General features: G+C 39.9%; 7 protein-coding genes and 2 pseudogenes across 13 annotated transcripts; 2 read left to right on the top strand and 7 right to left on the bottom strand.

The window, feature by feature from the left end:
* Positions 1-10,004: 10,004 nt before the first annotated feature.
* Positions 10,005-26,192, top strand: LRRC38 (leucine rich repeat containing 38). The gene is made up of 2 exons (XM_026095503.2): positions 10,005-10,803; positions 23,946-26,192. Exons 1-2 carry the CDS (start codon positions 10,176-10,178, stop codon positions 24,197-24,199), a joined length of 882 nt encoding a protein of 293 aa, XP_025951288.1. The 5' UTR covers positions 10,005-10,175; the 3' UTR covers positions 24,200-26,192.
* A 22,650-nt stretch (positions 26,193-48,842) lies between these two features.
* Positions 48,843-52,706, bottom strand: CFAP107 (cilia and flagella associated protein 107). The gene is made up of 4 exons (XM_064525651.1): positions 52,187-52,706; positions 50,897-51,010; positions 49,845-50,022; positions 48,843-49,177 (listed from the first exon to the last, which is right to left on the bottom strand). Exons 1-4 carry the CDS (start codon positions 52,283-52,285, stop codon positions 48,906-48,908), a joined length of 663 nt encoding a protein of 220 aa, XP_064381721.1. The 5' UTR covers positions 52,286-52,706; the 3' UTR covers positions 48,843-48,905.
* Positions 52,707-52,760: 54 nt separating this feature from the next.
* Positions 52,761-57,294, bottom strand: LOC112980558 (arylacetamide deacetylase-like 4). The gene is made up of 4 exons (XM_064525646.1): positions 56,786-57,294; positions 54,710-54,926; positions 54,445-54,508; positions 52,761-53,787 (listed from the first exon to the last, which is right to left on the bottom strand). Exons 1-4 carry the CDS (start codon positions 57,044-57,046, stop codon positions 53,010-53,012), a joined length of 1,320 nt encoding a protein of 439 aa, XP_064381716.1. The 5' UTR covers positions 57,047-57,294; the 3' UTR covers positions 52,761-53,009.
* Positions 57,295-58,493: 1,199 nt separating this feature from the next.
* On the bottom strand, positions 58,494-59,106 carry LOC112980536 (arylacetamide deacetylase-like 3; annotated as a pseudogene).
* Positions 59,107-60,701: 1,595 nt separating this feature from the next.
* Positions 60,702-65,394, bottom strand: LOC112980555 (arylacetamide deacetylase-like 4). The gene is made up of 4 exons (XM_026095494.2): positions 65,036-65,394; positions 62,987-63,203; positions 62,539-62,602; positions 60,702-61,752 (listed from the first exon to the last, which is right to left on the bottom strand). The coding sequence occupies exons 1-4, from the start codon at positions 65,210-65,212 to the stop codon at positions 60,978-60,980; spliced, it is 1,233 nt and encodes a 410-aa protein (XP_025951279.2). The 5' UTR covers positions 65,213-65,394; the 3' UTR covers positions 60,702-60,977.
* A 3,029-nt stretch (positions 65,395-68,423) lies between these two features.
* LOC135323579 (arylacetamide deacetylase-like 3) lies at positions 68,424-69,975 on the bottom strand (annotated as a pseudogene).
* Positions 69,976-73,947: 3,972 nt separating this feature from the next.
* Positions 73,948-81,750, bottom strand: LOC112980556 (arylacetamide deacetylase-like 4). 3 transcript variants are annotated; one of them, XM_064525648.1, is made up of 5 exons: positions 81,669-81,731; positions 81,460-81,563; positions 76,972-77,188; positions 76,178-76,241; positions 73,948-75,101 (listed from the first exon to the last, which is right to left on the bottom strand). In XM_064525648.1, the coding sequence occupies exons 3-5, from the start codon at positions 77,129-77,131 to the stop codon at positions 74,324-74,326; spliced, it is 1,002 nt and encodes a 333-aa protein (XP_064381718.1). In that variant the 5' UTR covers positions 77,132-77,188; positions 81,460-81,563; positions 81,669-81,731; the 3' UTR covers positions 73,948-74,323. The 3 variants fall into 3 exon arrangements, with proteins under 3 accessions (XP_064381718.1, XP_025951281.1, XP_025951282.1); XM_026095496.2 differs by having other exon boundaries at positions 81,460-81,750; XM_026095497.2 differs by lacking the exons at positions 81,460-81,563; positions 81,669-81,731 and adding an exon at positions 77,368-81,453.
* Positions 81,751-88,629: 6,879 nt separating this feature from the next.
* LOC112980557 (arylacetamide deacetylase-like 4) lies at positions 88,630-100,123 on the bottom strand. 2 transcript variants are annotated; one of them, XM_026095498.2, is made up of 4 exons: positions 99,994-100,123; positions 91,580-91,796; positions 90,206-90,269; positions 88,630-89,574 (listed from the first exon to the last, which is right to left on the bottom strand). In XM_026095498.2, the coding sequence occupies exons 1-4, from the start codon at positions 100,009-100,011 to the stop codon at positions 88,803-88,805; spliced, it is 1,071 nt and encodes a 356-aa protein (XP_025951283.1). In that variant the 5' UTR covers positions 100,012-100,123; the 3' UTR covers positions 88,630-88,802. The 2 variants fall into 2 exon arrangements, with proteins under 2 accessions (XP_025951283.1, XP_064381717.1); XM_064525647.1 differs by lacking the exon at positions 99,994-100,123 and adding an exon at positions 95,790-96,062.
* On the top strand, positions 91,572-131,143 carry DHRS3 (dehydrogenase/reductase 3). Of its 4 annotated transcripts, none has more exons than XM_026095501.2 (10): positions 91,572-91,658; positions 92,658-92,726; positions 93,341-93,411; positions 100,928-100,996; positions 103,039-103,494; positions 125,477-125,620; positions 126,168-126,287; positions 127,080-127,318; positions 128,277-128,402; positions 129,006-131,143. In XM_026095501.2, exons 5-10 carry the CDS (start codon positions 103,300-103,302, stop codon positions 129,088-129,090), a joined length of 909 nt encoding a protein of 302 aa, XP_025951286.2. In that variant the 5' UTR covers positions 91,572-91,658; positions 92,658-92,726; positions 93,341-93,411; positions 100,928-100,996; positions 103,039-103,299; the 3' UTR covers positions 129,091-131,143. The 4 variants fall into 4 exon arrangements, with proteins under 4 accessions (XP_025951286.2, XP_025951285.2, XP_025951287.2 ...); XM_026095500.2 differs by having other exon boundaries at positions 92,658-92,779; XM_026095502.2 differs by lacking the exon at positions 92,658-92,726 and having other exon boundaries at positions 91,573-91,658.
* The last annotated feature ends 785 nt before the right edge of the window (positions 131,144-131,928 follow it).

Raw genomic sequence — 131,928 nt, 5'->3', positions numbered from 1 at the left:
ACTCAGAAGGTACTATCATCCCGAGAAAAATTATGTGGAAAATGTAAAAAAAAAAAATTAACAATTGAAATTTCTTGTTAAAAATGTTTTCAGTTTTTAACGAGAAAACAAATCAGTTGAAATTTTTCTTTAATTTTTCCATTTAATTGTTAGAAAATGTTTTAGTGGACATGTTTGGCTTGTCTATTTTAATGTACAGCTGTTTCATGGTCCCTAAAAAAATACATTTTTGCTTATAGCACAGCCTGAGAAAATGGAGAATATGATACATTTCCCATGTTACCACATGAATATTTTTACTACGTTCATCTTCTCTGATACTTGCTTCCTGAAAAATTTGTAAGAGCTGTAAACAAATCTCCTTTTTCTGCTGGATTCCCTTCAAATCTAAGAGATTTAAGAAACTTAATTTATTCCATTTTTGTGTGAGATCTGGTTTACTCTTGACATTGCCTGTGAAAAATTTGACACAGAACAGTCTGAGATGCAACTGTGATAGCTGTGACCTGCAGTCTGGCTGCTACTGGCACTAATGTCCGTTAGCTTCACTAATTTTCCTCAGGGGGGAAACTTTGAGCTTCTCTTTTTTGCTGATGTTTCTCAGCTTTAAAATCTCTGAAGAGTGACAGCCACTCTTCCTCACAAATTGCAAATGAATGAATGGTTAAGATTGTGTGTGCAAGTATACACACATGTATATATGTACATATATATGCACATGTATATGTGTATATATGCTGCCTGAGAGGAAATACTGAGCTACCCTGGCGCAGTAGCACCGTGTAGCAGTGTGGTACAACTAGTAAATGCTAGAACTGTGCAACCAAAAACCAATACACTTCCACCTCCCAGAATGAAGAGTGCTACCAAAGTTGTAGCATTTAAAGCTACTGCATACCACTGCACTATCAACATGTAGGCTGAAAGAAGTTGTGTTAAACGTTAGAGCAGCAGTGCTAGCGGTTACTGATGTACCTGTGCAAAGTGTAAGTGTAATAAAATTCCAGAGGTTGTGTCTAATGTCACTGAGTACCAGAGGAGTATCCCCAAATCCTTGTTACTGAGACAAGTAATTTCTGAAGCAATTATGAAAGCTAGTCATTGTAATAATTAGCATTGGTTATCAACATTTTTAAAAAGCAAATCTAGAGGCAGTATTACAAGGCCCCAAATATTTCCTTTTTGGGGATAGCTGCACTCATTGATTTAATTTCACCTGACATTTCACCCATCTTATTAACAAGGCGAGTGAGATGTCAGAAGATGTTAAGTCAAAATATGCTGCCTTCCCTAAGGGGCACTATACTTTTGTATAGCCAGAGAAACTTGTAAGAGGATAGAAACATCATTTTAGAGTGAAGACGTGTGAATGACCAGCATCACTCATCACGAACAGGACTGTAGATACTTCAGTTATATCAAGATGTTGATCACTGAACTGAATTTGCAGGTCATTCTGTAAATATATTTTTTTTGCATACTGTAAAATGTATAGGCCTTTTCAGCATTTATTTCATACTTAAAAGGTGAAAAAAGCCCTTTGCCGTAGGATTCCATCCCTTTGGCTCTGGGATCTTTGTCACCATTGTGCTTGGTTTTGTTCATTGTGTGGACGTAAAAGAAGAATTAGGTATTCCTCGCATTTACAAAGGAGGTGTAGGTTTTCTTAATGCAGTAGTAAAAAGGTTAGCAGATCTGTTGATTAAAAAGAGCTCTACAAAGCATACAAGCCTATTTTTCAGTTGTTTCCACTAGATTGCCCATTCTGGACACCTGTATTTGATTTTTTTTTTTTTTTGAAGAAAAGGGGGTGAAGGGGAACTGCACATATACTCATTCGCAAATCAACACACGTGTATTTGCACACCCTTTTTCTGTCAGTGTATTTTCGTTTGAATATAATATAAGTTTCTGGTGTTCCTTTTTCACTTTCAGCCTGAAACTAGTGTTTCATTGTTCTTTGGCAGTGATAGATGTGTTTTCATGGAGAAATTACTTTGTAGAAAGCTGGTTGTTCAGAAATAACCTGTAAGACATGGAATTGCATGCTTGTGGGGATGGTGCACATAATTTAATGTGTGCAATGCACTTGAAAAGGTAGTTTTCAAGCCATATTTTGAAAGTACAGTCTGAGGTTTTAAGCACTTAGTTATGATTTTGTAAAGCATCTGCATGGTGAAGGGCAACATAGGTTTATAATCTTTTTCATTGTCACTCATCTGATGCTTGGAATTCCCACTAACACAAATGTTTTCTGTGTATTTACACCAGTGAGGAATATGCAGTAGTGGTCAGCATGGGAGAAGGGCAGTAAGTACATCTGACTGTCTTGTACAGGAAAAAAAAATCAAGCCTTTTTTTCCCCTATTGTGATTAGGTTGTTTCACATTAAATAATCTAATTTAATATAGCCAATCAAGGCAGCTTGCAATGTCTTTGTTAATGAAGTTCCTTTATGAAAGCAGTCTGAGGAGTCATCAGAAGGACCTTGGCCTCCAATTGAGTTAGCTGTACCTTTGTTTATAAATGGAACTGTTTTCTTGCTGGGTGTATAATTTAGCATGAATTTGTTTAAAAGGAAAAACACAAATGCACCTTCAGTCTCAAAAGGACATTCAGCCCATTAAAATTATAATTTTAATAGCACCATATGTTTTTTTACTCCCTGTTGTACTATGCAGATTTAAAGAGCTGATGGGTTTTTAATAGTTAAAAAAAAAAAAAGCATATTTGTATAAACATTAACCATCAGCCGTTTCAGTTGTTGCAAAGTTATTTGTTAGAACAAAGAGAGCTCTCCAAATGGTTTCCTAGGTGGCACAGAATGCAAATAAACACTATCTCCTGCTAGAGCAATAGAGATTTGTTTCCCAGATATTCCCGAATTGTTTCTTGTTTACCTTCCTCTAAGACCTTGTTTTCTGCCTCTGCTTGCCAGAACGTATACCGTTTGTCATGCTTTATTACCCTCTGCTCAGCCAGCTTGCAGAGTGGCACGTTCAGCCTCAGAATGCTTTGATAAAGTATTTAGCAGTAGTTCTCTGTAGAAGAGTTGGAATGAATCTGGAGCACACGATTTACATTTGGAGGAAATTCCCCAGAGTTATTTGTTTCCTGTATTTTGAGCAAATGCTATAATTATAATGGCATCTATGGGTTAAAAATCACATTCTACTTAACTTTTCATAAGAGTGGGATTAAGCTTGGTAAGATGGGGCTTTGAGGATTTGCTCAGACTTCTTCTGTTTAGTTTCACTGCTTGAAACTTAAGAGCAGGTTGAAACAAGTTTCAGCTATGAAAGTTATGTTCAACTCAAATTGCTGCTTTAAAGTCAGTGACTTTCATGAATTTTCCTCAAAAAATTTCATGCTGGAATTCTATTTAGAAACTTGAGTTTCCAGAGAGTCTCAGCTCTCTGGTCTCCCCTGGGTTTTTCAGATCTTTCAGTCCCATTGGTAAATCTGACTAGATATGTGGGGTTTGTGAAGAAACCTGAGACCAACTTTACATGTAATTTTGTAATGTATAAAAGTAGTTATTCTGGCTCATGCCAAAGATCCATCTAGCCCTAAATCTGTCTCAATCTTAGCTGGCAGAGGAGACACCATGATTAGGAGGATGGTTTTCCTGTAATGAGGATCCCGCCTTTTGCTCCGGGTGAGTTGACCCATCCGTTTTCCCAAGTGTGGGAAATCTCCGAGCAGCAGATACACGCAGTCACGTCTCTGCTCAGTGACTTAGGAGCAATGGAAAAGTTTTCATTCTTAGCTGCCTTTAATTTGCTCTGAAGCTGTGATAATACTGGCTCAGTATGTAAACTATGTAGAGGGCAAGCAGTCGACTCCATTGCAGCAGTTGGTTTACAAGCTCCTTCCTGGGGGGAGAAAGGAAACACATGATTTACGGTCTTCCTTCTCTTATGAATGACTGTACCGATTGTAAGTGGTCTGCTAATAAGATAGTGACCGTGTGTCTGCGTAACCCACATTTTCTCTAGAGCAGATGATGGAAGTGTTTTGATGGGGTTTGGCTGGACTTATTTGGCTGCTGAACTGCAGTGTCTAAAGTTCTCAAATTCAATCATTGTTGCTGTCACATTGATTAATTTTGATGTAATTTCCCTGCCAGTGGCATAGCAGCAGCAGTGAAGGATTGGGCAGGTGTAATACAAGCTTCAGTTCACTTCACAGTTTCTACCATTTCTTCATAAATCATAAGAGACAAAGAAAGATTGCCTCTTTCTCTCTTTTGCTTTTTCAGTCTTTCTTAGATGCGAGATCAAAGGGAAAAGTGCCCAAAGGTGCCCCTTGGCTGTATTTGTAAAACCATGTCTGGTCATAGCAAGGGAAGATATTTCTCAGAAGAATAGTGTGCAAAAGCCAAAATGCTAAATATCTAAAGAAAAATGGGATTTCTGTTCAGAGATGCTGTTAAGCACTTGACTTCAGTATTTAATTAATTTGATTAGCTTGATGTTAGCCATTCATATTTGAGCATTGGTTCCCATGACACATTGCTAATGTATGATAATAAAGAAGAAAACCCTTTGCAATCATTAAGTGTACCTGGTACAGCAGCCTGGGACATAACATGTACCTTAATTCAGTGAAGCATAAGCCTGAAATAATAACTTCCTTCATAGAAAAATGTGCTCAATTAACTGTTCACACATATGAGTGAGGATGGACAGTTTTCAGTTTCAGTCTCTTGTAAGTAATGATTTCTTGGATGAGATACTGTCATTCATGTATGTCTGCACTAATTGTTTGTTCTTTTTTCTTCTATTACTTAAATTGTTTTGGGAAGTTTCTGAGCACTTTTAAGTGGGGGGCTAACTAAAAGTTTCTAAAGAAAAGAAGAAACCTCTGCCATTCTTATCCAAAACTATATATTCCTATACTAGGCAATGAAATGAATGTGTTATTTGTTACTTTGCTACAGATTACTGTGGAAGGTGCTCCAATTAGTAGGTACTGGCAGCAATCTGAAGTTCTGGGATCAGTGTGGCACATCACTCCCTATTTTATTTTAGAGATTACTTTTAGTGGTATCTCAAATGGAAAGCTAACTTGTAGCCAGATGCTTATGTTGTCTTAATCCAAAGCCTGTTACTGCACTGACAAGTGAGAGGGGAATGGAGGGAATGAGGAATTCTTTTTGCTTCCCCATCCTCTGCAAAAGGATTTGGCATATAAAAACTCCTTGCTTATTTTGTAGGGTTAAATGAGCTAGCCTGTTTTTTTCATGTGCATTTTATGATATAATTGTACTGTAACTTTGCCTGGTAGCTTCTGTCAGGTTTGGGACACTGCAGTGTCCTAGATGTTGTAAAAAAGGATAAATTAAGGCTGCTCCCTAATTCTGAGAGTTCATTACACAGTACTTTGACTAGGAAATTGTTACCCTGTTTGTTTTACAAGCACATTTTTAAGTCCATCTTGCCCCTCTTGCCTTGGGGAATCCTGGAAGCAAAGATGATAACTAAATGGGCTGATAGTTGAGATTTCATCTCTTTGGGATCCCATCTATGTGAAGAGAAGTATCCGTGTATTTTGTTTGGCATCAATTTCTAATTGAGAAGCTTATGCTTTTTCAAAATTATAAGAACTAAAATTTAGTACTGCAAATATTTTTGGATGATAAGAGATAAAGCTATGAGGGCTTTGCTGGGGAGTACTGAAGGGGCATGTGATAGAAACAGATCTTTATTTCTGAGAATACTTACTGATGGAGCAATTCTGTATTTTAGCTTATTGTCACTGGAGGCCAAAGACAAAATTCTGAAGTTGTGCATTATCTACTTTGTGCTTTAATGTTCCCTCTCCCCAAATTCCTTTTTTTTTTTTCAAAAATGGTTGACTGTCTATGGTCTAGTGTCCCCATTACTGCAGCAAATAGTAGCCAAAAGGTTTTACAGAACTATGCACATGGAGTGAAATTCAAACTTCAGAGGAGTTGCAACGCGTAGTAGGTTTGCAGCTTGGCTCCTCAGGCTTAGAGACAGTGTTGCAATTGGGGACGTTTCCTTATTCATTGCCTTAGCTTCCCTTCCAGCGCTGATTTGTGCATTGGTTAGGCTTGCTCTGTGACAGAGCTGCTATCTTGGTAGTCACCCCTCTAAAAACAGCACTTCAGAAGAGAAAACCACCTAGATCATATCTTTTATTTTTCTGCATGGAGTAATCAGGGTTTCTTTAGGACACTATTGGAAGAGGAAGAAATGAGGCTCAGAGTATGGATAAACTGTAGGAGTACAGTAAAACTTGCTAACAGCTTATCATAAGCTGTGGAAAGGCCAGTGTCCTATAGGGCACAAGAGGGTGCTATGCACTCAGCAGATAGGAGACTAAATCCTTTATATAGTATCACAGGTTACTCTATCTTAGTGATGCAAATAAAAGATTAAACAAGTAAAGCTTTAATATCTTACTAGATAGAAAGCTTTGCAGAATCTCCTTTCTGCTATACAAAATTGCCTGAAATGTCTGGAAAGGGAATGATGCTTCAAAAAGATTAAAGAGAATTTCTGTTCTATGAGGAAAACAGATGAGGTAAAAAAAAAAGCAATAACCAAGGAATGAATAGAGCAAAACAGAGAAAACTGAAGCAGGAAACGTTATACAGAGAAAAGAGGTCACGAAGAAGCTCTCAGAAATGAAAGACAGCACAAGAAAGGTGTCAGACAATGGCAGGCAGCCTGTGATGGCAAGTGCTCCAGCTGGTCCTGTGTAGCTGGAGATCAGCGCTGTTACACATTGTCGGTGAAACCGTGGTGTTTGGCTGGATGCTCTGGGAGTGGGGCCAGCGTTTGACAAACCTGCAGGATACCTAGTCCAAAAGATGCAGAGCTTGATAGTAATCACTAGTTGCCTGCCAGCCCTCCACGCTCATCCATGTCTTAGGAAATGTCCACAGATTCTGAGGAGAAATTGCAAGCTGCATTTATGAGAATGCAAAATAAGCTGAGATGTTGTGGTGTTAACCAGCACCTCCCCTACAGGGTAATGAATATACCTTAGCAATTGAGCAATAGAAAGGTTGGTTCTGTCCTTCAAAGAGGGAGCAGTAGTTAGAGCAAGGGCTGAAATTTAGGAAAGCCAGATCCCATTCCAGCCTCTGCCACTGCCATGAACTTGGATCTTTCACAAATTGTGGTTTATTGTCTGTAGTCTCCTATCTGTGAAATAGGCATCATAACGCTAAGGCATCTTTGAACAGAAAATTTCAGACTCTGATTCTTTGTTTGATAGAAAAAGATGGGCCTGCATGTGAGGAGTCACATGGACCCTTAAATCCTGTGTTCTTATAACTTCACTGAATAGAGAACCATCTCGCTGTTTAAGTGAAGTATATCAGTACTGCAGGATAACAAGTCAATTCTGCTTTCCTTACTTAAAGATGATAGGAATAGTTTTATCTCTGACCTAAAATCTTAATCCAGTTAGAGAAACAGTAAATGACAACAGGAGCAAGAATTTGCATAAGCTTAAAAGCCATCAATTTTGCACAAGAAATATCAGTTGGAGTTACTCGATGATGCTCATATATTTAATGAATCCCAACCAGATGAGATATTGCAGTTTGTTTGTTCAGAGATAACCTAACAAGTTACCACTTCCTCTGTAATTTAAAGGTGAATATTTAAAATCATCATCCCAATAGTTTAACCGGACTTCTCTTTACCCTAGTGACGTAGGCAGCTGTACCCATTTATTCCTGGGTGATGTTTTAAGAGTAATTCAAGGTAATTCAAGACATGGCAGATGCTCGAAGCTGGGATATTTATGGGAGGGGGCTGTAGGCTGGTTCAAGGTGGTTTGCCCAAAAGACCTATGAATTAGTAAGAAGGTGTGTAGCAAGGTGTGACAGAGAGGTGTTCAAAGGCATAACCTTTCCTGGCATGTTCTTTCCCTCCTAGCAGTTCTCTGCCTCTTTCCTTGTGGCCCTCAGTTGCGTTATCTTCTTGAACATGCTCCTGCTGTTACTGAGTCCCATGCACAGGGAGCTGCCTTGCCCCTGTTTACTGGAATTGGAGGAGGTCACTATGACCCTGAGAACGGGTTGCAGCAGCCTTGAGGAATACCCATAATTACACTCCAGCTGCAACGTCCATTAGAAGGGATTACAGAAGTGGTGCCATGATGTTGGAAGGTTTTGATCATTTTTTCCTGCCACACTTGGGAGTTGCATGGAGCCTGGCACTGAGCTAAGCTGGTCTTGTGCCTGCAGGAAGATGTTCCCTAGGCAGGGCTTTTTCAGGCAGTCCTGTGTGTGTGAACCCACGCGTATCTTGTACAGCCCGGTTGCACGTGTTATCTTGGCTTCGACAGCACCAGTGATGACTGTTCCCTCTTTGTGCCTGCCCTGGCCGCCTTCTCTGAGATCCCTTTTGCCAGCTGGATTTCGTCCCTTGCCCTACGCTGGGCTGGTACTCGCAGCTCCTGTTGTGCACCTTTGGCACCACAGTTATCAAAGTACTGGGATTAACGAGAAAGTCTGCAGACAGGAAAAAAAAACTTCTGCAGACCTGTGAAGGGGTGTGTTTGCTGTGTTCATAGCACTGTAAAACGTAACCCAAAGCAAAATTCTTCTGCAGTGTGATGTAGGTGGAATGAGAAAATGAATGCTATGGTGGCATTTCACTCAGCACTATTACAGAGGTAAGAGACAAAATAACATAGTGACACAGAATGCATGGTGCAGTCCCACTTCCAGATCGTTACATACGGAAAAGGGTCCTTATTGAATAAAAAGAAGGTGTGTGGGGGGGTCCTGTTTCTACAAAACAGGATCACATACTGAAGGAGAGGCTGATACTGCTGTCAGTATTCAAATTTAACTCCAGATATCTTGGGAGGATAGGCTATCTCAGAAGGAAAATTCCATACCCTGTCCTAGATGAAAGATACTCTCAATTCAGTTATAAAATATGTCCCTAAATCAAGATTACTGGCCTGCCTTTGACCTAAGAATGAGCTTCCAAAGGTATTTGAGTTTCTTGGCTCTAATCCTCAGGAATTAGGTACCCAAATACTATTTGTATCTTTAGAAAATCCTCTGTCATAGTCCATGTGTGGCCCAAGCACTAGTCCCAAAGGGACTAGAGTCCCATTCCTGTCTGTTTACAGGATGTGCACAAAGAGGAGGGATGGAGTTGGAAGTTAAGCTTGCAGCTGGCAGAGAGCACTTCTTTCTGGGTGTGGATTTGGGGATGTGTCACAAACAGATGCCATGTTGCAAAATCATCTCTGCTGTGCCAGGGGAGGCAGGCAGATTGGTTTTCAAGTATTTCAAAGCCCTGAAGATGAGGTAAATCTGTTCAGTTTAATCTAGCTGAAGATCTGACCCACAATTCATGCTTTCAGCTGGGGCTGCAGACATTACCAGTGCCCTATTAGAAAGTAGCTGTTTGGGTCATTAAACCAGAAATCTGCTCACCTTTGAGACCATATCCCTTGTTGCTACAGTAGGTTATACTACTTAAGAAATAATAAGTGTCATATTTAAACAGTGCGAATGTGCTTGTCGCTAAAAGCTGAGAAGGCATCCCGAAACAGCACAGATCAGTGCTCCTTGTCTTTGGTTCCCCCCTTGCTGCTCTTCTGCTCCCTGTTTTTAAAATGAGGGAGAAAACAGTTCTTAGCACTCTAACCGGGTCCCTGCCCCTCACCTGCTTTCCTGTAGGGCAGTGGTCGCTTTGATGTAGGTACATGCCAGGGCATGAGAAGATACAAAATAACTGATTTCATCAGGGTTCGTTACCTGAAGGGCTTTTGAAGCACAAGCTGTTGCTGTCAGAGTCACAGGATTAGGTGTGATTTCCCATTTGCTGGAATATACAGCAAATATGCAAACAGGCTCTCAGCTTTTTTTAGCTCACAAAAACAAGGGAGTCCTTTGAAAGGCCCTCCGCTTGCCCAATCATCGCTCTTTCCCTTACGCTTTACAGTATTATACTTCTCTGACAGTGTAAATCCTCGCATTTGCCTCCCTCCCTTTTTCCTTCAGTCATCCTCTCCCTCCCCCCTCTCCAGGCTGCTGCTATCGGATCTGTGATGATATGTGATCTCCTGGATACAGCCACACACACACAAGTACTAGGCACTGCTACTCAGCTGAGCAAAATGTCCTTCTCTTAGAAGTGGTGCTCATCACAGCTTTCAAATCCTTGACGATGTTGCCATGCTTTCCTTTCTGCCTCCTGCCTTTTGCTGTCTTTGTCTGCCTGCTTTTCTTACCCGTGGGCCATTTTTGCCCTGCTGTCTGTAGCTGTATGGACTACCACACTATAGATTGCCGGGATCAAGGACTCCCCAGTGTTCCTAATCCATTTCCATTGGATGTACGGAAACTTCTTATAGCTGATAACAACATTCAGGCAATACCAGCTGATTTCTTTATATTTTATGGAGATCTAGTCTATTTGGACTTCAGGAATAACTCCCTCACCTCTTTAGAAGAGGGCACTTTTAGCAGTTCTACCAAACTGGTGTATTTAGACTTAAGCTACAATAATTTAACACAGCTTGATGCTGGGATATTCAAATCAGCAGAGAAACTGATAAAATTGAGCCTTGGGAACAATAACCTGGCGGATGTGGATGAGGCTGCTTTTGAGAACCTGGAACAGCTCCAAGTGTTAGAATTGAATGACAATAACTTGCAAAGCCTAAACGTGGCTGCCCTAGAAGCACTTCCCTCCCTGCGGACTATACGCTTGGAGGGCAACCCCTGGGTCTGTGACTGTGACTTTGCCAATCTTTTCAGCTGGATACAGGAGAATGCATCCAAGCTCCAGAAAGGTAAAACTCCGTGGCTTACAGTGCAGTATGTGTGTTTCTTTGTACGTGTGTCTCGGAGGGAAAGAGTCAATTGGTCAAATTGTCCGGGTGTGCTGCCTGCAGTGACCCAAACGGCGTTCTGGTCAAATTGTAATTACAGGCTTTAAACCCGTGAGTCTGTTAAAATGATCTTGGTTGCTTTATAGCAGCGCTGTCCTCCTCCCAGTTAAGAAATAAAATTTAAAAATTAAAAAATTAAGCCCTGGTAATTTTGAATTATAGACTAAACTTACATAGACAGTGAAGGGAGCTTTTTCAAATTTGAGCTCAGAACTGATTCTCTTCCAGGTTTTGGTTTCTCTCTGGTAAATATATTTCCTATAGTAAGCCCTTTGAACAGCTGGATATTCTGTGCCAGCTCCTTAAGAGGACTGATTTTTCTCATTTCATTCATCTTCTGTAAAGCTGCAGGGAAGAGTTAACTCCCCATTCCCTATTTTATACAAATGTGGCTGTCAGTCCTTCCCTAGAACTGTTTTGTTGTGATAGTTTGTGCTTGAAACTTTTTTCCAATGCTTGTTTATGGCTTTTTTTAAATTGAAATAACACTGCTTCCAATTTTGGGAATCAATTAAAATGGCTCTGGAAAAGCCCCAGATGCAGGATGTCTTATCCTGATATTTGGGCCAGTAATTTTCAGATGAGCTTTGAAAAAAAATATTAAACCCGCCATGTGTAAGGAATCCAGACTCTCGCTCCACGCTTCCCACCCGACCCAAAGCCGCTCTTAATCCAGCTTTAGCTGGAGATCACCTCACAGTTCATGCACCCCATAGCACTAGGGCATAAACTCATGCTATTGAGCCACCCAGCTGCTAGCAGAAGGCAAACTGCTTGGAGGTTTGTAAGGGCTCCAGAGGGTATACAAAGCATCACCCGATGTGAAATCACTGTCTGGGCTGTGTCTGAGAAGATTGTCTCTGCAAAGGTGAGAAGCAAAAGGCTGAGCAAGAAGAGCTCAGGAGAACAGGATGAGGTCAAGGCACTGTGTGTTTACTTGAATTCAGATACAAAGGGAGAAAAACACAGCGAGTCCAGAAAGAGATTTTAGGGATTTTTTTTCCTCCTTTCTTGATTACCACAGAGTCTATAATCACTTATTTAAGCTCTTCCTATGCTCATGACCTTGGGTGGCATTTTTTTAATACACTAATCTAGGCTGCCCTAAATATTCTTAGCTGCAAAAAAACATGCTGGTTTAAGGAAGGAAGAAATCATTAGAGGATTTTTTTTGTCTGCCTCAGCTGTAACTTTCGTCTTTACTATTCCTAAACCAAACCCAGACCTGTTCTCCTGCTTTCCCCAGTGCTCTAGCTAAAGTTTGTTTTGTCTGAACTAAGTATTTGCCCATCTCTCATGCTAGCTCTGACACAAACATCAATTCAGTTTCCCCATGCTTTCACACCAAATTCCTTTTTACCTCTTTGACCTCTTGTTCCATTTGTTTTTTAACTCCTTGCTCCCCAAGCTTTCTGCAAGCAAAAACTCTGATCATATTCTCTTCCTTCTCTGACCCTTGACTCTACCTTGCTTTCCATCCCTTTTAATGAACTAGCTCTTCCCCTTTATCCAGACTGAATCAGTTCAGTCTGAAAGTCTGTCCCAGCCCATCTCTCTTTGTCTTGTGCCATGACAGTGTGTTTAAGCTTATCTGAACTCAGCATGTCTGGAAATCTCAAGTGATTTAAGCTTTCCCATAGTACTGCCAGTGTTCCTCAGTGTCATCCAAGGCTACAGATTCTTTCTCACAGCATTTTATCTCATCCAAAGTAATGAGATGTTTTTTCTTTTCAGCCAGATAGCTTAAAAAAAATCACCAGTCCATCTAGATCTTCCAAAGTTTCAGCTTGATTTGATTTGGGAAGACAGGGAGGTAAGGTGGAAATATTCAAGCTGGTTTCTTTTATCGGAGGCTTTTTCCTCCCATGGCCTAATGCTTTGCATTTATTCCTGGGAGCAGGTTCACCGATTTCTTTGCAATCAGTGATATCAGTGAAATCTAGTGCGTGTATGTAGAAGAGTGTGTAAACTCAGCATTTTCATTGCCTGTTGTGAGCTACTGCCACAAAAATACTGGCTGTTGCCTGTAATAAACTAGAAAAGCATTATTCAAGGAGGTGAGGGCAAAACTGAACCCCAAAAGGAAAGTCTGTCTCAATGACATTTTAAAACCAATGGCTGCAATCGAGGGCCTTTCAAAGCAACTTTTGGAAAATCAGTGTAAAACTAAATCTTACCATTGCTATTTGATTGCATTTTATACCTCTTTTTTGCAGTTTTAAGTGATGTCAAAATGTTTAACCCATTAAGAACTAACCACCTTCATACTTGTCTGGTTCTACTTGTCCAAAGCAGCATTCACTTGGCCTTTCTGATATCGCAGCTTCCCTGGGGGAGGGAAAGAGCAACTCACTTAAAGATTCAGCATTCAGACTCCTCAAGGTACTGCTGCAGGACTGGAGACAGAAGGGTATTCTTGCAGCAAGCACATCAAGATAAGTAGGGCAGCAAGCATTATGCCTGGAAACACTGAAAAAGAGAAAGATAGGGACACGTTTTCAGGGCCCAAGATAAAAGCTCACTTATCTTGGCTGCATACTTTTCTTTTATAATTCTGTAGCAGCTCAAACTTCTGCATTGTATGGCCTGTACTAATGGAAAACGGCAGAATGGAAAAAGGAATTGGCTGGGGATTTTCTTCTCTTTATGTTCTTTGAGAATATGCTGTGATTAACAATGCAGAGCTGTTCCATAACAGGCTGTGAAGTTCCCCAGCCTTTAAATGGCAAATTTAGTAACCTGGGTTTACTGAGAAGGGAAAGAATGTGGAGCGGTGACTGACAGTAACTTTCATCAGTGATCCCCAGCGCTTATATGAAAAGTACAAAGGCACCGCAAAGAACCTAAAGGCTCTGCATGCTGTCGCGTGTGTCTTCTGCTCAGAATGGATTAGAAAGGAAAGGATGTGCCCAAGCAAGGAAGAAACACCGTCTAAAGAGTTTGTGGCTGCCGCTAAAGGCTGAACTAAGATCCACGGCTCCAGTTTTCAAGTGTTACTGTACTACAGTAGTCCTTCAAGATTCGGAAATGGTAGCAAGAAACAAAAAAAATTGCCTAGAGGAAAACATTTGCAGATTTAGGTTCTAGGAATTAATTTTCTTTCTTCACTTTGAATAGCCTTTAGATAGTTTAATGTGCCCTGCTTGCATGCCTGAGATAAATCACTCCAGATGAGACTATTTACTAAACCCAGCCACTCTTCCCCGTTTTGATTTTAGCACTGCAGTAAAATGGTGTATTTATCAAAACTGCCTTACTTCTTGAAAAATAAATATCATGCTGACTAAAAAAAGTTTTGTCAATCTGAACGGAAATCTCAATATTTGATCCTAAAACACTCTATCTTTGCAGTCTGGGCCTTTGGAGAACTCAGTGATCTGAACAAAAGCCATACTTCAACTCATTAGTTTTGCAAAAGCCAGGTCCATTTTCTTTCTGGCATGCTACCAGAGAAAGCTTGTAAAATTATAACTTATGCTGACCTGTCTGACTAGCTGACTGTAAAGCCTCTTCTCAGCTATGCTGCCTTTGCAAATCCAACTTTGTCACTTTGCACAAACAGCTGGGATTTGAATCACTTTACAGATCCCAGCATTTGTTCATCCAACCTAAATTTCAAAATAAAGCATTAATTGGCAATAAGTGAATATTCTCTCAAGCTGGATATGCAGGCAGACTTACTGAGGATCAGCACTAAAAGTTTTGCAGTTAAACTCAGCACTTTACCTGCTTTAAAGAAATAAATGTATTTTTACATGTGTAAAAAGGTATTAAAAACAATTTTCATCATACTCCAGCACAACACTGCATTTTTACCCTCAGATTAATAATTGATTAAAAGCTTAATTTGTATAATGAAAAATGTAGTCAAAGGAACAGTCAGTGAAATGGAATGGTGGTGAGTGGAGAGTACATGACAGAGACCGTTTTCCAGGGAAGAGACTATGGGTGAAACCAGCCATACACATATAACTTCTAAAGACTTTCTGTGCAAGGACGAATTTGATTTTATAGGCATTTGGTAAGCCCAAATGGCAGCATGGTGGCTGATGACATGTATCAAAGGCTTCCCATTAGGAAGAGCATGGTGATCAAGAATACTGGATAAGTTTTTGGAAACAGGAAAGTTGATGCAAGACTTCTGGGTCTTCAGAGAAGTTAGGTATCTTTCATGGAAGGTTTTACTCTGTGAGAGAATATGCAAACTCACAGAATGAAAAGTGAGAGCACAAAAGTCTAGGTTGGTCTTGAACATACTATTTGAGGAATTCAAGGAAACTTTGTATCTGAGATGTGTGCGATTATGTTCTCTCCTCTACTTGCATGTATTTGCTCCGTAATATCCTTTTTCTTCATCTTCTTTAGTTTTTACCAAAAGTGATTGGCAAAGCTGAAGTTCTTTAAAATGGGGATTGAGGAAAGCAGAGGAGGAGGAAGAGAGTTTGCTTGGGCTTCTCTGACAGAAGTAATTAAGAAAAATGCAACTAAAAGTAAGATGTACTGAATAAAGAGAAGGACGGTTACAGGTTGAGTTAATTAACTTTTGGATATGATGTGTTGAAATTTTGATTTCAGTGAAGTTAAAGGACACTTGCCTTTCAGTTTTTCAAGACCTAGAGTCACTTTAAGATTTCTTGCATTTTCTGCTTCAGTGGGGTTATAAATCCTGTAAAAATGCATTCAGCAATTTCTACTATATGGAACAGCTTTCTTCTGTTTCCAGGGCTTGTATTCTGTTTCACATTTTCTCAGCTAAAAATGCACTTTTCCTTCCTTGCACCACCTCTTAACATAATTTTTGCAGTAATGCTATCTAAAACTCGGGGCTCATCTGGCAAAAAGTTGCTGCTGGTGCAACAGGTGCTTCTAGCTCTGCCATTTCAGCATTTAAATACACAAAGATTTAAGGGAATAAGTCTTGTGTGAAAGATGCTATTTAAAAATCATAGTGTGTAACACCACAGAAGACATTTACTTGAAGGGAATGAACTGAGATAAAATTCAGGTAATCAAGGGAATACCAGCAGTCTGCCACGGCCATAGTAATTTAAGTACTTTTGTATAGGTCTCTGCTGATTTTTACATTCCGTGAACTTTGGGTAGCTGTGAGTGTGACCTTGTTTGCTAATGGCTAATGCATTTTTAACATTACTTTTAGTCAGAGTTTAAACTATTCCTTGGAGTGTGACTGTAATGTCTCCTTACCATCATCTTACCCTCATTTTCCCTTTTTCATTTCTTTTTTTCCTTCTCTTCAGTGAAAAACCTTTTCAGGAGGTTATTGAGCTTTTGGGATTGCAAGAAATAGTCATCGTCTGTGCTTTTCCCACTAGATGCAACACTGCTCTCTCAACCTTTTGTGTTTAGTACATATTCTACTTCACTTCCCATGCACTGCACAAATAATAGATTTTCATACCCTCTTCATTAAAACAATATTACAAAAACTTGTAGCAATTTAATGGGAAGGGTTAGACTGAGCATCATGGGCAGATCAGTGCACCTTGATATTGCCAGAAAGACTTGAAAAATTAGTCAGAATTGGCCAGCCACAGAATTTCAAATAAACTATGCTGCCATTGTTACAGATAAAGTGTTTTGAACATTTGGAATTAAAGTAGCACAAGTTTAGGCAAGGACTGTGCTCAGTGTTGGATTTACTGTTACAGACAGGATTAGTTGGCACAGTATCAATGCACTGTCTTCCCACATACTTCCATTTACATCCATGCCACTAGAAGCAGAAGTAGTAACAGAAGCCTAAAGAAGACAACTTGGGTCCCCTTGCAGAATCATAGTCCAAGTAAGGTAATCACTGAACTGCACTGGAAGAAAATTCATTGGTGGCAGCAAATTCTGTGTGACCACACAAAGGCCATAGCTAAGACTGTGTTTTGCTCCTCTTTGCTTAACTTTGGAAAGCTGTGTGCACAAGACTTCATAAACCCTCAAGAGACCCAAAGCATATTTTTTTTACATGCTAGTACTGATACAAATTCTATTTAGCTAACTTTCAAGAATTACTGTAGCTAGTATCTCTGTGACAGACAGACAGGTAAGTTTGGATAAAGTGGCATGCTTCCAGGAAAAGATGGTCTACACAAAAGAATAGGAGGGAAAGAAGGCAAAGGTAGGAAAAAATCAAGAGCAGGTGAAAATGAGACTGTAAGCAGCCTTCTGGAGCAGGAAACTTGAACTGAATTCAGTACTAGATAGAAAGCACTTAGGAGATCTAGAAGTGAATCAGTGTAGTGAAACAAATGGAATGATTTTTGCAAGCCAGTTGAGAAGAACTCTGCAATAAGGTGATCATCTCTTGCTTCTAGAGATTTTTCTGTACTCTTGTTCCAATCTAAGATATTCTGAATAAATTTATTCTGTAAATAAAACATAATAACATCTTGCTTCAGTAGTCCAGTCCCTTACCATAGCCTCTATAGGCTCACTGAGAATGGTAAACATTGGCTTCAAAAAACATCATAATTACATGAGAGTGTAAGTTTCATTTGCCCTTCTAACCTAACTGAAAGTCGGTGGAACAGCAGACTTTTTGTAGGGCCTCCTGTCTTAACATTCTTTATCTGTACCTGTTTACTCATCTGCTGTGTAGAGAAGGCTGCCTTAATTTCATGTACTAATATAGAAGTCGAGCAAGCTTCAGCTAAAAAGGACAGACTGTTCTGTCCATTACAGCCGTTCAGTTCTTCCTTGAGTATCATGCACATGCTAACACATCGCTAGTACAGAACATAATATCCAGTTTTCGGAAAGGAATTAAAAGCTCTGAGACATCTCGCACATTCAGCAGCTTTTGTTCTGTTCAGGCAGAAAGTCCTAACAGAAATAAGATTCCCCAACAAGCTCATCAAATCTGTTTCTATATATATGCATATGTAAATATATAATGTGGTATCCTGGTTATTTTCAGTAAAATGATCTGACTGCCACTGGCTTTTTGCTCTGTTCCTTCCATCTTAAGGTTTTTTTGGAGTACTTTCCTCTTTCACACATTTGCAGATGTGAAGGCAGAATTTGCAGATGTGGGCATCTAATGTTAAGCCTTAACTTATATTTAGACATTGAGACAAACTGTCAAATACCTCTTAATGTTAATCTATGAGATTCTGGGCCATTTGGCTGTTAAAGAGTTTATTTAGGGGTCTAAATACAGGCTCCAGTTTTGTTTTTTTGTGGTTTTTTTTTAGCTGTGTTTTTCTGATACCTTGAGGCAGATTCTAATGAAATTTTATCTCTCTTCAGAGCCAGTGCCTCTCTCACTGCTTATTAATACATCTAAAACATTAGTGACAGCATTTAAGTAGACTGAAGAGAACTATACCTGGAGGCAAAATACCATACAAGAAATAAAATGCCACATTTAAACATTTCAAGTCTCTGTAAACTACATCGTGACACGAAAGAGCAGATAAAGGGGCAAATATCAGTTTTCTTTTTCTCAGAAAAGTTGAAATAGCATATTAGAGTCCTTTTACAATTATTGTATAGACTGTAATGAACACATACATATTTAGCCCACTTATTTTGTGCTCTCAGACACTTTATTTTTCAGGATGTATTTCTGATACATATCAGTGTATATATTAGGGGGCATTTGTGTTATCTCATACCATTGTATGTCATTGGATGTTAGGAAATATTATTTGTGTAATATATAGTTAATATCTGTATTTTTTTAAACTCAGTCTCCAAAAATAGAGATTTCCCGGTTCTAGAGGGCTAACAGGCAAAGACCAGGGTATTGAAGTAAGAATGGATTTCAGAAGTTTTCCAGTGAAAGATGCAGTTGATATAGATATCAAAAAATCCCGAGTAGTAGGAGGAAGTGGAGACAGAAATACGCATGGAGTCCTTCAAATCAGAGTCAAGCAAAGACAGGGGTAAATGGTGCCTCCTGCTGCTTTTTTCTAGCTAGAGGAACATAAAACCAAAGCACAGCGCAATACGGCACCGCACAAGGTATCGAGGGAGAAGCCATGTCAGGTCCAAGAGCAGGCAATTGCAGTGCAATCAATGATCTGGCTGCTGTGGTGTTTGAAACTTGCTGGCCAAACAGTGCCTATGCCGAACGTGGCTGAATCATGGCTACAAAATGCTAGCAGAACACTAAAGAAACTTGGGACCTGGGATTTATGTTCTGTTGAGCTGGGAAGTCATAACTTTGAGTTATCATAGGTCTGTTGTGTTCACTAATTTGCAATGAAATTAATTGTTAATTGTATGTGTTTATATATAGACTGGTTTCAGGCTGCATCTGTTTTCTGAGAGTTTCATTTTTACAGGGAAAGTATTTCAGCCTCTGACTCTGCGAGACAAGTAGGCCTGTGCATAGTCCTTCTACACAATCAAATGTAAAATCACTTAATTAGGATCTACCTGCAGCTTAAGTACAACTTATTGTCAAGGTTCAAGTCCTAGATTCTGTGGAGGTATAACAGCCTCTAATGGTAACATATCTCAGTCATACTCTTCCAAAATGTATTAGGGGATTTCATTGAAATAAACTTCCCCTGAAACCCTTCTGCATCACTTCTTTATAAAGAAGACATGTATCTTGACTCTCTTCAAAGCATGCCTCTTCTTTTTAAAGATCTGGTTGTAGAGCTCCAGCAATTTCACATTCCCCCTGTTATTTAGCTTATCTATTCCTTTAGGGTATAGACCTATATTTTCATCTTTATTTTCAGTGTCAAGAGACATGCCTATATAGAATCTAGCACAGGGCCCTTGACTGGGACTTCAAAGCATTCCCAGTTTAAAAGCAAACAATAGCTCACAGCTTGCCAACATAGTACATCTGCTTCTTCAGAGGACACGACAGAAAGATGCGGAACCTATGGCGTTGTCCTGGGGACAGCTGAAGTTTTTACAGATAATGTGATGGCCCTGACCAAAGTAATATAAACCACGTATTTATAAAATTCACTTATTTCACTTACAGATTCGTTTGGTATGAAGAAGCAACTCTTTCAATGTATTGTGGGAGCAATAAGAAATGTATAACTATCATTGAAGGTTTTCTTGCTGCAGCCAAGATTTAAATATCAAACTTCCCTTTTTCAGGAAGCCTGGTTGATTTTTTTAAAGAACTAAATCGAATGGGGTTTTACAGAAAATTTTCTAAAATATTATAGAAGTCAATGCTATTCAAGTGGTCAAAACATGTGAAAGTAGAGCACTAAAGTTAAATGGCATTATCTTATCCTCCAGGCGTCTTGTGTGTGGGAACAGGTAATTTGATTAAGCCACTCTATATGCGGTGGAATCACCCAGAGGAAAAAGCTTATAATTAATACTCATCACTTTATGTAGGCTACTCTGTTCACTGTTCATGCAGAGGGTGCATGATGACCTGGGATTGCTTTCTGCCTAAGTAAAGGACCAAATTGGTTCTATTCTCCAGGCATCTCTAGGTGGGTATGTAATGGGACAGCTGGAGTACACAATATGGGCTCTCTACACATGCTGGAGTCTAGTTTCACCACAATAAGGGTAACCTACCTTAAAATAATGTGAAGTAATATGCTGCTATGGAGGGAAGCAGATGAAATGATATTGTTCATATATCATCTTGAACAGATATACATGTGACCTGCATATTGGACTGTTTTCAAGTAAGCAATTAGTAGCTATGGTGCAATACGTACTGCATTAGCTTTGGGAGGAGAAATTCCTTGTGGAACCAGAAGTATAGCTGTTAGTCTTGCTACTGTTACAAGTAAACAGTCTGCTCCAAATTCTCTTTGGAGTCAAAAGGAAAACCCTTTTTGACTGTATTGGCTTTTTCAACAGCATCGCGATGCAGTGAAATGCCCAATTTGCTGAACCAGATCGAATAATAAATGTTCTCTCTTCCTCAGTTGCTGACATGCACTTCCACCGAGCTCGGCGGTCATTCTAGGTTACTTCCAGCACAATTTTAGCTGTCTTGTGTGTGGATAGAAGAGGTCATTTCATCCTGTCTTGCTGAGAAGATGGTGCATACACAGGGTGGGTGAGGCTGTGGCTGGGAGCTAGCGAGGCTTCTGTACTGGTTTATGACACTGTATTTTGCCCGTTGGCATTGTTATTTTCAGTGACTAAGAACTCCGCAGAAACTTGAGGCTAAACTAGCACATTGGAGTGTCGGAGAATAAAGCAAGTAGAAAATTCCCATCTAATCCATTTGGTTTGAGAACATGACCTAGATTCCAGTACCCACGGCTACATGGAGAAGAGCTTTTTGTTTCTCTTTATTTTATAATCAGACTCACGATCATTACAGTACACTGATTCTCACTGCAAAAGATATCCTCTATGTGACTTGGTATGTTGTAGAGTCTTTTCTCTTTGTATCCTGTGCACTGTGGTGGTGGGTGAAAGCATCTGGGAACAGGAGCAGAGCCTGAAGGGTGAGTTTTGACCCATGGCAAAAGTGTGATTGCTGATGGGGGCTCTTACATATCCCTCTCCAGAATCCTTGGCAGATGCTACCATACTCAGTTATTTCTAGAGGGAGATTATGCAGGAAGTAAAACTGCTTAGAACAGTCATTTTCTTTTGGAGTCTTAATTTTCTCCCTGTCTCTGTTTCTCTCTCTTATACATTCTTTTTTTCTGTTGCCTTCCTTATAATCTAAAAATACAATATATTAGCTTAGATTTGATACTCCTGCTCACTGAGGCTGCTTAGTGCCACTCCAGCACAGAGATCATTTTAAAAGCTCACAGGTCAGACAGTAGAGAATTTCTTTTGCAACTGGCCAGAAATAGAAAATGTGGAGTGGCTTGCGGTCACCTGTATGCTCTTTCGGTGTGTGGTGAAGATGGCACAGCAGCTGTGCCGACAGCAGTTCTTGTAAGTTCTCAACAGTTACTAGTGGTTTGTCTTGTAGAAACAAAGTTGCATAGAAATTTGTTTTTTCATTTGTTAGCTACAACCGCAATGGAATTTTTTTAGATGCTGTATTGCCTTGGACCAGACGAGTCTGGGTATGCCACAGTCTTTGTGAAAACAAAATATGGACTCAGTGCACAGCTCTAGCTCGCCTTGCAATAGAAAACTGTACAAAGACACGGGTGCTCCAGTGTATCAGCCTGTATAGAAGACACGATGTATATGCGTACTGCAAGTCCCAGATTTCTGAAAATCTCAAAGGACATTTGAAACCATGCATCTCCTTTATCTTCCTGACTAAGCCCATAGACAGAAGGTTTCAAAGGTCTGCAAAGCAAGTTGCCTCACCATCTGGCACATATCTCCAGTAGGCTCCAGGCTTAGAGAAAAAAAAATATAGCATGTATTCAGATGGCAGTTTGCCTAGAGGAAACCATTCAGCCTTGGGCACGCTGACTGTTGTGCTGTTCTGCTGGCAGCCTGTATTATGTTGTGGGTGAGAGGAACATGAAAAACAGGGAATCAGCAGAACTTTGGACCAATAACGCAGATATTGGATGGCTTTTAGGGATCAAAATGTAGTGTGATCATCATTTCAAAGTCAAGTAAGTCAGAGTGATAAATGGGTCCCTAGCAGACTTAGCTGAGTTCCCTCTCAAATTGGCTAAAACTCCCTCTCAAGTCAACACCTGGGCTGGATCCAGGTAACAATTCAGGCTTACACTACTAACCCTCTGAGCCTGGGCCTAATAATAAAACATCAAACACTGTAGCTATTCAGCCAAGAGAAGTGGGGTTCACAAAAGCAGAAAGAAACCTTATCATGTGTCCCTTATACAAAGTGCCTACATGGGAGAGCCGTGACAGAAATGCCCTGTTCGCTGTGTGCACGCAACAAGGCAGAGCCAAAAACGGGGGGCCCAGTCTGTGTTTGGTAGCAGACAAAGGAAAGCATGTATCAAATAAACCAGCAGCAGTTCTCAGGTCATTAATACTCAATTCTCGTATTTCCATTTTACATTCGTATCCTCAATAGCAAGATAAAAGCTGTCTTGCTAACAGCTATACAGAGTTAATTCACTTCATTATTTGCTCCATCCAAGCCCTATTAATATAATCTCCTTTTTTTCTCCCCTGTAGTGCATGGAAGAGTGGGGGTATGCAGTGAATTGTGTGCTTTTACTGACCAGTACCAAGCTATAATATCACCAGTTTTTAAGTTTGGGGTTTTTTGCTTTCACTATAAAGAACTCGGCTCCAGGCATTCTTCAATAATGCATGGAGGAATAATGCCTGCCAGTCAGCTTATCTCATAACAGAGTCAGAGAGAAAAGGTGAAAGCAGATCACAGAGTTAAGCAAGTATCCATCAAATCTAGCCTGTAGTTTTGATCAGAATAAGAAGAGAGGTGTGGTTTTGTGCCTGCAGAAAGACAGTATAGAAGGTACTAAGGTGTAGAACAGGGGTACCAAGGGGAGTAACACCAGGCAATACCTTGCAGGTCCTCATTCTTAAAGGAAAATCATTGTTTCCCACAAACATTGTAAAAGGTGATACATGCGGAGGACCAGCTCAAGGCTGTTGTGATTCTGTGAAAATTGATCTCCAAATGCGTGCTGCAGCATGTTCAAAAGGCCCTGATTTCCTTCCTGTCAAGATCAGAAGTCTGGTCAGAATTCATCAGCTCTCTCATGTGGAACATATTCCTGGATTTCCCCCTGTGAAAGTCAGTGCAAGGGAGGAAGAAAGGATTGGCACATGCCTGAGTGTAACCCTGTTTTGAAGTCAGAATGCATGCTTAGATACGGGAGTTGGGAAGTGCTTCTGGGTGGGTATCCAGGTTTAGATGAGTCATGTGTTCAACATTCATATTTAAATCCTCAGAATCATGGTCTCAGGTCATCCATGATCTCCTCAAAGGCTGAAGGTGAAATAACTTAGTCTCCAGAGGCCATCTGGGGGGCATATTTAGCAGCCCTTAAAGCATGTCAGATTTTGTTTGATTATTTCCTGAATTGCATATAAATTCATGAATCTAGAAATAATTCTGTTTTCTTCAGACTGTTTTCTTCAGCTAACTGGTCTCTGTCTTGAGCAACAGAGGGATTCATTAGTATTCCTCTGATTTTTCCCTCTCCTCTTTTTTGCAGGTCTACATGAAATCCAGTGTTCCCTGCCTGTGGAAAATAGAAGAATCTTTCTGAATGAATTATCTGAGGTCAGCTTTAGTGAATGCAAATTTAGTTTGTCATTGACGGACCTTTTTATCATCATCTTCTCTGGAGTCGCAGTCTCCATTGCTGCTATTCTGTCAAGCTTCTTCTTAGCAACTCTAGTACACTGCTTCCAGAGATGTGCTCCCAGTAAAGATGACGATGATGATGAAGACGACAGCGAGGACTGAACTTAGTCTATATATTTAAATCTTCTTGGTTTATAAGTTACTAGATCAGTAGCCAAAGTTTAGGAAGAAAACAAATAGAGTAAAAGCTTTAAACATGAATGAAATGAAATCAATGTATGAGGTTCCAATCTAATCTTATGAAGGTCATGGGTAGGAGTTACAGTTTGCATCTGAGACTGTTGCAGTTTTGCTTACCTGTGTAACCTGGTGCAATGAGACTGGATTGATTTCTATAATGCTTAATCAAATACTACATTTAAATTTGAGGCTTGGAGGAAAAAGGGGGAATGGCAAACAAAAAAAAGTTCCAGTGTTTTGAAAGACTGACAGTTTCCAGATTGTTTTCTGATCAGTTGCAGATTCCCATAAGTGCTTAATAGATCGTTGTAAATGTACTTTTCAAAGTGCTGGCTATATGGGGTTATTTCAGCTGGAAATATGGAAACAATTTTAAATAGTGTCCTTCCCAGAGATAACTAGCGGTTAGTAAACTCAGTCAACTTTCAGAATAACAAAGTGACGTTAAAATGATTCCCAGAATTGTAGAAAGCGTTATAGGAAGGGTGACATTTTCTCTTTACAAATGTTCTCTATATACATTCATCCTCAATTTAAAGATAGTTACAGGCATCATTCAGACAAAAAAAAATGGTTTCTATAAGTGAACACTGAGTCATCAACTGCAGTACTGCAGCTGCCTGACACCTCTTTCATGGTCATGGCACAAATACTAACTATAACGTTTTTTGCATTTTAAATGCAGTGTAGTAAAGGAAATCCCTTCCTTGTTATTCTTAGGCACAACTAACTATTGCAGAATCAAGTCCTTTTAATCATTTTAAAACATGAAAGGCTATATTCTGTTCCTGGTTATACCAGAGTAATACAACTGAAATGAACACCATGCTCCAGACTGGCAACTGTATAAACAAGAGTGGAATCTGGCCCTAAGATATTCTGACTGTATTGTAGATTTGTCAACACTTGAGCTCTTCTATATAACGGTAGATATTTTTGTTAAAATGAAAAAAGACATTTACTACAAGAGATTTTTGGAATAGTGCTGGACAGCTTTTTAGGACAAGTATATTTTTAAAATATTTGTAATGGAAATATTTTTTTAAAACTCTGAGTATTTAAAGTATTATCTAGAATAGCCATGAGGGCTTAAAATATTATATCATGTAGTAATAAACAATCTAAGGACTATATTCTATTATAGTAAAATTAGATCTGATAAAAAGTAGCATTTATTATCTACTGTCAATGCTATTATTTCTTAAAAAACACTCTTTAGTTATAATATTGCCTTGCTCAGTTAATACAAATGGGCTTTTGTGGACAGTTAGTTCCAAATCTCTTGTATCTATACAGTGTGCTAATTCTTCAGGCAGACAGGAGTGGAATTCACTTTGTGCGTTAAGGGGCAGTATGGTCCGGTAGATAGGGTACAAGGTTAGGATCAGAACACGTGGGTATTGCCCCGTCTAACAGGGATCAGCTAGATGACCTTTAGCAAATCATTTTGTCTGTGCCTCAGTTTCCCTACCTATAAAATGAAGATCATAATGACTCTCTTTTAAGTGCTTTGAGATGTGCAGCAGGGGGGAGCACTATACTGGGCTATATACAATGATTATATATGTTAAGCTGCAGCAGAAGATATACAATAGGTCTAATTCTAGTCTTACATCAGTAAGACTTCACTGATGTCAGTGGAATCACTTATCTGCACCATGCTGAAGTCAAAAACAGGACCAGAGTATGTACTTCTGTGATAGCTCTACAGTTTATTCAACTTGACTCAATGTTACTATGGTAGGATTATTATTTCTGAAAACACATTGAAACAAAATTAAGTGGGACAGCAAAAGGATATGCTGTATCAATACTGTCTTATACTATTCTTACTCTTTCAAGAAAAATGAAATGACATGATTTTCACTGTGTAGTGCCATGATTATAAATAACACAAATATATTTATAATTACAACATGGTCATTCATGTTTGTTTATATGTGGGTATGAAAAAAAGAAAAGTTGTGCCTGGTTCTCTCATCATTTAAAAGAAGTTTTTGCGGTATGGATGGAAATATACAGCTTTGTTGCTGCCCTGTGCAGTTCATGCAGCACACTCCCTTTGCAACAAATATGGATATGTTATCAACAGTTTTATATTTAGAGCTGTGCAAATTGTTCGGTCATGGAAAAGAAACTGGGTCACACTTTTTTTGCCTGCAAGGTTTATTATGGATTCAAAACTTGTGTCCGATTAGCCAAGTGATTTGTCCTACCAGACTTTCCAGTGAATCTTCAGTGAATGTTTCAGCAAATTTCTACCTTTTTGTCAATAGTAAATATATTGTTTTGTTTCATTATCCTATGAGGCTTATTAATTTTGCAGAGGTCACATCTCAAACTCAACTATTTTGACTGGGTTCTGCTCTTACTTGCAGGTTCATCCTACCGTGGTGCCTCAAAACGAAGATCTAAATTTGTTTAGAGTTTGTAGCTTTTGTTCAACCCAACATAAAGCCCTGAAAGCACTGATTTTATCTGAGACTTAAGTGCCGCTCAGAACAGCAAGGAACAGACCAAGCTGACACCCACATAATCCAGTGCAAGCTGAAGAGCAAGGCTTAGTAAAGCTTTATTTATGAAGCTGTCATTCTGGATACTCCATCACATCAAAGTGATTTTTCAAAGTATGTTATTTTCCAGATAAGAAAGTTTCATGATATCTTCCCCTACTAAGTAATGCATAATTAGTAAGTATTGATCTCAGCCAGTTAGCAATATTTATTCATTGTAGGTATCAGCAGTTATCTACTATTAATATTGATTTTGCATAATTCTAATTACCCATAAATGAGACAGAACTTGGATTTAGTTCTTAGTGGGATTTTTCTTATCTCATATAATCTTTGGAATATATTATTCCCCTCTTGGGATGTTGCCCAACTAGTGATCACCATGATGATCCCCTCCAAAACTTTAAAAGCAAATTCTGCCGTGAATAGAACTGACGAAAAAGTAAGTGGCCTGAGGGCTGCATTATCTTCGCAGCTTTACCTCCGCAAAGGCGGTAGCATGGAGCTAACCCCATCTCCTAGCTTTGTGGAAGTGGGAAGTCTTCCCATGAAAGGATGCTTCTGTGGATGTATCTAGTGAGTGTGCACTCTCTTCTCAGACTGCATTAACCCCATTAAAAATAGAGAAGTTACAGTAGTGCCAAGTATAAGAGCTGAATTTAGCTCCCTGTACAATACATAGGTGGCTTGAGAAGCACTGCCTGTAGGTTCTTATAAACGTGCAGTAGCAAGTTTGGCCTAATTTACAATTTCCCTTCTAAAATGGTGTTACTTTTGCAGTCATATCTCCCACTGTCACCATGAAATGAGCAGATATTTTACCTGCTTCAAGGGGAAGAAAAGATACTATGCCTGACCCAGATAAAATGTTGCAGGCTCAAAGAGCCAGGAAGCAGCTGTTAAATTGCCTGCAGATATGTCTCCTTGATGAAATGCTGGATCTTGGTATATGTGAGGATCCAAAAAATGTGCAAGAAAGCAAATCTGCATAATGTAATTGAGATACAGGCTCTGACTTTTCAGAAGCATGCACACTGGTTTACAAAAATGTCTAATCTACAGAATATTAAAATAAAGATCACCTGAAGCAGTTGTCCAAACCTAGCATTTCATCCTCAGTCAGCCAACATCTTTTTGAGACAGCTTCATTCCGGCTGTGATTCTTTTTCACGTGTGAATATGAATGGGTCAGTTTTTGGAGCAGTGTAAAAAGATATTGGGAAAGAACCTTGAAGGGATGATTTTGGGAACTCGTAAGTAGGAATATACTGCTTGCCTTCCTCAGACGTATGATACAAGGCAAGCCACTGTACACTGACAGCTGAAATGTTGCCAGGCGTATTTAGTGACAACCAAAGATCGTCTCCTCTTTTGGCTGTGGGAAGAACTGTATGCAATAACCTGTATATGTGGATAGGGTTTTGTATGCTTGTGCAGTAGGGAGAGGGTGTGTGTATAACAATATTAGAGCTTGCTGTAACTATTACCCTTGTAGACAGCATCAGTGGAACAGCTGAAGCCTGATGGGGATGCTGAGCCTGAGACAGTCCTTCATCCCTAGCGGAGGTCCCTCTGTGCTGGCTTTCAAACCCCTGGGAGCAACTCTGTGCAGGACCTTTTACTGATTCAGCATGTGCTGCCTACCTGCTACGTGAGTAAATGACTTTAGTTTCCAGGGCTGATAGCTGGCACATTTTTAGCTTAAACCCATGTCCCCCAAAATAAAGGAGCAGGTTTGGGGAGAGTTTCTGAATCTGATTATTCCTCTCAAAAGTATCATTGAACCATGTTTTAGTTTGTGGTGTAACCTATTTTTACTGACCTCTAGTGGCAACTGAGGCACTTTACTGTGGAGGTAAGTCACTGTTATTCGTTGCAGTGAATGTGATGTTAAAATGTTGAATGTTCACGTACAGTTTCCAAAAAGAAATGAAAAATATACTTTAGGAAAATAAATTTCTTGGAGAGTAAGAGCTGCCATGGACTGTGAGTGCCAAGCAGCCTGGAATATTCATAAGCCACCAGAAACATTTATTTTGTGTCCCATCTGTTAAAATGAGCGCAATGCAACCTTGTCATAGAATCGTAGAAAATAGCTATGGACAAACCTCAAATACAGCATTTAATCCACTGCCTTCCTTAGAACAGGATCAGCATTACCTATGTTATTTCCAGTGTTTAAAGAAAAATCTAATTTTGCACTTGGAGAAGAATAGAGGGTATTATGTGATGTGGGCTCTGTTTAAAATTCAAGTGTAGACTGGATAAGTGCAAAGCATCATTTACTTGTTTGTTTAGTCATTCCCTAGTGTTTGAACATTTAATACCCCTTCCTACAGTGCAAAAGCCTCTGTGGAAAAAGCATGCACATCAGTAATTCCTTTCTTAGACTGAGTTTGGTACTCCGTAGCCATTTCGACTGGGGCGATGAGAGACTCTCTGTGAATGTGGAAAAGAGCTGAGTATTCTGGGTGGCATAGTGTGATTGCTGTAAGCACTGCAACTGGTTGGCTGCAGGATTTGCACAAAGCTGCTTTCCAGTAAAATTATTTGGGTTTGTAATTGGATTCCTACTCTGATCTTGCCTGCTTCTTCCCCCACTGTGTCTTGGTTTCTGTACCTTGGTATCTTGACGGCATCTAGAACAACAGAATCCCAGCCTGGTACTATCTCTGCATGGTACAGTAATATAAATCACTAACAGCAGTAACTCATTAGCAGACTAGGAAAAACACAGTTTTGCTTATAGTGACCAGTCATCCATCTGTGGTCGCAAAGTGTTAACAGGAAAAACCCACTGGATTTTAAGACGACAGGCAGGGCAACAGGAGAGACCTTCTGTTCAAAGCAGAATGCCTGAATTACGATGAGTCTCTCTAGTTCCCATGCACCAGATCTCACACCCCAGCAGCAGCTCCATGAAGTCATGTGGAATTGTGTAACGTTGGGTTAGCAGCACATAGTGTCCTTTTTTTTTTTTTGAGTTGTTGAAAAACATACAAGTAAACACTTCGGAACAGCCTTTTACTTCTAGTTTTATGGAAAGTGAAAAGTTTGGAGGAAGGTGAGCCACAAATATGGAGTGAAGCAGGCAGCTTGGGCTAGTCATTCAGTAGAGTTAGCTTCAAAACACAATTATTTTGATCACAGAGCCACTTTTTGTCCTGTTTCTGTTAGCAGTTGTGAATTCTAAAGGTTAGCCTGTACACACCTGGGTATGATTTAAAAAGCCTATCTCAAGCAGAAATGGATGACAAATTTCTAAAGGTTTACTGCTCCCAGCCAAATCACCACTCACCTTTTTGAGAGCTTGAATTTTTTAATCTGAAGTGTGATATATCACTCATGTAATAAACTGTACAAAAATATCTCATCTGAGCAACCCAGAACTAAGAAAGTAAAAAACCCGCATCCAGACTATGGCGCTAGCAAGCTGTACTTAAATTGTTTCACAGATTTGTAGGTCGTTTCAAGTTGGTGTCACCAGAATATAAGCAGCTGGACTTTGATTTTGCCTTTTTTTCTCCTCGCCGTACTACTCACAAATAGCTAAGAGAAGCACAAGATAGAGGAGTTGTACGCAGCCTTAGAAACTCCCCTCATCTGGGAAAATTTTCCATGGGGCAGCGAAGTCGGCTTTGAGAGCTTTGCTTCAAATCTAAACATGATGCAGTCCAGCTAACTGACAGTCCAAGCACAGCTTGGTGTTGTCATGTAGCACTTTTGCTCTTTAAATTGGGGAACTATTGAAAGGCTTTGCAGTAGACATGATTTTTAGTCTTCATGGTATTTAACAGATAATAAAATGCCTGAGAACATGTTTAACAACCAAATTAAAAATAAACCCTGCAATGTAGGATTTTAAATGAAAGCAAAAAGTGTCTTAACTATAAACTCAGGAATGTTACACTATATGACTAGGAAATGACTACAAACTTAACAGAGTCTAATTTATATTATTCCTTGAGGGAACAGAAGTCATTAGGCTGAGGAGTTTTTATTATTTTCAGAAGAAAATACTTCATGCAAGCTAATTTCTTCAGTATTGCCATACAGGATGCAGATTATTCACCACTGAGTGCTGGTATTCACCACTGAGTACTGGTACGTTTGTGAGACTGTGTATGAGTGCATCAGAGGAAGTAATTGCTTTCTATTGAACCTGGAGTATGCTTTGACAAAAATAATTTTAGATGTATGTTGATCTCAGTTCTAATTTCACTACTGAATTATGTGGGATCCAGCCCTTATCTGGTAAAAATTGGCAGGGCTCCATTAACTTTAATACTACTGCACTATACAGCTTTCTGTGGGTGTTAAATATTCTCTACATTTTCACAGAAGAAGGAAGAAAATAACCAATGTTGTGTGGGCCTTTTTCAGTGGTGGTCTGTATGTACATCAGTAACTGGAGTTTGTGGTTGTGTGTTGGAGGGTGATTGCTGATTTTATTTAGGATTACAGGTGGTATTATTTGGAGACTGCATATTTTTTGTGCTAACAGAGACCTTGTAGTTTTTGCAGATTCTTTCTGAATTTAGTGGTATTTCTCTCAGGTCTGTGGAAGGAGGATCTGGCCTGGCTTATCAAAACTCAGCTGCAGTCTTGTCTGTGTTGCTAAGACAGCAATGTAGTTGTTGCCATTCTAAGCACATTCTCTCGATCTGATAATCACTGTATATCTATGTCCTAGTTTGATGATGGGCTTATAATGAATGTCTTTAACCTCGGCCTAGCCCAGCCATCTGCTCTGTGAAGCAAACTGACACTTCAAAGCCATTTTTTGCTTCAAGGTGTCTCCTTGTGGTCTTGCAGAACAAATAGTGAGTCATCTCCTCCCACCAGAGCAAAGCAAAATGGTAACCTCCCTCCGTGCGAATGCCCAGCAGGGAAGACAGGTTGCACAGAGTACCACAGCTAAATGCAGTAATAACCTTTGCACTGGGGAAAATGAAGGCTTGCCAGAGCTGGTGGTACAGACACAGGTATGTTCTCAGTAGGGACGGCAGAGGGGGCTGGAGTCATGGTTACATTAGCCAGGCTTGTGAGGGGTCACTTGCAGAAGAATCTCTGCAGTGGTAAAATTATGTAGAGACAGACAGACGTTTTTCTGTGAGCCTCCTTAAAAAGAAGAGGGCAGAGAATCAGATGTTTGTTTCCTATTTTGTTGCATCTCTCTTACTGCGGACTTCAGAGCTATGTATTACTGGACACGTGCACCAACTTTTAGCATTATTGCTTCTCAGCTGAATTGCAGAAAGATGACACACTAATCTCAAGGGATGTGTTAGGTTATGGGAATGTTTAACTGCTATGGTGTATGAAGGAAGGGATTTTCCTGCACATGGCATTGGCGGTCTGATTAAAACAAGAATCAGGGATAATTGTTTTGTCTGGACTAATATAGTTGAGTAGCTTTGCCGTCCTAATTTAATTTGCTACTTCTCCAAATGTTATATCAAATGACAGGGATTTTTGACAGATTGCTTGGTTTTGTTTTGTTTTCAGAGGATCTTTGATTTAATAGATACCTGTCGAAATTATTTTAAGATACGGGGTCGTTCCTGTTACCTTGTTTTCATCTCTGCACCATCCCTGGATTCACAGTTCGTATGGCAGTACATGTGTAAGGTAGCACACTTTTGCATGCAGCGATGCGTATAGTACTTAACGTACCACCTTCTCTGCATTACCTATACAGCAACTGAGGCTTAGCATAGTTTCTCTGTGCAACCCATGGTCACACAGGGAATCAGTACCAAAACTGGATCTGAATAGAAAAGAATAGTTTTCCAATTTACATAATCCTTGGACAACTTTCAATCTTTGGGAACCTGATCTGAATCAAACTGCTATTGAACAGAAGGCTCCCCACTGGATTCAGTAGTTACTGGATAGGATTTTATCAAGTGTAATGCCTTTGGATTCTCCTAAGGCCATACAGTTTATACGTACGTGTGAGGAAAGCTTGCCATTCAGTTAGTTGCCCATTTGCCCATGCCAAAATCCATCTATTTTTTCTTAGATGGGGGAATTCAGACTCTGCTGTTGGCAAGCAGTAGTGTTCCTGCAAGCCTACACCACATACCCATTTTACAGCAAGATGAGGACTCTGACCCACACCTATAGACAGTAGGGGACACCCAGCACATATTTCATCTTCTAAAGTCTTTATTTGAAGTTCCTGATGAACTTCTCACCTATATCCTGTCTACATCACCACAGATTCCTGAGACTTTCTTCTTAAACTCATCTGGCCACTGTCCATTTTTCCATTTAACAGACTAGATCAGAAAGGAAGTGTCAGCAAGGGCACTGTAGTCACATCACTTCATTAATGGGAATAATTTGGGAGTTCTAAAGCTGCTCTCCACTGGCCTACTGCTATCAATAATGAACCTTTGTCAGCTCTCCAGGATTTTGATTTGTCTTCTTTTGCAGTGTTAGAAAATTCGGGAAGTCCGATGTTAAATAGAAAAATGTAAGAAGCTTTGTCTCAGAAACTGCCATGTAAGACTTATCTTTCTTTTTTCTGCTGGTCTTTACTAGGTGATCCCCCTTGCTGGCACTTTCAGATGAAGTGATTTAAAATGAATGTGATATTAAAGCTTTAATGTAGGGTTTTAAAATAAATGAAATGCTATCAGGACTTTAATAGTAACAGCTGTTGTGTCCACCAGCTGGACGATAGACTTAATCACTTAGTCGAATCCCACTTTCCACAGCACTGCACTTGCCTTCTCTACCTCCTGCCCTTTCATCAGAACCACAGCACAAACTTAGCAGAGGGATGCTTTTCTGTGGTCCACAGCTGGCTCTACCAGCGAGCCAAGAGAAGAAAAATCTCTTTCTCTGAATTGTCAGTACAAGGATGCACTACACAGCTGAGTTTGCCTTACCTGGAGCATGCTCCCTAAAGTCCCAAATCAAGATAGAACAAGAGCTCAGGCTTAAAACTGTGCCCGTCTTATGCAAGATACAGGTAGTAATGCGTTAAGTGTATTGCTATATACTCTACAGCTACAAAGCAGGGCATTTTGGAATTTAGTTTTGTAGTAGTCAGAAAAGTAGCTCTGAAGGCAGAAGTCCTATCTTCTGAGACAGCCCCTTGTGCTATTTTTCAGTAAGAAGGAACTTCCCTACTCGGTATGGAATTGAATATTAACTATGTTAAATATATTTTATCACCACTGTAGGTTTAAAAGAAAAAGGACTTGTCATGACTGACTTTTAGGCTAGCACTAAGCCAGTCCTAGGAACTAGCCAGTTCACCTGCCAGGACTCTCACTGGTGAAACAAATTATTTCCAACCCTTTGGAGCCTCTTAGAAAAAAATTTTGGCACTTTTCTATTTGACTTTGACCAGAATTTAAGGAAAAGAGCTAAGCAAAAGAGTTCAATAAGATTTCATTTGGAGCGAAACTGAATTTTGTGGTTGACAAAAATTAAATTTTTTGTTTTACTTCACTTGATTAAAAAAGCCATAAAAATAAAATTATTTTTAGTGAACCCAAAAGCAGTATTCCTCTGATTTTGTGCCTCAACTACCAAATCAAGAAATCTATTATTTATTCAGGTCTGCTCCTGGGTTCCATTCCCAATAGCGTCCGAATGACTCAGCTGACTTAGTGAGCAGCTATGGACAAGGCAGTTAACCTTGCTATGCTGCGTTTAACCATCTGTAAAATGGATATGATACTACTTACCTGCCTGACAAAGCTGTTCCAAGGCTTAATTTTTAATCAAGCTCTGTAAAACACTTTGAGCTCACTGTACAAAAGGTATGCTGAGAAGCAAAATAGTTTTATTACCTTATTATTGCTTTTATAAGAATTACCTTTCCAAGGGTAATATAACATAAACTATATCAATATTCTAGATACAATATCAAAGAGAAAAGAAAGTTTAAAGAAGCGTAAGAAGGGATGTGCAGACTTTCTGACAGTCTAGGGTTCCTTTGTCCCTGTTAATTATACATGTGGTGCAACTTGTTAATGCATTTCTAAAGACATGTTGACACAAGCTCAGACCTCTGTCCTGGCACACGGTCTTTTGAGTTAATTTAACCCCAGGACCAGAAGGAACTGGACAACCTAGTTGAAGGCATTTCTATAACAACCGCGGTAGACTGCCGTCAAGAAAAGAGACTTCCTGTGCCAGTGAGAGGGAGCAGGAAGTAACGGTACACCTGCATGGGCAGCTCATTATGAATAATTCCTGCGGAAGGCCCTGGCATTACATTTCAGGCTGATTGTCCATGTAATATGACCATGTACCCTCCTGGATGTTGTTCCTCTACCTTTGTGCCCTCCAACAGTTTCAGAAAATGGTTACAAAAATACCTAATTTTACTAATAAAGTAATCGAGTCATTCAGAAGTTGTGTTTATGGTCAAATATTGGTTATGACCAGCATATGTAGAAACTAAGGATGAATTGTATTTGAACAGATTGCCTGTTATATGTTACAGTATTTAAGGCTTACTTAATCTTTTTATATTAAAAGCAAATTTGACAGTATATGTGCTTTGCAGGCACAAAACCCACACTAAATTACTATAATTACTATTCATTTCCCCATTAGTGGTGCAGCGTTTGAAGTACAATTCTGCTATGAGAAGTGACTGCATATATGGTTTTATGAGGTTTCCTTCTTTGTGGCATGCCAGAACCTCAAACCAAATGTGCATTCTTTACAAGGGAAAAGCTATTTTTGTGTGACTGGACAAAAGTGCAGCCTGAAACTTCCATGGGTCAAATTGTGGAAATTTGAGACTGTAGATAATAAGGTCATAGAGAACACCTTAATGTGATATGACGCTATTATAGTAGATGTAATCATTAATTAGGAAAATTTTTATTACATTTTTTCAGAATCACTTAGAAAATTAGACTTTCCAAATACAAAACTGCAACCTAGCTGGACTGGCCTAAATTAGAAAGTGTCACTGAAAGAGACATCCACACTGAGTGGCAGTTCTGCCAGTGTGAAATGCATTAGTTTGATTGTGTTACTTTGCTGATTCATTAAAAGGAAGTCCCCACAAAAGCATCTAAATATCACTGTGGCTGTCTCAGACAACTTATAAAATGAATTCTTTAAAAAAAAAAAAAAAAAAAAACCATCAAATGAACACTTTCTAAAGTAACTACTGATTCTGAGTGTGCAACTTGAGACACCTTGAGGGACTTGACCTTCAGATAGTACTGAGCACCTACCATCTGGAAATCACTAAAAATTGGAGGTATCTGAATAATTTCTGCGTGTTTGAAAATCCTAACTCTTGTATTTAGTTTTAGCTCTCTACCTGGAGACCAGATCTTTTGTATAAAATGAGTTCCTGTGGAAAAAAAGTTAAAAAATGTAACCCGAAACACTATAGTCATTACCACTATTATTTTTCCAGATTCTGTTGTTTTAGTGAGTTCTTTCTCTTCTTTCTTTTCCTTCCCCTGCTGTTCAGAACATACAGCTGGACAGTTATGAAAGTTAGAGATTTCACCACCAAGATATATCCACTTCAGACACATGCATTTAATCCATAGCCCAAATAATCCTCTAGTATTAAGCCTGTAGATAATGTTTGTTGCTAGACTTTATGGAATTGACCAGACTAATATTTTTTCTCTATCTACTAAATAAAAATAGGCTTCTTGTAATCTTTAAGCGTACCCACATCTGTCAGTGGCACAGACTGGTAGTTTGTCACTGTAAGAATTCATGCAAGTTTCTATCAGTCAAGTTGGTTTGATCAGTCTAAGCTACATGATAGTTCTCTATTCCCTGTTTGGCTGACACAACCTGTACAAAAGGAGATATGACTGGAGAGTTTATTAGGTGCATGACTTCTATAGGAGAAGGCATTTAGAGAAAAGCGCTGCTGTTGCAACAGTGTGAATGCAGGTGAGAACACCTTGCAGATGTTACCTATCTCTTGCTACTTCAAATAAAGCTCTGTTTGTGAATCCTAGGTCTCTAAGACTTTCATGGTTTTAGTTAGGGAAATGCTCAGGAAAATATTTGCAAAAAATCAAAACCAGAAAGGGATGAGAATATATTTTAAAAACTTGAACAACTAGTCAGACTCAGCCAGCAGTTTGTGGAGAATTCTTGTGATTGCTAGCCCAGTTTTCTTCCTGGCAGCGTTACGTATCATGCTAGAAAACTGGCTGCTGAAATGAATCGGTGTTTACTTAGCTTCTGCATTATTTTGATGCCTAAAAAGAATCTTTATTCAGATAGGGGCATCAAGAGTCCCACTTCTTTTTTGAACACAGACTTTCCTTTTCCATATCTCTGCCACAGAAGGGCACAGAGTCGTAAGTGGTTCCTAGATCTGAGGTCAGACATCTCACATCATGGAGTCAGTATACAGATTTGTCAGACTGTGTAACAGAACCCCTTGTATTAGTGAAACCACATGATAATCGGTTCAGGTAGGGGCGTTGGGAATGATGTCTTCTGCTGGAGCTGGAAGTTAGCAGGTGCTGCATTCCACAGAATGAGAGACAACAGGCACAGATTGGTCAGTTGGACTGCAAAAAAAAATTTAACATACTTCCCCAGTCAATACTACCGGCTCTTAAGCAGGTGCCTACAGCATATGCAGTAGCTGTGCAGTTTCCTCCTTCAGACTAAGGCTGTACTTGGCTTTGAAGGGTTAATGTTCTCTTACTCTCCTTTCTCTCTCTCTCTCTCCCTCTCTCTCTCTCTCCCTCTCTCCTTTCCTCTGTCACTGGCTCAGAGCACTGGCTTTCATCTGAAGGGCACAGCATATTGAGTGATGTTCACATGATACCAATGACAGCAGCATGATAAGCCTATTTCTGACAGTGTGGCAAATTACTATTATGAAAGCCCAGTACATTTGATTGCAGTGTGACTTTCAGAAGGGATCACCCAGCAAGGTTATGAAAGGCCCACTGTTTACTGCAGTAACGCTGACGTGCTGGAAAAGAATATCAAGAACTCTTTAAATAAAAAAAGGTTTGGGAGATTCCCAATTCATAAAACATTTGGCCGACTATATCCAGCGAAGTATTATGTTTCTCTAAATTGCAAAGGAAAAACTATCAGCAAAATTTCCTAGGCTTTTTTCTTTTTTGGTGAAATGTGTTTGCTAGAGATTCACTCTGAGGGGATCATCGAACGGAGGTTCTCCTTCGCCTCTGACACTCGTTTGCTTTAGGAGGTTATAGTTGTTCTGTCTGCCTCCTTATTCCAGTCAAAGATCAGGATCTCATTTGTCTGTACAGTGCCCAAGTTAAAAAGAGAATAAGAGTGAAAGAAAAAATTAAAAGCAGAAGTGGGGGGAGAAACAGACAATTTGTGGGCTAGGAAAGCAAGGACATTACCAGTAAAAGAAGCATATTTTGCAAAATAAAGACCTTGCAGTTACCTATTTGTTGCGTTATTTTCAGGATCCAAGGGCACGTTACAACGTGGAGGTAAATCCCTGCCCCAAAGACCTTCCTGTCAAACTTATTTGTGGTGTAATTCAATTGGCAAAATTAGAAACATCGAGGATTAAATGGCTTAGCTTTATGGTGCAATTTTTATCATGCCAGTGGGTGTGAAGGTGGCTTCATTGTGAAATAGGTTTTTATTCAATTATCTAACAAATAGGTATGATTATTACCTTGTTTTTTCTAGACTTTTCTGTTAAAGCTTTAACTTAGAGTAAATCTCTAACTGGGTTTCCTTCTATTAATTGTGATAGAAGCAAGTGGTGATTACGGCATTCATAAGCAGTGTTCTGGATGCTTACCTTAATTAGAGCATGTGTGCCATCTTTTACGTAGAAGAAGCCTGGGAAGCCTTAGCATTCCTGTTAAATTTCAGCTCAAGCACATTTGGCCCCCCCGCAAAGGCAAAAATATTGGACTCTGCTACCTTTTAAGCAGTGTTTCGGAGCATTGTTCTTTTGATACTATATTCCAGCTGAAGCGATACAGTAAAGTGCTTATCGTGCGTATGAATCTCATTAGGATGCTGAATTATGAAAAGCCCTGTGAAAAGCATTTTTTTAAGCATCCCCGATTTATTACAGCTCTGAGATACTGAGAAAAATAAGTTTTGTTTTAAGCAAGTTTATTTGTAATAAACAAGAAATATGTGCTGTAGAGTTAGGAATTTTAATTTCTCTACACTTCATTCAGTGAAGCAGCTACTTCATTAGCCTTGTCTACCTTTGCTGAGGCAAACATGTTTGTCCTGGCAGGTAAAACTTGAAGTATGGCAAATTTAGATGTCTGTCTCCTTCCCTCTTCACCTCGCAGTTGCAGAACTGCTTAAATACATCTGATCTCTGTAAATATGAATAAAAAATATAAAAGCCCCTAAAGTTTAGGTAGAAACTCCTATAATTTGTTCGACTTCTCTGAAAATCAGTGGAAGACAACTTGCCTCAAAAAGTCCCCAAACATCTGCAACCTTAGCACCTTTAAAAGCTAGAATGAAGCACATCGATCAATATATCATATATAAGTATACCAACTTTTAGTAAAAGAAATGATTCACTCTCCTAGTTACCTCCATTTTCGTGGCCAAGTAGAGCATTCACGTGGCGTTTTCTTTAGGATGTGTAGCCAGTACAATACTGTGTGTCTGCTGGCTGGAATGTGTCCATCCCAGTCTCCTTTTCCCAGCTGAATTAGGGAAATCAATCCCTTCGTTCTGCAAGTGGAGACTTACAGGATTTTTGTGTTCTGCCGCTATAGCAATGTGAATATATTTAGCTGATGATTGGATATGGCTTCCATATGTAGGTGACCAAGGCCTGGCTTAGGTTTAGGCTGACAGACCAAATGTCTGAGGTCAGATGTGTAGCATCAACAGCTGTCTCTTTTAAGGGTTGCTTTTTAAAGGCATGTGTTCCTGGAATTTGTTTCCTGGGTGGCATGTTCTGCCATGGAGAGGCCAAGTGATTAAATAACCTTTTCAAATATGTTTTGTACTTTGCTGTAAGGCTCTAAGGTAATTGTCTCTGAAATCAAATTTGTGATGGCAGAAGCTTTGGTGCAAGCGAATGGCTGTGGTTATCACCTTCCCCAGAGAGATCTGAGAGGTGAAGTAATGACAAATTGTCTCTTCAGCATTCTCTATCAGATTGAACTTGTTTCAGCAGGACTCAAACCCAGATAGGATCATCTGTGCCTGTACTTATATCAGTGTAACTCCCCCGGGTTAATACAGTGAACATTTTGTCCCTGTAACTAAGGGCATGTCAGAGCTCCATTTGCATGTTATTTAAGATATTTGGATAAACAAGAATTTTACCTCTGACTCCAGTGGGGCCAGAATTTCACTTAAAATCTTTGGAGAAATAAATGCTGATACTGAAAATGGCAATGCCATGTTGGTGTATACAAGCTGGGAAAGTGAGTGCTCTTACTATTTGTGGTGAACAAAGACTGTGGTGTTGGCCAGCTTAGGTACAGAGAAGTTGTCTAGTCACAACTGCGCAGGACGTGGCCTAAGCTGCAAAACCCACCACAAAGTTGAGCCCCATGCACTGTAGCTAAATTGCCACAAGTACCCAAGGCAGCTGCTTAAAGGTTGCTGTGTTCCTAATACTGAACTCGCATCAGTGACTTGTTTGTAGACCCACCCATGTCCACACTGATGCCAGTACATCATTACTTGGGTAATTAGACACAGATGGATTGCAGTCAGTATCTGTTGCTAAAATATCTTATGATCATTTATGGAAAGTCCCAGCATTAGGAGAAGAAGAGGACACAGAGAGTTTCCAGCTTTCACAAAGTGACCCTTCCTCTGAAACCAAAAAAAAAAAATGTTTGGTGGCACAACTCAGCTATCTGCCACCATAATCTGGTAAAGAGAATTCTTGGTTTCAGGGTTGAGACTGGCTAATCAGACATCAAGTGTGTGATTTATTCTAAAAAGAAAAAGGAAAAAAACAACAAAAAAGAATTCCCCCAAAACTTTGAAGTGTAAGTGAATACAGGAAAGGGGGATTCTTATGAATCATCACAGTCTAGAAATAGACTTATTTCTGATCCCAAATATGGAATTGCAGTACTAAGTATTAACAGCCTGACCATGTCTTTTACAGACAGTTGGAGTCTTTCCACTGTTTTCAATTGACTTTGGGACCACATTGTATGTAACACATATCGTGCTGTACAGTTCCTAATTTCCAACTGATAATACGGTGTAGGTTCCTGCTGTGATATATAATGATATCATTTCCAGCAGAGTTTATGGACCGACAATGATAGATGCTAGTTTAGTTTCAGAGCAAATTTATGCTTAGGTGTTTCAACTTACTCATTCAATGGGTGATACTGCAGTAAATCTGTGTGTCAGTATTTATTTCACATAGACAATATGTGGTATTCCTGACATAGGAATTCCACTGCATATGTGAAAACAAGGAAATAATTACTGTTGCAGAATATTAAAGAGTAAAAAAAAAAATTGGCAGTAGTGGGTTCCTTAAAATAAGCCTTAAAAAATGACCCAATATACTTTGAGGAAAGAAAAATGCTATTTTGACTATGAAACTGGCAAATTCTACCATTTTGATTCCACAGTGGTAGTCTCTATAAAATAAATGATTTAAAAGCTGCTATTTCTCCCTGTCTGGAGGTAAATACACTTTTTTGTTCACTTTTTTGTTCTAACAAAGCTGAATAAAATTAGAGCACTGATTAAACTCGCCCTGCCTCTGCGCCTGCTGTCTTAGCTTGAGGCAGAAGCAGATGACTGTGGTCTCTAAGATTGTCAAACTAGTGCCATAAGCCAAAGCTACATTCACTTTAAAAAAATGAAATTTATTCCAGCTTGGTAACATGCTGGCCCATTATTTCAGGTTTTTGGTGCCAATGTTCAGATTTTTAAAAAGGCCATCTCAAACCTCACAGGCATTTTTGACATTTTTCCATTTACAAGGTTGGTATTTGGGGGCTTGAAAGTGCTTTGTTTGTTTTAGTATCTTAACTTCTAACACTTTATCTGTGTCACCAGTTCACTGGAAGATGCTATTTTGATTTTCCTCATTAGCAGCTCTGAAAAAAGGGGGAAAAAAATCCTAGCACATTTCTGATTTAGTATTAATTGGAACGTATTTTTGCCTGTAGCAGTTTGCCGATTATGGGATTTCTGTGCTACTGGCTGAGGTGGCTTTGCAAATATTCCCTATAAATAGAAAATAAGAAGGCTGTTTCTGTGAAATGACCAGCTAGAGAAAAAACTCATTAATCGGGGGGAAAAGTACAGACCAACCACACTGCCTAACGCTGATCTTTTAAGCACAGGCTGACAATGCTCTCTGAACAGTTGAGCAGAATAGGTTGGTACACACTAACATTTGGGGGGGAGAAAGTTTAGTCAAGTGGTTAAAGTATAGCAGTAAGGCCCAAAAGGCCTGTGTGGTTTCTCCAGCTCTTGTAGGGACTGGCTGTCAGCAAATTCCCTTCTGCTTTGGAACTCGGTTCAGTTGCTGTCGAAGGGCCAGTTCACCCCGAAAGCTGCGGGAGCAACGCTTGCGCGATATCAGGGTATTGCATCATGCAGTAGGAAAGGTAAAAGCAGCCAGTGTGTAAAACACATAGCTTCGCCTGACGATGCAAATTGTTCGTGTTAAAACACTGCAGGTTGTTTTAGGCTGGCTGGCATCGACTCTTTCCGCCTTCCACGTACTCTGTACTGCATTGATTTCAGCAAGACCGTTTCTGGAAAAAAATACTACTCGTGAAACAGAGGCTTCCTGTTACCTTGTCTGTCAGTCACGTACCATTTAGCAACTACCTGTGTCGTCATCTACTTTGTGTTGACTGTAGAGAATCAGGTTTGCTTTGCCCTCCATCCTACATTTGTACTGTAGGAGGGAGAAAGAATAGTTTCAAAAGCACCTTTCCTCCCCAAGGGTTTCAAAACATTTGGAAAAGCTGCATCCTCTGAACAGAAATATGGCACCTTTTTAAGGAAAATGTGGAAGTTATTTGCACGGAAGGAAGAGAGGGTGCTCATTTTTCTCGGGTTGAAGAGGGGATCTAGGCCGTTAAGTAGCACACCAGCTCTCAAGCGCCAGCAGTCCTTTGGTTAACGCTGAGACTTTTGCACGCCATGCACTGAGCCTCAGCGTCCCCCGACGGTCAGGACCGCACAGGGCAGCCACCGGGAGATCGCTGTCCTTGTCAGCTGCCGGATGCCGGGGAATCCTGGACACCGCAGTGCAGGCTTGAGGAAGGCTAACGCAGCGGCAGGTGTGCCACCTGCTGCCTCCTCGTGTGTCCCCACTGTCCTTACTCTCAGCGTTCAGCCTAGGCCTCGCTCCGCTCTAGCCTGCTTGTGGTTTTACTGACGTTACGTTCGGCAGTGGGATTGCGGTATTTAGGCCTAAAGCGCTCCAAAGGCTAGATTAAGGGATTTGCTTTCAGTATTTGTAAGTAGCAGCGGCAATGGAAAGTGTCCCAGCAGTATATAGTACCATACATGGTGAAAGAGGTCCACAACTGTTTTAGTGTTTGCTGTTTTACCAGGTTGTGCTAAGCACATTTTTAAAAGTAAAATTGCTGGTACATGAAATGTCAGGAATTCTGAGGGAAAGTGGGGTGTCCAGTGAGAGTATTAACATAATTAAAGGCCCTTTTAGAGCTGAAGCATTTGAGGGAACAGAAGAAAAATGTAGGATTGCCTCTATGGCTCAGTGGATTTTTATAGCATTCTTATAGATTCTCAAAATGAAGGGTTTAATTTAGAATGCTGACTCTGTGGGCAGCATCAGCAACTTCTGATGTGCAAAGCCATAGCTTCTGTATTGCTTTAAGGATTCAAAATTGTTTTATTTTCATTTTTAAAAATCCAGGGTTTTCTGTGCATAGGCTGAGGTGCACGGGAAGCTCAGACAACGCGCAGCCTCTAAGGCCGTTCTCCGTAAGCACTTCTCTGTCTGGCATGAGCGTTCCCCATCTTGAGGTGAACTGAGGAGGACGGGGCTCCGTGCCAGCTGGTGGGACCGGAGCCCTCCAGTAAAGGATGTCACGGTTCCGTGGCAGAATGTAGCTGCTCATAACTTCAGGGAGACGCCGGTAGCATTCCTCTAGGGACCCTTAACTATCTCCAAGTCCAAACACTGTCAAGGACAAAGGCTACCATCTGGTCAATGTTCTCTTTAAATATAGTGCTAACTAAATTTAGTGCAAATCTGCTGTGAAAATTTACAGCTTGTAATATTTACCTGACAGTCATCCAGACCCTCTAGTCCAAATATACAGTTCCTTAAATTAGACACAAAATATGTCATGAGGCAGCAGCCTAAATTATATATTTACAGCACTGAAGCAGATAAGTACATATTTATGCAGCCAATCCTGACTTCTTATTTAAAGAACTGGAATGGCTTGTTCAATGTATTTTTAAAATCCTGCTGGTGTGTTTAACCAGTCCAACCCCTGGGAGCTCTCTGGGCCGGGGGCTGTCTTTGTATTGTCTGCTTTTAGCGGCGTTCTGCACGGTGAGGCTGGAGGCCTTGGGCAGTGTTGCAACTGAAGGAATAAAAGTATGTGATGATAAAGAGCAACTCCCTATGAAATGACTGTGCCTACAGATTTTTTCCTTCTTAACAAACATTATTGTCCCAAACCAGCTAGTACATTATTTATGTAACAATCCCATTATGGGTCATTGTTGAATAGAACTCGGGACCTTCAGCACTCAAAGCGAATGCCTCCATCACAGCAACTACAGAATTATTTCCATTATATGCTGTCAGGAGAGGGTTCTCTCCTGCACCAACTGGGTGAGGAGTTACCTCACTGCTACATATAGAAAAATATAATTCTATTTTGCAGCAGCTCTCCAATATCCCAGAGTTATTCCTTTATGAAGTAATTTCCATACAAATAGCCTTTTCAGCCTGAATAGGTCTTAAATCATAAGAAAACGGGACAAAAAAAGACCCAAAGGAATGTGTTCATTGGAGAAGTGTGTAGCATGGATCAGATTCATGACATGCTACAGCATTTCTATTGCATATAGCTACCCTTAAGATGGGTGGCTCCTTCAATTATGAGTGTGGAACATAGGTTAAGTAAGAGGTTTTGGTGAAGAATGTATCACGTTTTGGGAAGATTGCAATGTTTATTCAGGTGAGTAAGCAGTGCTTAACCACATAGTCTTACTGAAATCAGAGGAACTACACACATACATGATCTTACATGCCAGCTGTAACCTTCTTGGGAACTGTAGTTCCTGTTGATGTGTAATAGTATTCCTATGAGGAAAGTAGCACTGAGCAGAAAAGAAAGACCGAATGCAAACTCTTTTTGAAAGCTAGCAAATGAATTTTTTTCCTGAAGTGGTAGAACCCCATATAATAGGAAAATTATCATCATAAATATATTGCAACTTAAATCTGCTTACGTGGTCCAAACCTGCAGAAAAGAGGAAAATATCAGTGGTATGGTTTGAAGATGGTGCCCTTTAAGAGCTGATCATTCCAGCTCAGTTCAACAAATAGTACAAAAAGAAATAAAAAAGGAAGAGGCTAGTTATTAATGTCTATTTGGTGTTTTCATCACCAGTATAAAAAATGCCTGTTTAAATGTACAGGCAACCTTTGTCAGATATGTGTGCATAGAGTATTGGCTATCAAAGAAAGCTTTGCTATATTATGGGAGCAGAATCAGTCTGGGTTCCAATCTTTATACATGCTTAAAGGTACTGCTCAGAGAACTGAGTGCAATGGCATGTGCAGATTTGGAGGACAGAACTTAGCAGGCATTGTGTCCCCATGAGGCAGTGCTTAAATTCAGACCAGTGAAGCTGTTTTTAACAGCAAATTGACTATTAGATAGCTTTTCTTAAGCACCTTCTAAGGCATATTTGTAACTTTCCAAAAGAGGCTTCCTGACCATGAGAACAACCTCTTGTCAATACCCTGTTTCTCTTCTCCCTGAAACCCTGCCATTTTGTCTCTGTGACCACCCTCACCTCGCAGTTGGCATGCACAGTCCCAAATTATTGCAGGACTTGCCAGCCAGCATCACTGTTCCTTGTCTGAATCCCAACCCTGACTGAGCATCTCAGTCCAAAGAATCCAGCTTCTTTTTAATGCAGCTCATCTAGGCTGACATCAGTCTCCTTCAAGGCAAGAAATATGCTTGCTTTGAGAGATGTGCATCAATTCTAACTTCCACCTTGTCTCTCTAATGTCACAGAAGTTCAAATCTGAGGCTGATTTCTCACAGTCAAGACTATCTGGAATGTTTTCATAAAAGACAGTTGTATCAAAACATCTATTTACTGCATGAAAAGTTGAAGAAATTAGTGAGCTCTTGCTTTCCAGTCACAAGTGACTACAAGGCCCTGAGATTAAAAGAACTGTCTGAAGTAAAGCTTGGATGTTTCTATCAAATCTGAAAAATAATTTGCATTTAAAGAAAAAGCCTGTTTTGGCATGGTGATATTTAATGGTAATATCTGATCAAATAAGTTTCTATTATCTTTATCATTAGGTAATGATAAAGCATGAAGAAGATAACCTCTGTTTTAGTGTTTCACCTTGAGTGAGTAAAAATCCTTGTAATTGCCAGAGATGTGGTAGGGTGAAACGTATTTGTGTTAGATACAGACCCAGTATTTATTACTGAAGGAGTCTTTATCCCACCAATATTTTAACCAAGGGCATTGGGTAAAACATCGTTTGACCCACAGCAAGTAGTAGGATCTGTGAACTACAGCTGTAGGCATCCTTCATTTTTATGTGCCTTTTCTACTGCAGCGCACTTATGCCAAATGCAGTATAATACTGGAAAAATTCTGTGTATATGCTTACCTCTCCCTATTAGCAAAAGCTAGATATGCAGGATTCACGTTTTGCTGCTGGTTGTTCAGCCAGTGTTTGATTCCATTTTCACCAAACACAGATCAAGAGATGGAAAAGTCCTAACTCTTTCTGTCATAGCATGAGTTAACAGGCTTGGAAACTTCAGTCACTAAGAAGCTAGTTATATCTCTGTGATGCATATTTAGTATTGCTCAAGTGAAAACAGCTAATCAGTTAAACAGCTCAAAGCAGATACTTTGCTGCTGGGTATTATTAATCACAACTGACATGTCTTGTAGAGTTGTGCATTTTTTATATTTAAGAAGCTCTCTATGAAAATGCGTTTCATTCAGTTTGCTGGCATGATTTGGTTCCTTTGGGCATCATAGTTGTATATTTTACTTGTAAATGGCTCAGTAATTGAACAGATTAGACCTGTGCTTGGGGAGCCCTGCCCAATCTGCTTATAGATTTGGAATGACTGTCTTCATACAAATTTCATAGGTGGTACTTGTGCATGCCAGTAATTCCCTTTGCATCAAGCTTGTCATTTCATTCCATATGTGAGCTTTGCTTTTAGAAGCACTGCAGATAATAGTCATAAATGTTTCATTTACTATGAATATTTAATATTTATAAATGATTGATGACCAGATTTTTAAGCAAACTGATAGAGCTGTGTGAAATGAAGAACACCTTTGTATGTTTGTCTGAAGTCTATTCTAGATATTATATGGGCTTTCTTTTACTATTAAAAGCCTGATTCATATTTGCTTTAATAATATTAGCACATGGGTAACAAACAAAAATACACTACTTATAGTCGTATTAGCAATAAAATGAATCTGGATGGAATCCCTTGTGGGTGCAAGAATTTATGTATCTGCCAGATTTCACCCCATTGTAAGGAATACCTTCTTTTTGTGTTCCTTTAAAGATAATTTTTCAAAGAGAATATGTTTTTGTAACACAGTGCTAATACTGACTGTGATTCAGTGCTCACTTTCACCTGTTTTTGCTTTTAGTTTGTTTTTAATGAGTCTCTGATCTCTCTGGGACTTAGAAGCAAAATAAAGCTGTATCTAATTATCAGGGCTCTTCGAGCTCAAAATGATTTCATTAACAATGCTGCTGTCTGATTTATGCAACCAACTGGGGGTCTGCTTACATCTCTGGCAGATGTTCGGGGGTGCCTCACAAAGATCAGTAAATATTCACTTTGCCAGTAGATGCCACTGTTGCTCTACACAGACATGCCTATGTTACTAACTTGAAAATCAGTTCAACTTTGAGAAAGCAAAATTAAATCACGGTTACTAAAATGTAGCTTTGTGCAGAGATAGAGCTCTATATTGACCATGGCCAGAGGCTTGACCATGCCAAGACTAAGAAATATGCTTTAAAGCTTTGCCTAAAAATAATTATATTATTGCTAGTCTTGATCCGAATTGATGAAGAGATGAATATGCATTGAAGTAATTGCAGATATATTTCATTTAAGCCTTTAACTTGCTGGTGAGCCTTAGACCCATAGTAGCTGAACCTTACAAATATCTCCTCTGGACAAAATACGATTTAAATGCAAAACTTGCACATCGGTGCAATAAGAATTTGGACTTCTGTCAGCACTTTGTGTGTAGGTCATTCACAAGCTTTCTGATAATTAAATAAAGTATAGGGTGGCCTATCCAGCAACATAAAGGCTACCTACTGCTATTTTCTCTTGGTTTACTGTTTGGTAATGCAGGGCCAACTAATGTAGTTCACTTTGCAGCTTATCTACCATTAAGTGCCTTTGGTAAGTAAAACCAAGGGCAAATGAAGGTCTGCTTGCTTACTGTACTGGGAGAAACCTTGGTTCACCTTGTGCTTAGATAGCCAGCCCTTTCACATGCTTACTTACACATGCTCTTAGATGATTCAGACATAGAATAACACAAGTTTCTTTTCTCCTCATTCTTTAAAGAAATACTGGCAAGCTGTATAAAAATGAAATAACAGCGAAGGACAAAGTAATCAAGAGATTCATATCCTTTTAGGATCACTCCAGCTTTTTTTTTTTTAACTGCAACTATTCACTGACTAGAGACCGACAGATGAAAATTTAGTTTTCAGTGATTTAACATTTTCTGTTGAAGAAACATTCCCAGCCAGCTGCAGTTCAGAATGTAACTCAGCAGCTTTTTCTAACTAGTCAGACATTCACCTATATAACCTAATTCCCATTCCTTCCACATGGATCAGATCACTCTTAATATAAGAGCAACAAGCTGTATTTAAGTAGCACTTGAGATCACCATAAGCAGTTTACACAGATGCATCAGTTTGTTGTGTCTCTGGCCAGCTGGCCTAGGACTTGCAGATATTTCTGAGCCCCTTCATAGTCCAGGGTTGTACTAACATTATGAGGAGGATGTCCCTGGCTGGAAGAAAAGTCATGGGTTATAGCTGGTTGTCTAAGTCGACAAGTAGCAAAAGCAGAAATTGGTGGGTTTTCATAGGAGACAGTGTAGATGCTGTTCATCACTCCAGCTTCTTTCTTGTGCCATTTTTTCTTTAGCTGCTCAAGAAGGCCATAGTTGGTGGGTGGTTCTGAAACAAGAAATGATTAGATATTATAAATGATAGAATTAAATTGATGGGTATTCTTACTCCACATGTTCATAGGGAGCATTTGTACTAGTTTGACAGTGGGTTAAGGACAAAACTGAGATTTTTTTGCTCTCGGAGCGTGTGTGCCTACCCTTTGGCTGAAAGGGAAAATCACTGTTAGATATCAATAGGACATCAGTAATGATAGAAATGTAAGCAGTTCTGATTCCTCATAGTCTCTCTGGCAGGTATGAAAAAAAAATCAGCAAACCTGTACATATCAGTTAAATTCAGAGACATAACAATAATAATCAGTGACTGTTCCAGTTTACTATGGGAAAAAAAAAGTCAATTTTAAGAAATTTGAAAAATCATGAGCTAAATTCTCCTCCCAGTTACACCTCAAATACTGCTTATTTTCGGCTGGTTTTGCGTTATTGCATAGAGGAGGATGTTGTTCAGCCAGTGGATATGTTATATGGATAACATTTCTATTTTTTCAAGCAGAAAAATAAGCTACTGACTAGGTAAGAAAGTAGTGAAAAGACACTGCAAAGATCTGGTTTCAGAACGAATTTTAAAACTGGAGGGGGTTCCTGGCTCTTAGCCTTTACACTGACCACTACACAATGTTCCATTTCTTTGAATTAAAAATACCAGAAACTACCAAGAATGGGGAAATCTGATTTCTCAGGAATCCAGGCCAACTTGCGTCCATTCCATCTGCGGAGGGCAGGCAGCAGAGTGTTATGACCATGTCTATTGTAGTTATCGTCATACTCTGATACTAAATTTCGGCTGCTTGGCTCCTCATGATGTGTGAAGAAATGCTGCTTTGGGAGGCCCTGAAATGAGATGTATATGAAACCATGCTGTTTGTCTCTGTGCATAGCATTCAGGTAGTTTAGCATGCTTTTAAGTCAGATTGCGCCATCAGTGATACCACAACAATTTATGAATACTTACATTACTTACAATATAATCTCTAAGGCATTTACCTTTAAAATAAGGTGAATTCCAATCAAATTAAGCAATTACGTCTGTATGTTTTGAGACGTATTTATCTGATTTGAATGTATACATCATGCATTTGCAGGTATATTTAAGCCTGCAACTGAAAAACTGATTGTGTTGTGCTTCTGAAATGTTTTTGTTCGCTACCATTGCATATACTTTCTAATTATCTGTCGGGAGGGAATGATCAGAATATTTGGGGATGGAGATGCACCTCAGAGGAAGGGATATTCAAGCAGGTGATGCTTGTGGGAAAAGTATTATTCTGAAAGATCTGGGACTCATTTATGTGCAGTTCGTTCCTGTGAGTCAGGAGTGCATTGATGAAAAAAATCTGCTTTTGCTAGCAAGTTCCTGGTAAGCCCACAAAATGCCCTGAGAACACTGTACCCCCCCCCCCCCCCCCGCCAGCTAGTAACAAGCTGATTTTCTTCATGTGCACTGGTTCCCCTAAGAAGATGATGCTGGGAAGCAACCAGAGTACCACAGGGTGTGTGCTGTTTCTCTAACTCTGAAAGGGATCCTACCTTGATCCCCCATGTGAGGTAGCTCTGGATCCTCTAACCCAGCCACTGAGGTGCAGTGCCGCCTTCTACACACATACTCATTTAAGAATACAAGGTAGGATTTAAGTGTTAGTCATAATTCGTTGCTGTTTGGAGTGCTGACATACACAACCTTATATATGAAATTTCTTTTACATACCTCAAGTCTCTTCATAAAGGTTCTCCTTGATGTTTGGTCTGGTTTGTGATCCAGGAAGTAAATGAAGTCTGTTCTGTATGTGCTGTTGCTGGGTTTCTCACTGACTTTTATAAACTAGAAAGATATACAATACTCAGTACAGCTAAGGCAATCCGATAAATTTAGAAGTCTGTTCCAGTGCTACTTTCTTCATCTATGTATTTAAAAAGCACTTACTTGAAGTCTGTGCTGCATACTTTTTCTCAAATGGTAAAGTCAGCTAGTATAATCAGCCATTGTAAAATTCTGGATTGAGTCCTTGGTGTAAATGTAAGATTCTATACAGCCCTTGAGAAATCATTCATGGTTTGGTGTCACATCCTTTCACTGGCAGTGTGAACTAGTGCCTGAAAAGGATGAATGGGCCCATTTTCCTCTCTTTGTCCCTAGATCTACTGTCTGCCACAGCAGGCTAATCCCTGCAGTACAGTCTCTAGCATTTTGCCCCAGCACAGTTGAAAGAAAACCAAGAAATGGGATGTCTTCCATGGAGGACCATTCCCCTGCTTATTTCTTCAGTCACAAAGGTTTTTTTCTTAATATTCTAACTGCTTTTCTGTTTCTTATTGAATCCTCATTTATAATTTAATGAAATACTTTAAGGATTTCTTTTTTCTGTGTGATGTTTATACCCTTAAGCTATCTTTATTTCCTTTGATCATATCAGATCTCATAAATGTCAGGCAAAAAAAAGATCTGAAGGAAGTAGTTTTAGTGGAGTCAGGAGGAATTGTCCTAACAGGTCCGATATGGAAGCCAGCTGGCATGTTTTAATAAAAATAAAATACATAATGACAAAATTTTGCTCAGTTTTAAGTAGGTTATACAAAGGTACTGTGGTTTACACAGGCAAATGGAATCAATATCCAAATTATTAAAGATACAGTTAGTGTAAGCATTTATGGAAGGGCTAATGAAGCCTCGGTTGTATACTATTGGTATATATTGTTACGCTACTGTTGTATAGCACTGTGCGGTGAATGCTATAAAAAAGCCCCAGCATTTTAATCGGCCAGTGTTATATCCAGTGTGAACCACACATTATACCCCATGCTTAGGCATTGCTTGTGTCTTGACTTAGGGGGAAGAACGTCAGATCATAAGAACAAAGTGAATGAATGCAAGCCAGTCAGGATGCTCATCCTTCTCCCTTTTAGGCGACTCTCACTTAGAGTGCAGTAGTAAACTATCTCCAGAGCATTGGTTCTGACCCACTCTATTCCTGTTCTCATCTTTCTTTCCTGATCTTACCCTTTTCCTCTCTTCCAACCAGTTTCCAATCAGAACTTTAGTAGAGTATTTGGGTTCAATCTTCCACCAATCCTGTCCATCTATTTGCGATGCAGTCATACTTCTTTGTCTCACCAGCAGTACCCTCCCTGTGAGTATAATCACGGTCCTTCCACTTCTGGAGGTGAAAGATAACTCAGTAGTCCAGCACTAAAAGTAGGGCAGAAAGGGGCTGCACCTCTGCCAGCTGTGTGGTCAGAAACATAGGTGGTTTGTGGGATCGCTCTGGCTTAGAACCATTTGCGTTTGGTATCTCCACGGTGACTGTCAATCCACTAACCACATTCTAGGCATATCTATATGATGGTATTTGCTGTTGAGCAAAACAGTGGCTCCTAATTCACTACAGTCAGCTGGAGTTTTTTCTCTAATAGAGTTCAGAATAAGAGCATAAAGTATGTCTCAAAACATTGTGATAAAAGTGACATGCACATTTACACCAACACACTGCACCTACCTGCACAATACACACAATCTCTCTTCACAGACAGATAAAGACATGTTTTATTTGAAACAAGTGGGACAAACCAGGATGTCAGTTCAAAATAATATTCTTATTTATTGACATAGCTAAAGATACGGGCTTTCAGCCTTGCACAAAGCATATGTAAGAAAGGCTTACATACTCAGTGTTCCAACTAACAACTGGAATAAGATTCACATGAGTCCTGTTTATCATTGTTAATGGCTGTCCTTGATTGACTACCCATCACTTGATACTAAATATCCTAAAAAGATATTTTCCTAGGTTGAGGCATTAATAGACTCCTAGAATGTAAGATGCCTAGTATAAGCCTTTTATGAAGTTAACGATGCTGTCCAGTCCCCTTTTCCCAGCTGGAAATGAAAAACCACCATAATCATGGAGGCTTATGATTCCATGGAACCCATCCTCAAGGTGGTACCAGGTCACTGGAACACCGTTGTCCTCTAATCTCTTCTTGTACAGCAAACCGTCGTCTCTCAGCACATCATACTCGCACGTCAAGATGAAAGACTCGGGCTGCTGGTGGACAACAGCATCTTCAGCTAACAGCGGACACAGGTTGGGCTCACAGAATCTTTTCACTGCCTCATAAACTTCAGCTATGCAATCTGTGGGCACAAGCGGCTTGACACCTCTGACCTTAAACTGTTCCGGGATGTTATCTGGACTCACCCACTTCCTATACTTCAACCTAATATCTGCAGGAATATGAGAGCCTTCCAAGACCTCTTCCACATGGGAGGCATCGCCGTTTAGGTACTGCAAAGCAAAGAAAGCAGCACGTTCTCGGAATAGGAGAGGGACTCCCCGATTTTGCTGATAGGACGGTAAATTAAAATCCAGTGCCTGAAGGCCTGGGTAGATCAAGATCTGAGCCCGTAGTTTTGGGAGGTCTGGTCTGCTTGCAAGGGTCTGGCTAACAGCAGCTGCTAGATTGCCCCCAGCACTGTCCCCGCTGACAATTATACGGGCAGGATCCACCCCATAGTGCTCTAAATTCTTCATAAAGTGTACGGTAGCATGAAGACAGTCTTCATATGCGGCAGGGTATTTGTGCTCAGGAGCTAAACGGTACCTAATACACAGAAAGAGACAACAACAGCAAGAAAAGGAATATCAGTAGTATTAATTAGAAAATAGTATTTTACAATGACTTGCAGCCCTATTGTTTTGGGTTTTTTTCCTCCAGCTGAGAATATTTATTACCTTGTAAGTAGGCATTTCCCAGTTAGTGCTTACAGATAACCTATAATTTGCGTGTTCAATCACAAGGACTCAGTACAGTAGAATTGTCATCTCATTAAGGATCTGAATGAACCTTTGTAATCCATTTCTTTTTTGTGCTAAAAACTGCCTGTGTCTTCTTGACTAAGTAATTTAATCATTTTGTGCCTCTGCTTCTTATGCAAAATGGGGGTAATACTGCCTGGTTTTTCTCTCTTTTCTCCCATAAATCACAAGGTTTTGGAGCATCTTACTATGTTTTCATATAATCAGCACAAGGAACGATGTTCTACTTTAGTTTTGTTTCACTTTTGTATATTTTCTTATTGCACCACATACTGTCATTCAGGTCTTTTCTGATTATATCAGTGAATGAACAGTTAAGCTGTATTTGTTTCTTTATGGACTTTCTCTGTAAGAAAGAACATCTCCAAAACCAGTGCAAGTCTACTGTGGCACCACACCAACAATAATCGCCAAACAGTACAACTGGATAGTGTTCACTTACTCAACAGATACAACTACCGATTCACTTTCTCTGGATATGTAGCGGCATACTTTTTCATAGGTATCTGGAAAAGAAATGTTTTCATTATTTCTTTGCTAGTGCCCTAATCTTTGAGACAGCTAAGAAATGTTAATTTCCAGAAGACTATGTATGTCCTCAGACCTCCTCCCAAATCACAGCCTGAAAATATCCGCTTACTTAAATTGTATGAAAAGACGAGCATGTTCTTTCTTAATTACTGTAATGCCTCCAGCAAATATCTTACCAAGACTTCCAAATACCCAGCCTCCTCCGTGAAAGAAGATGATACCTCTCCTTCGCCCATCAGATGGAGCTTTAGGCTGATAAACCCTAACAGGTACTTTCTTAAACTGCAGATCCTGGATAAAGAGCTTCGGATCCTCTGCTAGTCTCCTTCCCCTTCGCATATATCGGCCAAAAGTGATTTGACTGCAGATTCCAGTCTTCTCCAAGATCTTACCCTGTTTAAAGCAAAAGAATTGAAGGCTTCTTTAAAAGACTTGTTTTAGCCAAGGTATAAAAACTCTGCACTGTACTTGCATTGAACTGTACTTGAGCTTATGAAGAGAAAAAAAGTGATATGAAGCAGTAGTACAATGTAATAAAATACAATAATAACAGCACAAGAGAAGTCAGACTAACCACCGTGAAGACTGTTCATGGAAGAGCACAATGGCTATGCAAGCATCTCCTAAACGGTCTGAATGGCTTCTTGTATACTAAATACTGATAGGAGAGGTCATTCTAGCAGGTTGCTTAGTCCTTGCTTTTTTCTTGCTTTCCGTTCATAAACCCATGAAAAACAGTAAGGAAAAGTAACTCTGCAGGTGGTTTTCTTGATATGAATGTCCAGTCCTAAGAAAGTGAGAGATCCCAGGACAGATCCAGAAAACAGTATTTGTCCTCGGCTGCCTGCGTTAGTTGTGTCAAAGAGGAGAGGCTTCTACCATATATCATATCAGCAATCACTTGAGTCCTCCAGAGCATCTTCTGAAGAAAGACTGAAAAATCTAGGTTGGACATACAGCAATTTGACCCCTGGTGTCTGATAAAAATAAATAGTTCATCTCTAGCCCACTAGTGAGGGAAATTTTCCCAAGCTTTCACTTCCTACAGACATTAAAAAATCTATTTCATTATTCAAATCCAGTGTCATTCTAATATCACATTAGAAATTTTATATAGACCATCTAAATTGGCTGTATTGGATTATAAATTTTAATTGTCAGTGTTGTCTGGCACACCGTTTTGCTCATGCTTTTCATTTATAGCTGATAACAACAGTGACATGGTGTATACCAAAACATCCTCAGAAACTTTTACAGTTCTCCATTGCATAAAGCAGTACTCCAGAATTAGCAGACCATAAAGCTCAGTGGATTTGCAAATCTTTATTGCTTAGTCCTGTTGTGCAAGTTAGTTACTGCTTTTTATTTGCACAATGCCTGTAGATTTATTGAGCAAAATCAAGAAGGCTCCTTTCCCAATGCTCTTGTAATGATCTTGCAAACTGGAATATAAATCTCACGTAATAAGTGAACAAAGAAGAAGAAGGTGAGAACCTGTTGAAATAATGGGCTCACGCGAATAAACTACTGCAGTTCCTCTGTGTTCAGTTACTGAACAAGAGCCTAATCTTAAATGCCTAATGACAGCCTGTTTTTATCCATTCCCTCGTGGGCCTCAAGTGCGATTAAGACGACCTGGTAGCTTCGTGAGTAAATTTAGAGAGGATGTAAATGGTATAAGAACCGGCATGCAGGAACGCGAGGTCTGTGCGGGCATCAAAGGGGATGTTGTGGCTAGAGCGGAGGAGAGGAAAATAAAACTTTGGAAAATTAAAATTTAACAGCAAGCGACAGTAAGAGAGGAGGAGCTGGGAGCGCTCTTACGCGGTTCGTGCAAAGCTGTAAAAGTGAGGCAGGGATTAAGGAAAGCTTCCCTAACCGGATTTTCGTTCCGTAAATGTCAGGGTGGCGGGGGCTGCAGTTCTTCTTGTGCAAGGTGACTCGGCCTCGCGCTGAGGGCAGCTATCAAGCAAAGCATCGGCTTAACTCCGGGCTGGAGATGCCGCTCGGCGCCGCCGCTCGCTCGTCTCCGCCAACTAGCCCCAACTCGCCACTTCGCGAGGTGCAACGGGCCGTGCCCCAGGCAGCGGCCGCGGCCGCGCCCCTCCCCGCGGCGTCCGGCCGCCGCGCCCCGTCGGGGCTGCGAGCGCGGGCGGCGCCGCGGCCGCGTTTCCCTGCCGGGGGGCGCCGAGCTGGGCGCAGCCGCCGCCCGCAGCCCCGCGCCCCCCCCCGCGCCGGCGGGGCTCACTCACCACGGCGGCGGTGCCGAGCAGCACGGCCAGGACGAGCCGCAGCTTGGCCGGCTGGTTCACGCCGCGCGGGATCTCGTAGCTGGGGAGGTCGAGCAGCGCCGCGCCCAGCGCCGCCAGCAGCAGCAGCAGCAGCAGCAGCAGCGCGGGCAGCAGCAGCGCCATGGCCCGGCCCCGGCGGGGCTCCCGGCCCCGGCCCCGGCCCCGGGCCGGCGTCGTCAAGGGCCGTTTGTGACCGCTGCGCAAAGCCGCGGCCGGGGTCATGGCGCGGGCCGCCGGGGGAGGCTCGCCGCCGCGCCGGTAATCCCCGCTCCGGGGCAGCGCGGCCCTGCGCCGCTCCCGCCGCCCCGGGGGACGCGCGGTCTCACGGCAGCCTGCGGGCGTCCGGGGAAGGGGCCGCCTCTGCGGCGGGGAAGGAAGGGGGAGCGGGACGGCCCGGAGTTCACACAGAGCGGCTCTGCTGCGCTGGGCCGCGCCAGCGCTTCGGTTACCTCCTGTGTGAATTACTCGGTGTCGCAAGCCTGTACTTTTACCGTGATACCGCTGAGGGATGCTCTGCGACGCAGGCAGACCTAGCAATCGCCTAACTGCTATGAAAAACCCTGTTCTGGTGAATTTCAGGCAGAAGCTGCAAACATCACCTCAGCGTACCCCCAGGGAAATCTAAAGCAAACAGCATTTGTGGGGTTGTTTGTTTTTTTAATTGCTCATTTCCTCAGTGTTACGATTTTTTAGGATGTCAGTGTTCACTCTTGTTTCCCCTTCTTTCACCAGCAGGGTACGATAAAATATGAAGTCAAAGGATATACTGTCTGGTCCTCTAAGGAAAATGCAAAACATGGAGAAAAGACAGCACAGATTCTAAAAAAATTGTTGGGGAACCGTTCTCTGAAAGAACATGAGAATGTTTTCATTCATATTTTCTGCCTCTAAACTAAATCTTCGAATATACATAGATTAAAAGGTCAGTTCACTGATCCTTATTGCCTTTCAAAGCCTGACATAAAGTGTTCCCTCTCAAGTACCTGTGGCCCTAAGGCTCAGTGGGTATGGTGGGGACATCCTGGAATAAAACAGGAGCTTATAGAGCCAAAGCAATTCCAAATCATGGCAGACCCTGCTTGTCTCCAGCAAGCTGTCCCATATTGACTCAGTCCCTGTACTGGTACTCTTCTTGCACACGTGGTTCTTCTATGCTCGCAGTCTATATTGAATTTCCTCACTGAGGTCTTGATCTTCTCTTATTTTTCGGTAGCTTTCTTTAACTCTGCCCTCCATCTCACTACATACATAACTTTGCACTTTTCATCTAAATAAAAATCACAGCGTGCTTTGGAGCTGATCAGATGGACATGAGCAAGGATCCTGACTGTAATTCCACATGAGTTAGTTAATTCAAATTAGTCCACACACAATAGCTATACAGAAGTAAATTAGCCTTTAATTAAATATAAGGAGTAGATCAGATGCTGATGTGAAGGAAGGAGACTTGAAGCACAGCATGTGGAAAATATTAAAAATGTAAAGGCTGAACTGTCAGTAGTCTCACAAGCACAAAGACCAGTGTTCATAGGGGTCTTCGGAGTTCCCAAAGAGTCGTAGCTGATACATCATTTTACATATCAAAGGACATGAAAATTTTATGGACAATTTCCACCTGAATTTTGAGAGCCTACGCAGAGAAATTAGGCATGACAAAAGAAAGTTGTTTCTACAGCCCTCTTACAAAGTTAACGATGCTGTCCAGTCCCCTTTTCCCAGCTGGAAATGAAAAACCACCATAATCATGGAGGCTTATGATTCCATGGAACCCATCCTCAAGGTGGTACCAGGTCACTGGAACACCGTTGTCCTCTAATCTCTTCTTGTACAGCAGACCGTCGTCTCTCAGCACGTTGTACTCTCACATCAAGATGAAAGACTCGGGCTGCTGGTGAACAACAGCATCTTCAGCTAACAGCAGACACAGGTTGGACTCAAAGATTCTTTAGCTTTCTCAAAAACTTCAGCCTTAAATTCATGGGGCACGTGTGGTTTGTAGCCTCTGACCTTAAACTGTTCCGGGATGTTATCTGGACTCACCCACTTCCTATACTTCAACCTAATATCTGCAGGAATATGAGAGCCTTCCAAGACCTCTTCCACATGGGATGCATCGCCGTTTAGGTACTGCAAAGCAAAGAAAGTTCTCAGAATAGGAGAGGGACTCCCCGATTTTGCTGATAGGACAGTAAATTAAAATCCAGTGCCTGAAGGCCTGGGTAGGTCAAGATCTGAGCCTGTCGTTTTGGGAGGTCAGGTGCTGTCAAGCCTCGCACTGCCATTACCAGTCTCTCACCATTTCCTCTTATCACCTCACCACCCAGCTATCATTCTTCCAAGTTTTCCAAAGATTTGCAATTTTAGTCACCTGTAAAACTACCTGGCCTTCCTCAACAGTTACCGGAAAGCCCCCAAAATGGCCTAAAAACACCCGTGCTTAACTGAAGCAGAAATCAAAACAGTGTCATAAAAATAAATAATTAATTTAAATAATATAAATAATTAACTTAAACTGAATTATGGAAGTGCAGCTTATATTTTTTGAGCTGTTACATTTGGCTTCATCCCTATGAGATTAGGTAGGGAAAACCTGAAGCTATCTCGAGGTCTAATAGGATTCACTTTACAAAAACAAAACAACAAAAAAAGCATATAAGTGGCCTTATACCTTCATCTGTGTGTTAATACAGCCGTCAGGATCCCAGTATTTGCATGTATAACCTTAGGAAAAAAAATCACCTAAACCACATTTCTGGCAGAAATCATGGCAGATTAACTCATCGTAGCAGATGTACTAATCACAGAAGTGTGATTAGGGCGAAGCTTTCCCGTATGATTCACTCCAGGCGGGATACTAGGACCGGAGTAGTGAAATTGGATTTTTCTGATAATTGCGAGTATAAATGAAACAATAAAAGTCACCAGCAGTATCACTAGCAATATATAAAAAATGCCATTTTACTTAGCCAAAGGTGAGGTGACTCCTCACCTATCTGTCTTTGTTTTAGCTTTCTCGGATACCAATAAATCTTGGAGCAATCCAAGTTTGTACAGCTCTCCCAGGCAGGTGTCACACACTTTAAAATCCTAGGAAATGTTGTGTAAGGTGACAGCGTGCCTGACCTTGGAGAAGAGGCAGAGGAGGATGCATTTAAATTTCCTGCTTAGCTTCACATTAATTGTGAGAATGATGCAGGGCCTGGCATTCAGTGTGGTATTCTTGGATTGCGGATGGTATGAATGGCTGTTCAGAGATGGCGGCTGCGTATCAAATGAAGTTCCAGTTTGTGATGTATTTTGCTATTTACCAGAAGAGAGAGCAAACTAGTCTATGGAGGCTAAATTGTCTGTTGCATATGATTTGCAGCCACAGTGTATTGCTTCCTGTGTTACGGACATTCTTTAAGTAGTTTGGAATATATATTTTAACAAGGACATTTAGAAAAGAAAAAGCTAAATATCATGTGTGCTTTAGAAGAATAAATGTATTGACTTTATTTTATTGGTAGAGTATTTAAATGTAGGAACAAGTTCTTCAACATGTTCGCATGTTTGATAAACATAGGAACGCAGAGCATTTCAGAGAGTCTCTGTTGTAACTTACACAAAGCTGTTAACAGAGTAGCTCTGTCAGGGACAGCTGCAGTTTTGACTTCAAATTTTCAAGTCTAAAATATCAGTTACCTAGCCCGTAATAACTTTATGCAAGTTAGTGACTGGGAATCTTAGACATGGATGCTACACATAATATGTAGCACAGGCACTGCATTATAGTGTTGTAATATAGGTACCTTTCTCCTTTACCTAAACACACTTAGCTTTCTCGGAAGAATAAAACTGTAATTCAGAATTGAATAAAGTGGGTCAGACCAGATGCTGATTTAAAGTAACGTTCTTTAATATTTATTGAGAGAGTAGGAAGTGCCTGGTGCAAGCAGGTCATTAAAATGGACAGACTGCGCACAGAATATTTGAGATATCGCTAAAAGAACTTTCCCAGCATTCTTTAAACATTTTCAGTAGTCGTACCAGCATGGTTGCTCATTAACATAAATTGTCCTATCTAAATCCCTTCTCTGAAATTTAGGAGCATGAAACAAAACCACAGAAAATTGGCAATACTTATATACTTATGGCTGAAAGAAAATTGTTTCTATAAGCTTTTTAGAAAGTTAACAATATTATCAAGACCCCTTTTTCCAGCTGAAAATGACGACCAGTCACTATTAAATGGGTTTATGATTCCATGGAACCCATCCTCAAGGTGGTACCAGGTCACCGGAACACCGTTGTCCTCTAATCTCTTCTTGTACAGCAAACCGTCGTCTCGCAGCACGTCGTACTCACACGTCAAGATGAAAGTCTCAGGCAGCTGCTGAACAATACCATCTTCAGCTAACAGTGGACACAGGTTGGGCTCACAGAATCTTTTCACTGCCTCATAAACTTCAGTTGCACATTCAAGTAGCACGTGTGGTTTGTAGCCTCTGGCCTTAAATTTTTCAGGAATATGATCTGGACTTACCCATTTCCTATAATTTAATATAATATCTGAAGGAATGTGAGAACCCTCCAGTACCTCTTCCAGGTTTGATGCATCCCCATTTAGGTACTGTAACACATAGAAAGCAGCACGTTCTCGGAATAGGAGAGGGACTCCCCGATTTTGCTGATAGGACGGTAAATTAAAATCCAGTGCCTGAAGGCCTGGGTAGATCAAGATCTGAGCCCGTAGTTTTGGGAGGTCTGGTCTGCTTGCAAGGGTCTGGCTAACAGCAGCTGCTAGATTGCCCCCAGCACTGTCCCCACTGACAATTATACGGGCAGGATCCACCCCATAGTGCTCTAAATTCTTCATAAAGTGTACGGTAGCATGAAGACAGTCTTCATATGCGGCAGGGTATTTGTGCTCAGGAGCTAAACGGTACCTAATACACAGAGACAACAACAGTAAGAGAAGGAAATGTTATTAATTGTAATTGTATTGCTGTAAATACAGAAGGTTTAGCCCAAGTTCTTCCTCTAACCAGTGATACACTCATTACCTCAGAATCCTCCCTTTCTCCTCAAGTTACCATAAATAAACTGTGTCTAAGAGGAACAGTTGTGAAGATTCACTTGTCGGGATCATCATCTATTTAGGAAATTGTTCAGAGCTTGAAAGAGACAGGAGTACTCGGCCTGTAACTATGTCCAGGTTTTATGGACAGTTATTTTATCAGTTCGTGCTTTAGCTTTCCATGTGTTGGGCAGGAATGATAATACTTCCTCTTTATGTCTTTGTTATAGTACAACTATATCCTTATTCTGCAAACAGCTGTGTCAGTATGTTGGTGATGATATTAGTTTGTCATCCTTGTAGTGCTCTTGTAAGCATCAAGTAGAGTTTGCTTGAAGGAGGATTAAGTAATAGAATATTTGACTTACTGCCTGTTTACTATCAATTTTGAGTTTGTAATTGAAAGCGTGTACTTTATTTTTCAGTTCAATGTCTGTAAGCATTATGTGCGGTGTAGTCAGATAGTTAAAACTGAGTCTGAGGTAGTCTTCAGTGGCTCCAAACAAGAGCAGAGTGAATTTGTCAAATTGCATGCTTGATGAGTCCCACAGAAACACTTTTCTGAGAATACTTATTGCTATGGTCAAGGATGTTATAAGTTGATATCCACAGTGTAGGAAATAATCTCTAAAAAACAGCATGAGGAAGGACTTACCCAACAGATACAACCACTGATTCGCTTTCTCTGGCAATAGAGCGGCATAGCTTTTCATGGGTCTCTGAAAGAAACATTTTCACTGTTTTTTTGCCCGAGTACTGATGTTACCCATTGCATAAGAAAGGGAATTGTAAGAAAAGAATATTCTCTCCTCTTTCCTACCCCTTTTTACATTGCTCTGCAGATCTTAGTACCCCTTCCTTTTTCATTATTCGCTTAATGTGTATTTTCCCCCTGATATCTGACTGTCATTGTCTTTAAATGAAATTAGATAATGCACAGCAAATGCTTTTTTTCTGATGTTAGAAGATGATTTAGAAGAGTGCCTCTATCAGTATACTCAAACTTCCTAACTGCTGGAGATCAAACCACTATCAACTCACCATTTATGAAATAGATGTTTCTTTTACTAAATTATAATATTTTTTTCTGTTAAATATCTTACCAAGACTTCCAAATACCCATCCTCCTCCATGGAAGAACATAACTCCTCTCCTTTGGCTGGCAGATGGAGCCTTAGGCTGATAAATCCTCACAGGCACCTTTTCAAACCACAGGTCCTTGATGAAGAGGTTTTGGTCTGCTCCCAGAGTCTTTCTACCTTGCATATACCGGACAAAGCTAATCTGACTGCAGATGCCAATGTTTTCCAAAATCCTCCCCTGTTCAAATGCAAAGAGAATAGGAAATTCACTCAGGAGATTCTGTATTTTCCAAAGTAAAGGAGCTGCATGGGCAGTACATTTGGGAGGTCTAAGTTGTGTCATTTAGGAGAATCATAAAATATTTGGATAGTTCTATGGGTGCAATACCAATGAGTAAATAGCATCATGAGAGGTCATAGGAACCACAGTGCTGGCTGAAGATCCAGAAGAATCCCAGAAGAATGCAGCATTAACCAACGTTGGTTAAGTATATTCTTTTGCAATGCAATGCATTGCAGATGTTTGCAATGCACTGATGGGAAGATCCTAAGATATTTAATAGGCCTAAGCTTCTCTTCCTTCTGTATGCCATTGTGATATTCACGCTCTGCATCAGAGGGTGGAAAGAATACAAAGATCTACAGCTCCAATTTAACTTTGTGGAAAAAGCTTAACCTGTTTTGAAATACATGATTTACTCATTCCAGACCAGTACTACTGTCCTCACAGAGATTTGGATCAAGCTCTTAATATTCAATATTTTGTTATGAGTATTTCTCACAATAAATAGACTGCTGCATTTGTATGGATTGTCAGTACAGTGTTATCACTCTCAATATATTTACCAATGAAGGGCCTTTTATTAATCAGTCACTCCAAGAAGCCACAGCTATTCTCTGATTTTGAGCCTGATTTTGAAGCTGGGGAAACTAACCAAGAAACATACACTTAGTGTTTCTGATTATATAGAAACATGATGAATTTATTTATTCTAGTGTATTTTCTAGTTTCCAAACAGTAATCACTTTCTAATTACAACTTGTGTGCAGCCAGAGCATGAGAATATATATGCTAGAGTTCTTTAGTATGATCCATTATAATCTAGAATATTCCTGACTGAGAAATATATATACATATATATATATATTTCATTTTAAATAGTTTGTCTCTGTTGGAGGAGTTGAAGTAATGCATTAAATATATGCACAATCACTACTGTCTCATATATTTCTAATAACTGCCATCATCATAGCATCTATGCATCTGTCATTAACATGGAAATTCCTCATTCAGTAAGATCCTTTGTTGGCAAAGATCCCCAGAAGTTGGATGCTGGTAAAACCATTAGTGGAAGAGCTGGAAGTCTTGTGAGCGGATTAGCTGCCCACTCTTTTACAGGCCAGTTCACCTGAAGAAGCTGGACTGCCCAGAGCTCTTTGTTCCCCTCAAGCGAGCCGGCTATTCTGCTTGGCTGTGGCAGGAGTTACAAATGGGGTCAAAGGAAATGGAATTCCTTCAGCTCTTCTTGGGCAATGTTACCTAATTTTATCACGTGTCATAACAAAAAGATCCTCCCCTTCCCAAAAGAATTTTAAAATTTCCTATTTCCATTCTTATCTCTAAAATAAATACATAACTTCTCACCCCCCACAGACCGAAGCAAATCTTGAAATCATGGCCCAAAGACATCTGATATATTCTGAACTCATAATGGAAACATAAACAATCCAGTATGTATATATATTGTTAATCAAATTGTTGCTAGGTTAGCACAATTCATTTTAGAGGCTGAGTTCAGACTTTCAAGCCCTTGTGTTAGGCAGTGCTTACATGCTACCTGATGTAAGAGAGCTAGGCGGCATCTGACTGTAATAATACAGTGCAGTGTCAGGAATATGGTAAGGGTTTCTTTAGCAAATCTGAGCTTCTTAAATACAACATGCAGTGTAATAGCAATATCCTGCTTTCCTCTCTGAAAATTAATTCCAGGCAAGGTTCAAGCATTGCATTAGGTTTAAAATTTACAGGTTCACCTATCTTCCCCCAGAAATCATGCCAGGTTAACTTACCACCACAGCTCTGCTTATTAAAATAATATGAATGATTCGGAGCTTAATGGGTTGATTCACGCCAGGAGGAATTTCTGAGTTGGAGAAATCAAAATTAATTACCCCCATAACCAAAAATATAAATGCAGCGATGAAAACTGCCGGGAATAACACCAGCAATATATAAGCAAGTGCCATTTTGCTGAGCAGCGGACAAAGTGATCTGAAATGTCTTTGATTTGACTTTCCCAGTTATCTTTGACTTATTACTTCCTGATTCTTAAATGCCTTTGTTCGTCATAAGGTTGCTCTAGTAAAAAAGTTTCTCCTCCCTTTTTACAAAGAATGGTGTAGTATGTATCTCTCACTCCTTTATTTCACAAAAGATAAGTTGTTCAAAGTTTTGAGCTTTGTTGCAAGATCTATGCCAGTAACATTTCAGAATTCTTGCAAGAAACCAGTCCTCAGCTGGGAGAAGAATGTTATTAATAAACTGCATTTAATATTAATTAGAGGTGGAAAAAGGACACAGGGCATTTGTGTGCCTTGAGTTTGTGACACTAGAAAAGATTATTCTCTGAAGAAGAGTTTATCTATGGTTATGCAGAGACAGGAGCCTGCATACAATGAATATCACTCCAAAGGGCTAAATAGAATATCACTGATTTTTTTTTTGAAGGATGCACTTATAAAAATATGTCATTACCTGAGAATATCTTTTTTTTATTTTTGTGTATTCTTTTAAAAATCCGTTTTTAATTAGCAATTTTGAAGAAATTAAGAAATGCAATCAATGTGTGTCACAGTTCAGACATTAATGTCCAGTTTCAAGGACATTGCTGTTAAAATGTCTGATTTTTTGTTTTAAGTAGGTAACTTGCACATTTACCATAGACACAGAGAATAGTTCTCTGGCATTTTTAAACAGACTGGGTGCATTTTATATAATCCAAGGCTAAGTGTCTATTTTGGCTCCAACCAAAATAAGCTATGGCACAGAAAGTACAGAATACAGGAGAAATTCAGAATTTCTTGGCAGCAGTTACTTTGATTCGTTGATACCATAACATACATTCAGATGCATTGCATTCTACTTTTCTCATTAGGGTTCTTTTCTTCTAAGAACTTTTTCCCAGCACATTTCTGAGCTCGCCCTTGGAATTTAACAAATGGATCGTAGCAAATCAAACAGTAAAGAAGGAACAAGTTGCTTCATTATCTAAGGTGGGACAATGTTAAATGAGCTGTGGAATATCTCCAGATTGTTAGATGGGTCAGATTTTTTTTTTCTCTAACCTGTGTGGAACTATCACAGCCTATCTTATGAATTTGGTCCGTTGTTCTTCTTTCTCTTCTTCTCTCTACTCTTTTTCAATGTCTTCTTTCTACTTTCATGCCTTTCTTTGTCATTGTTAATACAAGAACATTTTATAGCTTTTTGCTGGTTTGACCAGCTTTTCCTGATTAGTATTTTTGTGGTTAAAAACTTAGCTGAAAAAGTACATATTTTCATTGTTAACAGTAATGTTTTATTTTTCCCTTAGGAGAGGGTGGAAATTTTAGTTTCGAGAAGTGTTTATGACTTAGTTTCTCCATTTTTGTTTTGTCACTCCAATTAATTTCTTTCCTCGAGCAAGTTGCTGGTTGTCACAGCACATAATAACTGTATTTATTCGAATGAATAAAATGAATAAAAGTTGACAAAATATGAATGGAAAATATGAATTGTAGAGTTCAGTTGATCACTGGAAAGATCAGTGGCCAGACTTTTAACTGTGAATGGGCTAGGCAAAGCAAGCAAAACACGTTAGAAAAGCAACACAGGAGGCTGAGTTTAGATTCGTTATCAGGTTACTTCCTATCAGGTAAGCTTCAGTGACTCTCAGTGCTTTCCTGCAATGATCAATGGATACAGCATAAAATGACCTCAGGTAGGCAGCTATTAAGGAGTTTCAAATTAAGCTGCTTCATCTTGTGTTTGCTGTAGAATATGGTTGTGCTAATGTAGAGCTGCTGTAGTTTAAGTGATGAATGAGAAAATTGTGAATCTGAGTCTGAATTTCTTCAAACAAATAATTAGCATGTCACAGCATTGTTGAAATTGCAACTTCCCTGGGAAATGGAAAAGGTAAAGATCTAACTTTATTAACTAAACATATTACAAGATGATATTTCTTATTTTTAGTTTAAGCAATGGGGAAAATATCATGTCATTTAAGTTAGAAGACTTTTTTAACAAAAATGAGGGGTTTTTATTTTCTTCATTGAGAAGCTGAGTGTTTTTAGTAGAGCAGATACTCTTCATAAAATATTCTGAAGTAGAAAAAATAATTTGTCCTATTAAAAAAAAAAAATCCACGTTAAAAATTGTAGCCCACCATGTGCTGTTCCTGGACTTAAGTTTGTATTACTTGTTTCCAGAGTCATGCACCCGTATGGAATAGTGCTGGATAGTCCTAATTCTTTTGTAAGATACTGGGCACAGATTTGGCTAGGTAGAGTTAGTAAGACTGTGTTTTCTATCTGCCAGTGTTACATTGCTGCTTCTACCAACAGGTGTTCATTGATGTTGATCAGTGTGTATGTGTTTAGCAAGTTTTACTTGATCTTATAACAGGAACTTTTGCAATGTTAGGGTTATTAATATTATTTTAAAAGTTGCAAAATTGCCAATGCTTTACAGCTTCTTAATAACATAATAAAATGTTGTGCTTCTCTGTGCTCTTATATATGAGATCTTCAGAGTATTTTTAATAAACATAGTGTAAGATAACACGTAGCATAATAGGTGAGAGCATAAGATAATCTTAAAAGAAAAGGTACAAAAGAAGAAAAGACTTCTCACCTCTGCACTCCCCTAACATGTGCACACTTACTGAAGCTTAGGGATTCCTGTTTAAGAAACAAGTTCCAGAAAACATAATTTCTTGGATTCCAGATAAAGCAGAACTACAATGGATTTGATTTTAGAACTTCTGTTCCATGCAGAAACCTGTATTTTCAGAAAAGTATAGTCTTTGTGGAAACTAACCCTGGAAAATAAGACATCATAGAACCTAAAACGTTGCCCTCTCCATCTGGTACCCTAAAGGTTTCATGTAATCTTACAAGGGCCAAAGTAGTCCCCCACTGTTGTCTTCCTCATTTCTGCGCAGGAGAGGAAGCTTCGGGAAGAGACATTCTTGTTGCTTGCCTCAAATGTGTGCCAGTGATGCAAAGGCTGTCAGAACTGCTAGAGGTGAAGGAACATGTGGATAGGTGCTTTCTTTTTGCTTCTAGATGTTATTGATGTGTTCTTACAATGTTTTTTAGGATGGTGATGCTTTAAATAATGTTAGTGTTTGTTTGAGAGTCATTGCAGAAAGAGAAGTTAGAAAGTATAAAATGTACTTTCTCATGCAGTCAAAATCCAAAACCTAAATCGAAAATGCGTACTTTCTTTGCACGATCCTGGGCAAATTTATATTTAGCAAGACTTGTGTGATTCTTTTTATATGTATTTTTATAAGCTGTTTATGTAATTCATAATATTATCCATAATCTTTTTTCCAGATAAAAATGAAAAAACCCCATAGCCAAAAAAGCCTAAAATTCGGTGGAAACCACTCTCAGAATGATGCCAGGTTACTTGGACACCATTGTCCTCTAATTGCTTCTTGTATAACAGTTCATCATCCCTAAGCCCATCAAACTTGCAGGTCACTACATAAGTTTCAGGGAGCTGGCAAATGATGGAGTCTTCAGCTAGAAGTGGGGAAAACATTATTGCTAACACTTCTTTGATTGCTTCATGAACTTCGGGTTTATATGAAGTGGATTTCTGTGGTTTGTAGCCTCTGCTCTTAAATTCATCAGGAATTTTGTCTGCACTTACCCATTTTTTTTATACTTCAGTTTCATTCTCTCAGGGACATGGCAGTTCTGTAGGATATTGTCCAAAAATGACTTTTTTATTAAAATAATGAAAACAAAAGTAGACGACTAGCTTCCGAAACAATACGGGGACTGAAGCTTTCTGCTGATACGAAGGCAAATAAAAATCTAGCCCCTGGAGTGCTGGATAAATTAAGACCTGAGCACATACTTTTGGAAGATCTCTTTTATTTAGTAGTATTTGGCAAATAACTGCAGCAAAATTAGCTCCACAGCTGTCACCACTAATGATGCGGGTAGGATCTCCATGATACTCTTACACTCCTTTTCACCTATCACTTCAGTGTCTAATACTTTGATATCGTAAAGACCTTCTGCAGTTTTCCAGTCAGCCTTTTACTCTCCTGAAGGACTTACTGTCATCTCATCTTTCACCCTCTTTCCTGTTAATGAATATGCTGAATAGCGCTGGTCCCAATCTCTTAATCATGTTTTATCCAAATGAAAGACCTTCCTTCTCGTATCATGGGTGGGTAGCCTCTTCAAGAGGCTCTTCTGGAAATCAAAGTAGGCTTTATCAACTCCGTCTCCTTTATTCATATTTGTTGGCTGCTTTAAAAAAAAACTTAAATTAAGTTGTAAAGCATTACTTCCCTTCATGTATGTTGTATGGATTTGGAGCAGTAAATTGTATTTACCTACATGTTCACTAATTCTGTTCTTTATTGTAACTTCTGCTAGTTTGCCCGCTTTGCCTGCCTTCAGGCTTACTAGTCTGTAGTTTCCCCAAATCCTTTTTGAAAACTTGTCGTTATGTTAGCTGCTACCCTGTTACCAGGCACCAAGGAGAACTGAAGCGCAAGGTTACATACGGCAGCCAGTGCATGGGTGTGGGTACTGTGTTAAGCTACTGCGTGTGATCGAGCTCCCTCAATGTGCAGCAGTTGTCATGCACACCAACCATGCAACTTCCTGTGCGTTTGTTGGTTTCTTTCTCCTCTCATGGTGAAAGGAATTGACCTTTCACTCGGATCATAGAGGCTTATATCTTCAACTGAGTCCTCCTTCCACCCATTACTCCTGTGCATACGTGCAGCCGTGGCTTGTTATACATGTGAGATTTAGGGTAAGTCTGCGTTGCAGTATGCAGATCCAGAGACAGGTGAGCCAGCTGTAACCAAACTAGCTCTAGAACGACAAGCTTCACGGCTGCTCGCAGCCTGGCTCTCCGCTCAGACTAACGTGCTCTGCCATGAAACGGGTAAACTATTTCTGCCGTGCTGCAGAATAAAATCTAAGTTATTAGAAGTTGCAGAATGGGACCAAAGTCAGTTGTCTCTGCTGCTGCTGGTCCGAGCCAGGTAGACTCACCACCTCATTTACAGGTAACCGAAGGCTCTTTAACATGGTGCCAGTGGACACTTGCCCTTTGAAACAGTAAAGGATTCAAAACTCACAAGCTTCACTGTTTCAGTGATTGCCATGGTAGCTGCCTTGGCTTCCAAAAAAAAAAAAAAAAAAAAAGTATACAGGGACTTGGTTTCCAAGGAAATTCAAAGCATTTAGGAGGCTGAGCAGGCAGCAATTGAGGCAAAGGGTTGTCTTCCCCCCCCGCCCCCAACCAAAAAAATACAGCATTTTGTGCATTGGTGCCACAAGAGTCAAACACCCCCAAATAGAATCTATTTTCAAAGTTTATTTATTGTGTTTTCCTTCATTGTGATTGCTTGCAGGCATGGGACTATATTTAGGGGTGGGGGGGTTCATATTCTTTAAATTGGTTCGTGGACCTCATTCTTTCAGCTTTTAGACCTCCTTTGATTGATGGATGGTGATGGTTCATCATTATAGAAAAATAATCTTTGATTTAGAAATAAATAGGAGGTAGCTATGGGTGTAAGGGTGAAGAAAGAGATTAAAATGCGAATTTATAGAAGTAGGCTCTGCAAAATGTTGGGGAGTGATAGGCTCTTGCATACAACATGGTCAGGAATGCAAACAGCAACAATATCACTAGTTGCTTCTGTTTCTTACAGATGTGAGGAAAACGGGGCAACATTTCAGAAGAGATTTTTTAGTATCTCTTGTATTAAAGGTATATTTTTGCATTAAAAAGTACAAAGAGAATTCATTGACTTAGGAAGAATTTTTTGAGGTTTGATGGGGAAGAAAAGGCTGAGTATATTCAAGCTGCCTCGTAATGTCTTCTCTTTAAAAACAAATGTTTAAAAGTCCAATATCAAAATACTGTGCTGTTTCTAAGGGAAAATGGCCACACTTTGAAGGGATTCGGTGGCCATGTTTAGCCCAAGGAAAGCCATGTTTTAAGGCTAACATACATAGATCTAGAAGATAGTTTAACTTGTTCACTAAAAGCTTGTTTTGTATTAAATATTTTCTTTTCCCCTCTAAAAATCTGTATTGAGTTTTTATGTCGCTGACAACATCATGTGACTTTGGAGGTAGAAGGAGCAATTTCCAGTGTGACAGTTTTTTTTACTTCTATAGTGTTTGCATTCAAGAAATGACATGTCAATCCCAAAACTGGTTGTGAAAAGGAATAGGTTTCAGTTATTATCTTGGTCTGAAAAACTGTATGGGAAAAAAAAGTTTTGAAACTGTGGAAAATATCCCATTTTGACTGTTTTCCAGAATGATTCATTTTATCTTTCCATTTGAAAGATCTGTAAACTTTGCCTCCATATAATGGAGTTAATGGGAATGGGAATTATGTTAGGCTCACAATTGTGCGAGTAAACTGCACACAGGCAGACATGCATTTTTTAAATAATGAGACACTAAAGGTGGTGTTGATAAATACTCCTGTATCATACTTACTGAACAAGCTACACATGGAGAAAGAATTCCTATTCATTTTTATTTATTTTCTTAATGCATCGTGCATATAAATCAATGAATATGCATGTACAAGTGTGGATAATAAATATAGCACAAAGCAAATGTAAACAGGAATTATGTAGGCTTTCATCTGAATAAATAGCCTTGCTGTATGTATGTCCAATTCAGTAGGTACAGTATATTTTTTTTAAATTTTCGTGTGAAACTTTTTTTCCAGATGTAAAGTGGCTGCAGATTGACAGCTGCATGGAGAAATCTAAATACGCTTTTAAGATTAGTCATATCCTTAGTCTTATGAATTAATTTAACATGATCTGGTTCACATGACAATGATGACAGACTTCAGGGGGTGTATTATTTCTTCTTTTCTTTTTTTTTTTTTTCTTAAGGCAATACCTTCCAGCTCCCAAAAATCCTACCAAAATAAAAGTGAAATCCCCAATTTTAAGAAAGATAACTTACCGCGACCATGGTTGAAATCAACAGTGAATGGAAAAAACGAAGTTTTAGAGGCTGGTCAATTCCAGGTGGCAGTTCTGATTTGAAAGAGTCACAAAATAACCCCCCACGAACAGTACTGGTAATATAACAAGAGAAAATTAAATGATTCCTATTATTGCTAAAGTTGTATAAACAAAGGTCATTTCACATTAGTTTAAAAAAAAAAAAAGCTCTCTCAGGCCTTGTTTCTCCAGTGTTTCTGAGGTATCTAAACACAGTTCATAAACAGAAATAAGAACATTAATGTTGCAATACTTTAATTTTCTCCACCCTTCTTTTCTTTTGCTAATGATCCTGTTGGCAACACTTCCTTACACTAAAAAAGTAGGGAGGAGCATTAACCATTTACAGAAAGTGAAATTCAATGTATATAGGTTTGATCTGATACAGTGAGTTCTTCACTAACAGTGAGAAATGAATATTCAGAGAGGCCCTTTGAATCTCACAATTTTCTGTCTGGTTTATTATAAGTTTATTATGGATGGACACTCCTGTTGCAGAGAGAAACTTTAGAGATACTGGGCTACTTGCAGTTGTAATGAAGGTATATATTTTTCCGAGAAGAAAAATATTCAAATCCATGTTTTTTGATTAACTCTGTTTCACTGTGGAATGCACAGATATATTCGTATTTTAAATGTGGTTTAAGTAAGAGCACAGTTGCTTAGTGTATAACTTGTAATGTGCTTTTGCAGAAAGATTTGCTCAGGTACCTCATGTGATGTATGTCTACATTACATTAGGTGAGAAAGATCTTATGCATAGATACTCCGCTTTATATTGCAATAGGAGTACAGAGAGTCACTGTAAAATCTGTGCTAGACAGTGCAAGTCTTAACTTGTATTAAAATCTGTCCGTATGTGTGGCGGTGTCTCTCTAGATTCAAGCCGCTATTGTATCTGGTAAAAGCTTTTCACTAATTAAACCCTATGAATTTTATATTCATCCAAATTCTTTTTTATGATTTAGTTTGGCGGAGTTAGGAATGCATATATATTAGTGGGGAATGATTAACACTGGTGACAGTGGTTTATAATTACTATGTTTTGTATGCTTCATATCAGAATTTCATTTTCCACGCAATTTTAAAGTTACAGTTCCTAAACTTTTTTTTTCCTATACTGACTTTCAGAATAAAATTCCGGCCTGAAAACTGAATTAGTCCTTAGCTTCATTAGCTCAGTATTAAAGACAAAATAATCATGACAGCTGACTTGCACAACTTTAGCTTGTGGAGATCAGAATGCATGGGATAAAGCAATGTAAACCTGCACTACTGTTTCATAAACAGGCAAACCCACAGCTGTTCACAGTAAGGGCTTTTTCTTTGCTGAGGTTGTTTAGTTAGTTAGAACTCTTGCATAATACTGTAATAACTTTTTAGAAAAAAATTTAAAAAAATTGTTCTTAGAAAAATACTTTGGGTTTTGGAAAAAAAACCCTTATTTTTCATATTTTCTCAATTTCCTTTGTTTTCGTTTTATAGTATCAAAATGGTGAGGGAACAGAGAAGAAAGAAAAAGGGAGGGAGCTTGCATTTTGTTTTGTGTCTTCTTTTTTTTTTTTTTTTTCTTTTGTAGTTTAAATACACCAGGGGTGAGCAGAAAATATGTCCAATAATATCAGATAAAGATTTTGGCAATACTTGCTTACATTTCTAAGGAAATATCAAAATAATAAATTAATGAATTTAATATAATTATATTTAAATAACAATGGTTTTTTTTATTTAACAATTCTTTTCTTCTGTCTTGGAAACTACAGTTATCAAATACAAACCCTTAACACAGATCTAAGTTAAATGCCAATGATAACTTATTTATATTATGAGATTTATTCATGTTTGTCCCTACAAACTTTATACATCTTAGCAGTGACAAGCTATATCATTTGAATCTTGCTAGATGCTGTTACGTCCAAAACTTTCAGAACAAAAGCCATCACCAAATCAGATTCTTAGGTAAAAAGAAGACAGGTCCAATGCAGAAATTTCAAAGGTAATTTAAGAAAAAGGAAAATTGAGGATTTCTTGAATTTTTTGCAACCAGTAAGAAAGGAAAGCATGAAGTGGAGTTTTATATCGAGTTTAGAAAATCTACTATCCTTCGCAGGCCTTTCACTCCAGACCGAAATGATAGCATCCTACCATAAAAAGCTAAGAATACTGTGCCATGGAATCCCTCTTCCAGATGACACCAGGTCACTTTTACACCATGATCTTCTAATCGTTTCTTGTACAGCAGTCCATCATCTCTAAGCACATCAAATTCACAGGTCAAAATGAAAGTCTCAGGAAGCTGAGCAATAACAGTATCTTCAGCTACTAGTGGTGAAAAAACTGGGTCAAAAGTAGGCTTGGCCAATTCATGGAGTTCTTCTGAGAGTAGATGTATTTTTCCTGGTTTGTAGTCTCTCGGTTTAAATTCTTCAGGGATGTTGTCAGGACTCAGCCATTTCTGATACTTCAATTGCAAATCTTCTGGAATATAAACAGTTTTCGAGAGCTCCTCCACGATTGATAAGTCTTTATTGAGATACTTTAAACCAAAAGTGATGGTTCGTTCCTTTAACAAAATAGGGACACCCTTGTTCTGCTGATAAGAAGGCAAATTAAAGTCCACACCCTGCAGAAAAGGATATATCAGGATTTGTGCTCTCAGCTTTGGGAGGTCTTCTCTGTTCACCATTGCTTGGGCAACGGCAGCAGCGAGTGTACCTCCACTACTGTCTCCACAGATGATAACGCAAGTAGGATCTACTCCATAATCTTCTGCAGTCCTCATAAAGTGTATTGTGGCAGCGAGACAGTCCTCAAACTGGGTTGGATATGGGTACTCGGGAGCTAAGCGATACCTAAATATGAGTGAAAGTTGTTGGTTGTTTTTTTTTTTTTTTTTTTTTTTTTTTTTTTTTTTAAACTTAGTCATATCGAATGAATGGTCCTGTTGTCATCTCTTCATTCACACACTTCTCTGAAGATAGGAAATTTTCTGACATTAATATAACTTTGTTACTGAAGTTATAATTGCATATGATGTCCTAGTTGCTACTGTTGCTATTGTATAGAGGGGTTTTGGTATATTATTCTATAATTGTAGAATATATTCTTTAATTACTTGTCTTTTAGGTGACTGAAGACATACACTGAGTTATTCTAGAATTAGATGGCAAGGCATGGGTGTATGAATCAGTCATCAGCTGTTAGAAATCAAAACAAAAAAATTCCCAACAAAATATTAGAGAATAAGAGCTTAGAAAAATTATAATGAAAATATGAAGGAATCTCCGTATTTTTTCAATAGGCTGAATTTTTTATGAACATAATCAGTAAAAGCCAATGACTCTTAAGGCATTTTAGAATTTAAGTAGTAATTAGTGCAATTTTAATCAAATTCCAAGACACACAAACTTTTCCTGAACTCTTACTTGGTTCTTTTAGAAGTCCATTACAGTTCATCAGAATAAGTTTTAAAATGTTGATTGCAAGCTAATTGTGGAGTTTGGGTGGTTTTGGTGGCTTTGTCCCCTGGCTCCCCCCCCAGTTTTTCAGAACTACCACCAAAAATGAGCGCTTGGTAGGTTGGACAACTCTGTCTTTAATAGAGATGGTTATACCTCAAACAAAATGTTTGCTTTTTGCTTAATGTAGTTTGGGTATGGCTTTAGGAAACAAATATTCTCATCTTCTAACAATTGCTACAAGTTGTAAAATTATTATAATGGATTTTGTTTGGAAATAAGCAAGTGAGGATCAGCTGAGTAATTCTTTCTAAGTAAATAGTGCTGCTGAAACACACGTGATCATTAAATGCTAAGTGCTCTGTGCGGTGTTTGCAATGAACCTGGCTTGCCCTGGCTAGGCATTAAAGACTTACAAACCTAGGAGACACCAATGGCTATCATTGTGTGGCTGGACTGAGTCCACTTACCCAACAGACACAACCACCGAATTGCTGCTTTTAGCCAAACAGCGGCATACTCTTTCATAGGCCCCTGTAAAACAAAATATTTCAATGGAATTGTAACTTTCTTTGAAAATAATTCAAATTTAAATATTCTGAATTTCTTATCTCAGTTCTGTTGTTGGCATGGTGTAAGCTAGACATTGCTCCCAGTTTCATTAATGTCGGTGGAAATCTTCTTGCCAGTAAGAAACCTGGAATTTATACCACTGCCTTTTTTTGATTAGCTCTGTGAAAAGCTAACAGAAAGCACCATTGCTGCCACGAGTAAAGTAACATCAAAGCTGAGAAGTTATTAAAAAGAACTGTCAAACATCTAGCACAATGACTTTTCTCATGCATGAGACGCCACCTAATCTCTCGCCCCTTTCCATTTCAAAATGCAGTTTTTGTCCTTCTTTTGCCGGTATAAAGACATACAACTGTTCACGTGTACATGCAAGCTTACACACGAACACAAACTGGGTTCTTTTAAAAAATAAAATTACAATGAGATATTTTCAACTTTTGCATAAGCAGCAGGGAGCAAAAGGGGGAAAAAAAACCCTGTACTTTGAATGATAAGAGAAAAAAGCCCTAGACTGCATATATTTAACATGGTGCCTACCACATGTAGATAAAAACCATTCTGCCATCCTGAGGTAAATTTGTTCTTTATAATGTTTAACCTATTAATTTTTCTGGTCATTTAAGAAATACCGTGTCAGGTCAGCAACTATATAGTATTTGTAGTTATAGCTCTTGTTGCTTAAATTTCTTACGAATGCTTCCAAACTGTCCAACTCCTCCATGAAAATAAAGGACTCCTCTTCTTTGGCCAGTGGTTGGTATTTTTGGCTGGTAAATTCTTACTTTAATCTTTTCAAACCTTAAGTCCTTGATGAAAAGATGATTATCTTTTAATGGTGGTATTCCATCCATTGCAGTCCTGAGGACATAGACTTCTGAGGTGAGACCTAATTTTTCTAAAAACTTTGCCTGTTAATAAAGGGAAAGAAACCACAAATTAGTGCAAATTTCCATTGTACCTGGAGAATGATCACGGAAAACTTATATTTTCATGGTCAGTTCCAACTTTGTCTCCTGCTGGTTCTGACAACAAAGTGGACAGTTACAATGGTGATATGGATACATCTTCACTGTAATGTCATACCTACCAGTGCTTGAAATTCAAAGGGTAGAACTGACAGGAATGGTTGAACTTATCTTCTGTAGCTGCCTGAGAAGAACCTTCTGCCTTGCCTCTATGCTTCTCCAAAAGCAAGGGCTGAGAGCCTGGCTGAGAGTCTCTCGCAGAGGTTGAATCCCAGTAATTGGCTCCTTGATACTGTCTTGCTTCAGCAAGAGCCTGATCTATTGTGAAATCAGTAGAAAACTGAAGAAAATAGGGTAGTAGATGACAGCTGAAGGAGTGTTCTAAACCAGAAGTGGTAGAGTTGGCAGAGGTAGAGACTGGATATAGGTAATCAACTTATTCTGGATATTGTAGCAGTTAGTCTTCAGGTCATCCCAATCATTGCTTACAGGCTGGATTTGGATCATAATTACACAATGAAGCCAAAATGTATTCCAGTGACAGTGTCTTGAGCTGGTTCATCTCTGCCATACTAAAATTACTTAAAAAGTCTGAATGCCGACATCTCTGGCAAAAATCTTGTGACTGTAGTGTTAATATTATCTAGAAAAACATAGAGCTAACTTCTTTGGTAGTAATTTGTAGATTATATTAGAAATATTTGAGAAACACCATGATCTGATGTAATGACTTCCTTCTTAAGAGCCTCAAAACAGCAGTGGCAAAATCCTGGCTCTGTTTATATCAGTAGGAAAATGCTCAAACTACTCATAATAGATAAAAGAGGTTGTGAAATTCTTCCAACTGTCAGGAATTTAAGTGGCCCTGTGCCTGAACAAAATAAGGAGAGAATAGTTAAAATGTCTTAAACTTTGCCTTGCCTGAAGAAATACAACTAATCCATTGATTGCCCAAAGTCAAGCTATTTTTTGGCTTGCGGAAAATTTTTTTGTTAATATTCACTACAGCTGGCCTCCTGAACAAGTATTATTTTGAACCTTATGGTGATTTTCTCACACCTCAGCAATTAATATTTAAACGTTTGGGCCAAAAAATTCTCATGTCAGTCTAAGCTGATCTACTTTGTTACACCTGGATAGCTTTAAGCTATTTCAGATCTAATCTGTTCCTGCTCAAGATGAAAAATACCTAGGCAGTATCACTATATTTCCACTCTATTTGGATTAAATTTTGTACTTCTTTCTTCAGCATTTGACTTCTCTTAGTGTTAGCAGTACAGCTGATGTCTCATTTTTGTTAAACTTGCAATAGTTTTACTGTTCAACTTTCACAGAGACTAGCATTTGCTTATATTGTTCTTGTTCACAGCTAGCAATGAAGTGACTGTATGCTATGGATTACCCGCAGGAAAGGACACTTATGGCAGACATCAGTAGTTAGTGTTATCACACACAATCTTCCTAGTAAATTTTGTTAATCTTGTGTTGCTGTTTTAAATTATGCGGTTCCTGTGAGTAGAATTTCTGTAAAAATCAAGGAAGTCTGCATTTTTGCTTTGTTTTCTGCTTTGAGTCCTTTTTCTAAGCAGATAGGCTCCCTCAGAATGAGGTAGTTTGGGGCCTAAAATTCAGGGGCGGGGGGGGGGGGGGGGGAAGTGGTCACTTCCCCCTCTGCTGCAAGACTGGAATATGTGTAGATAAAGTTACACTTAGAACATATCGAGACGTTGCATCACTGATTTCTTTATTACTAGCAATCCAGCTTTCAGGGTCTTCATAAAGCTTTCTCCCTTATAGGTGATTAACTTGGTTAATCAAACATGACCTACATTTTGACATTTGCGAATAAATACAACTGCTTAACCATGTAATTTGTAAATCAGTAATTGGTCAGTTTGGTTATATGATTACAGATCTTCTAATGCTATAGTTGACAAAACAGCAAAAGGTTGCCAAGAAAACTGATACTACTAATGAATTACTGATGGCATAAGAAGGTTAAAGGACAGGACTAGAAAACTGTGACCCCAGTTGAAGTGTTGCCTAGCTCAGCCTCTGCAATCAATATTGATGCAACAGTGTCTATTCAACTGTTGTCATTCAAAGTAAAATACTGAAAAACTGATCCCACTGGGAACAACTGACTGATGTTGATGATTTCCAGCCACCAGGAGAAAAGTCTTGTGAGAAGCAGAGATGAACCTAAGTTAGATTAAAAGTGAGAATCCAGGTGCATGTTCAGGCAAAGGATCAGGGCCTGCAGAAACATAGGTATCACAATATCTGTGGGAGGGATGTGACAGAGCTATGCTAACCGTGGTATTAGGGTCCCCTGTCCTCTTTCTGCAGGTAAAGGTGCAGAAGCCTATCATGTACACCCCAGAACTCATTTGCGTTGCACTTTGTGCCAGCCCTTCTATCTAAATCATCACTGGAAAAAACTGGGTGCACGCAGTTCACAGAATTCTTAACACAGTAGGTAATATAATTTAATGAGCCCCTCAGTGTTCACAGCTCTAGTTCCCAGACAGGTTTAGTCGCAGTTCTCTTGGCTATTGTTCAGCTTTACTGATCTGTCTTTTCTCTTCTTCTTCTTCTGTTTCTTATAAAGTAAGTACTAGATGAAAAAGTAAAAGATAGGCAGATTTTTTTCAATGAAGAAATTTTCATAACATTAAGACATGGCTGCTTTTATTTAGATATGTCCTTATAGGTGGATGCAGACCATTCTTGATAGAACTTATTAGACTGGGCACAGATTCTAAGCTACTTGAAACTGCTTCGTCTCCAGTCACATAAGATGCATCTTTTGTCTCATCTGAACACTAGGTTTATGTAATTTTCCCTACAATTTTGACATTATGGGTTGTCATCCCTTGAAAGGATCCAGCTACTTTGGCATAAGTAATTGGCCTGACTGCAGTACCCAGAGTTGCTAAATGACTCAGGCTTTCCTTGCATTTATACTTTCGTATAACTATACATTACTACTCTGATCTTTCTGTTCCTTTGAGCTGATGTGGTACAGTGCTTTTTCCTTGGCCTCTCACTAGCCAGCAGAAAGGATACAAAACGATAAGATCAGAAGTTGAGAACTACATTAGTCACTAGTGAGTTTCTAAATTCTGCAGTTTGGCTTTCTGTGTATGAATTACACAGAAATAAACTTTGTCCGATGGGTATAGTGAAGCTATTAAAGGACATTCATACCGCGTTTTGAAAACATGAAAGTGCACACGTGCTATAGTAGATGGTGAGAAAACTTAATTCTATCACTATGCTATTTTATTGCATTACTTTACTGTCATAGCAGTGCTCAGACCTGGGTGAGGCACTTCTCAAGAGACAAGATGAGTCATGCCCTTGGGAGCTTACTGGCTGACTTCAAACAAAACTTAATAAGCAATGTAGCAGCAAAAGGGGGAAGAAATAATAACATTAGAACACCAAATTACACTGAAATGTAATATACAACCTGAAGAAACTAAAGATTTTTTTCAAAATTTAAAAGGCTAAAAGAAAAAGTTTAGTTGTCACAGAAAAAAATGTTTATAAAATGACAGAGGTGACTTAATGAATTCAGGAGAGGATGATTGATTGAAACAGAAAAGGCAACTGGTAGTCAAGTTTTAGTTTTGAAGGAAAACAAGGATGAAAAACATCAGATATATGACAAGGCACAACGATAGAGAAAGAAAGTTTTAATAAGGTCTGCTAACTCAAACAGGGAAGCCGTACAGACACACTGATAAGCAAAAGATCATCAGTGTGGCAGCTGTCTTCTAGATGCCTCAGAAGTAGAGTGATATAGTTGTAAAAGAGAAATGAGATGACATGCACACATCATTTAGTTGCTCCTTCTCTAAATAAGCAAACTATCCTGCAGACAAGAGGTTCTGCATACTGCAGTGCAATTGTTTCTTAAGCCTTCCAACACTGAGACAACAGGATTAAAAAACTAAAACTTAAGCCGTCAGAAAAAAAGAGGGTATTATACTGTCTGCAGAATTTCGTTTTTCAGTATTGTCACCTTTAATGCCCTACAGCAAGCAGTAGAGTCCAGCACATCCAGGCGAGCTGAAGGTACCTGTGGTGGGGCTCACATCACCAAATAAATCAAGCTGAATATTTGCAGTATATTTAAATATTGATTCTAAAAAAACCCTCTATCAGCAATTAAGTTAAAAGTCCAGCTTCAAGCAAGGTTTACTTACCAGACCTAAACAAAAATTCAGTATATAATGAAAAAAGTAAATCTTTTTGCGCTCAGTAAGTCCAGGAGGGATTTCTGCCTTGGGGTGTTCGTAGTAGAATGCCCCTGCCACAAAGACAGTCAAAACAACAAGAAAAATTGCTAAGATAAGTTCCATCTTGCTGTGCTGTTAAGAGTGAAATGGAAGAACCAGCTGTGACCACCTTATACCTCTGACTTGTGAAGTATTTCTGAAGACAAAGGCACAGGATTAGCTATTTGCTTCATATCCCATCAGCTAGCTTTTAAAAACGCCAACAGGAAGATGAAAACATGTGGCAATCAAACCATACAATTAAATAGACTGTAACAATTAGCTGTAGGAGAGGCTTGCATAAGCAGTTTTTCATATTTACATCTAACGTGTTTTGGTTCTGTGCCCATCGCCATAGAACCAGTGCTTGACATGATATCTGCAGCGTCGGTGTTACGAGAAGACAATTGGCTGTTATATCTCTCTTGATTTATTGAGTACAATCAAGTCTGTCATATTTCTTAGTTCTTGTGGAGCAGGATTTCTTAGTAATCACCTCCAGAGCTGCTCAGTTTCCTGATTTATTTTACCCCTGCACCTTACTTCTCCAGATTTCTAGTGAAATCAAGTTTTTCATCTCGCAGAAACATCTCTTAACCTTTTATTCGGTCATGTGAAATGGTGTTGGATAACAACCCTCTGTTGTTAGCCATGGTACCAATAAGAAAGCATTTAATAGGATATTTTGGGTATCTCACATTAACTTTATGTGTATCCTAAATATATATATATAAAAATAAATATAGAAATGTCAGACCGAACATATTAAAAATACATATGTATGCATACATACACAGACATATACACCTCACTTGAAAATACATGTATTTTCCCTATGTGAAAATAGGGAAATTTTTCAGATTTCCTGATCTTCTGGTTTTAGAATGGAGTCTTTTTGAGGCAAGGATGGTGTTTTCAGTTGTTTTTTGTATAGCACGTTTATGATTTGTTATTGAGAGCCTTCAAACATTACTGCACTATTGCTAAAATAATAATGGAACAGCTGACGACAAACCCAGAGGAGAAGAATTCACAGGTGTCTCAGTTGCTAAAATCTAACTCAGTCAATTTCTAACAGCATCATTTCTGAAGAATATAACTGTGGTTACATAATACTGTGTAAGAGTATTATCAGATGTGGATTTGGTCCACTGAAATCAACAGTGTTAGGCTGGTTTTTATTAGCTTTGGATTGGAGTCTTACGCTGGAGATCGATCTCAAATAATATACAACAGTTATGTATTAAGAGGTATATTATATGTAGTGAATATTATACGTAGCACATAGAAAATGAATTTCTGATAAGGGTTAAAGACAAAACCTAGTCAAACGAAAGTCGTGTCCAGGCCATTACAACCATTGTTGAGAATGCTCAGTTTCTGAGTCAGATTTGATCCTAGTTGTATTTCTCCTTCACAGAGGGCCAGGGTAATATTTATTCAGTACCCAGGTTTGAGCAAAGCACTCAAGGGGTTTTAAGTGGTGACTAGTCTCAGTGCTTTTTGCAGAGGTGAATTTCACAAAGTAATTTAGTATTAGAGTCTGTAAAGCTGGAAGCAAACACAAGCAGCTCCTTCCCAATGGCTCCCTCCTTTTGCTTATCTTGGCTTCTAGCTTCCAGCTTACACCAGAATTGCCCTTTGGGATGCAACTTGTTCGACTTACTGATTTTGCATGCTGTTACAGTGACATCTCTGAATCTAACAGAACCAAGCAGTTGCAATCTGAAGTGTCTTTGCATCTTGCTTACTGCTTCTTCATGGCTTCTCTCCAGCAGGTGAAAGCGTGAAAATGTTTGCTTTCCACCCTGACCCCAGCCCCTTAGTTGAGCCTCAGGATACTGCAGTGTCTGTCTTCTCACAAATACATTACTTGTGGTGCTTGCCATGGTGTCCCAGCTCGATAAGGAATGGTTGGTGAAAGGCACGTTGCCTATTGCCTGGTGGTTGGGACACTCTCTTGGGAAACGGAAGGAGTAAGTTCAAACCCATCAAGACTGAGGTGCGTACAGAATTCAGCTTTCTCACAGACAAGAACATTAGGAAATACTGTTATACAAAACACAAGTTGCCGCTGCCTTTTTTAGCATTTAATAGTGAGAGTAATAAATCAGTTTTGTGCTAAACTTCATGCTGTCCCGATGAGTTAGGTGTGGTCTGAGTGTGCCTATCAGATTCGGCCCCTCTGGTCATTTAAGCAGCGTTTGGACACTTGTGGCAGAGTCTGTTGTTCTAAGGTTCTTGCTATGTTACTACTAATTTGCCTTCCAAATCTCTTTGGTGCCAGTCCCTCTGGTAGCCAGTTTACCAAGAGCTGCTAAGACTTGGGGGCTTCTGGGCATGTTAACTAGGTCCAGACATCACAGCACCCCACCAACACCCTGTCATCACTCTCAGAGCATCCACGCAGACCTTCCCGCTACAGGGATGTGGATGTCAGCAGTAAAAGAAACAAGCTAGTTGGTTTCTGAAGAACTGGGTTGGTTTTTTTTGGGCCTTGCAGGTACAAGGAGTAGCTCTTAGGTTTTACAAACATAGACTCAGCAGTTCACAAGCTTGTTTGTGTCACGGGCTAGGGATGCATTCCCTAAACAACCTTTCACAGGCACCCTCACTCTCTCCCACTTGTAACCTTTTTTACTTGCTCTCTTACCCTCCTAGGAGAGACCAGAGGAGCTGGTCCCTGCAGCCAAAACCCCGCCGTCTCCTATCCCAGGAACTCCCTTTCTTATTTGTTTACAGTGACGAGTGTGTCACCGGCTGAAATCTTTTTTTGTCAGCCCTGGTGTGGCATCCGTAAGCTTTTCCGCTCTTGGTGGAGACAGCACGTGACAAAGGAGAGAGAGAGATGGAGACAACTGCAACAGACATGAAACATTCCCTGGTGGAGTCTTGGGTCGGTCGCAGTAACTCTGCCCGCCTCTGGATCGCGGTGCCGTTTAGGGGCACCTAGGTTCTTCTCTGCCGGGTGGGCTCTGTGCTCCTGAGAGAGGGTGCTGCTGGACCTGAGTAGCTGCTTCCGAGTTACGTGGAGTGTGAGAGCCATCTGGTGCTTGAAATCTGCCTGAACTAGCCTACTGCAGGCAAATCCTGAGCCACACGCCCAGAAACGCGCTAGCTGTAAGCTGAGAGGCAATTTCTGTTGATGGTTTATTTTATGCAGCAACTTTTCTGTGTACACTTGCATTTATGTGTGTGTATCTGTATGTGTAATTGCTTGTGCATGCATGATTGCTTGTGCAAAGATATTTGTATGCGTAATTCTGTAGGCAGATTGCAAGTTTGGGTCTGGTTGTGTTCAAGTCCTTCACTAACTCATTGAATGTGCAGGCAGTGAGAGGGACCTGCTGTCAGGAAGTGTCTGGGTAGAGAAGCCAGAAAAGTTCTGTATCTTTCCCTAGAAAATAGGAAAAATAATATTTAAATGAGTGATAGTTTTGAAAATTTAATTTCACACTTAGGAAAATATAAAATGCCTTTATATGAGCAAGCATTCTATGGCAGGAACAGAAGACACGTAGCAAAATCTGTAATTAATCAAAAATATATAGGGGACTGGAAATTCCATGGAGACAATTTATCTTTGCTACTTTCTAAATTTTAGGATTTATTTGTGCATTAAAATGCATGTGAACAAGACATATCAATAATAAGACTGCGGAAGTATTATAAATTGATTAATATTTGTTATCGATTTAAGGAATACAGATAAAGGGCCATGGAATAATCTCAGGAGGAAATTAATTCAATGATAAGTGTAGAGTTTGACCCATAAACGAAGAATAGATCCAGACCTCGAGCGATGGAGAGAAAAGAAGTATTGGATTGCTGAACTAGCAGAGAGTTGCACTGAATGAGATGTGTAAAATAGTATGTGATCATGTGTGATCATTTCATAACATCTAACAAACAAAGTGGAATTTTATGGGAACATCCCTAATTCTGGCACTTCCAACCATCTCAGAACCTAAATGCAAAATCTTGCTATTTATTTGGTTGGTTTATGCAGTTAAATATTTATATTAGGGTTTTATAATTTTTGTACTGGTAGGTAATTTAGTGCCTGCATTTGTTAACTAATAAAACAGTCTATTTTCTAGAAATCCTGGGTGCTTCACAAAGAAGTTCATAACTTAACACAATCCATCATAAAAAAATTGTTTTACATACTGAGCTTCCCTATAATGTTAGTTTTTTCACTGCTGCAAGTGTACGTCTCAACATAGATTTCTTCTGGTTGAGCAAAGAATTTATACCCACCTCCATCACTGAATACCTAAGGTGAAAAGGAGAAATTCTGCAAAATATTTAGAAGGACAGCAAAAACAACTGCGATGACCAAGCAGCGGGATGGATTTCAAAGTGGAGGGTCCGACGCAAGAATTACCTTTCAGTCTTCTGTCTCTTAACATCCCTGTTGATCACCAGTATGGCACAGGGAAGAGACTGCTTTACAGGGAGCCCATCATTTAGGGTGAAAGGTGAAGCAGCTCCCAGAAGTTTTTGCTCAGCACAGTCAGCACTTGGCAAGTGGGGAAGAGGCAGAGAAGTAATCTTAGAGTGCTCTGTATCAGGATATTTGAGAGATTTGCCAGAGCCACTAAGATATTTGCACCATATTTGCCAATGGCAAAAGGCTCTGTTGCAAAAGTTAGTTATTAGTTGCGCTGTAGCTTCAAAATGCTGAAAGGATGTAGATTAGAAAGGATTAAGAACGTTACAACGTAATGCAATAGGCTGCAGTTGTTCTTAGTCAATACCATTATTCCATAATTTTGTTGATACTGTTTTCTTACACAGATAGGGTACGAAACTAGGACAGGAGCTTCCCAAGTGGATCACAAGATAAGAAACCTGCTCTGCCAAGCCTGTGAGGTATTTGCAAGCACCTTAGGAAACTTAGTAAGGCTGAATTAGGGGCAAGGGTCGTCATTAGAAAGGGTCATGAGTAAGAGTATATGATTCAAGAATGGTGTGGAAAATGAAAGAACAATACTTCTTTTGCTGTTGCTTTTTTGTTTTGTTTCCTACATATCCCTGGTAAAGCATATAGCATCAGATAGCTCCATCAAAGAGTTTTGAAAATGAACTGAAGTGGGGAGTGGATAATGTCTTTGGGGAATTGCATAGGAAGGGATCAGCGTGTGCAGGATTTTCATGCATGAAAATGTAAACTGGCTGCTAGAGAAAGAGAAACGCTGGCTAGAATAGCATGCTAAGCAAGTAGAGGAGAAAGGAAGACAATATGAAAATGGCATGTGAAAAAAGACAAAAAGTTTTACTAGCTTGGTGGTGATAAGAACCTCAAGCTTTTTGATGAGAAATGAGGCATAAGTGGTATTTAATGGGGAATTTGTTATATGAACAAATTAGCATGGAGGATTGGGGGTTTATTTGAGTGTGAGTAATACCAGATAACCTGAGGATCGTTAATCCCTAGAGGAGATGATTACAGTCTGGCTAGATTCAGCTGTCTTTTTTGAGATCTGTAAATGCCTGATTGAGAAAGATACACTAAAAAAGGTTTGTGTGGAGACCGTAAGTTACGTTAATTTTTATGAAGGTTTATATGTACATTTGATTTTTCTTATTTTTGTGGAAAGCCCTGTCACTGGCAGTACAGTATGTCAAGGCCTTTGAATTTTTGTGTCAGTTACACAACAGTCAGACAGGAGGAGGGGTTTCCATTCAGGAAACTTTAAAAAAATAAATAAATAAAATAAAAAATAAAAAAAAATCCTGGATGTCAACAAAAGAACAAGCCTGGCACAGAAGAGGCAAAGAGCCATACGTATAATAAATTGATCCTGAATAAAGATATGCCTCATCACTGTCATGGGCTTGACCAAAGTTATGAAGGCATACCACAACTAACTTTGAGCCAGCTTACTCACGTACAAATAATATAGCTGTAGCAGAACAGACTTTGATGTGAATTAACTGTTGAAATGCGATGCAGCTTTTTGCAGAGATGGTATAGCAGATCTTGACTTGCTTGCTGGTGCTCTAGCTTCTGCTACAGACATGTAAGTTCATTTTGCCAATACTCACCTTGAAGTCAGAAACCAAAATGAATTCCCAGTTTCCCTCAGGTTATATTACCAAAGCAAATCCTGTAATTCTTAAGCAGTGGAACATCTTGAGCTTTATCATGTTTTTTACTCTTGGAGGTATTTGTTTTTACTGGAAGAGTAAATGACTAATACCCGCAATAGGAAAAATGAAACAAATAATATTGTCAACAGAGCATGAAGAAACATCATTTCATTTTGCTGAGAGGGATGGGAGAAAAAGAATTCACAAGTGATTACTTGTTGCTGCAGTGATTACTAACTAACTCGTCACCACATTTAATTAATATGGTGACAGTGCTAAGAGTTTAACCCACTGTTTTCTTCCTACTCACAGTTGGGCTGGCAGAGTGTGAAGATATATGCTAATCTCTTCCCACACTTGCACATGCATAGATATCACAAATGCAAGATGACTGCATAACAATGACGAAATATTTTATAACTCTTGGGCATTGCATGGCCAGCTATTTTGATATGCCATGGCACTTGCTAACAACTGTGGATCTGGCCTAATGAGCAAGTTAACAACTGACCTGAGGGTTTTTTCCTTCATGTTTTGGACATTAGCAAAAAATGTTTTAGCAACTTCAGTGTTCTTTCTGCATTTTCTCCTGAAATTCTGAGCAAAGGAAACAAGTTGAATATTTAACTGGTTACAAAAAGTTGAAAAGCGCTATGTCTCTCTCTTCCCAGAATACAATCCAGTGCTTTTCAGAAAAGAACTTTATAGGTAGCTTAGAGGACATTCAGTCATGTTTGCTCCATTTGTTTATGTTCTCCCTCACTCCTCCTGCATTGCCAGTCTCAGATGCTCATATTATCATACTGATTTTGTATGTGTTATGTGAATGTGTGTGCACGTTGCTGATTATTCATATGTTGCATGCTTTAAAAAACATTTTGCTATATTAATAATGAGGTTGTTTTCTTGGACATATTAACAGAAGAAGAGAACAAAATTATCTAAACAGCAAAATGGGGATACCAATTTATGGGTTGGGGGAAAAAAAAGGAAGAAGAAAAGTAGATCACATTCCCATTTAATATCAATTTAAAATCAGAATTCAGTGGACCATGCTATCATAACTCAGTGTTTCTTGCCCAGATTCTAACATACAGATAGATAGCACATATGATAAATTTCACTGGACTACATGCAGTCCACCTAATATATTTCACTGTATTCTAGAAAGCATTTTAATAGCCTTTTATAAAGGCTATAGTATGGTCCGCTATCTTACTTGACGATGGAAAAGAGAAAATACCGTAACCAAAAAATGCCAGGGCACCATGGAAGCCTTCTTCAACGTGGTACCAGGTCACTTTAACGTTGTTGTCCTCTAACCGTTTCTTGTACAACAGTCCATCATCCCTGAGCACATCATGCCCACAGGTAACTATACAGGCATCAGGTACGCGGCAAACAACCGAATCTTCTGCTAACAGAGGGGAAAATGCTGCCTCAAACACTTCTTTCATTTCTTCATAGATTTGAGTTACACATGAAGTGGGCAATGGTGGTTTATAGCCCTGTTTAAATTTATTTGGGATAAGGTCTGGATTTATCCATTTCCCATATTTCAAACTGATGCTCTCGGGAACGTGAGAACCTGCCAAAATGGCTTCTTTCATAGAGGGATCCTTATTCAAGTACTTCAGGATAAAATGGACTGTATGTTTCCAGGACAATATGGGAATGAAAGCATTTTTCTGGTGAGAGGTCAGATTAAAGTTCAGTGCTTGGAGAAATGGATAGATCATCACCTGGGCACATACGTTTGGGAAATCTGTTCTATTTGCCAGTTCTTGGCAAACCCGAGCAGTATAAGTGCCCCCTGCGCTGTCCCCACAGAGGATGATACGGTCAGAATCCACACCGTAGTCTGCTGCAGTCTGCAAAAAACGCACGGTAGCGGTGAGGCAGTCCAAAGTTTGGCCCGGATACTTATGCTCGGGAGATAAACGATACCTGTACAGAAGACAGCAATTACTACAAATATATACACTTGCAGAGTGCTTAAATGTGACATCTTACATGCATCCATGTACTACTATATATTTGCAAAAATTCCTCAAAGGTGGTTTTACGTATTTAGTTTAAAATTTTGCATGCTGCAGCAGAGGAGCAGAACAGCTTCCTTTTCCATGCCTGTTAGAATTGAGAATATGTCAGTTGAAGACAATGTCACTTATTTTAATAATTGGAACAAGTAAATTATATTACTAATGAATTTTTGCACAGAAGAATTTGTTGGAAACTGAAGTTTCTTCATGCATTCAGCCATTTTCCATAAGCAAAGCATCTTTAAAAGGAAACAGTGGTCCATGTAGTTTAAGGAAAATATTATTACATTTTAGATTTATTATTTACTCTTTATCCTCACAGTCTCCTAAAATATAAAAACCTGAGATCAGAAAAACAGCTTATAATTTATTATTAAAGAACAAAGGCAATCATTTTCATAGTGATAACCACATAAAACATACAAATATGTCTGTTCTACTGAAAATAGTTGGCATACATATAACTTTTGTATCTTTATAAAGCCATATCAAGTATTTCTCATTCTCGTTTCCGACACTGGGTGGAGTTCACTTACCCAACAGATATAACCACTGAATCGGATTTGCTGGCTATGTACCGGCATGTTCTTTCATAGCTTCCTGGAGAACAAATGTTGTCAAGAGTATTAATATCTTAGAATACTTGAAGCAATATTCCCCCCTCCTTTTCTTATGACATATTGCCATGATCGAGATCCACAGAGAAAACTGATTAACTTCCATATTAAGGAGAGTGGACGTTTGGTACTGCATCCTCAGTGCGGGCCTCTTGCCTTTTTAGTGAGCTCCCCAAATTTCCCCTGGGATCAGATAAGTCCAGATTCTTTAACATAAGGACACACAGTAAAACCCATACTTCTAGGGAGATTGTTGATCCGTAAGGAAAATAAGGATTTTTTTTTTTATTGCACACAGTTGCTTAGAATGATTGTAAGGTATAAAATAGCCTCAGACCTTTACAAAAGCTTATTGCGTTATCTTAAATAATAGTAAGAGAGCCTGAGACTTAGTTATGGATGTTATATCATTTTGCTCTGAAAATACCGATACTATAGCAAGTCTAAATGAATTTTGTATTTGAAGCAGAGATTTGACTGTTTTCTGGAGAGCAAAGGGTATGGCAGGTATGCCTCCTGAGAAAGCAGCAGAAAACCAAGGCATCCAAATTATGTTATATTAAAATGTCTAATTGTATAATATTTTCATAGTGAGGTTATGGGTGGAAATAAGCCTGCTTTGATATATTTAAAAATATATTGGGTCTTCCTTCAACCTTAATTCTGAATTTCCTACATTTAGAAGATTTGGTTTACAGGTATTTGCCCAGTGATGTATTCTACCTTAAATTACAGATTTCTAAATTTTAATATGTGCACATGTCTAGTGCCTGTGGACACTGCCAGTATCTTTTAGAACTTTTTAAATTACATACTTGTGATTATCTCTTTTCTCTAATAAATTAAACTGGATAAAGATTACCTAGCTAAAACACATGCGTCATTGCCACACATTTAAAAGCAGCTGCTATAGGCCACTTGAATTCCTGTAAACACTGTTTATAGAAGTGCCAGTAAGCATGCTGTAGTTACAGATCAAAGAGAGGAATGCAGGAGTTAATAGCTTCTGTTGAGTTTCTTAAATGAAAAGGTATTTATTTATTCAGCAGTGCCACCTACTATAGATATGCTGTAAAGAGTGCTCTTTCCTATAAAGAATAATTTAAATACTAAATAAGGGCAGATTAAGCAGTTACATAAGAATAAAGTGTTTTCCATTTCTCCTTCTCCTAAACTAAGCTTCAAGTGCTTTTTAGATTCAAGAGAGTTTTTAAAAATATAATTAACAGTAATAAGTGATTGTTATAATGTTATGATGTCATAACAATCGTATTTTCCTTTTCAGTTTCTTACTGATGCTTCCGAACATCCCACATCCTCCATGGAAGAAGATCAGTCCTCTCCGTTTGCTTGCAGATGGCACTCTTGGAAGGTAAATCCTCACTGGTACCTCATCAAAATGCAGATCCTTTATGAAGAGCTTTGAATCCTTGCATGCTGGCAGTCCGTGAGAAACAAACCGGATAAGTGTATGTTCCTCAAAGATACCCAAATTTTCTAAGTTCTTTGCCTAGATATAATAGGACAGATAAGAAATTAGTATAGGAATCAATATCTATCATTTTCCCACCCTTACAAAGACCACCTTCCTCTATATGTAGAACTGTATTGGTCATTTGCTGCTCTATAGGATTACCATAAATAACTCTAGTGACTTTGTGATTTCACTTGTGAAAGTAAAAATGTACATTTTCATGATTTGACATACAGTTATTTCTGGAAAAATACTTGTTCCATCAAATGTATTCTATAAATACTTTTTAAAATCTCTGTGATCTGGATTTATCACACATAGTATCAGGCATTTGCTTAGGTCTGTAAGTTGGGAGTCATGAGGCCTGAGGCTCCCTCTGTAGTCCATGAAGAGAAAGCACCATTTCTTGAGGTCGATTCCAGCTTCCAGTATGCTAAATCTTACTCTGGAGATACCTGTTCATCTCCATTGATTATAAAAGGAGACTGTCTACTTTAGATGGCCCAGTTAAAGTATTTAAGGTTAGGTGAGATGGAAGTGCCTAGCATGATAGAATTCAGTATACCAGGAGAAAAAGACTCATGCCAGTTTGTGTTTTTAACTTACTGGTGTTTGGTCATCTCCATGCCACAGGGTCAGTGACAGCACTCTTTAAGAAAATATCGGTGGTACTTATCTCCAGTGCAGTGCTGCTGGCCTAAATGAACCTGATGAGAATGGTTCTGAATCTTATCTCCTTCTCTATCAGTGAAAACTTGCTAGTATCAAGATCCTACAGGTATTCATGAAATGGCTCAGCAGACAGTTTCTCACAGCTAATCAGGGGAAAAAAAGATATTCTGAAGACAGGGGAGATTGGTCAAATTTGTCAAAACATTTTTTTCTTTGTTCTTTGAGGCCAGTCATCTAGTGACAATTGAAGTTGCCTCAAGATCACACTGGAACTCTCGCTGATCCTGAACGCAGGTTGTAACTGATGCATTTCCTTCTAGGGACAACATTGCCCTTCCTATTAAATGGTAACTTAATTGCCCTTAAGTTTATTACAATTCATTGTTTTGGAATGATGATCATCATCACAAGCTAATTGCAAATTGTATTGTTCGCCTCTCTTCTGATAACAAAAGTCTCCATGTACGTACTATGTCAGTGCCTCATAAACTAATAGCCAGCTATGCTTTCGTAAATTGATCTTTACAACCTTTTGTATCTGGCCTTTAATTTAGATCTGTTCTCTTTATCTCAGAGACAATACAAGTATTGGCCTTAGGTAGTAATTTTGCTGCACAGGAATGCCATACTAGGAGAAAGAGGCAGAACTTTCTCAGCTGCAGGATCCCAGCTATCTTGTACATTCAAAACCAAAAACTGTCATGACTTTTAAGTCAGTATTTTTCTCAGAGTGATGATTTTGGAATGGTTGAAGTTAGCAGAACTGCAATATCATGTTTTAAGTGTATTACATTTCATCTGTACTTCTAACATCCCTGGTTTTTACTGAGCTTGCTGATCTCAAATATATGATAAACTTGGTATCAAAGCATTCTCTCTAAGTATCATCCTTTCTTTTCTAATTTTAGACGGTCCTGATGTCCCAGAGACATCTTCATATTCTGGGAAAACACTGCCACAGAAGAGAATGAGGAAATTGGTATGTATTCTGTTGAAAAATTCCATCTCGATCCATAGTTTCAAAGTATTTCAGAATGAATAACAATACACTCAAACCCAAAAAGTATGACTATTCCTAACCAGGTGTGATCAGTGTTAGTAGGTGAAACATATCATATAAGCCAGGTTCTAAAATGTGTTATATGTGAGAAAAAGAGGACCCAAATTAGCGTGTCAGCACACCTTTTCTTGTGAAATAAGACCTGTGAAAAACTATTAGCTGGAATGCCTAACTTCTGTCACAAACTTTTTTTTAACATGGAAGATCATATGGTGACCAGACTTCTATTTTAAAAACAATTCTCAAATCACATACCAAATAGCAGAAACTATTAAATTTGAGCTTTATGGACTTTAAGACTACATTTGGCAGCCTCTTTCTCAATCCCCTTCAAGTGTTACTCTTTGCCATCCAAAATAATCATCAAAGCTTTGTATCATAGTGTAATATGCACAGTTAGAGTAATGCAGATTCATATAAATGGAGTAAAATGAAGGCTAAGATGTGAGCTGGTAGGCTTTCTCTCATCTCTTTTATTTGGGATTGTCACTGATTTCTTAACAACAGAATATGCGGATAGATGTAACAGGAGCATCATATGTATGACACCCGTGCTCTAGAAGATGTATGTTTAACTGTTGATGCAGCTCTTCTAAGAGCTATCTCAAGTAAAGTGCAAGAAAAGAGGGAAAAAAAGGCATGTTTTGAAGAGAGAGAAAAAAAGAAAGAGAGATTGAATACCCATTTAGGAGCGAAGCAAATAGGATGACAACCTTAAACGCTTTGAGTTCAGGCCTTGAACTCATAGGTGCATTACTTTACATGCCTTTACTATAACTTACATGACAGTGGGTACAAACAGATATGTCATTGGCACAACAGCAGCATCACTCACCAGAATGAGTCGATGTGCTTATTGCATGTGCTTTATAATAAAATTATAAAGTCCTCACTATGATTTCTCTGAATATAAGTGTAAAAGCTAGATGTTCACCAGAAGTACTGGTCTAAGGTTTTCAAAGCAAAGGGCTCAAGAAAATTAGGTAGTAAATGGATGTATAACAAATGCTGAAATGAATTTATCTTTAAAATTATTCACAAATGGAAGTTGAAAATTCTGTAACATACTATGATTGAAGATGGAATACATGCTGTTGTAGAACAGCCACTTGGAAGCTGTAAAAGCAGATTAAAAGAATCATCGAAAGAATCTTTTCATCAAATCGAGTATAGAAATATGTGGGATTTAATAACATAAACGCATATTATCATATTAAGTGTATAACTTAATATGGAGAACAGTCTGAGATATGTTCAGGATAGCAGACTCTTCTTCATGCCAGACAGTATAGAAAGGTAATGGCAGTTTGGCTTGATTTAGAGTAAATAAATCAGGCGTAGGCCATGAGAGGATCAGAGTCAATTACCTGATTTGGCACATGTTGCGGTGTGAGTTTAAGTAACTCACCTAAGCCTGTAGTGGATTATAGGGCCCCAAATCACCATTGAGGGTGTGGACCTGAATTATTGCGTTAACTGTATGTAACCTGGGGATTACAGAACACTTCTACCTGAGATGAGCTCCCTACAAACATTGCTGAAACCACTCAGTGGTTTTCCTGATAACTCCCCTTTAATGTGCTGTCTGCCAAACTCATGGTAAGGGTTAGGCTGCTCTTGTATACTCCTATTGTCTTGTATTGAAAACTTTTTGAGCAAGAGCTGTTTCTTACCCTAGTTGCAAAGCACACAGCAGAGTGAATCTGGCATAATAATAAGTGACGTAATAATAAGCCGTAAGAGCTTTAGCTGAACCTGCTTTGACCATGAAGTTGGACTAGATGACCTCTGGAGGTCCCTTTCAACCTACATGATTCTGTGGTATTTCACTAAGATGCAGTGATCTAGTTACAGCAGAAACAGGAACCATGGCAGGGGCAGGGAGGGTAAGAAAATTACTATAGGTAGATCAAAATTTAGAAAATTAATTCAAATAGATTAAAGTGCACTGAGATACATACAGAAGGCTTCAGTTACTACAGTGGAGAACCCTACAATCAAGCCGAACGATATCCAATGCCTTCCTCTCATCCACAGGCAGTCATTTCGTTATAGAAAGCAATTAAGTTATAACTGCAGTATAAACATGGCAAAACTCAGAAAAAAAATAAATAAATGAGCAAAACTCACCTCCCATAGGCTGTTTTTATATACAGTAATAAAATTCCACATCAGACCTTGGCCTTTACCTTTCAATCTGCATTTGTTACTGTTACACATAGTTGCAGTGTTTAACTGCATACCCCCATAGTTCTATCCACATTTCTCCAAGCTACCACAGATCATGATAAACTTACCATAATTTCCATCAGAACATATAAGCAATGATATAAGCAGAGCTTTAAAGGCTGGTCAACTTCAGGAGGAATTTCCGCCTTGAAGCCATCATAATCAGTTGCTACTACAGCCAGCAATATTAAAGCAACTAGAATCCCTGCTATTAATGTCAGAGCATTAAAAAATTCCATTTTTCTTTGGTGAGGATGATTTGTTAGAGAACTGCTTGATGTGACAATATTCTCTTCCTCCGGCCTGACTCCACAAAACTGATTTGCTTACCAAAATTGCTCCGCCCTCCTCCTACAGATAAGGAGGAGGGTGGAACATTTGCTAAAATTTGCTAAAACAAACAAACATCCAGCAATGCTGGCTATTACAGCTTTCTTTAGCACGGTCAAAGTCAGTACTTACAAAGTTTAACTATTTGGGAATCCTATTCTGGAATGGGCATGTAGTCCCTCTAACTTTGAAAATATTTTCATGAGTTTTACAGATTAATTTTTAGATTGAACTGAAAGTACTCTTATTATATGTTTGAATATGACTACCTATGGTTTCAGGTAGAAGAAGGGGAACAATGTTAAGACCGTTCTGAATATAGCCTGGGCTTCTGAGTGCTTTGGTCAGTCTTCTAGTTTGGAGAAAGAGACTAATGTGTTCTCCAAAGTGTTTTGAGTGTAGTGAATTCCTTGATTTTTTTTTTTTTTTTTTTTTTTTTTTTTTTTTTTGGTCAGTGGCTGCTAAAAATATAAAGCTACTCCTTGTAGCCCCTGCAACTGGAAAAGTTTGCCTTTGGCACAGCTTTCTCTTGCTAACATCCTCCTGTTTTGGCTTCCTTTCTGATTCATCTTGTCAAGTTTAAAGAAGCTTAGGAGAGTTAAAGGACTTGGATTATTTCTCTTCTGGCATGCACTAGCGAATCACTGTGTCTGAAAACAAATTAGAATAGAACATAAATTCTTTTAAAGAGGACATTGTTAGAAAGGATTCAGGAAATATTCTGTCTAGAGATTTTTTTCTAAGGGTTACAAGTTTCTGGTACAAAATTATTATAAGAATTAGCCTACTGTTCTGTTTTGGTGAAATCCATATTACGTTGGTTTAGCAGGATTTCAGTTCAGACTCTGGAAACAATAAACTTCTTGTAATTATGAGGCCCTTATGGACTTAATTCTTCTGCCTCCCATTCCTTTTGTATCTTAGAGGCTTTGACAGGACTGAGGGATGCAGACAGACGGAAAAGGCAAATATTGAGTGGTGTAGAAGTGGAGTAAGTATACTAAAGAGAATGTAACATGATTCAATCAGTTTAACACAATGTATTCACTCCATTCCTGTTCTCTTGAGTACACTTCTCACTGTTATCTCTTTTGCTTGGCCTTCCAATATGAAGAAGCAGGCTAACAGATTGAGGATGCCATTGTAAAGCAAGATCCTCACAAGTCTTTTGGTTCACCTTGACTGGCTATCAAAGAATTGTGAATATGAATGTGTTCAAGGGTAGATATATTAAACCTGTTTTTGAGGGTTCTACCTATAAACTGAGTCTACCTCTGTCTCTTCAAATGAAACAAGGGAGATGATGTGATGACTGAAATGACTAAAGAAAGCGTAATCTGTTTTCTAAATATGGTTTCTATTTACTGGAGTCTAACAATGTCATTGTCTGAATGTTAGCTACCTGGAAAAAAAAATAATAAAAAAGATCTGTTCCGAAGTTTCCTGAAGTCAGTGGGAATATTACCACTAACTGTAGTTGGCTTTGAATCTGGCCCTTCACATGCAAAACCCATACCTGTTTTGCATGAACAATTATATGCATAAAATTATGCATTCACACATAGAGACTGAAAAGTTCAGAATGTCATTAGTAAAGTGGTTGTTCCTTCAATATTAATAAACTTACCCTAATTTCTTATTAGAGTCTCTTTTTTCTCGTATAGAATTTTGGTTCTTAATTAAACATAGGTGAGAAAAAAAGCAGTTAGTACAAATTATAAAATCTAGCGTGCAATAAAATAGCTAAGTAACTGAATGAAATACCACATTCTTGATGCTGCATCCCTTTGTCTGAATTCCAGAGAGCACGCATATGCACTTTCAAAACATTTCTGTTTATAAACACAACTGTTTTTATACATACAGATTTAGAGAAGGTTGTCACCTAGAACTTAGAATTACTCAGTGAGACATTCATTATATCTTTATTCATAACACTGATTTGTTTTGAGACCCTGAGAAAGCAGTGAGACTTCGAAATGTAGCTTTTCACGCAAGGCTGGACACAGGCTGTTTTCTGTCAAGGCTAGACATTAAACAGAAACCTGGTCCCATTGAGCTTAGTCGTGGCAAAGCTTCACTTACAACACAACAGTATCAGACTCTTAATACTTAATAACGTATAGAAGGGCAGTGTGAAATCATAGAACCACTGGGACACATTTCAAATGGAAAATGTGAACTCAAGGGGGGAATGAAATCAAGAAGCACAAAACGTTAGCTCTTGATTGACCCAGTTCTGACAGCGGTATTTCATTAAAAACAGCTCAGCTTGGCAAAAGATTTTCTTTTTTCAAAGGAGGTGTAGTTCAACCTGTGACTGTGATAGATTGCCTATGGTCAGGCGTCTCACGCTGATGTAAAAAACTGGTACTACTTGACACTCTGGTAACAGAAATTTTCCGTTGCATAATGGTGCTGTTCTGTGTTCAGAGATTTTTCCCATCTGCCTTACCAAGGTACTGTATATGTTTCAGGGTTTGTTTGTTTGTCTGAAATTGAAAACACGGAATTGTTAGCCTTTATGCATTAGGCTAAAATGCTTTGAACATGCTTTTAGTTTCCAGCTCCTTTTCCTTTCAGAAGTTCTTCAGTTTAGCAACTTTATATGCATGAACAGACTTCCAGGTTTGCTAGGAACTTGGCTGCAAAGGCTCTGTAAAAAAGATGCGGAGTTCTACCTGTATGTGTAGATGCATGGTCAAGATGGAAGCATTCGGACAGTCTACCTGAGCCTATTTATGGAAACATAAAAAATTGTTCTGTTAAAATCGCCAAGTGACTTGTTTTCGGAATTTATCCCCTCGTTCTGGAGGCAAAAGTTGTTTTTTCGCTGCTATTGATTCCTTCAAGCCACGGCAACTAGGGAAGAGAAGTATGAGTAAATCTTCATTGAGAGTATGAGTAAATCTATGTTACAATCCAAAAGCGGGGTTTCAGTTTGTATAGGCCTTCCTAACCTACCTTTAAATTAGCTAGCCTAAATACAAAGAACAGATTCAGTTTGGAGCTAGTGCAATTGCAGTTAGCAGCTATTGTGGTTAAATATTCAGAAAATAAAAATGCATCATTTTGGCTATGGTTCCAGGATTGGAACATTCAAGGATGACCTAAATTTAGAAGTATTAATCCAGAGTAGATTAGTAAAACTGTATTAAAGCCATCTTCCCTGTTAAGAAGTACAAACCCAGAAATTTAGACAAGTAGAAGACAAAGCTGAATGAGTTACCACTGAGATGTGTTTACCTTCTTACTCTTGTTGCCAACTGAAAACTAACATAGCTTAAAACACCATGAGAATAGTTTAAATCAAGGGGAGGGGCTTTTTTGCAATTTATACTTTGACGTGAGTGGATGTTTGGGAAATGATTAGTTCAGTACTGTGCAGCTATGCAAAATGCAAAATTAATTCTGCAACTAAGCTATAGCATTAGCAACCGATTTAATATCACAAAATGAACAGGCCTGCTTATTGGGCACTCCAGTGCACTGGTTAAGGACTTCTGGGTAGGAACATGGAAGGGATTCACTTTGGGACAACATTTAAGTCATAATTAGCAACAGCTGCTGTGATGATGAGACAGATCCTTGTTATCGAGAGATGTACTAAGAGCCCTTTTGCACCTATAGACATTTACTGAAAGCAATTCGGGTAATCAAACTTAAATGAAGGTACAGTTTAGAAGGTTTCATTAGCAAATGTCCAGGTTGGTTTTGTAAAGGTGACAGTTTGGAATAAGATCTCTTGCCAAATAAGAGTATAACAGTCATTTTACAACCATCAGATGAAATCCCAGCATGCTACTACTTTGCCACTTTCTGGAGTGAATTGCAGCTGAAGGGGATAAATCTCAACTGTTCTCAGTGTTCTATGTAGAACACTTAGAATTTAAAGCTATTTGATCTTTCAGCTGAATGAGGTGAATTATAAAAGTAACTTACTTGCATATTTTTCACCATAGTCCTTATAGACAAGATGCAATCACTGCAGTTCTACTATAAGCCTGCTTTTCTTTCTTGCTTTCGTGCACTTGTAAAAAGTAGTGGTTTCTGGTTGCAAGTACTTCACGGTAGATCTAAAACAGAAGTAATGTAGTTCATGCTTTCACTGAAATTTGAAGAGCATATTAGGAAAATACTTCATTTTAAATAGCTAGAACTGTCTCTTTACTTGAAATTTTGTAGAAAATTTTCACATAGTTCAATAAACCAAAGTCATAATGAATGAAAATAACACTTCCAGTACATCTTAGAACATTATTCAAGTTAGAAACAGGTGTATGAAATAAATATTCACAAGAGTAGTCCCACTAGCATCAAAGGAACTGCACATGTTTTAAATTAAGAATTTAATGTTGTCCTTTAACTTGAATGACAAGTAAACAGTGTGTGTAGTAGTATTGACTTTTGTATTTTAACTGTGCCTATGGAGATTTATGTATCAAAATGGAATGAACTAAGGAATCAAAAATCAATTTTACTTTGACAAGCTTCATATCCTTTCATTTTTTAACACTACCCCTTTCTGTACCAGAAAGTTGTTATATTTGTTACCAGTCCAGACACTGAGTCATTCCTGTTTAAACCAGACACTAGGCTCTCTGTGTAATTTCTCTTTCCCCTTCAGAGTTTTTGGACTGAGATGAAAATTGTAATGCCAGGTGCCTCCCCCAGCTCCGTTTCTGAAGGTATTACTGTAAAAACACACAGAGGTGCTAAGTGCTGCCAAGCAGCAATGGAAATTCTCTGAGCTCTGGTTCTTTCAGATAGAGCTAAGTTAGGGATACCACCTGAGTCTGAAAATAACTATAGACTGAGAGTTTCCGGTCAGATCGCTTCAACTTTTTCTCTCCCCCGCCCGAATCTCTCTCGACAGTGTTCCTTGTACGACGAGGCAGTGACGGTCATCTGGCCTGTTTCGTGTGGGGTAACCGGGCACTTACAGGTAAGAACGCTGCAGCTTTCTCATGAATGTTATTTTATTTTTTCTGGAGACTTGCACGGAAGTTTTAACAGAGCTGGAGTTCAAGGGATTTAGATGTGGTTCATTTTTTTGTGTTAAAAGAGCCCGTGTGATACAGGTTTTGAATGTGGACGGCACCAGAAACTCGGTTGCTCTTGTTTTTGTGAGCGGGTGGCCTCCGAGCGCTCTGCTGGCATACGGCCACTTTGAACTGTGGCTGTTTTCCGGAGCATTTGTTTGATTCTGAAACATGAAATCTAATTTATTTTCCAAGGGGGTTTTACCTTCCTAAACCACTTCTATTAGTTTGTGTAATATAACTTGGCTATGCATAGGCACTTAGACTCACACACTTCCAAAATTGATGGTTTTCCTTTAGTAGCTGGAGAAAGTAAAGAAGTTACAGAAACGTAAAGCAGTTTGCGAATGCCTTTCAGATTCGTCGTTTTTCGGTATTTCTAGTTCTTACCACTAGATGGCTTCCCAGGACAGCTGATAAAGGTTCGGGCCTCCCGAATCACCATGTGCGTTTGGATTCTGTTTCATTTTGGCACATTCTTAATAACATATACAGTCATAAACCCCGAGGTCTCCTCTGCGTGGCTGAGAAGACAGCAACGCGAGGCTGGACATGCCTGAGCATCTTTTGACCTCCTAAAAACTTTGCACCTTAGATTATTTTGATGGCAACCACAACTAGTAAGTCTGTATGAATAGCTCTCTGCTCAAATGTGTAGTTAGAGCCTCCTCAGAGGAGCTTGAACAGTGCAACTAAATATATAACTTACCTAGCTAATGCCTAACCGTGTAGAAAAACGAGCTGGGGAACCTAGTTGCAACACACTTGCCCTTTCTCCTGTTACAACATAGCAGTAAAGTGCTAGGGAGACCTTCTTGTGTTGCAACCGTGCCCTGGTGACTGGACAAAAGTCTTGGGAAAGGAGGAAAAAAACACAGCTTTGATGTGAGAGGTCTCCCTGCTTCATTCAATGGTTGCTTTTTTATTGCCGCTGCTACTAAAAGCACCGATTAGCAGTTTTATGCAACGTGAGCGCCTGCCAGCTGGGAAAATCCATGAGGAAATTCCAAACTGTAATTCCACGCCGTCCAAAACAGATCGGCCCGATGCTAATGGATATATAGTAATAATCCAGCCTCGGCTGGGTTCAGCCCAGCAGTCCGGGGCTCGAGTAAGTTTCCCACCGGCGCCGAGCTAACCGGGGCTGGGGCTGGGGCTGGGGCTGGGGCTGGGGCTGGGGCTGGGGCTGGGGCTGGGGCTGGGGCTGGGGCTGGGGCTGGGGCTGGGGCTGGGGCTCGGGCTCGGGCTCGGGCTCGGGCTCGGGCTCGGGCTCGGGCTCGGGCTCGGGCTCGGGCTCGGGCTGCGGCTGGGCCGTGCGCGGCTCCGGCGGCACCTTCCCGCGGGGCGGCGCGGCGGGGCGCGCAGCGGGCGCGGCCGCCTGCCCGGGCGAGCTCCGGGGGAGGGGAGAGCCGAGCCAGCCACTCACAGAAACAGTAGTGAAATCTCCCCGACACTTTAACTGTCAATCAGGCTTAATGGGGTATAAAACCTCCGCGGCGCCGCGGCGGTGATCGGCAGAGCGCAACAGGGAGCAGGGAGCGAGAGCCGGAGCTGGGGAGCGCACGGCGTCGTTGCTGCCCGGGGCTCGCGGCTGCTCCGGGGAAAAGCCGGGAGAGGGGCCGGCGCAGGCGGCTCGGGACGGAACGCCTAGAGATATTTATAGAAACTAAAGCAAAAACAACAACCTTACCCTGAATAGACCCTTTCTTAAAAAGAACGTCCCGGCAATTCTGTCTCATTTAAGCAATTTCCTGAGTCTAAGAATAGAAATGAGCTGCCTGGAAGGCGCTGCAGGCTGAAATTTGGAGTCATAGGCTGCTTTATTTTCTTTCTCCGAGAATAAAACCCTTCGATTTGGATGCTGGATTTTTATGTCGCTCTTTGAAACGGAGGGATGTATGGTTACTTTTGATTTTACTTTTCTTCTCTCTCTTTAATTTGAAAGACTGTCTTCCAGTTAACAAGGAAACCGTCTTACCTGCATGTGGCAATCCCAAAGGACACCGATCAAGACACCGGGGAGCAACGTGGTTTTCCGCACTGTTTTATTCCCGCCCCACTTTTTTTAGGGGGGGGCGAAGGATTTTTCCAGGCCGCGAATCTCCTGCCCCCAAGTTTTGGAAGGGGGCTGAAGACTCGGCACCCGCCCGGGGGTGCATGAAGGGTGTCGCTCCTCCTCCCCCGTTAATCTGGCAGGAACGAGAGGATGAGCTGGAAGCGGCTGGGCGCTCTGCTGCTTTTCCCCCTGCAGCTGCTCTGCCTGGTGGCGAAGGCCGCCGCGTGCCTGGTGCTGCCGCCGCGGCTGCGGGACCTGTCGGCGGAGACCGTCCTCATCACCGGCGGCGGCCGCGGCATCGGCCGCCACCTGGCCCGGGAGTTCGCCCGCCGCGGGGCCAGGAAGGTGAGCGGCGCCGGGCCGCGCCGGGCCGGGCCGGGCCGGGGGGCTCGCTGCCCCCTCGCGGCGCCCTGCCGGCGGTGGGACCGCGGAGGGGCAGCGCTCGCGGTTGGCGGCTGCTTGCGCGTCGCCGGGGGCGAGAGACAGGCGGGGAGGGAGGGAGGGAGGCCCGGAGCCGCCGCGCAGGCGGTGCGCGCTGCTCGGGAGCTGCCAGGCACCCCGAAACCCTGTGCGGGGGTGCGTGCAGGTGAATCCAGATGTGGGAATCCATCAGGAATACAAAAACCCAACCCCGAAACACTGGAAGAAGGCTTGAGGTTTAAACTTCCATCTCCTTCCCCTTTAGGGCAATGAGAGGGAGGAATCATGAAATTAAACAGCTGCATAAATACTCCTCCATGTGAGAGTGTGAATAAGAGTAAATACAGAATAAAGAAGAACTGAAACACAGAATGAGAGAACACTTAAAGCAGTACTTGCATGTAGCTGGGGCTTGTTTTTTTTCACTTTCCTTCCCATGGAGCACAGTTTGATGTGTGTGGCGTTGAGCAGCCCTGGCATACAGCTTGGAGGTGTAAAGTGTGTCAGCATTGAACTTTGATGTTTGTATATGCTTGTGTTTAAACATCGTGTTGAGATTTACAAATCCCCCAAGGTCGGACAAGCAAGTTGACTGACCTTTGCACCCCAGCAATTTGCTGGAAGTGTATTTACGTTATCTGTTAGAATACCATGCTTCATTATTTATTTATTTTGTGAGGCTGGTTGCTATGCTAAGCTGCAGTGCTGAAGTGCCACCATTTCTACAGCTAATTGAAGAGCTCCTGAGCTGCGGTTCAGCTAGATGCTGCACAACAGTAATCAGCCCTAATGAACCAGCTGACGTGGGCCAAAAGGAGAGGGAGCTATTTAAAACGAGTGGGGAGAGCTGAGGATGAAATTATTGTAAACTGATACCGACCGTAGTTCATTTGTAGGTCTTCTCTATCAAATCATTACATGTCTTAGAATAAACAAGAAAATAAGGAATTCTTGGGGAGATTTGCACTTTTCTCGTATGGTGTTACAAACTCCTATGCGATTGCTACTTGTTGTTTACAGCATTGGGGGTTTTTTTGTCTTATGTTTTCTGCCTGCCTGTGATCAAGGTGTTCCAGTTTTTGCCTTTACTGAATTCTCCTTTTAGTTAAATCACTGCTATTCTGTGAGTCAGATGTGGCACTCAGCAACTTTTGCCCTCTGTGGTACTTTGACAGCAGCACGTTTTCCCTGTAACACAGAAGCATGCTTATCCTTCCTCAACGTTTGATATGGAAAACTGCCTCTAGGTGTGATAGTTTCCAATCCCTTTGCTCTGAGATTTCACTGCTGTCCTGCCTGCTGTGCTGAAACTTGACTTTCTGTATTTAATGCAGTCTGTAGAGTGCAAATCTTCTATTTAGCAGTACTGATTTTACACTTTTCTCTTAGATAATGGAAAAGAACTGGAAAAGATTTGAAGTGACTAGCAAGTCACCTTTCAATAAGACCTGTAATAGTTAGATATTCTGTTTTTCTGCTGTTTGTCTTCTACTGCGATTGTTTTACTGTTATGTGTAGAGCGTGAGTTTTTTGATGATAATTAACAATTTATTATAAATTCTGACTGTTGTATGGTATATTCATGATATTCCACGTTTGGAAAAACACGTGCAGCAAAGGCACGAAATTCTGCGGCCGTGCATGTTACATAGAGGTGGATGGAAACTGTGACACCCAAATTCAGATCCTGATGCTGGGTGTGCAGTATATCTTGGGAGAGTCATCACAGCGCGTGCGCGCGCAGACATAGTGGCGGGGTTTTGGAGGTAGGCGGCGATATACACCCATATTTTTGAGATTAGAATCTTCTGCAGGACAGGTTGGTGGAGACTGTCAGCATATGCAATTTCTTCTGATAATTAGACTGGGTTGGATTTCACCTTATACGCTGTCTTTTAACTCCATTGCTCTGCCATTGTGCCTCAAAGATGACCTGGACAGATACATGTCTATGACCGTTTCCTTCTAAAATGATGTTCTTTTCTCATGGTTGTTCGCTGGCGTCTCTGATGAAATTGCCAGCAAGGGGACAGAGCAGTGTCAGTTGTGTTTTTAGTTTCAGAAATGTATATCTTCCAGTTTTTGGATTAAGACTACCAGTGGTTTTCGGGCAGTAAGAGACTTTAGTCATTAGACCATCCCTGTTCCGTAGTGCCAGGTGTACGCTAAGAGGTCGAAGCATCCGCACTTTGCTTTTGACTTTGGGATAGAAGTTTTCACAAACTACTTGGTCATGGGAGGCACCAAGGATTTAAATTTTCCTGTAGCACTCCTGGAAAAAACTAAAACACACAAATGTGCTGTAACAGAAAAAGTGATTTACAGAAGATACGGGACATGTTAGTGTTATGAGGGATGAATAGCACTGAATCTTCTCCAGAGATACTCAAGTATTGTAATTCAAGTTAACACTGCTCCGCAGAGATGTGTCCAACTGGGGAGTGGTTTTGCTGCTGTTCAAGTCCTGGAGAAAGGTACTTTTTGCTTTCAGTTTGTAGTCATTTGCTTGTAAAACTTTCACTATTGTTGGCTTTAACTCTTGAGAATTTTGATCACACTTGAAATATTTTTGACCAGTAGAGCATCACCTCTGTCTTAATCTCACACATTGGTAGCTTTATTAAGGAACTTGGCTTTTGATACTCTGTGGGTAGCCAAAATGGCAGAGTTGTATCTGTGTGTTTGAAAAGGGGGAAGTGGAGATTTTCATAGTTTGTAACAGTTTGTGATTGAATGCCCATGAAATAAAAATCCACTTCCAAACCTTAATGATGTTTCTTAATGGTGTCTTGCAAAGAATACACTGCATAACTGAGTTAATTTTGGGAAGACTGGCTCCTTTGAACAGTGTTTCTTGCCTGGCTCCTTTGAACAGTGTTTCTTGCCTGGCTCCTTTGAACAGTGTTTCTTGGAAGAACAGCCATATACAGATATGGGCAGTCAGGGGACTGTAAGGGCTGAATGGATTAATTCACTGATGGTTAGAGCTGGAAAATATTACTGAGTTCCTCTAGGCCTTTCCCTTTCCCTGCAAGCATTTTTTATTACCGTGTCCTTGCCAGAGATCTGTCAAAGCTGTTTCTGATGATCTCCAATGTGAAGGTTTGATTATGTCATTTATATGTCTTGCTCTTTCTCAGGTCTTCTTTTAGGGCATTTTTTTGATGTCTAATTTTTCTTCCTTCTATTTTAAACTTATTTTGATGCTTAGTTCTGATGCATTCTGGATTATTAGGCGTTGGATTAACCTAATAAAACTAACTGAAAGAGTTGTAATTATAGTATGGAAACACTTTCCCCAACTCCAGTATGTATTTTAGGATTCAAGGTTATATGACCATGACTTTGGAAGAGTATCTTCAGCCTTTTCTGTTGGAGACTGGTCAAAAAGCGTTGATTTTCATTAGGCTTTTTATTTCCACTGAGAGTTGTGGTCTCAAAAATGATCAATATGGATCTTCGGTAGCATCTCTACAAGGGATCTTATAGCGGTGCTTTCCAGTTGTTTCTTTGTGATCATTTCTGTTATCCCAGCTTGTTTCGTACTATGTATATTTTGTCCTACTAGATTTGGTCTAAGTTGCTTTCTCTTGCTGTGATGTGTTTGCCTTTTTGGTAACCTCAGCTATTGTTGGATGGACAACTGGGCGTCTAGGGAATCAGCGGTGTTCTCGGCATGGGAGATGTCCCCAGAATACCAAATGGGCTGTGGGCAGCCACGGTCTTGTGTTAGGGTGAGTCTGCTGCAGACGAGAGTTGAATACTTCCCATCCACCTTGTTGAGAGTTCTCCACATTCGTCGCTGTGCAAGAAATGACCCTGTATGAGCGCTGCAAGATCCCTCCTGTTCTCTCCTCTGGAGGTTCGCTTCCTGTGTTACAGGAGATGAGGCGACTCAAAGGACTTGCATGCTTGTGCTTTGGATGAGGTAAGCCGTCTGGAATATCTGGACAGACAGGAGTCCTTACTAGATGGCAAGGAGCTACTATCACCAAAAAAAACAAGAAACGGAAACCTCGCTCTTGCGCGGAATGTACTGCTTGATAGCCATGACCTCACGCTGTCAGCGCCGGGATCGAGGCGGTTACGTCTGCAGGTCCGCAAGGTGCTTTTAACAGGGTGGCAATGTGATGGGCAGCTGTACAAGCCCACAAGCATAATCATATAGTGATTATTTTAGAATGGTGAAGACACTACTTAAACAGTTTTCAAAGCAAAAATTTTTACAGATTTTCTTCTGGTTTACGTCCCTCTGGACTTTTTTCAGGCTACAAATAAAACTAAGTTCTCAACCGTTCTTTCTCAGTCATTACTTTACAAAATTTTCAAGGTCAGACCTTAATGTCTTTGTTTAGGAAGATATATTGTCATTTGGGTCTGCAGTCCTCTTTCAGTTCGTTTTCAGTCTAAACAATTCCTCAAGTCCTTGATCAGTTTTTACAGAAGTTCCTTGCATAAGGTGTCACCTCTGATTTACGCTGCTTTACACTCTTTTCATGCTGTACTGTTACTGGCACAACTGTTTGTGAGGCAATGGTGTGAAGGGTCTTTTCAGTTGGATTAATTCTCTGGACTAATTTGCAGTTGAGCATCCCAAATAACTGTGAGGCATAACGGAAAGGATTGCCTAGGGCTGGGAGTAAGAGGTCAGTGGAGGAAGGAGCTCTGAGGAGGGGATGAGAAGTGCTAAGCTGGCTCCGCTGCCGAGAAACCTGGGCCAGTTTCCCTCCATGTTCCAGTAAATTCAACAGAACTGAAAACCTCATAGAAACTGCAGGTGCCTTTTAAAACTGGAGAGTTTCAGCTGAGTGAGATTTTAGGCTTTGGACTCTAGTTTGGGTGGGAGTATTGCATATGCAGAGACTATACAAAAATGGTGATGAAGTCTTAGAATTTAGTCTGATATGCCCAGAAATGGAAGTTTTTGAACCTTGTGAAATGAGTTTTTGCAGCGTTCTTCCCCGTTGTGTACATAAACTGTATTTAATTCTAGGAGTATTTTAATTTGATCCATATTGATCACATTGATACATTATCATCCTGATCTGTATACTTTTTTAGACCAATGCTATATATTAAAAGATTAACCGCACTGTGATAACAGCTGGATATAAAAGTAATACTCATCTCCTTAAGTGACGACATAGTACTGAGACTGATGCTGATGAGTGACTAGAGGAGTCACTCAGAGCTGTGCCCTTTCTGAGGTGTAGGACAAAAGCTATTTGGACTATCTCGCATGGATTTCAGTAAGAGTTCGTAATCCAAAATGCCTTTTGAAATATTGTTCAGTCTCAACCATTCATCCCTGATTTCACTTCCAGAACCTCTAGAATTTTCTGCTAAACCGTGTTTGAAAGATAGATCTTGCATGAAGAAGAACCGGACATCAAAGTCTTAGCACGCAGGAATTTTAATGTGCCACAGAGGTCCATCCAGACAGGCTGCAGTGTTCCAAAGCAGAAGACGTTCAATTTGTCATGTACGAAGGAGTGCAGTTGATGTGCTGGAGGAATGGGGGAAGGGATGAGCTAGCACACCTGAAGTAAATTCAACAATAAGTCCTTCTGCTTGTTGTCTGTCCATTTTTAAATCCCCTGCAGCTGGGCCAGTCATCAAGAAGACACTTGTGTTCTGCAAGTAATAACTGATTTCTGACATGTATCTTATAATCTGCTCCGAGTTCAGAACATGAATAGACTTGACCTTGCCACCCCAGAGGAGAGTAATGTAAAGGAAAGAGTTGATTTAAAATCAACAGAATTTCAGAACTGAGAGGAACTGTTTTTCCAAGAACATGATTAATCACAATGTGTTTGTTTTTAGTAGGTACTGCGATCTAACATAATGAAATCATAAAGCCTTTAAGATGATATTTTTAAAAGAAGTGGGCACACTTCTGGTGTACTTTACCCAATGCAGATGCAGCAGGCAAATGTGCTGCACAAATAGATGTTTAGTTGGCCGAGGGTACAATACTTTGGAAAAAAACTCAATGTAAAATACATGTATATATTTAGAACAAAGTATCTTTCCACATACTGAATCCTTTTTATGCCCAGTGGAGATACCAGAATGGCAGATAGTCCATGTAGCTAATGCATTTCTCCGTAGTAGTTTAGCAATCCAAATAAGTAACTAGCCAGATTGAAAAGATAATTTCACATGTCTCAAAGTGAAACAGATATGATAACCTAAAAGGGAATGTTGCATTGAAGGGATTTATTTTTTGTGATACTAGATTCTAAGCATCTATGATATCAGATGATTTAGATATTTTAGTACAATGAGAAAATTTGCCCATCATGCAAATAGCAGGATATAGGTCATTAATCTCTCCTGTTGTGTGAGTAAGCAGTTGGAAAGAAACATTTGAACTGAACAGTTTGGGGTATATTTTTAATGGCGGTAAATGCACTTAATCTTACAGTGAACTCTTAGACCGTGTCTTAACTTGACAGTGACCAGAATTATGTGAAAAATTGGGGAGTGAACATTTTCCCATGTCATGCAAAATAATACAATGATTTGGAGCTTTCGGTGCTTTGGCTTTTTGGTATGAGAGTATAGGTTTGATTGAGCTGCTTTACAGAATCTCTGGAAAGGCTTTCTTTCTGTAAAGATTATATACTGACAGCAGTCTTATTTAACTGCTTCCTGTTACTCTCTTGTTGATTGAATTTAAGGATGGGCAAAGAATCCTTGCATCAAGTCCCAGGCTCAGATGGCATCAAGCCTGCTATGTGCACTGGCCAGCAGCTTGAATAACATGCTGGATAAGTGTCTGTGACTGGCAAGTACAACCAGAATTTATCAGATACCAGGTCTGTTGATGCCCATGAAGAAACATATTCCCTGAAGCTGTTTTAACTTACCATTTAGAACATGCCTGTCATTTGTTACCAAGCATATTGTAAGGAGAATAAATAATGTTAACAAGAGGTGGAACTTGCGGAGTAACAGGCTTGTCTTATCACATGAGGATATTTTGTGGTGTCATGGGAAAATACTGTCCTGTTGAGACAGCATTATGTTGTCACGTGGAAATCCAGCCCTTTTTAAAATGCTTAAGGACTGGGATCAATATAGTTAAATGAGGGTTCCTACAGGATATAAGCACTGTTTCAATGCTATAGGAAATCTTGAGGTAAGTTTTAAAGATTCAGAAACCCACTCATGGACCAGAAACTTGTATGCTAAACGTGCTGTATAAATACAGTAGAAAAAGACCATGCCTACCACAGGGGTTACAGCGTGGGCATAAAACAAAGGGCAACAGCTGGATGCAAACACAGACATCTGTACTGATGGGGATTGTAGAGAGAGAACAATTTCGGCAGCACTCATTTAGCCATTTTAAAGTTTTTGGGAAGGTGTCGCAGCAACAGAGCTTTTAAGATAGGATCTGAAGAACAACAATAGAGTGTTTTGGGGAGTTTTTACAGAGATTGTACACTTAAGACTTTTAAGGCGCAGGCAGTGTGGTAAAAATGCAAAGGTGGTTTGAAAATTTGATGCTGGGAGGTGAAGGCTGCAATTGGAGCTCTGATGCTAATTGAAAGGTGGCAGATAACATGGGGATAGTGGCCTTGAAAGTGAAGAGAGGACCTTAGATCTAGAAAGCTTGAAGAGGAGGCAGTGAGATCCCAAATGAGAGGTGACCTGGTCGAAGCAGTAGAGCAGGCATACAGTCTCAGTCTTATTTGGTCAGGGAAAGGAAAAAGGCTTGTTTTTTGAATTTTTTTTCCAGGATTGACAAGAAGACGTGTTCGATCTATGATTTTCACCTTTCTTATCGGAAGGGATTCAGTCATCCCTATTTTATTTGTGTGGTTCCACCACCTACAATGACTTATGAATTTGCTGCTGTGTATTTCTGTTGCACTTACGTCGTGTGTCTGGTACAGGCTTGGAAAAAGTTGACTCAGATTTGTAGAACTATTTCCATCTGAAGCACTAACATATATAGATAGTTTTTACTGCATTATAAAATGAGTTAAACATGCTGTTGAGCTAATGCCTAATTAGTCTGGCACCACAATTTGCTTTAAGAGTGACCTTAAGCCCTGCATATATTTCTCAGCATTCTGACTGAAAAGCCCAGAAGGAATCAAAGATCTAATACTTTTTTACCCTGCTGCCTTTTCAGTGTAGGCTGCTGACAAGCAGAGAGTGCCAGGAGTGCTTTGTATTGAGCCCTAATGGCCTTGTGATGTTGAAAGGAAAGAAAGGAGATATGTAGAAAACAGTTCAATTATGGAAAGCAAAACTGAGAAAAGCAGCCTTCACAAACTCTGAATACTGTGGAGTTTAAATTTCTCATGCGTAACCACAGGGCTCTGGACAACTACGCTTTCCACTGTAGTCCTCCTCCTGTCCTTGTTCGACATGAGAAAGATAAAAGCTTGCTTTCTTCCAACCTTTTCTTGTGATGCCTATGAAACATCAGCCAACTAGCGAACAAAATAGCACATTAAACGGTTTGGAACAAGCTGTGCACATAGCTTTTCTGTGATGCATCATAAGGATACTGCTTTTATTTCCTCTGTTGTTCCTTCTAGTCAGTTGTTGACTCTGCGCCTGTAGTTGCTCTTGGTAAAAAGGCAGAGCTTCTGCCTTGAACTGGGACTTTCAAAAAGGGCAAGCATCCATCTCTTACTATTTGCTTGTCTGTTTCTATATGGGCACCACTCCCAGAGTTGTGGAAACCTATCCTGACTGGAGCATTTAAGGTGATACTGTCTAATGGATAGTAAAGATATGAAGGAGGGACTTAAAAGACTGAATAGACTCTGAATGCCATTCTTCAAATCGATCAACGTTTGAAGAGCGCATACACAAACCTGGAAACAGCTGATTTCACATCATGCTATTGTTGCCATGACCAGGAACTTAGCTTCACAGTGGAGGTTTGAAACTATTCTAACCATTTTCCCAAGAAGAGAACTGGGACTTCACAGAAGTAGCCACTTACTCACCAGGGACTATGGGGAGAAGAACAGGAGACAACAGTTCTCTTTATGCTTGGCAAATCTTCATCTTTGCTTGCGGACCTTTGGGATGTTGGCTAACGCTTATTGATTTTGTGTGTTTGTTTTAAAAATCTATTAACAAACATCAAGTTAGTTATTAATTTTCATTTTTCACTTTGATTTCTGAACTGAAGAAACAAATCTAATACCATTGCTGTCTCAAGGCAGCGTGTAGGGAGGGGAGACTGAAAAGGAAAACCTGTCGAAGGCAGAGAACAACAGCCTCAGAGCTGACCACCAAGGGAGAACGAACTCTGAAAGTTTTAAGCCTGTGTGGTTATCAGGAATATAAAGCAGAAATTATTGGAGAGAGGTTCTTAGTCTGGCCCAGCCTGTTGTCTTCAAAGCATCATGTCAACACACTGAAGAGTCGAACAGCTCGGACCCAGGCAGTGCCAGATCCATTGGCTGATAACACTGACGCCAGTAGAAAAGGGTCAAATTCATGTAGTTTGACCTTTATCCCAGTGAGGATTAAATTGATTCTAATTAATAGACTTGAGAATAGATGGGTACCCTGGCAGAGTTTGTAACTAATTTAAATTGTTCATCCTATTAGTTTAGCTGTAAATTATGCGTAATTAAGAAAGGATTTTGCAGGCAGCCACTCATATGTTGACACCTTATTAATTACAATTTATTGAATACATTGTTACAGAGCTCGCTTGTTTTGGTTAACATAGGGATTTCTGTTGTCTAACATTGCCCAAGCAAACGTGTCAGTGCTACGCTTACTGCAATAAAATAGTATTTGAAAGCACAAATGCAGCTCTGCTGAAATGAGGTATGTCCTACCAATGTGATTAAGAGAGAAATTTTGCTCTCAGTATATAATCAGTGGCAGTTGTATCCTTGTGGGTCTTTTAAAATTATACGTATTTTGAGCTGGTATAAAGGTGATGCCTGGAAAGCTTCGGGACGGTGATTGTCCTGTAGTCTGGCATACTTCTAGCCACAGGTTAGGAAGAGCCTATACAGAGGTGGGGTGGCAGCCCTAAATTGGTATGATCTGTTTGATCTATGTCATCCCTTATCTAAATGAAACAACCTTTTAAAAAAGGTGCGAAGGGAGTTCAAGCTTGATGTCTCATTCAGTCAGTGTTCGTTCTCTCGGTCAGCGCAGACATCAGCTTGCACCAGTTGTGCTGATACGTAGTGTTTGTCTTTTAGATACGTTCTCTTTCCCATGAAGTCCTGGACTGAAACTGCTAGGTAAGTTTCTGTGAGTGCTGAACGCTTGTATCGGTGAAACCTTCAGACACTGACAAAACCTTGTTTCAGTGTTATTTGGGAGCTTCGCTGTACAGCAAATGTCTCCTGTATTGCTAGTTGCTATTGAATTACTACTCAAAAAGAAGCATGAGATTTTAAGTAATTAGAATTGGGTTTTCACTTTATTTGCTCTCTGTGTGAATCTTGGGGTACAACCAAGTTAAGTTTTTCAAGATTTTCTGCATATCTGAGGAGCGGGCAAACTTGCAGCACTTCGAACAAAAGCAGAAATTCTCAGATAATCATTTGATTGTGGGTGCTGGCCTTTAAGAAAAGCCTTAAATATTACAAGACTTAGAATAAATTCATGGGAGTGGAAAATCCTGTTGTCAAAAGACTGCACAGTTCACCTTTCCTTGCCCTTAAAAAGAAGGGATCAACAGTAATAGCAGACAATCAGATCTTTTCTACTTGAAGATTAAATTAGTGTTTGTCTTGGATCTGTCATTTTAATCTCCTTGCTCATAGTAAACAGAGACAGCCCATCTCTCTGATCAGCATGTTCACTGGGAGAGACTTATCCGTCTTATTTTGGAGAGGGAATGGGAAATTTCGAGATCCAGTTTTAGCAACTTGGAATTATCTGACTGCAAATTCACATTCCCTGTGCCCTGCCTCCTAAATAAATTACCAGAGAGGACAAAATCCAGCTTACTGTTTTAAAGTGAAGAATTCCTGCTTCCAAGCAGAATATTAAAGGCATCCAGCTGGTACAAATCCTTCTCTCCCAGAGCGGCAATAGAGCAGGGCTGGCTCTTACTACAGTGAGCTGTCAGAAGCGGTGCAAGAACACTTCCAAGACCCTTGGGAAACACAGGAGTCCTGTCTCACTGAACTGAGTTATTTGGTTTTGGGTTTTGAGATAGGCGGATCGTCCAATATTGTAGAGTGCCCTTGGTGTTGCTTGCTATTTGATTTCAGTCCAGGCACCTTAGAGATTATGGTCTGTGTTGTGTTTATATTTAAGTCTGTGCTTTATGGAAGCATGAAGTTTGCCTCTTGAAAAACAAAACGCTTGGCCCTCAAAGGGGTTTTTCAGGGTTTCATTTTCTTAGATGACGTGTAACAGTTGCAGCTTGATCTGTGACACCTTTTATGCTGTAAAGACGAGTGTGTGTGTGTGTGTATGCGTATGCACACGGGTGCATGTGCGTGTGTAGTGAGCTGGCACCTTGCATGTCCTTTAGAGCCCGGAGTTCGGCAGTGGGTCAGCCAGCTCCTTGTGACACCGTTGCACTTGTTCACCACGCACACAGGGGAAGGGCTACGTTGATGGGTTTGACCACCATCATTACCATTTTTTTAATGCAGTATTTTTGCAAAATCAGAGATTTTTGCATCTTACCTGTGGAAACCAATTTTAGTTCCTGTTCCTGCTTGAGTTAAAAGGGAAAAGAAAAGCTAGAGAATTGACTGTTTAATATTACAAAAATAATATTTCATATTGTCATTAAAATTGTTAGTGTGAGTAAATAATCAGAATGTTGGTTATAGGATGAAAAAAGATCAGTTTCAAGCGAGTCTGTATAATTATGATGAATTTATGTGAAGTCAGAATGACTTCTTTAGCCATAAAAATCAGATTAAAAACAGTTAAAATACTTTTGGTTTGGTTTTGATCCACAGATTTAGACACAATTGGTTATTTGTATCAAGATTTAGGCTTCTGTGGACTATTCCAAAGAAGACTACTTTATCTAGTTTGTTTTACTGGGAACTAATGCTTAACTCATGTTCTGTGGTTGTTTCATTGGTTTTATCTTCACATTGAAGTGAATTAATTTCATTTTGCATTTCCATTTTGCAGCGGCCTAAGGAGCACACGTGTGATCAGTTACTGCATTCTCCCATTTTTTCGAAGCGGGGTAACTGCCCCTTCATCTTTCTGAGCAGTGTATCGAGAGAACTGGCATAGCCAGTGGCAGACCTTTTTAGCCGCTCTTACCCCTTTCTGGAGTATGTACTCTGCGAGTTTACAATCCTCGGATTCCCATCTTTCTCCTCTGACTCCATGGGCCCGGCGAGTTAAACATGCCCTGATAACTGTCATTTGTACAACGCGTATCAGATAAATAGAGTTCAGAAATTCTGCCCGGTTGCATAGCAACAGCCACCATTAAAAAATAACATACATAAAAAGATGGGAAACTCTTTAAGCATTTAAATATTCAAGCTTTCTTCTTAAGCAGTATCCCTTATTTCCTTTGAGTAAAATACTTATAGGGACAGCTCATTTTGACAACTTTTAGATGGTTTTAAAATGGTAGTAATTTTCTTTTTTTAGAAGAAAAGAGAAGAGGCTTATACAAGAGCTTGTCTGGAGCTGTTGATAGCAGTCAGTTTATATATGGATTTAATGTGGGCTCTCTTAACTCTAATGCTTCTCCAGTAGCCTCACTGGAGGTTTTTGTTTTTTTTTTTTCCCCCCAGTAAAGGGTTGCATCATATAGGCATGTATATGATCCAGAGCATATTTTGGGCCCTTCTGGAAGGCGGTAACTAATGACAGCATTAGAAAGTTAGTTCATCCTTAGTGTTGTGTGTTTGTTGCAAGCCATTCCTCAAGTTTAGCAACTTTAAATACTTCCCCAATTCTTCTTTTTCTCTGACATTCCTACAAGGACTGGGGCTATCTGTCCCCTTTGTCATCATCGGGCTTGGAAAAATTCCTTGTGGCTTTCCTCATTCATCAGAGCTTCTAACCTGTTCACCAATTCGTCCGCCTTTTTTCTTTTTCTGGATTCCCCTCATATGCCAATACAACAAAATGCGAAGTTGCCTTGACTGTAGTAGGACTGTGACCCATCATGGAGCCCCGTAGCAACGTGAAGTAAACCTAGCTCCAGTTCAGAGCAGCGTCCATAGATCTACTGCCAAAGTTCAGAGCCAGTCCAGCATCAGAAGGCTAATTAAATTGCCTTTCAAACATAACACCTGGCTGACAAAATTGTGTGTATTGTAGAGATCAGAGAGGAATTTTATATATCCCCCAAATACGAGTATTTCATCAGCACTTTTCTTAATGATTAAGTTTAAAGAAAAGCTGAAAATGTTCAGAGTTAAAGCTACATTTCTGTTGTGCTCTGAGGTTCATAATCGAACATAATCTGTGCTTTTGTGAACTGTGCAGGGGACCAGCCATGTGGGTCTGAGTGCTATGCCGAAGCTGGGGCAGTGGCTAACTCTCCTCTGGAAGTTGAAAACCCTCACATTTCAAGATTTGGCATTTTACTGTAGAAACTGTCTCATAAATATAAAAGCAAACTCTTTTAAAAAAGAAAAAATCCAGTTCTGTTGGCACCGAGTTTGTAGCTCTTTAATTCTTCTTGTATATAAAGCTGTGTTTTCTCAAGTCTGCTTTTTTGCAGTTTGTTAGTTAAGAGGTAGCAGACCTTTCAGTTAAGTTTTCATTGAACCAGGCAATTTCAGGGGTCACTTTCACCCAGCAAGGTGCTGGAAGTAACACTGTGTTACTTCTGTGATGAATTACGACTACGTTTTTAATTTCAGATGTCCCTGACTTCTAAAATATCCCTGTAATCTAAACTTCTCATTGTTTTTAGCTTTACAAAAACACCCTTACCTTTCAGTGTCAATATAACTTTCTATCATAGTGAATGTTTAACTATACTACGTGCACATGAAACCTGGCACATGTTAACTCTACCCTGAGAGGTATACGCAGTACCTAAACATCATAACGCAGCATTTTGGAAGAAAAAAGTGCAAACAGCAAACCTTCAACTATGTTGAAATTGTACGTGTTGGGCCATGTCCTTTTCATCAGGCAGATCCAGTAATTTCTCTTTTAAAATGTTATTTATTGACTTTCTTTCTTTTTATCCTGTCTGCTGTCCTTGTGGTACAAAAGGGCTTTTTGCACCTGTGTATTTACCCTTCCTACAGTTTCCTGAGATCTCTATGGACATTTCTGTAGGAATCTGGGTCATAGGGATGGCATGCCACACAAATGGAGGTGGCAACACACTAGCTGTTCTTACAGGATGGAGTATTACATTTCTGTTGGTAAACATCTTGGAAGTCTTACCTCAAATATATAACTCAAATAAAAGGAAACCCCTCTTCTCCTCCACAGCCCCGATATGTCACTTCTTTCTACTTTGCAGCCTGCGAATTTCGTTGCTGGACGTGTGCTTTGTGTGCCCTGATTCCCGGGAGCAGAGGCGAGTTCTCACACATGGTGTGGCAGACACTCACCATTAAAAATCTGTCGTTTTCCCCCCACAAATGCCCCCAGGAACCTTTGCAGGGTGACAGCTTGTGGCCACTTGGTGCTTGTGTTGGAACGTGCACTCCGTTTGACCCTGTCCCAGCGTTAATAGGATTGTAAAGGCTGACTCCTGCGTGACCTCGTCTTGCAAGCAACCCTTCCCCTTCCCCTTCCTCAACTGCTCTGTATGGCAGAGCTGAAAAGTGCTGCTCCCAAGACAGTCTGCAGTCGCAGTTCATGTTGCAGACGAAAGCAATTGGAAAAACCACTGGAAAAAACTCTGCATGGGGCCACCTGTCCTTAAATAGTCCCGATTGTGAGAACAGTAGGCATTTGTTGCCTTCTTTAGCGGGAGCTGGTCTTAAATGGCTCTATGCAGACAAAATTGAAAGTTCTCTTTCCCAGGAAAACCTCTGCTGAATAGCAGACAGGTGTTTACATACTCTTCCGTGAATTTTTAGCTCTCTTTCCTGTAGAGGAGGAAAAGGGGTGGCTGGGATCCATTGAAACTGGCTTTGTTTAGGTGGATAATGTTAATCCCATTGAGTGCTAAGTGAAAAGATAAAGTAAAACATTTAAAGTTCTGACTCCAGACTAAAGGAATTGCTATGCACTCTTTTACTGTCCTTACAAAGTCTCTTTAGACCTTTTATCCTCATTACTGTCTGTTACGCCTGGCTTTAACTCAAGCCAGCTCATAATAGAGACTAAGTCTTGTGCTTAGCGTGCTGGCAGTGTTCAAATTTAAATTAAACTCATATAGTCGAATGTCTTTACAACCTCTAAATACTGGTCTAGAGAAGCTTGTGTGTAACATAGGCAAATGGGCTTAGTCTCTGGAGTCCCCCATGCTTATCTGTAATCTTTCTTATAGCAGTCCCTTGCAGCTTTGATATTCACTTTCCGCTGTGGGAATTGATAAATTTTTCCACCGGCTCCCTTTGTTTGCTTACTTTTATACAAGTGTCACTAAGGGGCTGGGTTAAGTATTTTGACCTACTTCAGGCATCAAAAGGTTCTTTTTTCCTTTCTAAAGCAAAGATTGGCTTTTCACACTGAACAGCCACACCTTTCACTCTTCCAGTAATCTGTCTTTAGCATGCCTCTCCCATGAAGAACTCCTGAAATAACTTGCCTGACTTTACCCTGGGGGCAAGAGAGGGGAAAGGGTGGAGGAAAAAATTCTTATGCCATTGACAACAAAATACATGAACGATTTTGAGGCTGTAGGATTTAGCCTCCTGTTTTCATGCTATGCAAAACTCTCCCGGGATTACGGGATACACTGGAATGAATGTCTTTGGAGGACCAACTGTGAGTTACTAGTACCCGGCTTTGTTAACATACTGGGATAAGACGGACATACTTCAGTGGATTATGTACACATTGTACTTCCTAAAACTATGCAGGAACTCTCAGTATTGGGCGCTGAAAGGCTTTCTCTGTTTGAACAAAGGTAGCAGTCTGTGCAATTGCAGATACCAACTCAAACAAAGTGACTTTTGTTTCACTGGCCTACGAAGGAGGTTGAAAGGGAATGAAAGGGGTCGACCTACCAGCTTCCTACTATCTGTACTGATCTGCGGCTAGGCGTTGTGGCTGATCTGTGGAGAAAGCAATAACGAGGTCGGGTAGGAAGGGCATTTTTGTGTCTCTCTGCGACACCTTCATCTTGCAGCCTCTTCAGGTTGATACAGAGAATTGCTTCATGATTCATGAAATGCAGAAACTTTTGGAATGGAAATTTTATCTGCTAATCACAATGCACACTGTTGTGTTAGAAAAGACTAGGAGTGAACAGTTCTCTACTAAAATACAACCCAGATAATCCAAGGGAAATGTCAAGAAATGGTACGTGTTCTGTCTCAGAAATGCGTTTGTTGTGGGACTCCCTTCCAGTACTGGTGTAGCTCGTTGGAGGGGCAAAGGTTAGCACAGCAGGTTTGCTGAAGATACGTTGCCAAATCAATTGGAGATATAAAAGGGCAACATTCCTTTGCTGTTTTTCTTGAATTGTGCTAGCAATAAAATTGGACCAAGCGGTTAAATAGCCTTGTAAATAATGTAAAATCAACTCTAACCTCATCTCCTTCACCAGTACTATGCCCAGGGCTCTGGGGGTGTACATCATGTGTGTACATTCAGGCTGATAGCAGCTTCAGTCTGGACCAGTTTATATAAATTAGTGGCCTTATCTCATTCTGTGGCTCTCAGAAGCATAACTCTTACCGACTTGCATTACGGTGAAAAGTCAGGATTTAAAACTGTGGTCAGGTTTTGGGCTTCTGGCAAGTAGCCAGCGCAGGCCTCTCTTAGAAGCTCTTGCCTTAGTACAGCAGCAGCTAAAACCTTCCTTTTGACTCCCCTTCGACCTTGGGGCATGTCTCATTATCAGATTAAAGTCCAGAGTTAAACGAGTCCTCGGGGAGCGGAGGATGCGGTGTCTACTGAGCCTGCCACTCCAGCTGAAATGATTTTCCTAAGGCCAGATAAGGCGTTCAGCGACTTGCCAGAGGGTGGAAGATAAAGAGATAAGGTTTGTTTTGCAAAACCTGCTCATGAATAAATCCTGGGAAAATCTGCACTAAACTGTGACATCACCGCCATTAGCTACTCTTAAGTTAATTAAGAGGAGGACGCGCTAAGTTCCTCTGTCATCATAAATCCATTATTCGGCGTGTCCCGTGGCGGGACGGCTCCTTCCCGCTCGGCCGCTCGCTTTGGCGTTCCACCTGCCCGCCCGGCTGCCAGCCGCCGGGGTCAGCCCGAGGTAAGCGCGGGGCAGGAGGCCGCTCGAGCAGGCCTGCCGCAGCGGGGATTAACCGCCTCGCTGGGCCGCTGCCCTCGACAATTTTCTGGTCAGTAACTTTTTGAAAGGAGAGCGTGTCTAGTGCGGTAGGGAGGGGCGGGCAGGAGAGGATGACGAGATGAAGGGGGAGATGAAATGGTGGCTGGATTCTTTCCAGGACGGAAAACTGTCTGTCCAAGAACTTCTCCAAGACAGAGATTAAATATTCCTCCCTCCACCATTACATAACGGTGAGTGGTTGGCTGTGCAGCCTCCTGAAAGGCTGTGTAATCAGCAGCGCTGTCTCTTCTCTCCTTCAGCCCTCCGCATTTTTCTCTGTCTCAGACAGGAATTTCTGTGACTGTTAAGAGTCATTTTCTCCAGTTCTTAAGTCTTCAGTCGGGGCGTAGTTACTGCCAATTCAGAATTAAACTTGAAACGGAAAGGGAACACAGACCAGATTCTTGGACCCATGTCCCTATATTGAATATTCTGCCTCTTAATAAAATGGACCATTTCCTAGGCTCCAGATCTAGACTGCTTACAAATGCAGAGCACTCAAATCCGAACTAGGCCAGGATAAAGCTGGAAGATGCTTTTCTTGATGTTGACTGAGCAAAGGGTGCGATGAGAGTTACTTACGTCCTTACATGTGAAGGGAAGGGAAGTGCCAACTGCACAGCTTTAGGCTGGCTGGAGCTTGTGGGGCATCAGAAAAACGCAGGCCCAGCCCCACAGTCCTTCATCGGTTCAGCTGTGAGCAAACCTGTTCAGGAGCACTCAGAACATGCATGTTTTCACTGACTCTTCAGCGCTCTGGTTCAGTGATGTATCTGCTTTGGTGAGAACCTTACAGAGCAACACAACCTTATCAGTGCCCAACAGCAAATTGTCAAACTGCAGGTCCTGCAGGAGGCAAATTCAAGAGAGTTGAGGACTTACAAGTAGGTTAGTAGACAATCTCCTCAGGAGGCAATAGAGTAGAATAAGGACCTAGAAAAACAACGATGAAACCATTGCAAGCAAGAAGAGAAGAGAGAATTATTGCCTACACAGTAACACCAGCCAGAGCTTTCTGTTGAGGAGCAACAGAGCCCTCAGATGTCTAAAGCAGCAAGTAGAAGTTTCATCCCTTTGTAAGACTTAGTATCCTAGGAGGCCAGTGAAGTCTGTGCCAGTTTAAACTTTTGGCTAGATGTAAGAGAGAAAGTGAAAGCCCTGTATGATCTTGTAGAAGCATTCAAGCTTGAATTTGGACCAAAAGTGTGGTGTACTGAGTTTTGAGTTTATCCATCTGTAAAAAGTAGCAAAAATGATAGCAGGAAGCCTGACTTCCCGCTGTGCTCTTAGGGAATTCTCACCTCTCACAAAAGAATGGCCTTTTATTTACTGCTTTTTTCTTACACAGGCTGAAGCCTTCACCTGATTGTGAACAGTATTAGGGACTTGAAAACTTCTCATGGAAAAAATCAGTACTAAAGTTCATGCTGTTAGAAGGATAATCAGCAAATTCTGTCTTCCCTGGATAGCCCAGTTTTTAATGGGGTCATCATGCAAGATTATCTGTAGGATATTAAAGATCGTGAAGCAAGTGTTGGGGCATAAAAAAGTTATGTCCAAGAGTTGCATCCCAGACAGCTATAACTTTGATAGGTTGTCCGTTGCTTAACTATTCTTCCAAGTGTATTTCCTGACAATTCAATGCACCAGTGGCAACTCGTGAGAATGGGAGGCTGAATGGGTGTTTGAAACAGCTGAAAGTGAAGACTGAGGGCTCGACTTTTTATTTTGCAATAGCAGCGTGAAACCCTGGAGTGCTAGGTATGAGGTTAATTTCTTGCACCTTGTCCGATCTTGCGTCTTGTCTGATCTTGCGTCTTGTCCGATTCTTGCATCTTGTCTGATACCTTATTTCTCTTTCTCTCCTCTGGCTCTGTCTCCCATCACTCTTCAGCTTGTCAGTTATTTTTTCAGCGTTTGCACTCAACTGATCCAACCCTACTGAGAGGCTCAAGTCCACATTGGCACAAACTCACGACTCTGTGGGCACCAAGCTTGATGCTTACATTGGCAGTTTGTAGTGTTTTTTTCCTCCCCTTTCCACATAGCTGCAGGTTGTGAAATGTGTGTACACTTACAGTTGAGCAATATTTTGTAAATAATTCCTGAAAGCTTGTGAAATTTCTCAAATGTTTTTGATTTCCCTTCAAGCCTGCAGTGTAGACATAAGAAATATCAGCCAGTCTAGCTCTGAGTTCAGGAGCACGTAAATAAGCTTCAGCTTTACAAGCTTTCTGTAGATGTCAAAGTCTGGTAGCCAGGGATGGCCATATGCTGAGGTTTTCAAAGACAAACCAGTTTTTTAGCCATATACTTTCTTATAGCCTTTAATTCTGGAAGTGTTTTTTTCCTTTAAAACAACTTCCTCTGAGAGAAGACTTCCAGCAAAATGGCTCAGGGATAATTATATTTGCTCTGAAATGTCTGGTTAACCAACTCATTCCTCCTTCACAGTGTAAATTCTGCTTTTTATGTTCCTTTCATCCAAAGTGCTGTCCATGTGCCTGTCTTTTACACTTTTCCTGTATTTATCACAAGACAACAGATAGGCTCAAACTTTTTTCTTTGAACAAGCCTTGAAATAAAGTTACTTAGGAGGTTTAATTGCTGTATATTCTGGTTATTCCTTTAGAACAAATAAGCATGGAAATGTAACTTTAGCTAACAGGAAATCCAACACTTTATTTCTTTGTGAATCAAATTGAAAATGTTCAGCAGCCCTCTTGTGTCTTTCAGAATATAAGTCTATTTGTGTGTGTGTGTGTGTGTGTGTGAGTGTTTATGTTCATAGATGTGCCGATGATTTATAAATGGGATTAATTTTAAATTTAACTCATTTAGGAAATGGATTGAGGACCCAGGTACTTCTGGGTTTTAGCCTTGCTTAGTTTTACTGGAAGAGCTCTTTGACCCTGCCAGAGGTTTAGTACCAGTTATGAGGTTAAGTGTGCTTATTTCTAACCATAAAAAATCAGGGTAGCAGTCAGATTCATACTCAGTAGCCACTGGTATGGGAAGCAGTTGTAATCCTGGATCACAGTTGATAAGGCCACTGCTTGGAAATAGTACCGTTCTGAGGGCGGCAAAGCCTTTCCGTTTCCAAGGCCTATTTTTCCAATCCCCTGATCAGGATAAAGCTGTATTTGACTATGTGAATTTCATTTATTTTTTTAGTCCTAAGTAGTATTTTACATTATAAATGCAGTCGTCTGCTGTGGAAGAAACTGTGTTGCTTTTAATTGCAGTTGTGCGCAGTAGCAACCTTTAGTTCTTTCTCTTTTGGATCTTGCTGTTTGACTCGCAGAGCAGTCAGTCGCTTTCCGTAACGTACTCCATTCAGTAATTTATGCTGTGCTGAATGACAAGTGTCCAACCATTCATAACATGATAAATGATGAGACAACTGTCTGTAGCTTGAAAAGCAAAAAGAATAGATTGATTCATGAATATAGTTGTCTTGGTAATGGAGAGATGAAATTGAATTCTCTGCCAGTAGCTTTAAATGAGAAAGAAAATAGTGTTAGGTATACTGGGAAGAAATTCTTTTGTTTAGCGGTGGATTAATGTTCCAAAGATAGCAGTGGAAGCACCATTTCTTGCTTGAGACAATTAAAACTATCCTTGTTGTCTAACTAGGAAAAATAATACTGGGTAAAGTGTGGCGGTGAAAGTTAATGAACCTAGTAACATTTTGGGTTATTTCTATTTTTATTTTCTGTGATGGTGTAGATACACAGACAGGGTTGCACTGGCTAAGTCTTCACTATGTATTAAATCCACGCTATACAGTTTGAATGTTTTGTTTCCATGGATATTAAAAATTACTCTTTGTACAAGAAGTATTGTCTCATTTTTACTCTGTTTGTTAACTGGAAGTGGCAAATGAAGTATTTTGTGTATTAGTTGCAAAATAAATTCATGCTAGAAGTTTCTCACTTTAAATGTCTGGATTAGGATGAGCCTCTTGTTTGAAATGAAATGCACCTAGAACCCTGGCCTGCCAACAGTCAGCATTGCAAATTGCTACCTTTAATATGCTGAAGAAATATGTTTTACTGTAGAGCAGATACTGTCTCCAAATGTAGAACAAGAAATAGATAACATGCCAGGTGTACAGGAAGGTCTGTGATTTTAGGATTAAAAGTTATCTTTCTCTGTGTGTGTATAGCAAAAGTCATGGTATAGAAAATTAGCCAAGTACCTCATGTATTCATTATGTTAGGCTAAAGATCTGATTTTTCGATTTCACTATTGTTTTGCTTGTAAGGAACAGGCCTTCACCTGTAAAGAGAATGTCAACAGTGGGCTTCAGCTACCACCACCATGCTAGAGTCCCATCTCCCATACATCATTTATAATCATTGTTTAAAAATCAGTGTTAGTCTTAAATGAAACAGTGCAGGAGAGCTGGCAGTGAAGGCACGTTAAAGATGTTCTTCAAATTGTTCAAATTAGAAGCATGTTTTAATTATTTTAGATTCAAAGCAGAAGCAGTCTGACCCTAACAAAAGTTTCTTGCTGCAGATCATCCTGTGGGGTCGAACTGAGAAATGCCTGAAGGAGACCACAGAGGAAATCAAGATGATGGGGACAGAGTGCCATTATTTCATTTGTGATGTAGGAAACCGAGAGGAGGTCTATCAGCAAGCCAAAGCTGTGCGGGAAAAGGTTGGTGTCTGTGGAAACACTGTTTGTAGGCAGGATTTAGTAATTCACTCTCTTTCATGGGGAAAAAAAACATCCACTGGCAAATTGGGAAAAAACAAAGGTGCACATTTCTCTATATGACATAGTCAAAAGATTCTGTCCCATTGCATTTCTTGCCACAGGGTAAACGTTTTCACCCATACGAAGAAGGTATGAATGATAACTAATCGAATTTCTTCATCTGTATATACTAGTAGGTGAATATCTGTACCAGGCAAAAGTAGCAGAGAACTTGTCTTAATTCTTATATTAATTCTTATATTCTTATAATACAAAGATGAGCTTGAACAGAGCAGAGGTGAGTACGGGGTTCAAGATTAATCCAGATTATGTTGTGCTAAGATGTAGTTATCGGTTTAAGCGATCCAGAAGGATTAGAAAACCCATGGGCAAAAATGCCAAAAGCTGTGAAAATAATAATGTATTCAGGCACTACTGGAAGGCTAATAGTGTCTCCTAGTTTGTGAGGAGAGGTGTTAGCTGTGACAAGTCATTTGTGTTTTTGCAGGTGGGTGATATCACTATCCTAGTGAACAATGCTGCTGTGGTCCATGGTAGGACCCTGATGGACAGCGATGATGATGCACTGCTTAAATCACAACATATAAACACCCTGGGACAGTTCTGGGTAAGATAAGCTCTTGTAGCTCATGTATTCAGACTTGGGAATGAAAGTGACAGATTGCAGCCAGTAAACATTTGGCTGCTGCTAGGCCTTTCTAAATGATGCTTGGTAAGATCAGTCTGACACGAGAGAGAGAGGAAAAACAATGTGAGGGGCAAAGGCCAGAGGAAAGAAGTCTGAAAAAAATTAAATTTGACAGACTCTCTCAAATGGATTTCAGTTACTTCTTCTAAAATATCATATTAAAAGCTTCCAGTAATTGCACAGTATTTGATGCTCTTGCATCCCCATTCTGTGATTTCCAGTAAAACATCTGATTTCTTTTGAGAAAGGCCAAGCTCACAAAGGAGCATCTTCTGCTCAGTGATGTGTGGGGAACATGAGAGGAGCATGAGGCTGCATTGCTCAAGGAAGGAAGCTAGCATGAACTCATTCCATTTCTAATTAGATAGAAAGAATAGTAATAAAAAAATAGTTCTTTGTGATTTAATCTCTTTACTGAAGACTTTATCCTTTATAAGAACTTCTTAAACATACAGAGCATTCCGTTCATGGCCTTTATCCATGGGCACTGCTCACTTACATGCTAGGAAGGATTTTGCTTTTTTTACACACAAGCTTTGTTTAAAAGCTTTCAAAGAACGACATGGCAATAGAGCGTTCTCCCACTCCTTTCCTAGCCTAACGGACAGTGCAGTTTGCCTTGTCGTCTCTGTGTCACCTTATTTTTCAGTCGCTACTGTTTTTGTTGCATCTCTGCTGAGCAAAACTTTTCTTTTCTCTGTTGTTCTTCAGACCACCAAAGCATTCCTGCCAAGGATGCTGGAGTTGCAGAATGGACACATTGTTTGCTTGAACTCTGTCCTGGCCTTGTCAGCCATCCCTGGTGCCATTGACTATTGCACCTCCAAAGCCTCTTCCTTTGCCTTTATGGAGAGCCTGACCTTGGGGTTGCTGGACTGTCCTGGAGTGAATGCCACAACAGTCCTGCCCTTCCACACAAGCACAGAGATGTTTCAGGGCATGAGAATCAGGTCAGTCCAGGGGAGCTAGAATAAAACATCTCATTTTAAATGAATCATCAGAATACACTCCTAATTAATGCTTCATTTAGTTAAGAGAATTTGATGTCTCATTTGACTGCCTGGGAACAGAGGGTCACCCTAGGCCGCCTGAGACTCATCAGACTGGTTCCTTCAGTTTGCTGGCACATTCGTACAAACTGCCTGTACTGTGTGAGAATATATTTGAGGCATTTGCTTCTACAGAGAAAACTGAAAGCTATTTTTCACTGAGTGTATTTGGGCCATTTGCAGCCACCAGAGAGGGAGGGGAAGCACTCTGAAAATTGAGGTCATTCAAAAGGGAGCAGCCTACAGATTACTTGAGAATTAACAGTACAAATTCCTTTTTTATTCATTTAAATACTTAATTCTTTCCCCCTGAAGGGAGTGACAGCCACAGATTGAAATTAATCATTTGCAATGGACAAAATGACCCATTAATATAGTTTGTGCTCCTTTAGCTGAGAGAAAATATGCAATGTCATGCTGTTGTTGGAGCCAGGAAAAGCCTTATTCTTGGTATCAAAAGCAATGAGGGAAGATCACCTGTCGAGAGTGTGAATCAAGCAGAGAGCAGATGGGAGGAAGAAAAACACTGACACTGAAAAGACAGAGTTGTGATGTTAGTTTGCAAACTGCTTAAGAAAATCTCTGAAGGAAGGTCCTGAATACTCTCTGCCACTTCCCTCTAAAGGCTGCAGCATGTTCATTCCTTAACTGTTCAGCCAGTCCAGTAGTACTGGTTGTAACACAGAGTTACAGGACCTGGGCTTCATTCTCATTCTCTGTTCCTTCCAGCCAGCTTTGGGGTATGTTTCAGTGCCACTAACCAATGATACCTTAGAGGGCATCAGGACTTAGACTGGTATCTTAAACAAGGAGTCTGGTTAACAAATAATTATTTTATTTTTTTACTTTATTTATTCAGGTTCCCTAATCTTTTTCCTCCTCTCAAGCCAGAGACTGTGGCTAGGAGGACAGTGGAAGCTGTTCAGACGAACCAAGCCTTCCTCCTCCTTCCATGGACAATGCGTGTTCTCGTCATCCTAAAAAGGTAAATATTTCCATTGTCAGCTATAGCCTAGACAGACTGGCTTACAGTCCTGCTGTCTGTCCACCAAGGTGAACTTCAGTTTGACTGTTACCTGATATCCAGGATCAGACTGGTTCCTCCCCTCCCATGAAGGACACACATAGAAATTCACGGACTAAATTCTACAGACTAAAAAAGGGCAGTTCTCCTTCTCATTAATTATGAAAATTAATCATTTATTGTCCACTGCGGCAGCTGACAAGACATTAGATCTATATCCATACATTATCGTAAGGAAGCCACATGCCTAGGACACAAGTTAACCATAGAACATAGAAGATGATAGTGTCTTCCAAGTTCCAGGCTTTACAGACCTTTTTTGATAAATGTTTCTATTCAGAAAGAGTGAAATGGATACAGCTTTCTTCCTTTGTGCCTACTTACAGCAGGCTTTGAGAGATACTGACAGATGTTTTGTCTGCATGCTTTTACTAGCTACCTGATCATGCCAGTATGTGTACCTACGTGTGTGCGTGTACACACATGCATACTTACACACCCTCTCATTAGAATAGCCTAAAAGGTTCCTCTGTTCTGCTCATTTTCTTTCTGCTTTTCCTACAGCATTCTCCCTCAGTCAGCACTTGAAGAAATCCACAAGTTTTCTGGAAGCTACACCTGCATGAACACTTTTAAAGGACGAACATAGACTTGATGGTGCAAAGACTATTCCTCAGCGAAACCAACACAAGCATGAGAATCCTGTCAAGACTGTGAATCAGCCGTCTTGGCTCTTAGCCTGTTCATGTGACTTGTGCTGCTCTAAGGCAACACATTTCTTGCAGGTCATAACCATAGTAACATGACCTTTGCACAGGACCGAATGACTAGACTATGGACCCTTGGAAAGAAAAACAAAAAGTGTGAAATGTTTATATGATGTTTAATTCTTTAGAGTCCGTTGTTAAATCTACTCACAGTTTTAAGATGTAATTTTTGTTTATAAAATATGTATAGGCTGTTTCAGCTGAGAGCAGCATATCACATCCCGGACTTTACCCATCTCTTCAGAGGATCCGCAATTACAAACTGATACTGATTTCATTCCCGCTTTTTGAATGGGAAGAGTTACTTTGAAGAACTACAAATTATGGATGTTTAGTGGAAGCTTCCTTCACTGACTGGTCGTGCTTTACCTCCGCTGATGAAGCTGTTCCCAACTCATGTCATAGGGAAGGAGCAAACTGCTGTTTTCTTTAATAAAGGCCACCCAGGCCTTCTGTGGGGAAGGATGGTGCCGGGCCCCAGAGAGCTGACAGCACCTGCGAAGGCTGGACGGGGATGCTCAGTCAAAGAGCAGGCAGTTTGAATTGTGGAAGATTCCTTCTGGCACTGAACTCATATATGAAATTTAATTGTCTTTCCAAATATTTTTGTTCATTTACGATGAAATATATATATATATTTTAGCATTACTCTCTAGATTGCCACACATGTAGGCATCAGATTGGGGATGAACTAAATCTAGAGCCTGCTTTTACAAACACACATTCACTGACATAATTCATACAGAAGAAAATCCATTGTATCAATCCGCACAGTGAAATAAGTGGAATAATGCTCTAAAAATAGAAGAGACAGCACTCTAGCGTGCATGAAATGTGAAGTTTGCAAGCACAGTTAGCAACGACCTGATTAAATGCACGTTGAATTCAGCTGGGAATATACCCGTTGTTTTTTAGGGGCATCAAATCAGGCACTGATCAGCCAAAAGTGATAAATACTGCTTGGACTGAAATGCCAGAAGCAGCTAGACATTATTTATTTTTGTAATGATATACTCTCTTTGACAGCCTAGTAGGAGCAACACTGCATTCCTGTGCCAGATGCAGTGTGCAGCACAAGGCATAGCAATGTAATTGAAACATTACTGGAACACTACTAAAAGAGGAATTAATATAATTGCAATGCAGGCAAGTAGCAAGTCTGATGGGAGAACACCCCAATGAAGTGTCTCAAGGAAAGCCACCTGCTTAAAGTAAAGGAGTGAAGTTAGAGTTCCTGACTTGAATTTCGAGCTTTTACATAGATGTCCTGTGTGACCTTGGGCAAGTCACCTAATCTCAAAGTGCACCCTGGCCTGCAAAGCAGATATTTCTAGTGTTTCCCTACCTCAAAAGTTCAAAGTCTAGCTACCTTAATGTTTGTCAAATGATCAACAAATTCAAATGGAACATGACATAGAAAGTAAAAACTGTATTTGTTTACAAACCAAAAGGCTTTATGAAAAAAATAAGAGACAAAATTCCATATTCTAAAATATACCATTTCCTAGAAGAGCTCTGAGTTCTAGGAGAAAAGCTGTGAGCTACATTTGAGATACTTCTTTGGTTCTGCCATATAGAATGGGGACCAACTACTTAGATGCAATGATGTGCATGTTAAAATCTGAAGGTCTGATCCTTGCTGCAGATCAGCAGATAACTCTTTTTAGACAGTTCACGAAGCAGATACCGCAAAGGGTGTTACTGATGCAAGCCCTCTGCCTGCATGCATATTTTGAGGAGCTCTCCTATCTGGGTCAGTGTTTTCCCTCTGAGTGCAGAACATATAAGCTTCAGTACTGTGCCAGCTTTGAAAAGGTTTCTTACAGTGGAGTTTTGTTTTGAATTCCTAGATGTCTGAGACTCTCTGGAGAGGATGAAAAGAAACTTTGATCTCTGTGATTTTGACACCCACCGTAATAGATGCTTTCAGCTTTATGTTTTGTCTGTTTTTTGAGAAGAAAACTAGTTCACTGAAAACGCAACTACAGTGAGGGGAGAGCCCTTCCAAGGACCTGCCAGGAATACTAAAGGTACCATAAATATCAAGAGCCACTTGGGAGGGGAAGGGATGATTATACCTACCTCCCCTTAAGCACTCTAAGCCGTTCTATTTTCTCATTAACCACAGTCAGGCATGCCAGGCTTGTAGATGCAAGAGCAAACAGAATTGGTGAAAGATGGCACCCCATGGTGTCCCTCTTAAATCAAACCTTTATGTTGCTATTCCATTCATTAATGACATCCTAAGGCAATGCAGAGGTAAAAAGCAATGCACACAGTGAAACAAACTCCCCGCTAATCCCCATATGCTGTCCCTTAGATGAAACTGCTGTTTTCCTGAACTGCATAAAAGATGCTCCCTGTCTGCAGAGGTTGTCTTACATACTAAGTGCTGTTGATTTCTTTCTAATTAATACAGACGAGCCAGAACTTAGCTGAGACTCTGTGGTCCGTCTCACCCCCTCGTGCACAAACACACACACTTCCCTCTCTCTTTCCCTCAGGGTCTCTGAGCGGACAGCAGGTCAAATAGCAGTCACAGTGGGGGAGAGGTATGCGGCAAACAGAAAATAATGAGGAAAACATTGACTTTGCTTTTTAGATAGTAAAGAAGAGCTGGGTAAGAGAATCTCTTCGCTTGTGAGTGTTGCGAGATAGAATGCTCTGCACCCAAATGAACTGCTTGCAAGTTCAGCTGGATACATTTGAAGGCATTTTTT

The sequence above is a fragment of the Dromaius novaehollandiae genome, chromosome 24, assembly GCF_036370855.1.
Source record: "Dromaius novaehollandiae isolate bDroNov1 chromosome 24, bDroNov1.hap1, whole genome shotgun sequence".
In the NCBI taxonomy this organism is placed as follows: Eukaryota; Metazoa; Chordata; class Aves; order Casuariiformes; family Dromaiidae; genus Dromaius; species Dromaius novaehollandiae.
Note: the sequence above shows the minus strand (reverse complement) of the source record. Positions and strands in the feature narration are given on the sequence as shown.

Bases quoted from the DNA above. Each gene is read 5' to 3' on its own strand.
- LRRC38 (XM_026095503.2), top strand. From the start codon at position 10,176: ATGTTGCCATGCTTTCCTTTCTGCCTCCTGCCTTTTGCTGTCTTTGTC. The intron at 10,804-23,945 runs GTAAAACTCCGT...TCTTTTTTGCAG, and splicing joins TGCATCCAAGCTCCAGAAAG to GTCTACATGAAATCCAGTGT.
- LOC112980556 (XM_026095496.2), bottom strand. From the start codon at position 81,615: ATGGAACTTATCTTAGCAATTTTTCTTGTTGTTTTGACTGTCTTTGTG. The intron at 77,189-81,459 runs GTAAGTAAACCT...CTTTATTAACAG, and splicing joins TGAATTTTTGTTTAGGTCTG to GCAAAGTTTTTAGAAAAATT. The intron at 75,102-76,177 runs GTAAGTGGACTC...ACTCATATTTAG, and splicing joins TCGGTGGTTGTGTCTGTTGG to GTATCGCTTAGCTCCCGAGT.
- LOC112980558 (XM_064525646.1), bottom strand. From the start codon at position 57,046: ATGACCCCGGCCGCGGCTTTGCGCAGCGGTCACAAACGGCCCTTGACG. The intron at 54,509-54,709 runs GTAAGATATTTG...TTTCTTTTCCAG, and splicing joins CTGGGTATTTGGAAGTCTTG to ATACCTATGAAAAAGTATGC. The intron at 53,788-54,444 runs GTAAGTGAACAC...TCTGTGTATTAG, and splicing joins TCGGTAGTTGTATCTGTTGA to GTACCGTTTAGCTCCTGAGC.
- LOC112980557 (XM_064525647.1), bottom strand. From the start codon at position 95,960: ATGGAATTTTTTAATGCTCTGACATTAATAGCAGGGATTCTAGTTGCT. The intron at 91,797-95,789 runs GTAAGTTTATCA...TATTATATCTAG, and splicing joins ATGTTCTGATGGAAATTATG to GCAAAGAACTTAGAAAATTT. The intron at 90,270-91,579 runs GTAAGAAACTGA...TTTGTTCTCCAG, and splicing joins TGGGATGTTCGGAAGCATCA to GAAGCTATGAAAGAACATGC.
- LOC112980555 (XM_026095494.2), bottom strand. From the start codon at position 65,212: ATGGCACTTGCTTATATATTGCTGGTGTTATTCCCGGCAGTTTTCATC. The intron at 62,603-62,986 runs GTAAGATATTTA...TGTTTCTTTCAG, and splicing joins ATGGGTATTTGGAAGTCTTG to AGACCCATGAAAAGCTATGC. The intron at 61,753-62,538 runs GTAAGTCCTTCC...TCTGTGTATTAG, and splicing joins TCAGTGGTTGTATCTGTTGG to GTACCGTTTAGCTCCTGAGC.
- CFAP107 (XM_064525651.1), bottom strand. From the start codon at position 52,285: ATGACTGCATCGCAAATAGATGGACAGGATTGGTGGAAGATTGAACCC. The intron at 51,011-52,186 runs GTAAGATCAGGA...ATATCTTTCTAG, and splicing joins GGTTGGAAGAGAGGAAAAGG to TTTATAAAAGTCAGTGAGAA. The intron at 49,178-49,844 runs GTAGTTTCTGGT...TTCTTGTTTCAG, and splicing joins ATCAGATTTCCCCATTCTTG to AACCACCCACCAACTATGGC.
- DHRS3 (XM_026095501.2), top strand. From the start codon at position 103,300: ATGAGCTGGAAGCGGCTGGGCGCTCTGCTGCTTTTCCCCCTGCAGCTG. The intron at 127,319-128,276 runs GTCAGTCCAGGG...TTATTTATTCAG, and splicing joins TTTCAGGGCATGAGAATCAG to GTTCCCTAATCTTTTTCCTC. The intron at 128,403-129,005 runs GTAAATATTTCC...CTTTTCCTACAG, and splicing joins GTTCTCGTCATCCTAAAAAG to CATTCTCCCTCAGTCAGCAC.